Source organism: Scyliorhinus canicula, chromosome 14, assembly GCF_902713615.1.
Source record: "Scyliorhinus canicula chromosome 14, sScyCan1.1, whole genome shotgun sequence".
In the NCBI taxonomy this organism is placed as follows: domain Eukaryota; kingdom Metazoa; phylum Chordata; class Chondrichthyes; order Carcharhiniformes; family Scyliorhinidae; genus Scyliorhinus; species Scyliorhinus canicula.
Window position 1 is genome coordinate 72,595,476 of NC_052159.1, and position 144,179 is coordinate 72,739,654.

Here is a 144,179-nt window from a genome sequence, read left to right on the forward strand (position 1 = left end):
TATAGGACATTCGATTTTACTGCAGTCCAGTAGTTTCATGGTTCCAGATATTAGTTCTTCATGCCAGATTTTTATTTAATTAACTGAATTTCAATTCCCCCGCTCTGATGGTGAGATGTGAACTGAAGTCTCCAAATCATTAGTCCATACCTCTGGAGTATTATATCAATAAGATGACTACCACATTATCATAACCATAACATAATCACAGCTGGCATCTTAGTATTTTATACAATAAAAACAGGACTGAGTTTGCGATTTCCACACGCATTCAGTAATATACTCTACAGATTACAGTTAAATGGAAAAATAGCAGATGTACATTAGTTACGCTACCGAAAGGTGATAGTTTGTCCCTTAGGTTGCAGCGTTTATTTAGTTATTTTTAAAAGTAAACTTAGAGTGCCCAATTATATTTTTTTGCCAATTAAGGGGCAATTCAGTGTGCCAATCCACCTACCCTTCACACCTTTGGGTTGTGGGGGTGCGACCCACTCAAACATGGGGAGAATGAACAAACTCCACATGGATTGGATAGGCACATGGAGCACACCAGAATGACAGGGAGTGCGATAGCTTGATCTTGGTTTCAGACAATGCTCGGCACAACATCGAGGGCCGAAGGGCCTGTTCTGTGCTGTACTGTTCTATGTTCTATGACAGTGACCCGGGCTGGGATCAAACCCAGGTCCTCAGTGCTGTGAGGCAGCAGTGCTCACCACTGCGCCACCGTGCCGCCCCTGTGACTGCAGCTTTTAACTGAAGTTCTGACTTCTCACACACTCGTTCTTCTTCACTGGCATATGGTATCTGAGCATCTTCCAGAATTTTGAGGATAGGGGCGAAGATTTGTTTCCTTTCCACATTATCTCTGGTAGCACCGCGATTGCCTTTCTTACATTTTGTGGAAGGTCCATCATGTCAGGCAGAGATCTGAATTTGATCAAAATCACCTTGGTTTTATAATTGCCAAGCATGCTGCTGACTCCTGTCTGCAGTTCGAAAATCTTTGATCCATTCCGTGCAATGTAGTTTGGGCTGAGGACAATTATTACTCTCCGACTTCTTTTGATACTTGAAATAACATCTTCTGTGTAAACTGCACAAAGAGAAGGAAAAATCATATAAATATGTATATGTCGAAATGTAGATGAATTATCACAATTTCTGGCACTGAATAAATAAACCCACATTCTTATTTTATTAAGCCTTTAACTTCAGGAGCCAAAATTAAATTCTTGTGAAGCCAACTAAAATGGGAAGTTGTTTAGTCTCCACAATGTTCCCACTTTCTGTACTATGTTTATGCATATCAAATAATAGTAATTGTACAGTTAAGTTCTATCACTGAACATTTTGGTTGAAGAATCAAGGAGGTGCTCCCATTTGGAATTTTCTTCCATCTTATTTCATTCATGTTCACAGTGAATGCCAGTTCTATAGTGACTTCAAGACGGTATAAATGATATAGATAACACAATATCATTTGTGAGTTGATAAAACTCACACTCAAATGATAGTTTAAAATTGGGGACTGGAAAGTTGCTCTCACCATATATTTTGCAATTCCACCTTTGCTGAGGGAACAGGTGCTGAGCATAGTGCTCCTGTAGCCATGTTCACTTTCCCAGGGCTTATCTTCTGTTTCCCAATCGTCCTATTTGCATCTCCTTTTGCATTGCGCTATCATTCCTTGTACGATTCAATCTTTCCTGTCCTCTACCTTTTTTATATGGGTCACTGTCCCTGTGGATTTTGCATATTCTCCCTGTGTCTGCTTGGGTCTCACCCCCACAAACCAAAATGTAGGTGAATTGTCCACACTAAATTGCCCCTTAATTGAAAAAAAAGAATTGGGTACTCTAAATTTATTTTTTTTAAATAAAGAGGCATTCCTGTGACAATCGTAACAACATACACAGTATCTAATAAATACAGTATGAATTAAAACAAACCGAACAAATGCAAATAATACTCACCCCCTCCAGGCAGTACATCCCTCTCAAAAAGGCACAGTTTATATCCATACTGCTTTTCTAACACGAATGGAAGGAGCTCCAGAGCAAACATCTCCTCTGTAATAATATGATTATTGCTTTCATCATCCTCCCCCAAGGAAGAAGTATTTGCATACGAAACAAAGGCATCAAATTCTTTACCATCTGGTCACGAGCAATTTGCGGGGAGGTGGTGGTGCGAGAGATAGCAACAAAAATAGAGTTTACTGCCTTTCAGCCATTTTGGAAACATTCTAAAGTTCTTTGTTACAAACAAAAGAAGAGTACATTTGGATAACATCACTTTTAAAATCACATTTGTAATTTCAGAACTATCAGAGATTAAATTGGACATGAGCAGAGGGTGAACAACAGGCCTCATGGCATTTTACTGCCTGTTAAACAATCTGCTCAGCTTAAGTTCCATTGGGTGGAAATTTCCATTCCAGGACAAATTCCTCTGGCCAGGACGGGAACGGGAATTGTCTCCCGCCACAGATGCCAGTGGGAATTTGCGCTGTATCGCGTGATCCTGGTGCAATTAATTATGCAGTCGGGGGTTTCTCAATGCTTTGTGCGGCGGATGGGGCTGGATGGCTCATTCCTTGCCATCATATCCAGGCAGCACATTTAAAACGTACCTGGACATCAACTTCACCACCGCTAGGCAGCACGGTGACGCGGTGGTTAGTGCTGCTGCCTCACGGCGCCGAGGTCCCAGGTTCGATCTGGGTCACTGTCTGTGTGGAGTTTGCACATTCTCTGTGTTTGCATGGGTTTCGCCCCCACAACCCAAAGATGTGCAGGGTAGGTGAATTGGCCAAGTTAAACTGACCCTCAATTGGAAAAAAAATGAATTGGGTACTCTAAATTAAAAAAAAACGTAACCACCGCTGAAGGAGAATATTAAAGAAGATAGAAGATCCACTCCTGGAAACTCCAGAAGATCCATGTGGCAGATGCTCCACCCACCCACTGCTTGCATGTGTTGTTTGAGGCTCCACTGTCAATGGAGGCCTCTGTTCTCCCTTCCAATCTGCCCCAGGCCGTCTTGCAGGTAAGTCCGATGTGCGTGCCACATTGGTCCGAACCTGTTCCACATCATCCCACTGATAAGACAGGAAATAGGATGGTGGGGGTAACAATTCTGGCCAGGCTTTCATCCGCATCTCATGAACAGATAACAAAATGGTTTCACGCCAGCCTCAGGTGCTACCCATCATAACAAGCAGGAGTCGCAAGTTCCCGCCATCATTTTACACCAGCAAGTAAACAATTTTTCAGCTCCTGTTACATTGGCCCCATGCCAGTCACATGGGGACTGGAAAATGCAACCCTTACACTTTAGTATTAGGTATGTTAATGCTTGGCAAATACGATTCCACCTGTTTTGCAGCCAGAGCCATGTCCAATTTCATCCTATTGGTATGCAAACACAAACCAAGATTTTTTTTGTTCCTATCCCAGTGGTTACATTCTAAACATTAGGTGTAAGGCATCCCAATTTATCCATGTGTGAGTTAATGGGGAAATTTAAATATTGTTTTAGTTACTTAAAAATTTTTTTTTAGAGTACCCAATTATTTTTTTCCAATTACCAGGCAATTTAGCATGGCCAATCCACCTAGCACGCACATCTTTGGGTTGTGGGGGCGAGACCCACACAAACACGGAGAGAATGTGCAAACTCCACACGGACAGTGACCCAGAGCCAGGATCGAACCTGGGACCTCAGCGCCGTGAGGCATCAGGGCTAACCCACTGCACCACCATGCTGCCCGTGTTTTAACTACTGACACTGCACAATCATCACTCACTCAGTTGAAGAATTTCTTAACGGTAACAATCTTCTGTGAATTATAAAGGCATCCCTTAATTTTTTTCAAATTTTCCTGATTGTTTTGTCAATACTCAATCCCTGCCTGGGTTACCAGGGTTACTTTGGCAAGGTTTAAAGTCATTTTCCTATTTGTTGTTCAGTAAATATTTAAAACGGAAACAATAAACCTAGATGTTCTAAAATGACAAGGATGTTCTTCAAATGATTTGTAATTACCTTTCAGAAATTACAAAGTAGCACATCACTAGCACACTGAAGTACAAAAGATAGCAAATTAATTATTCAAAAATATCCCTTTTTTCCAAATATTCTCAAATTCTTTTGAAAAAATGTAGAAATCTAGAGGGATATTTCATGCTTGTGACTGACTTTTGTACTGGGGTTAAGGGGGGTGTGGGTGGTGGGGGAGGTGAAATTAATACACCCCCACCAGTAAAAAATCAGTCCTCATTTTGTCAATTAATTGTCGGGAATAAATTAAAACAAGGGGCGGGATTCTCCGGGCCCCTGGTCACATGTTTCTTGGCAGCGTGTCATTCGCTGGTGGCAGAATTCTGTCTTCCTACCATTTCTCAATGGGATTTCCGATTGTAGCCAACCGCGTCACCGGGAAACGCATGGGTGGGATGTACTGCCGGCGGGAAAAGTGAATCGCAACTGTCGGAGAATTCCAGCCAGAGCTGCAATATAATGGTCCTAAATGACCATAAAACTGTCTATCTGTGGAGTAATTACGAACAGGATGATTTACAATTTAAAAAGTGGGCATTCCATCAATATTTTGTAACCTAGAATTTATCTTACCTCCAACGGTTTCATCCTTAGAGAAGTAGTGTCGGTAAATAAGAACAATTTCAATCCAAAATTTATAGACTCCAACACATCCACAAACAATAGTCACAAATATTAGTGATGTAGATATGGTTATCACTTTTATTTGAAAGATGTTGGATTCTGAAAGGTTAATATGAGAAAGGAAGAATATTATTATGTTTTGGCATATAGGAGTTCAATTTCATTTTGCAAACCTTTTTTTCATTATTTACATCTGAATGCAAGTTGCTATGATACCTCAGTGTTTTTGAACAGATTAATGAAATTTATATTCAGGACCAAAGACAGAGTTTGTCTTCATACAAAGTGATTAATCACCAACAATTACTTAGATTTCTATAGTGCCTTTAACATAATAAAATGTTTCAAAATGCCTCACAGGAGCAAAATAAAGCAAAGTTTGACAGTAATCCACATAAGGAAATATAAGGTTAAATGACCCAAAGTTTGGTCAAAGTTGTATGTTTTAAGGAACATATTGAAGGGGGAAAATGAGGTAGAGGGTTGTAGAGATGAAAATTCCAGAACTTCGGACCGGATAGCTAAGGCACAGCCACCAATGGTGGAGCAATTAAAATCCAGGATGTTCATGAGGCCAGAATGGAAGCGCAGACATATGGAAGGTTGTTTTTCAAAGGAGTTTAAAGAAATAGTATTGGGCGAAGTCACGGAGCAATTTGAATACAAAACAGAGACGATAAGGGAACAGTCTTTCTGCGAGTTAAGACACAGACAGCAAAGATTTGGATAACCTTAATTTTACAGAGGCTGGAATGTGGTAGGCTGTCCAGAAGTGTGTTTAAATGTCAATTAACAGAGGCATAAAGGCAAAGGGGGCGATGTAACCGGAATAAAAATCTATGTCCGGTTTTGGGCGCATTCTGTTTTTATAAATTTAGAGTACCCAATTCTTTTTTTCCAATTAAGAGGCAATTTAGTGTCTCCAATCCACCTACCCTGCACATCTTTGGGTTGTGTGGGTGAGACCCACACAGACATGGAGAGAATGTGCAAACTCCACACGGACAGTGACCCGGGCCGGGATCGAACCGGGTCCTCGGCACCGTGAGGCAGCAGTGATAGCCACTGCATCGCCATGCTGCCCAGCTTTGGGAGCATTTAGTGGGGTGTTATCGATGGCTGCAGCGCCGAGAAACATCGCGCTATTAAACGGCACTTTGATGTTTTCATTGGCCCCAGGGAGTTTCTCTCCACCGAGGCCACACTTTAACACATGTAACCCAATTTTGGGCACATATAGTGGGGTGTTTCTCGGCGCCTGCAGCACGAGAACGACTGCTACCGAAAATGACCCCGCTAACTAACGGGACTCTGCCGCTTCTTTGGCCTCAGTAAGGAACACCCAGCTGAGTCTGCACTTACCTCATTTCCTGCACAGGTGAGCTCAGCTCGTCAGTATAGGAGGATGACTCATGGATCGGGGCGCCATTTTTAACCTGGCACCCGGGCACCATGACACTGCCACCCCGCTTGAGACTTGGCATCTCAACTAACCTCTCTTGCCATAGAGATGAGTATTTCAGTTTGGCGCCTTGGTTGGAATTCTGGGAAGTTGTCCATGGGTTTTTCCAGATGTTCTTTGGGGGTCAGAGCTAAAAGCACTCGAGTTGGTTGGTGAAACCCCTGCGTTCAGCAGGCAGAGAAAGAAAGTCTGTTGAGAGCTGAAAAGTACATGGACCAGATGCAAAAGGGCTATCAGGAATAAGGAGTACTCCAAAGAAAAGCGGCGGCACTTTGGTTTGGACCAAAGAAGTAAAGGAACCTTCAAGCGTGCGATAAGACATTCTGAGAGAAAAGGGGAGGTCCAGTTGAGAATTTTAGTCCAACATATATGTTATTGTGTTTTATTCTGCTTTTCAATGTAAAGTGTAAGTGTTCACCTAAAATAGTGTTTATTTAGTGGTGTTTGCTTTACTTGTTTCTCCTATCGTAAATTCATTTGTTTTAAACTGTGTGATCTTGTGTCATAACCTCTTTCAGTTGATCACTGGGTGTTCCAATTTTTCTTCAAATGAAAACAATCTGCCGGTATTGTAACAATTAGAAGACCAGCAAGATACAGGCAGATCAAAGAACATCTTTCACCAGGTTAATGACCTTCCAGCAGGAATTGATGTGTATCTCCCCAGATTTTCTTTCCAAGTGCATATTCCAGAAGGAAAAGGGTGACAACATAAGAATCTTGGGAAATCCCGAGTATAATGAAAACTTGAAAAAAAATTTTTAGAGTACCCAATTAATTTTTTCCAATAAAGGGCCAATTTAGTGTGTCCAATCCACCTAGCCTGCACATCTTTTTGGGTTGTGGGGATGAAGCCCATGAAAACACGGGGAGAATGTTCAAACTCCACACGGACAGTGACCCAGAGCTGGGAATGAACCTGGGACTTCGCGCCATGAGGCAGCAGCACTAACCACTGCGCCACCGTGCTGCCCTTGAGTATAATGAAAACTAAGGAAATACTGTGACTGGCTGTTATTTTCTCTAATTTCATTGATATGCTTAAACTTACACAAAACTATTTTATTCCTGATAGTTATATGCCGTGGGTAAAAGCGTTTGAAAGGTGACGTATTCTGAAGTTGTAGTCTGGAGCGGGATTCTGCAGGAATCGGCGGGGCGAGCAACTCCGCCACGAAAAGAGCTAATGTTTTGAGTCTAGATGACCTTTTGTCAAAGCTAAAAGACATAAAAAGTGGGAAATATTTATACTGTGGGGTGAGAATGAAAGATGAGTCATAGCCACAGAAACCAAGGAAAAGAGTGCTAATGGCAGTTCCCAGAGAGAACAAAAGGTGTGAAAGGCCAAACAGCAGAGAAACTAACATTAGAGGGTAAATTATGGGTAATTATATATGTTGTGCTTCGTTTAAGTGTGTGTGTGTAATTGTGTGTATCTGTTGTATGTGTATGTAATTGTGTTTGCGTGAGTGTATTGTGTGTATGAGTGTGTATGTGTTGTTTGTGTATGTGTTCATGTATATGTGTATGTTATTGTGTGTATATGGGCTGCATGTGTGTGTAATTGTGTGTGAATATGTTGTGTGTGTAACTGTGTATGTGTTGTGTATGTGTAACATGTATATGTGTTGCGTGTGTTGTGTGTAAGTGTGTGTGTGTGTTTAAGCACATGTGTGTGTGATTGTATTTGTGTGGGTGTTTGTGTATGTGTTCTGTGTGTTTCAGTGTATGTGTAATTGTGTATGTGTGTTAGTGTGTGTACTTTTTCATGCATGTGTGGATTGGCGGGCTGCACGGTGGCGCAGTGGTTAGTGCTTCTGACTCATGGCGCCGAGGTCCCAGGTTCGATCCCGGCTCTGGTTCACTGTCCATGTGGAGTTTGCACATTCTCCCCGTGTTTGCGTGGGTTTCGCCCCCACAGCCCAAAGATGTGCCATGCTAAAATTGCCCCTTAATTGGAAAAAATGAATTGGGTACTCTAAATTTATGAAAAAAATAAGTAAAATATGTTCTTAATCTCTGCCTTGTCTTGTCTTATTTCAGTAATTGAGGGATTTCTCTGAAACTATAACAAATTCTAATATTGTAGTATTCTGAAACACTTGAGACTGCAAGTGTTCACTGTCAGTTTCTTACCTTTCTCTTTGAGTCTGAGCTCACCAGATGAATTGCCCTGGGAATTCTGGGAGAAACATGTGAAGTTGGTACTAAAGTCTTCCTCAGTAACTTTACTCAGATGCGCATCCTGAATTAATGTAAATCCTTCGATTGTTTTTGTCTCCCTGAAGAGGTTAAATGAGAATGAGTTTAAGTTGCTTCAAGGAAAACAGATACATGCTGGGGGCGAAATTGTGCCTGCATCAAACGTCAATGAGAATGCTGACCTGGGCGGAAAATTTGGTGAGAATCGGAAAATTCTTTTTTAAAAATTGAGAGTACTCAATTATTTTTTTCCAATGAAGGGGCAATTTAACGTGGCCAATCCACCTAACCTGCACATCTTTGGATTGTGGGGGTGAAACCCAGGTAGACACGGGGAATTTCCCTTCCAGAGTGGCAGCTGGATAGTGAGTGGAAGCAGGTGAATCCATAGGGTCAAACCTGGGGGCGACTGGGAGGCTCTTGCGTGGCGTCCCAGAACAGCGAAGCTGCCTGGGCAGAGTGGGGAACTCTGAGAAAGTGCGTTTCCCAGCCACATGACACCTGAAGACCCTCACACGGTGAGGAGGATGACTGCAGTGAGAATGGCTCTCTGCAGTCAGGCAGTACTGTGAAGTGAGATGTCCTTTATGGAAGGAAACCTGCCATTCTTACCTGATCTGGCTTAGATGTGACTCCAGACCCACAGCAATGTTGTTAATTCTGAAAATGCCACTCAGTTTTCAAGGGAAATTAGGGAATGGACAACAAATGCTGGCCTCGCCTGTGATGCCTACATCCCATTAAGGAATGAAGAACATAAATAAATAAATTGCCCCTGAATAGGGACAACAAAAAAATGGGTACTCTAAATTAAGAAAAGGAAAGGTGCCCAAACGAGCAGCAAGGACCACCGGAAAGTGACACAGCGATGTGGAGCATGGTGTGAGAGAGAGAACAATTGTCCCCTCCCAAGAGGGGTCACAGTTCAACCCCAAACAGTTCCTTTAAACAAACCACCAGCAGTAAAGCCAGCATATAGTTATCTGCCCCCCTCCTTCCCCCCTCCTGCCCCTCCCCCTCCCTCCCTCCTGCCCTCCCTCTCTCCCCTCCCCCTCCCCCCCTCTCCCCTCTCCCTTCCCCCTCTCCCCTTCCCCGCCCCTCTCCCCTACATTTACCCTGTACATCGTTGGGTTGTTGGGGTGAGATCCACGCAGACATGGGGAGAATGTGCAAACTCTACACAGACAGTGACCCGGGGCTGAGATCGACCTGGGGCTGAGACCGACCTGGGTCCTCGGCGCCGTGAGGCAGCAGTGCTAAGCACTGCGCCACCATGCCACCTATGGCCATTTTAAGCTGCTCTTTAATTGGAAAAAAATAATTGGGTACTCTAAATTTATTTTTAAAAAGCTTGTCACAATTGACTATCTATTCAAAACAGATGGGTGGACCGTAGTCGAATATTATCAGGAGAGATACGCTCATCTGTTGACATTTTTAAGAATTGGTGTTATATTTTTGTGACAAGCTTGTCTTATCAGTGGGTCAGGTGACAAATGTATTCATTTTCGGTAACGTAAAAGATGAGGATAGCAACATTTGGCACCATAGCGCCCATGGTTTCAGCACTGCGGTACTTTTTTTGGTTAAATGCTTTGCATGCAGATTTGCATTGCAGCCCACTAAGGACATAATTTCGGGGAGGTCGGCAGCATGGGCATTACCAGTGTGCATTGGAGGTATGCAGATTAGGTAGATCAGCACGTACCGCTAGTGTGATGCCAGAGCTGCCATGTTCAACCTTTTAGTCCAGCTACATTATCTGTCCAACACACATAGATGAACATGGGTTCAGCAACAGGAAACACCCCCTGCCCCCACTAACACCACCACAAACAGCGATACTAAACACCAATCAATCTTGGGGTGGTTGCTGATTTAATTTCTACGATTCTGTCTTAGATTTTACAAATTCTTCGTGGTTTGCAGATTTGCTCAAAATTGATCAAGTTGACAGTGGATAATGCTACATTTGGAGAAGTTTGTGGTTTAGATTTCAGGTTAACTACCTAATTGTAGTTATGGATGATGTAGTTTCTATCCTGCGTTCATGGCATAGCCAAACAGGTTGATTATCAGCCTGCAAATCTTTCCACGGCAGGCAGAGAGAGTGAGAGTCTCCTGGTTAGCTAGAACCTACAGTCGGCAATAGCAAACCTCTGCAGTCCCTTGCCCAGGATAACTACAGGCCAACACATGTATGTTCATGGTCACCAAAGTCCCCTGAGTGATGGTACTGGAAGATAAATCCACCTTGCCCTGCAGAATGAGAGACAAATAGAGCAGAAGCATTACAGAGCAGGATGAGCTGCCCACAGAGGGAGGTGCAGAGACAGGAGAGACCACAACAGGAGGCCCATCTACCCAGGGTCATCTAAGAGTATTTCTCTTACCATGTGCGACCAAGCTCAGCACATCAAGCTACCCTATAGCAAATATAAAATATTTACTTTGGGTCAGCCTGTTGGTCCCTCAGTCTTCCACCCACCATATCAAACAAGAGGGTGGCTCCAAGGTAGCATGGGCTTCTCATTGACTACCTGGATCGTGACTCTGCTGCATGACCCAACCACATGTGGCCACCATAAGTGCAATGCAGCCACACTGCCTCATAATACATCACTGTGCAGACCATTGAGGTGCTGAAGCAAAAGCTCCATTGCCTGGGCCAGTCTGGAGGAGCCCTGCAGCATTCACCAGAGTGAGTGTCCCAAATTATAATGAACTGCTGTTTTTTTATCAGAATTTGAGCATCATGAGAGGACAGCTGTCGTCACCAGGTAAACAATGAGAGCTTAGGAGCTGGAGGAAGGCGGGTTAAACTGTGATTGCCTCAGTCAACTAAGGTTTCACTGAGCACCACTCAAAATCCCCAAACAGCCCCACACTGTGCATCATGATGGGGTCCACATGTGCTCTCATGGAGTTGGTTACCACTTACACATTGGAAAAAATGGGGTCCAAGCTCTTTGCAAATCCTTGAACCAAATTGGTCCCAGAGTCTTTCATGCTTCTTCATAGTGATTGGGGGCTTTCTGGCTGGCTTCTCAATGTGCAAAACATTTCATTGTGTACGCCCATCAGCCGCCTTCTCTACACTGCCTAATCAAAGTCTCAACCCTAATCCTCTGCAGAAGAACTCTTGTGTGATCGCACCCTATGAGTAGCTGCATACACTCTATCCTTCCCTGCTGTCTTGGCTGCCAGCCACTCATGCCCAGTGACATACTGGGCGAGATTTAATGGCTGCGTTGCGCTTGGGCGAGAGCACGAATCGGCCGTTAGAACACTGGAGAGGACAAAATCAAGGGCCCCACCGGGTGTTGAGCAGTTTTTGATCTAACCGGCCCGCTCCCCTTTGCGAAATCAGGATCCTGCCATGGCATAGCAAGAAACAAATAATCACCACTTAGGGCAGCACGGTGGCACAATGGTTAGCAATGCAGTCTCACAGCACCGAGATCCCAGATTTGATCCTGACCCTTGATCACTGTCCGTGTGGAGTTTGCACATGTTCCCTGTGTTTACATGTGTTTTGCCCCCACAACACAAAGATGTGCAGGGTAGGTGGATTGTCCACGCTAAATTGCCCCTTAATTGGAAAAAATGAATTGGGTTGCTCTATATTTATATTAAAGAAAATAATCACCACTTTAGGCCAATCTCCATACAATTATAAGAAAGACCCCCTATCTAATGGCCTCCTGCGATCTAATGGCCTCCCCAGCAAGTTGTTACGTGGGTGATGATTATATAGCCTTTTTAAAAACGTGAAGCTGGTGGAATGGCTGCTGCAGTGATCCAAGAGGGTTAACAGCCATCTTCGCTCCCAGGTAATGAGACCGGGAGAACTGGGGTTGCTGCCCTGGTATTTGGGAGATTGGGGGAGCTCCCGGGGGGGGGGAGGGGGGGGCAACCTCAGTTGGGCTGTGTCGCCATCGTGACCGTGGCTGGCAGGGTGGGGGGAGGGTCCCTGAATTGGGGGGGTTGGGGGCGTCTCAGCAGTGCTGGTCCGCTGTGCCACCGCCTAGATCATGTGAACCCGTTACAGCAGCCTCTGCCTTTATGTCCCGACCACCCATAACTCCCATTGACCTCTGACCGCACGGCTGAAAGCTGTTGCTAATAGGGAGTGGGCAGTTGTTGCTAAATGAGCACTTCACACCTCCCAAGGAGATTCCCGGGGGTAGGCATGCCATGTAACATGTGGGAGTCATTGCCCAGCATCCCAATCAGACCCTGATGCCTGGACACTGTGCCTGAATACTGCAGGAAGCAATATCATGGATGCAGCCGCCAATGTCCGAACACCCAGAGCTGGGCCCCAGCACCGGGACAATACAACTCCGCAACCAGAAGGTGGGTGTGAGCACCGGTGATGAGACCAGCACCCGATCCAAGTGACGTTAAGCGCGGGTGTCTGGGATACAGGGTCCGATGACCAGGGGTTCTCGCTGCGGCCGGCTGTGCATGGGCAGGGTAAGTTAGTTGGCAGGGGATGTGGGGGGGGGGGGGGGGATGGGAGAAATGGGGGAATGGACGGTCCCGGGGTGGAAGACACCGCTGGTCGCCAGTCTCTCACCCTCTCCAATTCCTGACAAATATTACACGAGATGGATGATAAGGGGTACCCGCTCAGGATGTGGCTAATGATGCCCTTACGGAGTCCGGTGACCGATGGTGAGACCCGATACAATAAAGGTCAATGCAGCCACATGATCTGTCATTGAGCGGTTCCGATGCCCTCCACAACCAGGCATAGCAGCGAGCCGACATGCTGGAGGTGGCGGGGAAGACATATGGCCAGTTCTGAGGAGGTGCCAGACTAGGAGGGGCCGGAGGATGAGCCCAGGGAGGACCTGCAAGACCAGCTGGAGGAAATGAAATGAAACGAAAATCACTTATTGTCACAAGTCGGCTTCAAATGAAGTTACTGTGAAAAGCCCCTAGTCGCCACATTCCGGTGCCTGTTCGGGGAGGCTGGTACGGTAATTGAACCACGCTGCTGGCCTACCTTGGTCTGCTTTCAAAGCCAGCGATTTAGCCCAGTGTGCTAAACCAGCCCCGAGGGCTGAGCCCAGCTGGAGGACAGGCAGTAGCCCGGAGGGCCAGGGAGGACCTCATCCTTACCCGCTTCACATAGGACATGACCTCGTACATCATCTCACCACCTCCACCCTCCCTCTCCACCTCCCTCCCTTTCCCCCCCAGTGCCCTCTCAGTGATCCTCGACTTGCTTTGCTTTCCATGCCCCATCGTTGCATCTAGTTGTGTCCCCAGGATGCACTTCAGAGGCAGAGGCAGCCTGCTGCCTACCACATCGCGTGGCTTTCGATGTCCCTGGTTGGTCTTGCCTGGGGGCCCTGGGGCCGGAGGGCCACATCTTACTTGCCAACGGCATATGCCCTGCTGTGCCATCCTGTCTCCGGGACTGACTCTGAGACGCAGTGTCAGAGGTGTGGAACACGGGAGCTGGTGGCTACTGTCACCACTCGGTAGGGTGGCTCTGGTTGGCATTCAGCGCCCATCCTCCTGGTCGGTGGCCATAGGGCTCTTGGGCTCACCTTCGGATGGAGGGCAGCTGGATCAAGCCATGACTGGCTCTCCATCATCTGGCTTTGCCAGCGCTGGCAGCTGCCCAATGTCTGCAGCATGGTATTGCCTTCAGCAATGTTCCCAGTGACTGGGGCCTGCTCTGCAGTGCCTCAAGAAGATCCATGTGGGATTGGGACATATCCCCCAGTGACTGTGACATACATTCAAGGCGCTCAGTCATGGCCATCACTGACTGAGTCATGCCTTGGACACCTCCACTCATGCTTCTGACATCCTGCACCATGCTCTCCACTGCGGGTCATCTCCACTGCGGGACCATCATCCGCAGGCTGAAGCCCATGGAGTCTCGTTAAGGGAACCAATTAGTGTTTGTAACTGGTGACGGCCTCGTCCGGTTGAGCGTCTGGAAGCTTGTGGCAATTCCTTTTCGTTAGCACACTTTGAAACTTTTCCATTACATTGCACCCACCATGTGCAGATTCTGCCTCTATGCTACCCTGTAAAGTTTGTGAAATGATGATATCTGAGCTGGTGGTTGCAAGTGTGGGATCAAATGACAATGTTTCTTCATCATTAGTCTCTTGCTCCTCATGCATCACTTCACGAGTTCACCAGCAATGCTTGGGCATCTAAAGGGAAAAGGCACAATAATTGGGTTGGGATGAGGGAAGGGTGTATGGTTACACCATCTGCAGTTTTCATATCACACATCACTGTGCAAAGTGGGGGGGCGGGGGGGGGGGGGGGGGAGTCGATTGTGACAAGGTGATTAGCTATAAACTCAATTTTGCTGCTCGAATGATGGTGATCACTATCTCCACGACAAATAAGAACAAGCAGACACGTTTGTCCTCCATTGGTTAAGTGTTGTTGCCTCTGATTTTGTAAAACCTTGTGTTGCAAGAGAGTGGGAGTTTTGTCAGCGAGTGTGCTGCAAGGTGTTAAGGTGATATACATTTCATGATTGAATATCTGGCAGTATGTAAACTGTGAGATTTAGGTATGAAACTTGCAACATAGTGTGCTGAGACAATGAATGTGCGGTGTGAGTCATTAAATTATACAGATTGTTGTGTGAATGAAGGGTGAACTGGTGAACGTAGCAGTCTATGAGGTTAACACTTCATTAATAAGGACATGGCAATTGAAGGAACATCTTCCAACCACATGTGCTCAGCGATTGACTGCTGTTTTTGGCAGCAATGGTTATCTGCTCCTGCTGTCTTTTCAGAGTTTGAATGGAGAGCCATCAAGTGGGCAAAAGAGCTCTATCTTCCTGTTTGCCTTCTGCATCAAGACTTCCAGTATTGCATCAGTGAGCTGTGGTGTGTGTGCTCTGCCCTGGTTACACCATTTGGGCTGTTGTTGCATTACTCATAAACTCTTCCCCAGCCACTTGCAACACCCGCTTAACCTTAAATGCACATCTGAGGTCCAGACTAGCTTTCAGTAGTGCTGCTAGTTTTAAGTGCTGCTAACTTCGCACGAATTTGGGCCCATTGGTCTTGTATGCAGGCACTGAAAAACATATTTCATGCTGGGCTACTGTCTTACAATGAGAAGGCAGCACGAGGTTTGCAAGCTGCCTGCATCACAAGGAATGGGCATGGGTTAACTGCATGGTTCAATTTCCTCACACTTCATCGGGCTTTCTCAAATGTTTCTTCAAACGTTTCTGGATTTTACAGAGCTAAATTGAATGGAAGGAGCGAAGATTAATTCTCTTAGCAGTTTTTGACCGATTAGCTTATGATACAAATGATCAAAAGATACACCATGAGACTCAGTGGCCAATACTTACTGAACTTCATCGTGCTGGAGTCTCATATCTTCTTTGCCATTTATTAACCATTTGATTACAGGGTCAAATTTTCTTTCGTAACCAAAATAAACTTTGCACGTTAACTGTACAGGTTGTCCTAAAGGGAAATGCATAAATTGTTAGAAATGATGCACGTGGCGAAAAATACAAAATTGACTCCAGCCACCTTGATTTCTTCAATCAGTGTTGAACTGCCTCACGGACTTGCCCCTACATGCAATGCAGCGGGGAAGACTGCCTCCTTTACTCAATGAGGAACCTTGCTCTCAACTATATACACAGTGAAAACTTGCCAAACGAGGTTGGCCTGTAGCATACTTGGCTGCGGGAAACAACATTTTGTTTTTTGTTCTTTTTAAAATGTAACTTACCAAATTCTTTTTTTCCCCAATTGAAGGGCAATTTAGCGTGGCCAATCCACCAACCTACACATCTTTGGGTTGTGGGGGTGGAACCCATGCAGTCATGGGGAGAATGTGCAAACTCCACATGGATAAACCTTTAAATTCTTGATTTCTCGAGGAATTAAGGGCTATGGGGAGAGAGCGGGTAAATGGAGTTGAAATTAGCCATGATTGAATGGTGGAGTGGACTCGATGGGCCGAATGGCCTTACTTCCACTCCTATGTCTTATGGTCTTATGGTCTTATGGATAGTGACCTGGGGCAGGGATCAAACCCGGATCCTTGGTGCCGTGAAGCAGCAGTGCTAGCCACTGCGCCACCGTGCCGTCCGTTGCAACATTTGACAAGGAGACAGCTCTCAAAGGGCTACCTCCAGCCACAACAAGAAAAACTGGTGAGGGCACCATGTTACTCCCTTTATGAAAGCAAATTACTGCGGATGCGGGAATCTGAAACCAGAGAGGAAATGCTGGAAAATCTCAGCAGGTCTGGCAGCATCTGTAGGGAGAGAAAAGAGCGAACGTTTTGAGTCCAGATGACCCTTTGTCAAAGCTAAAATTGAGAAAGTAGGAAATATTTATATTGTGGACTGAGAATGAAAGATGAGTCATAGCCACAGAAACCCAGGGAAACGGGGTGCTAACAGCCATAGAAACAAACAAAGAATAAATAAAAGTACAGCACAGGAACAGGCCCTTCGGTCCTCCAAGCCTGTGCCAACCATGCTGCCCATCTGAACTAAAATCTTCTACACTTCCAGGGTCCGTATCCCTCTACACCCGTTCTATTCATGTATTTGCCAAAATGGCCCTTAAATGTCACTATCATCCCCGCTTCCACCACCTCCTCCGGTAGCGAGTTCCAGGCACTCACTACCTTCTGTGTAAAAACTTGCCTCGTACATCTCCTCTGCACCTTGCCCCTCGCACCTCAAACGTATGCCCCCTAGTAATTGACCCATCTACCCTGGGAAAAAGCCTCTGACTATCCACTCTGTCTATGCCCCTCATAATTTTGTAGACCTCTATCAGGCAGCCCCTCAACCTCCGTCGTTCAAGTAAGAACAAACCGAGTTTATTCAACCACTCCTCATAGCTAATGCCCTCCCTAACAGGCATCATTCTGGTAAATCTCTTGTGCACCCTCTCTAAAGCCTCCACATCCTTCTGGTAGTGTGGCAACCAGAATTGAACACTATACTCTAAGTGTGGCCTAACTAAGGTTCTATACAGCTGCAACATGACTTGCCAATTCTTATACTCAATGCCCCGGCCAATGAAGGCAAGCATGCCGTATGCCTTCTTGACTATCTTCTCCACCTGTGTTGCCCCTTCAGTGACCTGTGGACCTGCACACCTAGTATTGACTGTCAATACTCTTGAGGATTTTACCATTCACTGTATATTCCCCACCTGCATTAGACCTTGCAAATTGCATTACCTCACATTTGTCCAGATTAAACTCCATCTGCCATCTCTCCGCCCAAGTCTCCAAACGATCTAAATCCTGCTGTATCCTCTGACAGTCCTCATTGCTATCCGCAATTCCACCAACCTTTGTGTCGTCTGCAAACTTACTAATCAGACCAGTTACATTTTCCTCCAAATCATTTGTATGTGCTGCGAACAGCAAAGGTCCCAGCACTGATCACTGCAGAACACCACTAGTCACAGCCCTCCAATCAGAAAAGCACCCTTCCATTGCTACTCTCTGCCATCTATGACCTAGCCAGTTCTGTATCCAGCTTGCCAGCTCACCCCTGATCCCATGTGACTTCACCTTTTGTACCAGTCTGCCACGAGGGACCTCGTCAAAGGCCTTACTGAAGTCCATATAGACAACATCCACTGCCCTACCTGCATCAATCATCTTTGTGACCGCCTCGAAAAACTATCAAGTTAGTGAGACATGACGTCCCCTTCACAAAACCGTGCGGTCTCTCGCTAATACAACCCTTTTCTTCCAAATGGGAGTAGATCCTGTCTCGAAGAATTCTCTCCAGTAATTTCCCTACCACTGACGTAAGGCTCACCGGCCTGTAGTTCCCTCTATTGTTCTTGCTATCCTTCTTAAACAAAAGAACAACATTGGCTAGTATCCAGTCCTCCGGGACATCACCTGAAGACAATGAGGATCCAAAGATTTCTGTCAAGGCCTCAGCAATTTCCTCTCTTGCCTCCTTCCGTATTCTGAGGTAGATCCCATCAGGCCCTGGGGACTTATCCACCTTAATATTTTTTAAGACACCCAACACCTCGTCTTTTTGGATCTCAATGTGACCCAGGCTATCTACACACCCTTCTCCAGACTCAACATCCACCAATTCCTTCTCTTTGGTAAATACTATTGCAAAGTATTCATTTTGTACCTCGCCCATTTCCTCTGGCTCCACACACAGGTTCTCTTGCCTGTCCTTCAGTGGGCCAACACTTTCCCTGGCTACCCTCTTGCATTCTATGTACATGTAAAAAGCCTTGGGACTTTCCTTAACCCAATTTGCCAATGACTTTTCGTGACCCTTTTAGCCCTCCTGACTCCTTGCTTAAGTTCCTTCCTACTTTTCTTATATTCCACACAGGCTTCATCTGTTCCCAGCCTTCTAGTCCTGACAAATGCCTCCTTTTTCTTTCTATTTTTTTTCTAAATTTAGAGTACCCAATTCATTTTTTCCAATTAAGGGGCAATTTAGTGTGGCCAATCCACCTAATCTGCACATCTTTTTGTGTTGTGGGGGAGAAACCCACGCAAACACGGGGAGAATGTGAAAAATCCACATGGACAGTGACCCAGAGCCAGATTCGAACCTGGGACCTCGGCGCCGTGAGGCTGCAGTGCTCCCACTGCACCACCGTGCTGCCCCTCCTTTTTCTTTTTGACGAGGCCTACAATATCTTTCGTTATCCAAGGTTCCTGAAATGTGCCGTATTTATCCTTCTTCCGCACAGGAACATGCCGGTCCTGAATTCCTTTCAACTGACATTTGAAAGCCTCCCACATGTCAGATGTTGATTTACCCTCAAACATCCGCTCCCAATCTAGGTTCTTCATGCCCGCCCAATATTGTTATAATTAGCCATCCCTCAATTTAGCACATTCACCCTAGGACCTCCCTTATCCTTGTCCACCAGCACTTTAAAACTTTAAAACCAAGGGGAAAGAGTGCTAATGGCAGTCCCCAGAGAGAACAAAAGGTGTGAAAGGACAAACAGCAGAGAAACTCACATCAGAGTGTAAATTGTGACAGATGTAGATGTGGGGGAGGGGAAGGGGGAAGTCAAGGGAGAAAGGGCAAGGAAAGATGGATAAGATGGGGGGGGGTAAATATATATAAAGAAATTCAAGAAAGAAATGCTAAAAGACAGTTAAAATGGAATGGGATGAAAACAAATGGGTCGAGGTAGGGTAGAGCTAATCATCTGAAGTTGTTGAATTCGATGTTTCAGAAGGCTGCAGTGTGCCTAACCAGAAGATGCGATGTTGTTCCTCCAGTTTGCGTTGAGTTTCACTGGAGTATTGCAGCAGGCCAAGGACAGACATGTGGTCATGGGAGCAGGGTCTTATATTAAAATGGCTCTTTGGTTACTCCCTTTAATGCTGAATTGTTAAACATCCTGTTGCAGGGTGTGTGTCACAATCTGAGACTTTATGGGTGGGATTCTCTCACCCTGGAGGCTGGCCGGAGAATCGCCGGGACTGGCATGAATCGTGCCATGCCACCCCGATGCCGGTCCACCGATTCTCCGGAGAGTGGAGAATTGGCGCCGACACAGTCGGTGCAGCACCGTTTGGGGGACGCTCTACGATGATTCTCCCGATGACCCCCCCGACCCCCGATGCCCCCCCCCCGATGATTCTCCGCCCGGGATGGGCCGAGCGGCCACGCTAAAAGAGCCGAGTCCCGGTTGCGCCGTCCACACCTGTTCTTTCCCGTGGGACCTCGGTGTAGATACATCTGGGGCGGCCTGGTGGAATGGCATCCGACCCGGGGGGGGCCTCAGCTGTGTCCTGGCCCATAATCGGCGGGCCGGTCTCTCGGGCTGGGGGCCTCTTTCGTTCCGCGCCGGCCCCTGTAGCCCTACGCAATGTCGATTCGGGGCCGGCGTGGAGAAGGGAGCCACTGCGCATGCACAAATTGGCGCTGGTCGCACGGCGCATGCACACATTGACGCTCGCCCCACTGCGCATGCACAAACCTGCGGCGCCCATCTTACACCGGGATCAGCAGCTGGAGCAGCGTGGGTCGCTCCGGTGCTATGCTGGCCCCCTGTGGGGCTCATAATTGCTGTTCTTGAGGCCATGTCGACGTTGTCGAGAAATGCAACGGCGTTTACGACAGTGTCAACATTTAGCCTCAGAATCAGAGTAAAAGTATAAATGCAGGCTGCATTGAGGAATAATGTTGATTGAGCCTAGGAAATCATCCAGGTCTCTTGCACCCTGCTGCAGATGACGAAGAGGTTTAATGATATTTGGAGGAAAAGAAAAGGGAACTAGTGCACACATTTCTTGTGAAATATAGCAGATACTAAATTGGGAATTAGCACATCCTCCGCAGAGTACTCTTCCAAGCTTTCTAAATTAGTTTTGTCCTCAAAGCTTTCTGGCTCTAATTGCACAGGGGATTGGTGAGACCACACCTAAAGTACCATGGACAGTTTGGGTCTCTTGGCTCAATGTGGAATATACTAGCTTTGGAAGCAGTTCAGAAAAGATTCACTTGGCTAATTTCTGGGATGATGGGGTTGTTTTATGAGGAAAGGTTGGGCAGGTTGGACCTATTATCCTCGGAGTTTAGAAAAATGAGAGGTGACCTTCTTGAAACATATATGATTCTGAGGATCTTGACAGGGCCAACGATGAGATGTTCTCCTTTGTGGGGAAAGTCTAGAACTGGAGGGCACACTTTTAAAAGATGGGGGCTCAATTTAAGACTGAGATGAGGAGGAATTTCTTCTCTCAGATGGTTGTTAGTGTGTTGAATTTTCTTCCCCAGAGAGCAGTGGAGGCTGGGTTCATGGCTGAGTTAGACAAGTTTTTGATCGACAAGGGACTCCAGGGGTATTTTCTTTGATGAGTCATTTTCAACTCAAAACATCAATCCTGTTTCTCTCTCCGTAGATGCAGCCAGACCTGCTGAATATTTCTAGCACTCTCTTTTTAATACCCTGTCAAATTGGTGATGTCTGTTCAAGGGATACTGTTGCTGCTTGCAAAAACCTATCATTTGCTTAATACAAGTGTAGCATTTGTTAACTCCTCAAAATCTCTTCCTTATTTAAAGTATCGCACACTTTCAGAACCTATCGAATCATAGAATCCCTACAGTGCAGAAGGAGGCCATTCAGCCCATCGAGTCTGCACTGCACTTGCTCCAATGGAGCCCCTTACCTAGGCCCAATCTCCCACCCCTATCCCCGTAACCCCACTTAACCTTTTGGGAAATATTAGCATGGCCAATTCACCTAGCCTGCACATCTTTGGACTCAGAATACCAATGCACAACACCTTTTCAGTGCCTTTTGAATGGTCACAGCAACTAAAAATGTTAAAGGACAGCAAAGGCCAACAAAAACAAAACAAAGCCGGAAACATCAGAGTCCAGAGCAAAGGGATCTTCCGACACCCCGCGGGGTGTTTTCTGGTGGCGAAGGCAGCCGCCATTAGCTGCCGCCGGGGTCTTCCAATCCTGCCAATATGCACGGATCTTTGCCTGATCTGTATTCTCCACTGTCGGGAAACCCACTGTGGGGAAGTCGCTGTTGGCAGGACCAGAAGATCCCGCCAGTGGGAAAGACCAGGGAAGTTTGCTAAAATATTGCATTGGGCCAAAGACAGCGACACTGTCAAGTTAATATTAGCTCTCCATCAGCTATAATATGTATCAACAGAAAACAGGGTCCCAGGTTCGGTTCCCGGCTGGGTCACTGTCTGTGCGGAGTCTGCACGTCCTCCCCGTGTGTGCGTGGGTTTCCTCCGGGTGCTCCGGTTTCCTCCCACAATCCAAAGATGTGCGGGTTAGGTGGATTGGCCATGCTAAATTGCCCGTAGTGTCCTAAAAAGTAAGGTTAAGGGGGGGGGGGGGGGGGGGGGGTTGGGTTACGGGTATAGGGTGGATACGTGGGTTTGAGTAGGGTGATCATTGCTCGGCACAACATCGAGGGCCGAAGGGTCTGTTCTGTGCTGTACTGTTCTATGTTCTATAAAAGCTTTCAGCATCCTGAAAGGCCCCAAATGAAATGGCTGAGCAACAACTTGGAAGGTCGCTCATCTGCAGGGGAATTCCAGAGAGGGACAACATTTGAATAATCATTCATTTAAAGGAAGCTTGCACATATCAGTGATAAAGCCTCATTCTTGCATTGGCTAAAAATTGCTAGTTTGAAAATAAGAGTCATGAATTTGATGCTTACAGCCATTGACCGAGATCAGACCATTGAACTGTACCAATCAGACTCTACATTATTTGCACCACTGTGGAAACTTGGGACCACAATGTTCAGCAATCAGCCCACAATAGGGGCAGCAGGGTAGCATGGTGGTTAGCATAAATGCTTCACAGCTCCAGGGTCCCAGGTTCGATTCCCGGCTGGGTCACTGTCTGTGTGGAGTCTGCACGTCCTCCCCCTGTGTGCGTGGGTTTTCTCCGGGTGCTCCGGTTTCCTCCCACAGTCCAAAGATGTGCAGGTTAGGTGGATTGGCCATGCTAAATTGCCCGTAGTGTCCTAATAAAAGTAAGGTTAAGGGGGGGGTTGTTGGGTTACGGGTATAGGGTGGATACGTGGGTTTGAGTAGGGTGATCATGGCTCGGCACAACATTGAGGGCCGAAGGGCCTGTTCTGTGCTGTACTGTTCTATAATCTCTTGGTATTGAAATATATCAGGGGAAATCTGTGATCTGTCATTGGCAGTGTGTCATTGGGAGGCCAGTTCAGGAAATCCTGGGCACTCACTGGTTCTACGAGATGTGCTCTATGTGAGAAGCACTCCACATTGGCAATGTCAGATTGCAGAATTTAATTACATTTATTTCCATACAGATGCAAATTTGTTCCGACTTACCAAGCTCTGCTTCAATTGTTTTCACTCCATAAGGGACAATAACAGTTGGAGATTTCTTTGTGTCCTCAACTGAAAAAAAAACAGGTTTGCATTGGAAAATGGTCACATGTCATGGTTCAACATGTTGTTTAGTGTTCATACGTTTTACACCTTTCGTTACAATTGGAGATGCTGAAGGTTATTTTATCAGAACAGTGCTAAATGAAATGCCAAATACCAGAAATCAAAACGGATGGAAATAGTCAGTGTTGAGATTCTTTCCAATATGTCACTTTTAGTCCTGCTAAGCTGGAACATTTGTTTCTGATTTTCTAAGATTTACCTTTCAAGCTATTGAAAGCTCTCCAGAGCCCATGATTGCAATTTCTCTAGGCTTTCGCACAAATTAATATAAGTAAAAGATAAAGGTCCCTGTCCTAAAGTTCAGCACGCATGCTGCAAAGTCACATTTTAAAAATACAAGTAAACAATCTATTTGATAAGGATTTGAACTGCGTGAGCAGAAGAATGGGCAACTCTCAAATGCGGTGGAAAGCTTTAAGGGGAACCATGTTTTGAAAGATATTTTTCGGCTGCTTGCAGAAAATAATGCATTTTTAGATTTACCTCTTTTCAGTACCCTTCTTCCTTTGTGATAAACTGATCCCTGATATATATATAAATAATCTAGCTACAGGTGTGCAGGGGACAATGTTACAGCTTGTGGATGACACAAAACTACAAAGTATTGTAAACTGTGAGGAGGACAGTGTTTCTCAGCGTCTGCAGTGCCGAGAAAGACCCTGCTATTCAAAACAATTTGCTGTTTTTTGGCCTCAGCGAAGAACTCCGCGTCAAAGCCACTCTTTAAGTCATTGCTCGCGGATCGGAGCACTGTTTTTAAAGGCAACCCCAAAGTTATGACCTCCCTCAATGGCCATCGTGGCCTCTGGACTCCTCCAACTCCACCCAACTTACCTCTTCTGTGGTCCTCAAGCCCCTCCCCTTCCCCTACCTCTTATGGGCAAGGCCCCCACAAGCCTGACCCATGGTTTGGGCAACCTGGCACTTGGGCACCTTGGCACTGACCCTGTCATCATGACCATGCCACCCAGACACCCGACAGTGGCAGGATCAGCAGTCCATGGTCGAGCCTCTGCATATCCTATCTCCTCTCTCCCCCTCATCGGCCACCTATTATCCGATTTTTGAAACCACATATAAAACACGCCATCGGTAATTCCTCCTGGTGGAGGTGGAGCATCGTGGAGACCCCGGAGAATACAGGGTCAGACCTGCTAATGATGTGCGGACGGTGTTTACTGTATGTGCAGAGTAGAACACAGTGACCCCACTGTCGAGGTACCGGAGCATGGCATTCTGGCAGGATCCCAGCGCCGGCTACAATTTTGGTCTCACGACCGATCCCCCGCCCAATCACCTTTCCCGATTTTGGCGCAGTCGATAGAGAATCCCGTCCAGTGTGTTTAGAAACAGTGGAAGGGCAGAAAGGCTCAGACAACGTGGTTTAGTTTCAAGCCATGATGCCTCAGTCATTGCAAATGCAGGAACTGCACATTTAAGGACCATTTCTCCCAGATTTCCAGTACAACAGTTGGAAAGGCCCTCGCCATTTTGGTAGATTACTACCCGAAGTGGGGAGAGTTGTGAGCTGTACCACCATCTGATGATTCATGCCTTGAAACTTAGCTATTGACATCCCAGTATCCAATCTACCTCAAAAGAATAAACATACACTTATACGAGACATGAGGATGCTAAAGTACTGGTTCTCATTTATGAGTGTGAGATATTGGTCATGCAATCCAATATTTGCAGTTCACCAGGTTCCTCCTGAAAGAACTCTCTGCAAGGTCTACCCCCGTTTGGGAGCAGGTTTGAGGGCTACATGAGTGCATTCCTCCTGAGATAAGAATTCATTTTGCTTTCATTGTGCCATGGATACAGACTTTGTGTGGGCTTGGGAAAAAATTAATTTTTAATTACAGATGCTGAAGTCGAGGGAGAATAGAGTGCTGTGTATGTACTAATGTGCACATTTGGCACAAAGGGTCCGTATATCTGCACAGTTTGATGCATGCAAAGTGTAACAGAACCAGCAGGGCCGAAGTTAATTAGTTCAATTTAATTCAGTCATCACAAACAAGGTATGTTGGCGTAATTATAATGTTTGTTAGAAATAAGGAGCATACAACCTTCTAGCAGCAAAAGAATAAAAATCAAATGATCGGGCAGCCCGGTGACACAGTGGGTTAGCCCTGCTGCTTCACGGTGCCAAGGTCCCAGGTTTGATCCCGGCTCTGGGTCACTGTCCATGTGGAGTTAGCACATTCTCCCTATCTTTGCGTGGGTTTCGCCCCCACATCGCAAAGATGTGCAGGCTAGGTGGATTGGCCACGCTAAATTGCCCCTTAATTGGAAAAAATTAATTGGGTACTCTAAATTTATGGAAAAAAATCAAATGATCAAGGATGATATCTACTGGCAGCTTATTCTGCCTGGAATCTGTTAGCTGCTCGATTGCCACAGGCTCGTTTGATGCCCACCAAGCTTCTCACTTAAGGCAGACCTGAACACTCATCGGCCGGGATTCTCTGAGTCCGTGCCGGGTCGGAGAATCGCCCGGAGGGCACGAGAATCCCACCAAGGCGCTCCGACGACATGCCGCCAAATCTACAATGACCGGAGAATCGGCGGCAATCGCGCCCGCGCAGCCGCCGCGCCCAACGGGCCGAGTTCCGCCTAGTCCCGCCGGCGTGGTTTACATATGGTCCCACCCAGCGCGACCTCGGCGGTCTGGCTGCTGTGGGCTGTCCTGGTGGGGGGGGGGCCGTCCTGGTTGGGGGGGGGGGGCGGGGGATCCGACTCCGGGGGAAGCCTCCACGGTGGCCAGGCCCGTGATTGGGGGCTACCGATTGGCAGGCGCGCTCATTCCGGGGGGGGGCCTATGTTTCTCCGCTCTGGGCCCTGTAGGACTCCGGCATGTTGCGCGGGGGCCGGCGCGGAGACAGCAACCACTCGCATGCGCCGGCGCAGATACGGACCCGCGCCAGCCGTGCAGGGCCGGCTTTCGGCGCCGGAACAGAGCACAGCACTCTGGCGCCGTTCTAGTCCCGGAAAAACTGGAGATTTACTGGGCCCTGAGGCCCGTTGATGGCAGCGCGCTTGTGCTGGTTTTGATGCTGGCGTTAACACTTGGCCGCGATATCGGAGAATCCCGGCTATTTCAATAATTTTGGAATGTAGAAGTGATGTAAATGCACAACCTTCTTTGACTATGCTCATTAAAATTGAAATGCCACTTTACTCTTTTATTAAATAATAAATTGGGGGATTGCAGCCAGTTAATTCAAAAGGCTATTTTTTGATCTGATGCACGGTGCTGGATTCTCCGTTTCACGAACCCTTACGGTTGTTTGAGGCGCAACCTCAAACAAACCATCGTTTGCAGCAAATTACCCAGCCTTCAGAACAGCGACCACGACACCACACAACCCTGCCAGGGCAATCTCTGTAAGACATGCCAGATCATCGACTTGGATACCACCATTACACGTGGTAACACCACCCACCAGGTACGCGGCACATACTCGTGCGACTCGACCAATGTAGTCTACCTCTTACGCTGCAGGAAAGGATGTCCCGAAGCGTGGTACATTGGCGAGACCATGCAGACACTGCGACAACAAATGAACGGGCATCGTGCGACAATAACCAGGCAGGAATGTTCCCTTCCAGTCGGGGAACACTTCAGCAGTCAAGGGCATTCAGCCTCTGATCTCCGGGTAAGCGTTCTCCAAGGCGCCAAAACTTCTAGCTAAGTTCCGCACGCATGAGTGCGGCCTCAACAGGGATCTTGGATTCATGTCGCATTACATCCACCCCCGACCATCTGGCCTGGACTTGCAAAATCCTACCAACTGTTCTGGCTTGAGACAATTCACACCTCTTTAACCTGTGATTATCCCTCTCCCTGGATCTGTAATGATTTGATTACCTGCAAATGCTCGCATTCCAAGCATTGTCCAGCATCTCTGACTTTGTCTATATAAATTTTTCTGGAACATACCTCTCCATTCACCTGAGGAAGGAGCTGCGCTCCGAAAGCTCGTGTTTGAAACAAACCTGTTGGACTTTAACCTGGTGTTGTAAAACTTCTTACTGTGCACACATGTGATACTGGGAACAAGCTGACAGGACACAGAGGCCACGAACAGAAACTGTCACACGAGGCCCTGGCTGGAATCGATATTGGCCATCAGCAAGTGCACTCAAGTCAACGCATAAACTTGTTATTGCTTTGTGACTCTGTGATTACCCACTCACGTTTACACAAAAGAACAAGACCATTAATATGTAACTAACTTCCAGACGCAGGTGATCAACTTTGCAGCAGGCCGAGGGACAGACAAAAGAAGCCATTAGACTCCTTAATGAGCTGATAGCTGGTCAGATGAGGGTGTTTCAGAGGACAATGGGTCTTGATTGAATCCCCCGGGATAAACAGGAGTATCCTGTCTTTCCCATGAATGAGTTGGGGTGTGGATGGAATAATGGAACCCTAGCCAGTTGTGGGCATAAACCAATGGCTCTGTGCTAGCAGACAAGTATAAAGGAAGGAACATCAGAACAGATCCTCAGCGATAGTCTGGGAGACCCCCAAGCACAACCATCGCGAGAAGACGGGACCCTAGATTCCGAAGCCCAGAGAAGATATCCACACCAAGTGATCGTAGTCTGGCCAGCCTCCTTCACTAAGTGCGGGTAAAGCCTAAAGCTCAGCTGTGAGTCTGAGTCATACTTTGTTGAGTGAGAGAATTGTGAATAAAATTGCGTTAAACCGTGAACCTGTTTTGTTCTTTGATCAGCTCGCAAATAGGGGACCTGTGTAAAATGTTTGATTAATACACCGGGCGAAGTAGCTGAGGTTTTACAGGCACAACATTGAGGCATTGGCAGATGGGACTTCGATAAGAAGTAACTTTGTCGGTAAGTTCATTTGTATTGACGTAAATCTGGCATGCTTTCCATATCTGTGCTGATAAGTAGTGAGTGAAAGAATTAGCAGAGAAACAGTGAATAGAAGTGAACAAAAATCAAAGGGCGCGATTCTCCGCAAATGCGGAGAGTCGTAAAGGCTGCCGTGAAACTGGCCGTGTTTCACGGCAGCCTCCGCGCCCCCTCCCGGGACCCGATTCTCCCCGCAGGGCGGGGCTAGCAGCGCGGCCCCGTGAAGCACGGCATCGCAGGCTTAGCGACCGTCGCTAAGCCCGCGCGCCAAGCATCACAGCGGCTGACGCGCACGATAATGTCAGCCGCGCATGCGCGGGTTGGACGGCTCCAACCCGTGCATGCGTGGATGACGTCATCACGCATATGCGTCAAACCCGCGCATGCGCGAGCCGTCATGCCCCTCAACCGCCCCGCGGACTGATCCTGCGGGGCGGCGGAGGAACAAAGAGTGCGCGGGTATCGGACCCGCTGCCCGCGATCGGTGCCCACGCGATCACGGGCCCATGCCACCCTTGGCATGGCCATGGTGCGGCCGTGCCAATCGGTGCCATGGTTGTCCGGGACGGCACTTTGCGGCCGTTTTCACAAACGGTGAGAGCAGGTATGTTTGCGTTCGTGAAAATGGCCGTAAAGGCCTGGGAACTCGGCCCATCGGCCAGGGGAGAATCGCTGTTCGCCGTAAAAAACGGCGAGCAGCGACTCGTGTCGTGGGGCGGCCGTGGGGGGGGGGGGGGGGGAGAATAGCGGGAGGTCGGGAAAAATGTCGGGAAGGCCCTCCCGCTATTCTCCGACCCGTCGTGGGCAGCGGAGAATCGCGTCCCAAGGGTCTCGGACCCAAAGTCTAGGAATAGGGAAAGGATATTCAAACCACCTTGTGGAAGGTGGGCAGTAACAAAAGGCTCCTCGAGGAATCCTTTGGTCAAAGGGGGTGGGGGGTGGGTGGGGGGGGGAGGGGGGGGGGATATGAGTTTTTAGAAGAAGTCAGAGTGGAAATATGAGTTTTAAAAGTCAGTGTCGAAATGTGTGCTCAAGTCAGTGTGGAAATGTGAGTTTTAGAAGAAGTCAGTGCGGAAATATGAGTTTCAGAAGAAATCAATGTGGAAATATCCATTTTAGAAGTCAAAGTGGAAATATGAGATTTAGAATAAGTTAGTGTGGAAATTTGTGCTCCGGATAGTTAGGGATTATCCTGAGGAAAGAAAGAGACTTGTGAGTCTTGGTCTATGAAGTTTTAGAAGTCAGTGTGAAAATCGCTGTTCTGGGAACACCTTGATGTTAGATGTTAGGAAAAAGATGTTTGGGTTTTCCGTCTGGAGAGTCTCCAAACTCCATCCAAAGGGGCATGTTGTGCGCTTTTGGGATCAAGCGATAGATAACGGCAACGGAGTATAGATTGGGGAGATGTGTCTTTTACGTTAAAAGAAAAGCTAAATTAACAATTTGGAAAGGGTTTGAATTATATACTGATGGCATATTTGAAAAAAATATGGGAAGTGATTGGTTTTATTCAATATATGTTTAAAAATTAGTCTGCAGACTTTAATCAACTCTTTCAGAGCTGGTGGCAGCTGAAAAAAAGATACCTTGGGCGGGAATCTCCGTCGGCTGACAGCGGAATGGCAAAATGCGATTGGGCGGAGAATCGGTTCCGACTCCGCAATTGCGGCGGGGGCCGATTTCATAGCAAATTACAATTCTCTGGCTTCAATGCGTACCGGAACACATGTACAGTAAACACCGTTTGCATAGCATTAGCAGGCCTGACCCGGTATGCTGCGGGGCCTCCGCAATTCTCCGTCTCCAATGGATCAAATCCTAACGGCGCGGTTTACTTGTGTTTAAAAAGTGGTGAAACCGGCTTTGTGGCTGCTGAGGGAGAGAGAGGATGTGGGACACAGAGAGACACAACACTGGGCTGGGCTGGCTAGGGAGAGGGGGGACCTGCCAGGGCCGGATGGTGGTTAGGGATGGGGGAATGGACTGAGTGGCCGGGGTGACCCCCCAAGAGACTGGAGCGGTGCCCAACCACAGACTGCCTTTACCACGGCCTGCTGGGCAGCCATCTTGCTGAGCACCCCACTGACCACCCACCTTGGCACTGGTTCTGCAGAGTGATACCGGCCGTATGGGTGCCCCACACCCCAACACCACATCCCAGCTCCCACTACCACAGCCTACCTCCCCCGCCACACTCCCCACCACCCAAACAGCCATCACGTGGCCCACTCAAGGGAAATGCCCACTGTAGCCCCTATGGGGGGGGGGGGGGGAGGGAAGGCATCGTGGAGCATACTGCTGTCAAGGGTAGCGGATGGTACCCCTGGCATCAGGGATGGGCACCAGGGCCAGGGTCCCCTTGGTGCCGGGCACTGATGGAGCCAGAAGTGCGGGTGGGGGACATGAGGGGCAGGGAAGGGAAGGCATCGTGGAGCATACTGCTGTCAAGGGTAGCGGATGGTACCCCTGGCATCAGGGATGGGCACCAGGGCCAGGGTCCCCTTGGTGCCGGGCACTGATGGGGCCAGAAGTGCGGGTGGGGGACATGAGGGGCAGGGTCTGCAGTGCCAACCTGGGGCACCGTGTAGCCCATTGGACCTGGTTGGGCACAGGGGTACTATCCATGCTCACATGTTAGCTTTTCACCCCCTGCAGACAATGGATGTTGGAATTCAACCAGCAATGGTTGGCTTCTTGCTACTTGCCGCAGTCCTGGGGATGCCCTGAAGCTGCACCAACTGTTACTGCTCGAGGAGGAGGAAGCTACAGCTGCGGAGCATGCAGCAGCACAGTATGTATCAGCACAGCGTGCAGCTGCGGAGCATGCAGCAGCACAGCATGCAGTAGCACAGCATGTAGCTGCGGAGCATGCAGCAGCACAGCATGCAGCAGCACAGCATGCAGCAGCACAGCATGTATCAGCACAGCATGCAGCTGCGGAGCATGCAGCAGCACAGCATGCAGCTGCAGAGCATGCAGCAGCACAGCATGCAGCTGCAGAGCATGCAGCAGCACAGCATGCAGCAGCACAGCATGCAGCAGCACAGCATGTATCAGCACAGCATGCAGCTGCGGAGCATGCAGCAGCACAGCATGCAGCTGCGGAGCATGCAGCAGCACAACATGCAGCAGCACAGCATGTATCAGCAGAATGCACCACAGAGGAACAGGAGGCAGCCGGCTAGGATGGAGAACAGGCTGAGGAGGAGGAGGTGCCAGGAGGCACGACATAAGTATTCATGTGTAACAGCAGTGCCTGTTATTCGAGGACCAGCCAGACCATGCATGCCGTCGAAGACTCCGGCAGAGCAGGGAGACATTCCAGCATATCTGTCATATGATGGTGCACTGGGCACAGCCGGGGAATGGGGAAGGACACCCGCTCCCGGTGGCCATCAAGGTGACAGTCAGCGTGAACTTCTACACCATGGGTGTTATATTTTAAGTAATGTCTTATCTAAAATATATATATTACGCTTGAATCCACCAGGATGATAAAATGACCAATAGTCTTCTTGTTGACAGATGAACTCTTTAATGAGTAATAAAATAATAAACTGTGAGTCCTTTTACTCAACACTAAACTAACTATAAAGAAATAAAGTACAATACAGATAACTATATAACTATACACTATTATCACAAGCTAGTTCTAACTTCTCTCACTCTAGCTATTCTATATCTTGCTTGTTCACTGTTCTGGATCACACTCTCAAAATAACTAAAAAGAGTGGGAATCCGGTTCTTATAGTATCTGACTGTGAGACATCTAGTGTTGAAATGACTGTACTACATTTACATACATTGATCATGTACATTGATATCTGAATATTACTACAACAGGGTCCTTCTGAGCGCCAAGTGGGAACCTGTCCGGGATCTCACAGAACTCGGTGAACAGGTACATTCACGCCGTCACTGAGTCTCTATATAACCAGTCAGTACAATATATCCATTTCAATGTGGACCGAGACCTCCAGGCTGCCCGAGCAGTGGGATTCGCCACTATCGCTGAAATGCCCTGGATCCACGGGGAGATCAACGGGATGCATGTCCCCTACGAGTGCCTGCAGATGACAGGCTGCTCTACACAAACCAAAAGGGGTTCGACTCGATGAATGCGCAGCCGGTATGTGATCATCAGGTGCGCATCATGCACATCTACACCTGATACCCGGGCAGTGTGCACAATGTCTTTGTCCTGGTAAACTCGATGATTTCTGACATTTTCGTAGTTGAGGCTGATGATGCCTATCCAGAGATCACACACCAATGCAGGGATGAAATCGGGCGGTGCTTCGGCATCCTGAAGATGCAGTTCAGGTGTCTGGACTGCTCTGGAGGGGACCTCCAGTATAGCGGTGAGAGGGACGCCCGCATCGTGGCGGCCTGCTGCATCCTCCACAACTTTGCACAGTAAAGGGCAGCACGGTGGCCTAGTGGTTAGCACAACCGCCTCACGGCGCTGAGGTCCCAGGTTTGATCCCGGCTCTGGGTCACTGTCCGTGTGGAGTTTGCACGTTCTCCCCGTGTCTGCGTGGGTTTCGCCCCCACAACCCAAAAATGTGCAGAGTAGGTGGATTGGCCACGCTAAATTGCCCCTTAATTGGAAAAAATAATTGGCTAATCTAAATTTATTTTAAAATTAAAAAAAAAAATTAATACTTCATAAAAATTACATAACAAATCAAGATTATTGGTACAGTTTCACTTACCTACAACTCTCACTGTAAATGTTCTTTTCACAATCCACGTGATGTGATTTTGAATGAAGTTAAAGATGCATGTGTAATTGCCAGAATCCAGATCATATATTGTGTTTAAATGGATTTGACCACCTTTGATCTTGAGAGAAGGTCGTTCGGTATATTCTTCAACTATTTTCTTATTCTGAAGAGAATGAAAGCCGATGGTAAATTCCAGGAGGCTACATCGATAGATTTTAAGATATTATTTTGCGATTATCATCATTATTCTAATTGGGCTTGTGCACTGCCTTCTAACTGTGAGATCTACACTCAAACCTCAGCAAAAAAGAAGAAAATACTTGCATTAATAAATAGCATCTTTTAACCTCACAGGATATTCCAAAGCGCTTTTCGACCAAGAAAATACTTGTAAAGTAGAGGCATTTTTTAATATAGAGAGATGGGACATTGCTAAAATTATTTTGGATTCAGTTGGCTTTCTAGAAATCAAAATTTACCACAAAATTCCATTTGCAACGGGAAGGTTGCAATGTCTCCCCAATGTCATGCAACCGACAGAGACAGCAGCAACTCAGTAAGATACAAAATTAGCTGAATATTAGGAAGCTAAGAGTCATAGTCAATTGATATATTTCAGGCTGGAGGAATGGTTGCCGTGGTGTTCCTGGGGGGTCAGTATTGGGACCCTTGCTTTTTCTCATATATATTAATGATCTAAATGTTGGTGTGCAGGGGACAATTTCAAAGTTTACGGATGCCACAAAACAGGAAGTATTGTAAACTGTGAAGACGGCAACGTAGAACTTCAAAAGGGCATAGACATGTTGGTGGAGTGGGCAAATAGGTGGCACATGAAGTTCAATGCAGGGAAGTGTGAGGTGATGCATTTGATAAATTTTGGCCAAATTCCTAAAGCAGAGGGTCCTGATTTACGTGCGTAAATCATTGAAGGTGATTGGACAGGTAGGGAGAGCATTTAATAAAGCTTTTAGTGTTGTGGACTTTATTAATTGAGACATGGAGTACAAGAGCAAGGAGGTTATGCCAAACTTCTACAAGACACTAGTTAGACCTCAGCTGGAGTGTTGTGTACAGTTCTGGGCGTCAAACTATCGGAAGGTTGTGAATTTATTGGAGAGAATGCAGAAGAAGTTTGAAAGAATGGTTCCAGGGAAGAGAAACTTCATCTACAAGAATAGATTGGGGATGTTGGGACTGTTCACCTTGGAGAGAAGATGAAGAGGAGATTGGATAGAGATGCAGAATAGATAGGAAGAAACTGTTCCCGCTCGTAGAAGGATCAAGGTCGAGAGGACACAGATTTGAAGTGATTTGCAAAAAGAAGCAAATCTGATGTGAGAAAAAACTTTTCACGTAACGAGTGGTTCGGGTCTGGAATGCACTGCCTGGAAGTGAGGTTGAGGCAGGTTGAGTTGAGACATTCAAGAGGTCATTACATGATTACTTGAATAAAAACACTCTGCAAATGTATGGGGGAAATGGCGCTTGATGGTTGCAAGGTGGCACAGTGGTTAGCACTGCTGCCTCAAGGCACCGAGGACCTGGGTTCGATCCCAGCCCCAGTCTCACCACCACAACCCAAAGATGTGCAGCGTGGGTGGATTGGCCAATCTAATTGCCCTGAATTGGAAAAAAAATAATAGGGTACTCTAAATCAAGGGCTGGTTTAGCACAGTGAGCTAAACAGCTGGTTTGTAATGCAGAAGAATGCCAGCAGCACGGGTTCAATTCTCGTACTGGCCTTCCCGAACAGGCGCCAGAATGTGGCGACTTGGGGCTTTTCACAGTAACATCATTGAAGCTTACCGTGACAATAAGTGATTATTAGTACATTTATTTTTTAAAAAGACATTATGATGCTTGTTCAGAAAACCGGTGCAAGCACAGTGTGCCAAAAGGCCATTTCTGAGCTGTAGCAATTCTATGATTCTGTGACTCGTACTGGGTCCCACGGTTGATGTGGCAATGTCCGACTGGCTTCCAGGCAGCAGGTACTGATGAGCACCAGGAATAGGAATTCATCAGCCCTTTGGTGAAGAGAGCAGCATCTTCTGGAGGCAAAGCCAGGAGCCCTGAGTGTGGGTTGAGGAGGGAGCCAGAAGCCAGGAGAAGTGAGGCAAAGAGTGGCAGCAGGGCCAACAAGGAGTTGGCTGTTGCATGGCCAGAGGCTGCAGAGCCACTGTGGCTGCAGGAAAGAAGTTTGCTGCCGTGGGCAGGACCAAGTTGATTTTGTGATTTGGTCCTATTGGTGTGGTTGAATGAGATTTTTAGCAGATCTGCCAAAGACTTGAAGATAAAACGCATTACCCCTTGCCACCTGCAACTTGGAAGAGTTGAATTCTTTAATCATTGATGGCGATGATGACATTCCTTACATTCACAAATCCCTAACTGGCAAATGGCAATGGCAGGCCAGCGTGGAACCCTTTGGGTCAGCGGGGTTTGGAGGGGTGGGGAGCTTGCAGCGGCTTTCCTATGGTTTAGAGTGATGAGTGAACATAATCCATAGTAAAAACATTCATTTCTTTAAGGCATTTACATGAATATATTTATAGATTTGTTGTCGAGAGAATTAACAATTATTATGCTGGAACTTTCATGCATTCTTTGGGCTTAAATTCTCTGTTAAACCTTAAAGTTTCATACAGAAATATTCTGTGAAAAGTGGAAAAGCTCATGATCAAGGGATATTATTTTGGCCCATGCTGTCCAAAATTATACAGCAGAATTGCTCACTGTGTGCATCCTATGGCCTATATAGACAACAAACAGAGATACTGCTGCTAACAGTTGGTAGTCCCTCAACCAACATTTTTTAGGATACATTTAGAGCCCATGATTCTTTTTTTTAGCCAATCCACCTACCCTGCACATCTTTTTGCATTGTGGGGTAAGACTCACGCAGACACGGGCAGAATGTGCAAACTCCACACAGACAGTGACCCAAGGCTGGGATTGAACCCGGGTTCTCGGCACCATGAAGCAGCAGTGCTAACCACTGCGCCACCATGCTGCCCCCACCAACATTTACTTTTGATCTTTTATTCTTGCAGTGATTGAACTGGTCACTGAAACAATGGCCCGATACTAACGGGAAGGCAGGAAGGACGTGGAGGAAGGCAGAATTTAAGCAGAAAATCTGACAAGATTGGGAATGCCGAGTTCAATGAAATGCTGCAGTCTCCCAGTTGACAGCCAACCAGATGCACAGCTTGGTCAGTGCAGAGCACAAGCAAGGAGCGGGGCTGGTTCCCGTCAGTTTGGAGCAGCAACTGGGAGTAGCAGACAGCTGAGTACGGAGTCACGATCAGGGCTGGGGGTGTGTTACTCAGCAATCAGGGATGGGGCAAGTATTGGAGCCCAATTGTCTTGCTACTCAGACTGCTGCGTGGCCTGAAACGCTCCACTTGGCTAAACACCGCAAATTCTGGCTGTCCATGGTGTTAATTCCCAAACAATCATTTTGATTCCTGCATTCATTCTGCTATCTTTAATCAAATATTGTCCAATGTGTGCAGGAGGGTTTCCTGACGCAGTATGTAAATAGGCCAACGAGAGGCGAGGCCATATTGGATTTGGTACTGGGTAATGAACCAGGACAGGTGTTAGATTTGGAGGTAGGTGAGCACTTTGGTGATAGTGACCACAATTCGATTACGTTTACTTTAGTGATGGAAAGGGATAGGTATATACCGCAGGGCAAGAGTTATATCTGGGGGGAAAGGCAATTATGATGTGATGAGACAAGACTTAGGATGCATCAGATGGGGAGGGAAACTGCGGGGATGGGCACAATTGAAATGAAATGAAAAAAATGAAAATCGCTTATTGTCACGAGTAGGCTTCAAATGAAGTTACTGTGAAAAGCCCCTAGTCGCCACATTCCGACGCCTGTTTGGGGAGGCTGGTACGGGAAATGTGAAGCTTGTTCAAGGAACAGCTAATGGTAAGATTCTTGGTAGTGTGGCTGAGCAGAGAGATCTCGGTGTCCATGTACATAGATCCCTGAAAGTTGCCACCCAGGTTGAGAGGATTGTTAAGAAGGCGTATGGTGTGTTAGCTTTTATTGGTAATGGGATTGAGTTTTGGAGCCATGAGGTCATGTCGCAGCTGTACAAAACTCTGGTGCGGCCGCATTTGGAGTATTGCGTGCAGTTCTGGTCGCTGCATTACAGGAAGGATGTGGAAGTATTGGAAAGGGTACAGAGGAGATTTACCAGGATGTTGCCTGGTATGGAGGGAAGATCTTATGAGGGAAGGCTGAGGGACTTGAGGCTGTTTTCATTAGAGAGAAGAAGGTTAAGAGGTGACTTAATTGAGGCATACAAGATGATCAGAGGATTAGATAGGGTGGACAGTGAAAGCCTTTTTCCTCGGATGGTGATGTCTAGCATGAGGGGACATAGCTTTAAATTGAGGGGAGATAGATATAGGACAGATGTCAGAGGTAGGTTCTTTACTCAGAGAGTAGTAAGGGCATGGAATGCCCTGCCTGCAACAGTAGTGGACTCGCCAACACTAAGGGCATTCAGATGGTCATTGGATAAGCATATGGATGATAAGGGAATAGTGTAGATGGGCTTTAGAGTGGTTTCACAGGTCGGCGCAACATCGAGGGCCGAAGGGCCTGTACTGCACTGTAATGTTCTATGTTCTATGTTCCTTGATTTGTACTCAAGTTCTATCTCATATCATCAGCCTTGTGGGACTGGATTCTCCATTACTGAGACAAGTGTTGATGCTGGTGGAGAATTCGTGGACTTCCATGACAACAAAACTAGCGCCGCACCTAGACCGATTCAGCGACTGTTAAGCAGCGAGCACCGGCGCCACGTGGAACACAATCCATTCCCATGAGAAATGCTGTGGGATTCGCTGGATTCGCAATTGACACTAAGTACGATGACAAGCTGCAGCCGCATATATACACATGGCTCCCTCCACACACCATCCCCGCCAACAGTATGGCAGCAAGTAGAGTGGCCCCAAGATTCACTAACACCGAGCTGGAGACCCTCCTGCAAGTGGCGAAGGAGAGGCAGACGACCATGTACCCCAGCCTGGGAAGGAGGCTGCCACCCACTGCCATTCGCCGTGCCTGGGAACAGGTGGCAGAGGCGGTGAGCGCCGTGAGCAACACCGTCTGGACTGCACAGCAGTGCTGGAAAAACTGCACAACCTCCTCAGGGCGCTCAGGACGGCCAGTATAAGTAAGCAGCACTGTACCCCTGACACAAACCCTCCCACACACCCGTATCCTGACCACAACCCCCGCACCCAGGAGGTGGCTGGACCCCCACCCTGCCCCACATGTTGGCACCCATACTGGCCGCCATGGTCAGGTGCCCTTCACTGGAGCGATCAGCTATCCACCCTCTGCCCTATAACACTGTCATTTTCTGCTTCCCCCCACTCCTCCATTCAGGAGAATGCCGCCCATAACCTCCAGGAGAGGGAGAAAACTGGAGGGGGACCGCCGGACCTGCGACTCCTCATCGTGGCAGAACAAAGGGCCCTAGACGTGGTCAGTAGCTTGGAGGAAAGGGAGGTCACTGGGGTGGAGATCGGCCTTGGGCAAGGACGTGAGACCCTGCTTATTTGCGGATCCTAACCCCCCATCCCCCCCACACTACACCCTCACCACCCTCCCAATCACTCCCACCCTTACCCCCACTCCACCCTCACCCTCAACATCACCTTTACCCCCATATCACGCTCACCCCCCGGCCTGCGTACTAATCATGCATCATACCGTATGTCTTGCAGGATCTGCTGATGATGAGGCAGGTCCATCAGGTGTTCTCCGCCCCCAACCAGTGCCACAGCTGGGGCCCCCCCCCGCGAGCCGACCAGTGACGAGGAAAGCAATCCAGCTGGCAGCCCTTGACCCATGACCCAGGACACCCTGGAGCTCAAGTTCGAGGATGACACCGATTTCCCGTCACAGCTATCTCCGATACCCTCACCATCCCAGAGACACTCACCTCGGTTGGGCACTTGAGTGAAGACACTCTTGGGATATTATCTGATGGTTGCACCACCCAGCTGGTACAACTGGTGGAGGTAGGAACACCCCCAGGGAGTGGATGGTCGGATGGCAGGCCGACTCCAGGAACTAGCTGCCGTCCAGACATGTTTCAGCCTTCTGGAACGAACAGTTCCATCAATGGTGGAGATGCAGTCACAGAGTCAGGGTCTATATGAGGTGTTGTCGGCGAGCATCTAACACCTGCTGGATGAAAAGTCAAACGCGTGCAGGAGGAGGAGGTGGTGCCGACCATGCGTGCCACACAGGCCAACGCTGCATGGGTGGTATCCGCAGTGGAGACATTGGGGATGAGGGTTACGGTTGTGGATCAGCATGTCCAAGGACTGGGGCATTCTGTGCAGGTGCGGGCCAAGGCCCAGGACAGCGTTGCCATCTCACAGGCAGCCATGTGTGAGAGCCATCTGGAAATTGCAGCAGTGCTTCTGCGTGTGGTCCAGTTACAGCAGTCCATGGCTGAGAATTCGGTGGCATTGCCCAAGCGATGGCCAAATGGCACAGACACAGAAGAAGGTGGCCCAGTCCCAGAGGGAGATTGCGCAGTCACTGGCTTATGTGACACAGACCCGGAAGGTGGGAGCACAGTCAATAGGTGATGTGGTGCAGTCCGAAACAGCAGTGGTCCACTCACTGTGCTCCATGGTCGCCAGCATGCAGACTCTGGTCGAGACCACAGTGGGTGTCCAGGATTGGCACAGCTACGTGGTGGGGCAGCCTCATCGGACAGCTCCGCTCACACCCCCATTCCATGGAGTAGCCCGGATGTCACTGGGTACCCTGAGGGTGGAGGAGATAATGGGGCCCGTGCCGGTGACTCCTGCAGGGGATGTGCTGGAACACCGCAGCACCTCGAACTCTGCCCCTCCTCTCCCTGGTGCATCTCGTGGGCAGCGGGCAGAACAGGATTGCACCATTCCACCTGGGACACCCGAGCAGTAGCCGGGCCCATCCATGCCCTGGGATCCAGGTCGCAGGGCGGGTATCACAGCAGGCTGCCTCCACTCCTGATGTACTGTCTGGGGATCCACCTAGACCTAGCATTAGGGCCCGTGAGGCCAGAAAGGTAGATACTGTACCAGTTAAGTTGGCATGGGTGATCGATCCCGTCCCAGGTAACTGTCAGTGTGGAGTTTGCATATTCTCCCTGTGCATGGGTCTCACCCCCACCAAATCAAAAGATGTGCAGGCTAGGTGGTTTAGCTATGTTAAATTGCCCCTGACTTGGAAAAGAAAATAATTGGGCACTCTAAATTTATGAAACAGAAAAAACAAAAAAAGTAGGCACGAATGCAGGGCACAGTTTAGTTATAGGAACTAAGGCATGTATCTGCAAATATTTATGCACATTAAACACCTGTACAGATTGTTACAACCTGACTCGGTGCTCTGTCAGGTGGGTATGAGGGCTGCACTGGCTTTGGTTGGCCAGAGGGGGCGCGGGATGGAGGGGAATGGTGGACCTTGTGGGTGCTGCCTGGGCTCCCCAACCTCCCCCCCTCACCCCCAGGCAGCACCACCCCTCCCACCCCCACTACTGTCACCCCAGGGATCCAATGGGACCATGTGATGGAATGACCAACTCGCATGCAGGGATCACCCTGGTGGATGATGGAGTTTGACAGCCATGTGGAGCACCAGAGCTCATCGCATAGCAGGTCGTCATCATCCTCTATCCCATGGACCAGAACTGGTGTTACTGCCAACCCAGGGGCTGCACCCTATACTGCATCAGCTATGGGTTGCAGGTGAGGGGGTGGCTGGGGGGAGGGCGGGTTGAGGGTGTGTGGTAGTGGGATGCAGTGTTCATGCCCCTGGCCGGTTTCCCCCCACCCCCCCCAAGTCAGTGAACCTGGAGGTGATCAGAGCATCCCATGCACGTTGGCCTGGCGCACACCTTGTGCAGCCTCCCATGCCTGCCTGGACCCCATGTCCTGTCCACCCACCCTCATTTCCCCACGGTGCCAGGTGTGCCATCATCTGGCAGATATGTCACACCGTCTCCCTGCTGAGCTGGAATCTTTGACGGCATCCCCTGTCTGGCAGGTCTTCGAATGACAGGTGCTGCTGGTGCACATGAGGCCTCATGGGGTGCCTCCTTGGCACCTCCTCCTCTTCGGCCTGTTGGGCAGCCGGCTCTCCATCCTGGGCGGTTGCCTCCTGTTCCTCTGGGGCAGTCTCCACTGCTGCATGCTCCGCTGCTGCAACTTCCACCTCCTTGAGCAGCTGCAGCTCGTACAGCCGCAGGGCATCCCAAAGTGGGTGGTCAGTCGGGTGCACCACAAGATATGGGTGCCTTGCTGGCCACAGCAATGGTAGTCCATGCCTGGGCTCTGCCCCAGTCCTGTGGGGGGTGACCCCGGCCGTTCGGCCCTTTTCCCCTATCACCACACCCCCCCCCTACTCCCGCCAACCCGGCCCAGCAGCCCACAGTTGTACCTCTCTGTGTCCTACCTCCTCTCTCTCTCCCTCATCAGCCACGATGCCGGTTTCACAATTTTTAAAAGCCCAAGTGAATTGCACCGTCGGGAACTCGGCCCATCGGAGGCGGAGAATTGCGGAGGCCCTGGAGAATACTGGGTCAGGCCCGCTAATGATATGCAAATGGTATTTACTCTATGGAGAATAGAGATTTGGCATCAAATCGGCGCCCGCCGTGATTTTGGCATCACAACCGATTCTCCGCCATTTCCCGATTCTGGCATCAGCCGTCGGAGAATCCCGCCCGCGATGTTTAATTAAGACTAGCACTGTTTTAATTTATGTCCAAGGTGAAATTCACAGACATGCGTGTTGCCTGGCCACAGCAGAAGTAATTAAAGTCACCGGATTCAAAATAACAAAGGTTAAAGCGGAGAGTTGTGACGGCATTGAAAACAACAATTTCAGAAATACAATGGACCTATCGTTGGACTATCCAGGTGTTTTCGTATTTCCGTTGTGTATTGTCTGAGTAATAATTATAATTAACGTTTACCCAAATTTCTGCTGCCTGCATCCTAATTCAAAGAATGTCCTTTTCACCTCTCACCTCTGTGCTCGCTGACTTACATTGGTTGCACAACAAATTGATTTAAAAATTATTTTCATTGTTTTAAATCCCTTCATGGCCTGACCCTATCCTATCTCTGTCACTTCCCTCAAGCATACTGCCTCGGAGATATCTACAGTCCTTCAATTCTCGTCTTCCGCACCTCCACCATTAGAAATGAAAAAAAAATGAAATGAAAATTGCTTATTGTCACGAGTAGGCTTCAATGAAGTTACTGTGAAAAGCCCCTAGTCGCCACATTCCGGCACCTGTCCGGGGAGGCTGGTACAGGAATCGACCCGTGCTGCTTGGTCTGCTTTAAAAGCCAGCGATTTAGCCCAGTAAGCTAAACCAGCCCCTTGCAGCCTCTTTCTTCCTTGAAGACATTTCTGATTAAGGCATTAAATTATGTTTTACTGCTGTAAAGATGCTATGTAAATTAAATTAATTGTTGTTATGTAGATGTATTGATAAACATTTGCCCTGTACCAAGTAGATTTGGCGCAGTGTGCATGTATATATGAGTAAGTAGGTCACATCATAGAGACGTAAATCCCATGTAAGCTATTATATTCCTAATTGTTTCCAGCAAATGTTAGTAAGAGATTATGAGACATTTGTAAAATCAATTCCTTTCTCGGCAAAGTGGTCAGATGTAGTTTGTTGAGTGAAGTGTAGCATGCATAGCAAAAGCTGAATTCAGTTGTTCTGACTTTGTACCTAGAAGCACAGAAGCATGGAAGTAGCTACAAAGGCAGAATTTGAAGTATTCTGGAAGGTTTTGGGCATGCAACAGTATTTCTGTGTCATGTGACTGATGTCTTATCATGTTTCAAAATTGATTTTGGCACTAATCTATAATGAAGGTATTAAAATAACTATTATGAGAAAACAACTTCTTCTTACGTTTCTGCCTGAGACAGGTCTGACCCACAGTGCCACGACCTCCACGATGAGTAGAGCAACGCGGCAGGTCCTGAATCCACCCCGGTGAACAGAAATCGAACCCTGTTCTGTTGGCACCAATTTAATCCACACTGGCCATCCACCCACCTGGCCTCCCAAGGGGTCCAAGTAGCTGTGGCAACATACATTTTTAGATGATGTAACCTGGAGCTATGGATAATGATGGGAGAGATCCAAGGTTCTTTCCATCACTTGGCTGACCAGGAATCTCTCCCACCCTTACCACATGCCTGGCATATGTTGGAATGATTTATAAGTTGATACTCAACCTGTTTGGCCATGTTTGCAAGCACATCAAGTCAGGGGCACCACCCTCTGTACCACAACACCTAGCAAATGATTAAAATAAATAAAAAATGGATACATTTTAATATAGCAACGATTTATGCATGATATAGAAATGGTTTAAATTTTGTTTCAAATTCTAATTGGCCGTTATATTGATCTGAATTGGATCCAAGTGGAAATTTCAGCAAATTTACGCCAATACGGAAAACCATCCGTTTTGTATTAGTTGCAACATCCAATATATGCGAAGGACAATATTTGCCAATACTATGAATACGTCAGTAAGAAATTGAGAAATCATTTCATACATATAGTGGTTTTGAATAGGGAAGAATAATGCATGAGCGGAAGAGTGGTTAGCACTGTTGCCTCACAGCGACAGAGACCCGGGTTCAATTCAGGCCTTGGGTGACTGTGTGAGGTTTGTATATTCTCCAAGTATCTGTGTGTGTCTCCTCTGGGTGATCTGGTTTCCTCCTGCATTCCAAAGATGTACAGGTTAGGTGGATTGGCCATGATAAATAGCCCCTTCGTGTCCAGGGATGTTAGGCTAAGTTAAGGGATTATAGGAATAGGGCAGGGATGTGGGCTTGAGTGGAGAGCTCTTTCAAAGGGATTGGTGCAGACCCAATGGGCCAAATGGCCTCCTTCTGCATTGTAAGGATTTCATGATTCCAAATGGTCACCATTAAAGCCTGCTCAGAAATGAAGCTAGGTGGACTTGGACAAGTCAAATGGAGGGTTTTCTTTTATTTTGAACTGCCAACTTCTGTACTTTCCGACATAAACTGAAGTGGAATTTATATCTGCTTGTGGCAAGATAGTGTTCAATCTGTTTATGTGTTGTTGAGTCCTCCGTTTTAAATGTATGGGGCAGAATTTTCATGGGGGCTTGTATGGAGACAGGAAGGTGCTAAAATCTCACCACTGCTTGATATGCCAGTATTCCAGCACCATCTTACGCCTGTGCCATTCATCTGGATCAGCTGCAGAAGGACTATGCACACACAAGTGGTGTGTGACTAATTAATGTGGGTAAACAGCCTATTGAGACCAATTGTCAGAGGTCAACTAGTATTTTCTTTCCAATTAGTTGTGAGGATTTTCCATTCCCCCTCCTGTATTGCGCTGACAGAGACAGTCCCCATTGGCCGGCGGCGGGATTTTCTGGTGCCACCGCTGTCAACGAGGGTTCCCATTGTCCATACCCTTCACCACCGGGGAACCTGCAGTGGGGGGTCGCCGTTGGCAGGACCAAAGGATCCCGCTGACTGGAATGGTATGAATGCCCCGCCGACACACTTGAGGCTTCAGTGACTAAGCCAACTGCCTGGAGACAGCCTCCCAGTAGCTGACTGGAATTGGTGGGGTGGGGGGTGGGCAGCTGGGGGCAGCTCTCAAGGCAATGTTTGAGACCCTGCCCAACTGCAAGGTTACAGTTGCAGTTGTGCACTGTCCTGTGATGGGGTACTCCTTTCATAATGGTTGCTTAGCAGCTCCGGCCATTTTTGATAAAAGTTTTAATAGTTGCTGTGAGGGCACCTCACGATCTCTGTCCTTTACCAGCAATGGCAGGAAGAAGTTTCTCCCTTCAAGAATCCAGGCACGATCCTTAATTGGATGGCCAACGAGCCCTCTGGCCATTAGTTGGTCAGCGTAGTAAAAATCGCTGTCAGGTGACCGTTCCCGACATTGTACAGGGTTGTGATCTCCATTTGATCCTGACATCAAGGTACTGTCCCAAACCCCAAAATCCAGGCCATTCTTTCTGTCTTACCTTTCTCCCTTCATTCTGGGAGAACAATCGAATATAATTCCACCGGCATCAAAAACCATTCCATGCACTCCAAATGAATTGTGAGACCCTGGCAGTGAATGGTGCCAGGTTTTCAAACCATCACAGCAAACACTGATCTTGTGTAGTAATTTCCAGCAGAAGCCACTGGCTAGTGTTCAGCTTAAACCATTTTCCCTTTGTTCATCCAGAAGGGTCGATTGTACTGCAGCATTTTTAGTCTAACTGAGATTACTTATTACCGTAGATCTCTTTTTCCAAAACTAATCAGTAACAAACTTCCTGTTTTAAATTTCATACATTATTTTCAGCAACTGGAGCCAAACAAATATACTTTTAATTTTTGTTTTATTTTCTAGTCAATGTTCCAAACATTTTAGTTTTGTTTAATCGGGCTTGTGTTTTAATTTCACTGAAATCCTGCTTACTAATTTAAATTCATCCTCCAATCATCCCACATTTCTAATTGGAATTCATTACATGCAGTTTTTACATATTCCAGATGCAAATACTTACCTTGTACCATTTTACAGGAAAGCTCGCTGAAACATTGAAATGTTGAATTCCTGGACATGATATTATATCTGCGGTGCTCCGAATTAGGAAAAGTTCACAATTTCCTGCATTTTGACAGTTTGTTTGGCTCTCCGTCTGTGCAACTAGTATATAAACCTTAAGGCAAAGGCCAGTAGTTCTGTTGATTGAACACAAATACATTTCAGCAAAGCGACAAAGCATTGTGCTGTCTATTGTTATTTTTTTTTTATTTCTTAATTAGTAGGAATATTTTTTTAGTTTTTCATCAGTCATTCACTCATTTGAGACATGCGGAACCCATGTCTGTTAATGAAAGTTCTCGAATCAAACCTGAGGAATCAAATTGTCCAGGAATATAGACTGTTCAACTGCTTGATTTGGAGACTAGGCCCCTTGTAGGAAAATAACCTACTTCTCTAAATCCTGAGAAACTGGTTGCAGGTTATGAAGTAAGGCCTCGTGACCCGCAAGTGTTTACAGGGTTACTATTGAATTTTAACCAGAATAGAGTGAACAGCTTACCTGCAGCAATAAGGTAAGGTAAAGTCGCCATAGTCACAGATGACAAGATGCTGCTTACCCCTTTGAGGGGGAGAGCTGACTTTAACCTGAGGATTACAACACCATAGGTGAGGGACAAGGCTGGGAAGGCAGAGCCTTTATATCCTCAACTGGTACAGGAATTGAACCCATGCAGCTGGCCTTGCTCATGAACCAGTTATCTAGCCAAGTGAACTAAACCAGGCTCCCTGCAACAGTGAGCTTCCTGTGGCTTCTCCAGCCAGGGGCAACCTGCCACCTAGGACCCTGGTTTGTGCAATTATAGTGAGCAAAGTGTGAAGGATCCCAACTCTCACTGACAGGTTTGGTCCTCTGGGTATCATAAATGGATCAGATTATCTGACTCATTATTAACCGTGCTGTGGGTATTGCATTCCTGTGTAACCCAGTTAGTGAGTAGTTCAGTTCACGAGGGCAGGTAGGATGACCTGTCAAATCTGTCAAAGGAAAGATTTCTAATTAAAGGGATCCCAGTGCAGGTCAGAAAGGCGCAGCTCATCATGGATTCCTGAGATGGCAGCAATGGAGAGGAAACTGGGAAGGCTGTCTCTCGAGTCTCTCACTCTTACCTGAAAGTGCTGCTGCAGGAGCTCCTGTAAGGACAGGAGGAAGAGGACAGCCTTTCCAACCAGAAAACGGTGCGTGGAAACAACCAAGTAAATTAGCATCTGGAATCGGGTCCCTTCAACATGGAGACAGTGAATCAAGAAGAGCCAGGATCTCGGCAGAATGTGAAAAGGGAGTGGCTTTCAGAGTCTCACTTTCCGAGCATCCTCCTGATCAGAACTCCTCAGGTTAATGCACCTTGCAGCTCCATTCATTCTTCCTTCTCAAGAGGCCTCCTCACTTCACCATCTGATCAGCCAATCCTCACACTCACCTTTGTGCCAGGTCACACACATCTCTCACAGTCACGGCTACAAATGTTGTTCTTCCCCCCTCATAACAAAAACTATTTCAAACACTTGCTGCTTTCTCTTCCTGCAGGGAGGAGAGAGGGCACAACTTTGGGGCGGGTGAGAGACCTGGCTGGGTGGTGTCCTCTACAGGAGCTGCCCTAATGCCATGGTGAAGGCTTGGGACAATGGGGAAGTGCCACTAAGGAGAATGAAGTACAAAACAGATGGGGGTGAACAGATTTGAGTTGTGGGGGTGAAACCCAGCAAACACGAGGAGAATGTGCAAACTCCAAACGGACAGTGACCCAGAATCGAACCTGGGACCTCGGCGCCGTGAGACAGCAGTGCTACTCACTGCGCCACCGTGCTGCCTTTATTGGATTCTTAATTTCAGATTTTTATTGAATCCAGCCCTGGTGGGGTTTGAACCCATGTTCCCAGAGCAAGTATTGATGGGTTGATGAGCATTGACGGGTTGATGAACATTGATCTGAACTTTAAGATTAATTCCCGTACCTGAGAAAACAAAGATAAGTGCCAGTATCAGCACTGCTGATTGATGTAAATGAGAAGTTTCTTCCTCTCTGGCTAACAACTTCATTCCAGCCATTTACTTTTTCAGAATTTCCTTCCTTGTTTTGTCTGTACCATAATAATTCATTGTGCGTGGAATTGTCATTGGTGAGGTCAGCTGGCTCACAGGCCAATTCAAAAGGATCTCTGACAAATGCATAGTAATATCTCTGTGCTGCTTTCGCGAAACAACCTGTGTAAAAAGTAACATTAAGGGTTTACTCTTCAGGGAAGTCATACATTTCTAACAACCATTGCATTTAATTGTGTCGAACAATAGACATTTAATAAGCATGCTCAATAATGCATGGAGGTGTTTCTATCTTTTGACACGTTCAGCACAGTCCCTTGAATGAATTGAAACAATAAAGAGTTCACAAATTCAGCTGTGGATTTTACGATAATTTGTGTGCCAAATTCATTAATTCTGTTTCATTGGGGCAGCACGGTGGCCTAGTGGTTAGCACAACCGCCTCACGGCGCTGAGGTCCCAGGTTCGATCCCGGCTCTGGGTCACTGTCCGTGTGGAGTTTGCACATTCTCCCCGTGTTTGCGTGGGTTTCACCCCCACAACCCAAAAATGGGCAGAGTAGGTGGATTGGCCACGCTAAATTGCCCCTTAATTGGAAAAAATAATTGGGTAATCTAAAAAAAAAAATAAAAAAAAATAAAATAAAATTCTGTTTCATTGACTGGACTCTGCAAGTCCTTCTCAGCGACATTATGGAGAGCAAAAATGCCCTCTTTGGTCCAGATATTCTCTAGAAACAATAAGCAAAGCAATAAGACCATAAGACTTAGGAACCATTCAGCCCATTGATTCTGCTCCACCATTCAGTTAGATCATGACGGATCTGGGCCGGAATTCTCCCCTGCCCGGCGGGGCGGGGGATCCCGACATTGTGGAGTGGCGAGAACCACTCTGGCGTCGGGCTTCTCCAAAGGTGCGGAATTCTCCGCACCTTTCGGGGCTAGGCCCGCGCCGGAGTGGTTTCCGCTCCGCCGGCCGGCGCAAACTGCCTTTGGCGCCCCGCCAGCCAGGGCCGAAAGGCCTTCACCGGCCGGCGGAAGTTCAGCATGCACCAGAGCGTCAGCGGCTGCTGACATCACCCCGGTGCATGCGCGGGGGAGGGGGTCTCTACCGCCTCCGCCATGGTGGAGACCGTGGCGGAGGCGGAAGAAAAAGAGTGCCCCCACGGCACAGGCCCGCCCGCTGATCGATGGGCCCCGATCGCGGGCCAGGCCACCGTGGGGGCACCCCCCGGGACCTCGGCGCCCGCCCGCACCGCCAATCCCGCCGGCACCAGACGTGCTTTGATTCCCGCCAGTGGGAAAGGCTTGTCAGCGGCGGTACTTCGGCCAATCGCGGGCCAGAAAATCCCCGCGGGGGGGCCCGCCGACCGGCGCGGCGCAATTCCTGCGCCCGCTGATTCCCGGGTGGCGGAGAATTCGGGCCACGGCGGGGGCGGGATTGACGCCGGCCCTGAGCACCCGGAGGAAACCCACGCACACACGGGGAGGATGTGCAGACTCTGCACAGACAGTGACCCAAGCCGGAATCGAACCTGGGACCCTGGAGCTATGAAGCAATTGTGCTATCCACAATGCTACCGTGCTGCAGTGAAGTTACTGCGAAAAGCCCCAAGTCGCCAAATTACAGCGCCTGTTCGGGTACACAGGGGAAGAATTCAAAATGTCCAGATTACCTAACAGCATGAGCTGGATTCTCCAATTTTAAGGCAATGTACCCATGCCAGCGTGGGAACGATGGTGTTTTATGAAAGATAAAATGGCGTGAAATGGCAACCAACCCTCCGTTTGGTGGGGGCTAGCAGCAAGGCAGCGTAGAGCAGCCAGATCTAGCTGCCGATATAGCCCGGAGAATTGCTGGGTCAATGGCCGCTCGTGGACCAAGCCAGCAAAATAGTGCGCCCCTTTTGGATGGCTCACGCGCCCCGGACCACCCCCACACAATGGATGAGACCATGAGAGTCCCACGCTGTCAGGGACTCGGCCAGTCAGGGCGGAGCATTGGGAGTGGTCCTCAGGCAATGCCCTGAGGCCACTGATACGTCGCACGGCTTTGGAGGTGGCGGCACATCCCCGCCCCTGATTTGGTCGGAAACATTGATTCTCCGGCCAATCGCCAAATGCGATTTTGACGTCAGCAAATGGAGAACCACGGGCGCGATTCTCCCAGCCCCACGCGGGCCGGAGAATCACCGCAACCGCACCATGCCGCCCCGATGCAGGCGTGCGATTCTCCGTGGTGTGGAGATATGTTGCCATTGGCGCTGGCGCGTTCGGTGGGGCGCCAGTCGCGGGCCACCGATTCTCCTGCCCGGATGGGCCAAGCGGCCGCGCAGAAATGGCAGAGTTCCGCCGGCGCCGTTCACACCTGGTTGCTGCCAGCGGACCTCTGCTCGAAGGGTTGGGGGCCAGAATGATTGGCCAGAATCGGTAGTCCGCGCACTCGTTTCGCGCCGTCTCCATTTTGGAGAATCGTGCCCCATGTCTGTCGGGACATGTGGAAGGAAACCGCAGCACCCAGAGGAAACCCAAGCAGACACAGGGAGAATTTGCAGACTCATAACTGACAGTGACCCAAGCCAGGAATCGAACATGGGACCCTGGCGCTGTGAAATGCTCACCACTGTGCTGCAGTGCTGTTTTGCTCTTGCAGTAAATTGGTGTGGACTTGACCGCCTAGATAACATTGTTGTTTTAAAAATTAGAGTATCCAATTCTTTTTTTCCAATTCAGGGGCAATTTAGCGTGGCCAATCCACCTACCCTGCACATCTTCTTGGGCTATGGGGGTGAGACCCACGAAGATATGGGGACCTGTGCAAACTCCACAAGGACAGTGACCCGGGGCCGGGATGGAACCCTAATCCTCAGCACCGTGAGGCAGCAGTACTAACCACTGCCCCATCATGCCACCCAACAGCCTGGATAACTAACCGCCTACTGTGCTAGGATAATCCTATATGTTTATCATTCAATGAATTAACACCAGTCTGCTATTATAAGTATGAGCAAATGGAGGGCAAGGAATCTAGTAATTTTATAACAACAACTTGCATTTATTGCACACCTTTAATACCTAAGGCTGCAAGGAGAAGGCTGAAAGGCTGGAAAGTGTTTTTTAATGTGTCAGGGCCTAGCAGGCAGGCCCCAGCAATGGAGGGGTGAGCCGGCCAGCACTACTGATGGAATCGCAGGGGTGCCCACTGCCACTGGGGGCTTCTATGTGGGCCATCAAAGCATCCAGAAAGAAAGGCCCCACAACCAACTCCCTCTGGGAAGTCAGCTTATGGAATCTGGCTCACCCCTCACAAATGGAAGGCAGGGGTCCGTTCCAACACTGGTAAATTGGTTGGGATCATAAAATGGCTGTTAATTGGTCATTCTGTTCATACTTCAGAAAACATCTTGTGACAGGAAGAAGATGTCAGCCTTACCTCCAGTCACCTTCCGAAATGATTTTACCACCTCCCCTACCTTTACACACCTCCCCTCTTGCTGCCCCTGCCCCCCCACCCATCTGCACCTCCGCACCACCCCCACCCCCAATTGACTGACACTGGATTTTGGTTCCATAAGAATCAGCCACCCTCCAGCACCTCATCCAACCCGATATTCCTCACACTAGAGTCTAGACTCTAAAAATACTGTCACAAGATGTGGATATTGCAGGTTAGGCAAGCAATTCCATTGCCCATCCTTAATTGCCCTTGTAAGGTGAGAAGCCAGTAAGTATAAAGCAGTTATTTGAATGTCAAGGCCATCACAACTCCAATCATGTCCGCAACCTGAGTTCCAAATGTGAGCATCGTAGAGCAATCTGGAGAAGACACTGTGGCTGAAATTTTCACAGGGATTGAATATTGAATATTGTGCTTAAATAGTCTCTTGATGGTCAAGACTCCATTTGTAAATTCTATCATTTCAGGGTTTTATGAGAGGTTATTAAATAATCATGGTATCTAACCTGGATAATTTGAAGAATCCGAAGGATATGTAACAGGTTTTCCACTCATCAATTCTGGTGTGTTGTAGATAAAAATGAGTGCCCAAATGTTCCGAATCATCCTGTATTTCAGACAAAAGCAGAACAGTAGCTCAAGTACTGACTGTAAAAGGTAGAACCAGTGCACGTATCATATTAGACAGAATAGTTATTGTACATTTGACATGCTAAAAAAATCTGATGTGTCCAAAGATGTGTCGGTTAGGTGGGGTTACAGGGATAGGACGGGGGAGTCCCAGGTGGAGTGCTCTTTCGGAGGGTTGGTGCAGATATGATGTGCCGAATTGCCTCCTTCTGCACTGCAGGGATTCTATGGAATCTACAGTCATTATTTTTCTCCATTGTAAAGACAGCTTCGAGGAAGAGTCCTATCGGGGGTCCAGCCTGAGGGCCATAGTGATGACGGCGCTGCCACTGACACCAAGGTGATATACAGAGAGCCTGGCAGTACTGTCCACAATAAAGGTGTGGAACCGGCTGAGGAGACATTTTAGGATGGCGGGGATGCCGGTGTTATCGCCTTTGTGTGATGATGTACCATCAATTCACTACAGACGATGAGAATGAGTGAACATAGGCTTTATTATCCAAGAACTTGACTGCCTATGACTGCTGTAACAATGAGCGCTGTCCACAGGCGGCAGGTCTCCATATCGCCCCGGGGGGCGGGGGGGGGAGGCAGAGGCGGAGCCCACCCGGGTTCCAGTACAATACATGGAAGGAGATCATGGGCGGGATTCTCCGATAATCGGCGCGATGGCCACGACCAGGCACCAAAAACGGTGCGGATCACTCCGGCGTCGGGCCCCCCAAACGGCGCAAATTCTCCGGCCCGGAATGGGCTAGTAGCGGCTTGACGCCATTCGTGACGGCGCAATCCAACGCGGACGCGTGGCGTCATTGACACCAGGCAGCATCACAGCACAAAAGATGCCGCCCCCCCTCCCCCCCCCCCCCCCCGCCCCGATGATCCGACAAGATGGCCGCGCAGCCCCGAGGTTCCAGGAGCGCGACATCAATGCGCTCCTGGACGCAGTAGAGCAGAGGAGGGAGGCCCCGTAACCCAGACACGGCTGCAGCGTTGTCCCACGTCTCAGCCGGCGCTTGTGGAGGGAGGTGGCAGAGGCCGTTAACGCTGTGCCTGTAACACCAAGGACAGGCGCACAATGCCACAAGAAGGTGAATGACCTCGTCAGGGCAGCCAGAGTGAGTACCCCCGCCCGATATGCGCCACACCCCCAGATGCAACTAACCCCAACCCTAACCCTAATGTGCTGCGTACCTATGCCAATATACGCACAACCGCTGGCCTGCATGTATATCCCTGCCTGACACTGTTGCCCTTTATCCCTGCCACCCACCCACCCGCCCCCCACAGGTGAAGCGTGCACACAACAACAGGGAGCGTCAGTGGACTGGAGGGGGCCCAGCTGATGAGAGACCACTCACCGTCCATGAGGAAAGGGCCCCGGAACTGGCAGGCGGACCCGAGGACCGGGAGGTTGCCGATGCAGAGGTCGGTGGCGCACCACCAAGTGAGACCCCCCACGGCCCATCCCCATTCCCCAATATCCCCCCTCCCCATATCCCCCATATCCCCCCCTCGCCATATCCCCCATATCCCCCTCGCCATATCCCCATATCCCCCTCCCCATCCCCATATCCCCCCTCCCCCTATCCCCCATATCCCCATTCCCATATCCCCCATATCCCCCTCCCCATATCCCCCCTTCCCCATATCCCCCTCCCATTCCCCCAATATCTCCCATATCCCCCATATCCCCCTCCCCATATTCCCCATATCCCCCTCCCCCATTCCCCCAATATCCCCCTCCCCCATTCCCCCAATATCCCCCATATCCCCTCCCCCATTCCCCCAATACCCCCCTCCCCCATTCCCCCAATATCCCCCATATCCCCCTCCCCCATTCCCCCAATATCCCCCCTCCCCATATTCCTCATATCCCCCCTCCACATGCCCCCAATATCCCGCCTCCCCCATATCCCCCTCCCACATTCCCCCAATGTTCCCCATATCCCCTCCCCATAACCCTATATCCCCCTCCCCATAACTCCATATCCCACCTCCCCCATATCCCCCAATATCCCCTCCCATATCCTGCAATATCCTCCCTCCCCCATATCCCCCATATCCTCCCTCCCCCATATCCCCCGTCGCAGCCAAGCCAGGACACCACAACCCAGGACAGCCCTACCCAGGACAGCCCTACCCAGGACACCACTACCCAGGACAGCCCTACCCAGGACAGCCCTACCCAGGACACCTCAAACCAGGTCAGCCCTACCCAGTACAGCCCTACTCAGGACACCACAAACCAGGTCAGCCCTACCCAGGACACCACTACCCAGGACAGCCTTACCCAGGACAGCCCTACCCAGGACACCACTACCCAGGACAGCTCTACCCAGGACAGCCCTACCCAGGACACCACTACCCAGGACAGCCCTACCCAGGACACCACAAACCAGGTCAGCCCTACCCAGGACACCTCAAACCAGGTCAGCCCTACCCAGTACAGCCCTACCCAGGACACCACAAACCAGGTCAGCCCTACCCAGGACACCACTACCCAGGACAGCCTTACCCAGGACACCACTACCCAGGACAGTCTTACCCAGGACAGCCCTACCCAGGACACCACAAACCAGGTCAGCCCTACCCAGGACACTCCTACCCGGGACACCCCTGCCCAGGACAGCCCTACCCAGTACAGCCCTAACCAGGACAGCCCTACCCAGGACACCACTACCCAGGACACCACAACCCAGGACACTACTACCCAGGACAGCCCTACCCAGGACAGCCCTACCCAGTACAGCCCTACCCAGGACAGCCCTAACCAGGACACCACTACCCAGTACAGCCCTACCCAGGACAGCCCTACCCAGGACACCACTACCCAGGACAGCCCTACCCAGGACACCACTACCCAGGACACCACTACCCAGGACAGCCCTACCCAGGACACCACAACCCAGGACAGCCCTACCCAGTACAGCCCTACCCAGGACAGCCCTACCCAGGACAGCCCTACCCAGGACAGCCCTACCCAGGACACCACTACCCAGGACACCACAACCCAGGACACTACTACCCAGGACAGCCCTACCCAGGACACCACAACCCAGGACAGCCCTACCCAGTACAGCCCTACCCAGGACAGCCCTACCCAGGACACCACTACCCAGGACACCACTACCCAGGACACCACTACCCAGGACACCACTACCCAGGACAGCCCTACCCAGGACACGACAAACCAGGACAGCCCTACCCAGGACAGCCCTACCCAGGACACCACTACCCAGGACACCACTACCCAGGACAGCCCTACCCAGGACACAACAAACCAGGACAGCCCTACCCAGTACAGCCCTACCCAGGACACCACTACCCAGTACAGCCCTACCCAGTACAGCCCTACCCAGGACACCACTACCCAGTACAGCCCTACCCAGTACAGCCCTACCCAGGACACCACTACCCAGGACACCACTACCCAGGACACCACTACCCAGGACAGCCCTACCCAGGACACCACTACCCAGGACAGCCCTACCCAGGACAGCCCTACCCAGGACAGCCCTACCCAGGACACCACAACCCAGGACAGCCCTACCCAGTACAGCCCTACCCAGGACAGCCCTACCCAGTACAGCCCTACCCAGGACACCACAACCCAGGACAGCCCTACCCAGTACAGCCCTACCCGGGACACCCCTACCCAGTACAGCCCTACCCAGGACAGCCCTACCCAGTACAGCCCTACCCAGGACACCACAACCCAGGACAGCCCTACCCAGTACAGCCCTACCCAGGACACTACTACCCAGGACAGCCCTACCCAGGACACCACTACCCAGGACAGCCCTACCCAGGACACTACTACCCAGGACAGCCCTACCCAGGACACCACTACCCAGGACAGCCTTACCCAGGACAGCCCTACCCAGGACACTACTACCCAGGACAGCCCTACCCAGGACACCACTACCCAGGACAGCCCTACCCAGGACACTACTACCCAGGACAGCCCTACCCAGGACACCACTACCCAGGACAGCCCTACCCAGGACACCCCTGCCCTGGACAGCCCTACCTCGCACACCATCACAGATGACACTGAAAGACAGGACAGTGACACACAGCGGACCGGTGGACACGAACTGCCACCCCAGGGGACTATGGATTCTAGATCGCATGATGCTCACGACACCATGTCACTGCTTTCTCCAACACCCTCCTCCATCGCAGAGACACTGACCTCGGTTGGGCACTTTAGTGATGAGGCTTCTGGTACACTCACTGGTGCGCACAACACAGCCGTACCGGTACAGCAGGTGGATGTTGGAGCAGCAGAGGGGCCGGGAGGTCAGAGGGCATCCTGGCGCAAGCAAACATCTGCCACCCAGAACCCAGATGGGTCCCGGGTTCCTGGAGTTACCACACCCACACATAGACCCGATGCAGTCACCGAACCTGGAACGATCGTTGTGGTGACGGCCAGCTTGTGGCGGCTGCAGGCACATGTGGAGGAGTGCACCCGCGTCCTGGAGCTGGGAGTGGTGCTGGTCATGTGTGTCACCCAGGCCGAAACCGCACGGATGGCGTCCGCGGTGGAGGCAATGTGTGTGACGGTGTCAGACATGGGGAGCAGAGTGCAAGGCCTGGGACTTTCCGTGCAGGCGGCGTCCGTGGCCCAGGACATTGCTGCCCTCTCACAGGAAGCCATGAGCCAGAGCCAGCGGCAGATGGCAGAGGCGCTCAATGCCCTGGCCCTGTCTCGGCAGGCCATAGCCCAGTCTCTGCAGGCAGTGGCCCAACTCAGCAGGCCATCGCTCAGGGAATCGGCGCCATTGCCCATGTCCTGTCGGTATCGCCCAGACACAGACAGGCATAGCCAACTCCCTGAGCTCCATGGCTGCAAACTTGCAGACCCTTGTTGATACCAGGGCGGGCCTCTAGGACTGGCAACACCAGGTTTCGGGGGGGGCGTTGGATGGCCAGTCCGATTGCACCCCCGACCCATGTAGAGGCCTGGGGGCCATCGGGCACCCCAAATGAAGAGGAGGTGCTGGGGCCCGTCCGGGATTCCCCCGTAGCGGAGGTCCCAGAACACCTCAGAACACCTCAGACTCCCCCCCTTCCGTCCCAGGTGCATCTGGTGGGCAATGGGCAGGACAGGCTGGCAGCTCACCATCCCAGTCGCCCAAGCCGCAGCCTGGCCCACCTAGGCCGGGCCGCCCCAGGAAACGGCCGTCAAAGGGATCCCAAGTCGCAGGGCAGGAATCACAGGAGCCACCTCCAGTCCTGCTGTACCGTCTGGGGATCCACATAGACGTAGTCAAAGGGCCCGTAAGGCCAAACAATTAGACACTGAGTAAGTTGGCACGGGTGCAGGGCGAGTTATAGGGGCTAGGGCACGTGTATGGTCATTAAAATCACTTTCACACATAGGAGCTCATCGCAGAGCGGGTTGTCATCATCCTCCATGGCCTGCAATAGACACGCTTCCCCCGGCGACCGTGTGAGCCCGGCCCGTTGTGCCGCAGGTGGATGTGCAATGGAGGGGTGGTGTGCATGCGGGTTGGAATGGGGGTGTTCGGTGGTGGGTGGGTGGCGGGGGGGTGAGGGTGTTCGTGGTGGGTGAGTAGAGGGGTGAGGGTGGTCGGCTGGTGCCGTGGTGTGCGGTCTGTGCCCTTACTCGGCGATTCTCACGCCCCCCTAGTCAGTGAACCGGACGGCTATCAGCCTATCCTGTGCCCGCTGGCCCAACCGGTAACGGTGAGCAGCCACCCGCCCATGTCCAGCCAGTCTGCCCTGACCATTGTCCCCATCCTCCTCAACTGGGGAGGACTGCGCCTCTTCCTGCTGCTCCTCCATTCCCCCCTCCTCTGTCTGCGGCACATCGCCCCTCTGCTGGGCTATGTTGTGCAGGACGCAGCAGACCACAACGATGCGGCCGACCCTATCTGGCGGGTACTGGAGGGCCCCTCCAAAGCAGTCCAGGCACCTGAAACACATCTTCAGCAGCCCAAAGCAACTCTCTATCAGACCCCTGATCGCTGCATGGGCATCATTGTAGCTGTTGTCCACGTCACTCTGTGCCCTCCGTATAGGCGTCATCAGCCACGACCGCAACGGGTAACCTGTCGCCCAGCAACCAGTCACTCAGCCGGGGTTGGCGGCCCTTAAACATGCCGGGGATGTAAGACTGCGCCAATACGTATGAGTCATGAACACTTCCCGGGTACCGGGCGTACTCGTGCAGGATCATCATGCGGTTGTCACAGACCACCTGGATGTTCATGGAATAGGTCCCCTTCCTATTGGTGAACACGGCCCTGTTATCTGCAGGGGGCTGCACGGCGATGTGCATCCCAGCGATCGCCCCCTGGACCATGGGAAACCCGGCCACGGCAGAGAAGCCCACGGACCGGGCATCCTGGCTGGCCCGATCCATAGGGATCCGGATGTAGCAGTCCGCAATGGCATAAAGGGCGTCTGTCATTGGCCGGATGTACCGATGCCTGCGAGATGCCGGACAGGTCACCACACGGCGCCTGGAATGACCCCGTGGCATAACCGTTCAGGGCCACCGTAACCTTGACGGACACAGGGAGAGGGTGTCCTCCCCCAGTGCCACGTGGTGCCAGGTGTGCCATCAGGTGGCAGATGTGTGCAATGGTTTCCCGGCTCATCCGGAGTCTCCTCCTACATGCCAGGTCCGTGAGATTCTGGTACGACAAGCGGGGCCGGTACACACAGGGCCTCCTCGGGCGTCTCCCTTGCCGTGGCGCAACACCTCCTCCTCCTACTTCTCCTCCAGCCTGGGCGGCTGCCACCTGCCCCTCTGCAGCCTGCTCCTCCAAGGCAGCCTGCGCCGCCTCCCTGGCACGCTCCTCTCCCAGGGCAACATGTAGAAATGCGGCTGCTGCCACGGCGGCCAACATCGCTGGCTGCTCAGCAAACATAATGGCCTGCAAGGGGGGGGGGGGGGGAGAAATGACGACATGCCCGACGAGGGGTTGGAGAATCCAGCCCCATATTACCATTCCCTGGCCATGGGCCATAGTACTATACAGACAACTTATATAATGGTGAATACAATCACCACATTCACCCCCTGTTAAAAATGAAGTCCAGTGGGGGTTAAGTGTGGTCATCATTTGTTCAGTCTGTCAGGAGGCCGGATTGTTCTTTTGGACCTCCTCAGCTCTGGCAGCGGGTACGGGCGTTGTAGTTGTTGACTCCGAGAGTATGTTGTCTGGAGCTTCGGTCCGGTGTGTCGGGGGTAGGCGGGGGGTGGTGGATGGTGGCAGTGTAGGAGCAGGACAGTACCGGAGCCCCAGGGGGGGCGTAAGGGATTCGGGGGCTGGCGGTAGGCGGTGGGGAGGGGCGCGCGTTGACATGGGAAACAGCGGGCGCCAGGTCCCGGAGGGAGACCATATCTTGCCCTCCGTCTTGATGCGCGACCTAGGCATATTGGGGGTTGGACCCTCTCGACCAGGGGGTCGGTCTTATGGCTCCTCATATGTTTCCGGAGAAGGACAGGTCCCGGAGTTGTCAGCCAGGATGGAAGCGAGACCCTGGAGATGGACTTTCTAGGGAAGACAAACAAACGGTCGCGAGGGGTCTTGTTCGTGGCCGTGCAGAGGAGCGATCTGATGGAGTGGAGCGCGTCAGGGAGGACCTCCTGCCAGCGGGGAATCTGGAGACTTCTAGATCGAAGAGCAAGAAGAACGGCCTTCGATACCGTCATGTTCTCCCTCTCCACCTGCCCGTTTCCCTGCAGGTAGTAGCCTGCTCGAAGCGATGCTCTGACTGAGCAAGTACTGATGCAGCTCATCATTCATGAAAGAGGTGCCCTGGTCACTGTGGACGTACGCAGGGAAACTGAACAGGGTGAAGATGCTGTGCAGTGCCTTTATAACAGTGGCCGAGGTCATGTCGGAACATGTGATAGCGAAGGGGAAGTGGGAGTACTCATCAATGACGGTCAGGAAGTATATATTGCTGTTGGTGGAAGGCAGGGGCCCTTTGAAGTCAATACTGAGGCGCTCAAAGGCCGGGAGGTCTTTACCAGGTGGGCCTTGTCTGGCCGGTAGAAGTGCAGTTTGCACTCTGCGCAGACTTGGCAATCCCTGGTCATGGCCCTGACTGCCTCGGTGGAGTAGGGCAGATTGCGGGCCTTAATAAAGTGGCCGAGTGACCCCCGGGTGACAGAGGTCATTGTGGATAGCCCGAAGTCGGTCATCTTGCGCGCTGGCGCATGTGCCGCGGGACAGGGCATCTGAGGGCTCGTTGAGCTTCCCAGGGCAATACTTGATATCATAAGTATAGGTGGAGAGTTCGATCCTCCACCTCAAGATTTTGTCATTTTTAATTTTGCCCCGTTGTGCATTGTCGAACATAAAGGCTACCAACCGTTGGACAGCACACCACTTGTCGTCAGGATCCACGCTTAGAATTGGGAGGTATTTCACCATCTTTGAGAAAGAGGCTGCATGCTTAGTAATGATGCCCACCCGGAATGAGGATTTGAGGCCCTCGGCGTCAGGATCTCGAGGGCTGTCGGGGTCGGAGTCTGTCACGGCCTCCTGTACTGAACGGACGCTTCTGCGCTGTGGCTGGGATCGCTGGATGCTGGGCAGTGGAGCAGATCTGCAAAGGGCTGCGTAGTGGCCAAGCTTCGTGATTTTGTAAGCATGTAAGATGTTAAATAAAATCGTGTTGCATCTCATCAAGTGTTGGAAGCCTGTCTCTCTCTACACTGCATCAAACGCAGTCCACATGGTACCATGATGTGTTGGGTAAGCTGGGTCTAAGTATGGATGTTGATAATTGACGGACTCACCTTGAGGTAATCTGTCTTGACTAATTTTTGATCTTGCTCCGCTGTGTATTATTGAACATGAAGGCAACCGACCATTGGTCAGTGAGGAGAGTGAATCTCCTGCCGGTCAGGCAATGCCTCCAATGCCGCACAGCTTCAATGATAGCTTGGGCCTCTTTTTCGACGGAGGAATGCCGAATTTCAGAGGCATGCAAGGTGCGGGAAAAGAATGCCACGGGCCTGCCTGCCTGGTTGAGGGTGGCGGCCAGTGCGACGTCTGATGCATCGCTCTCGACTTGGAATGGTAACGTCTCGTCGACCGAGTGCATTGGTGATGTCGGCCTTGATACGGTCGAAGGCCTGGTGAGCCTCGGCTGTCAGGGGAAAAGCAGTGGATTGAATGAGTGGGCGGGCCTTGTCTGTGTAGTTTGGGACACTAGGCGTAATAAAAAAAGAACCCCATGCATCATTTGAGGGCCTTGGAGCAGTAGGGAAGAGGTAGTTCCATGAGGGGGTCCATGCGGTCGGGATCGTGCCCCAGAACTCCGTTCTGGAACACGTAGCCGAGGATGGCTAAGTGGTTCGTGCTGAACACGCATTTCTTCTTGTTGTAGGTCAGGTTGAGGAGAGTGGCGGTGTGGAGAAATTGGGCAAGGTTGGTGTCATGGTCCTGCTGATCGTGGCCGCAGATGGTGACATTGTCCAGGTACGATGAAGTGGCCCGCAGTCCGTACCGGTCAACCATTCGGTCCATCTCCCGTTGGAAGACCGAGACCCCGTTGGTGATGCCAAAGGGAACCCTAAGAAAGTGGTAAAGGCAGCCATCTGCCTCGAAAGCAGTGTATGGGCGGTCCGCCTTGCGGATAGGGAGCTGGTGGTAGGCAGATTTCAGTTCCACAGTTCAGAAGACCCGGTACTGTGCAATCTGATTGACCATATCAGATATGCATGGGAGGGGGGGGGGGGGGGGGGTGGCAGCACGGTGGCGCAGTGGGTTAGCACTGTGGCCTCACGGCGCCAAGGTCCCAGGTTCGATCCTGGGTCACTGTCCGTGTGGAGTTTGCACATTCTCCCCGTGTTTGCGTGGGTTTCGCTCCCACAACCTAAAGATGTGCAGAGTAGGTGGATTGGCCACGCTAAATCGCCCCTTAATTGGAAAAATGAATTGGGTACTCTAAATTTATTAAAAAAAAAAAAAAATGCATGGGAGGGGGTATGCGTCGAGCTGCATTTACCGACTGATGGTCTAACTGTAGTCAACGGCCATCCTGTGTTTCTCCCCAGTTTTCACAACTACCACTTGGGCTCTCCAGGGTCTGTTGCTGGCTTCAATGATGCCTTCCCGAAGCAGTTGGTGGACTTCGGACCTGATGAAGGTCCTATCCTGGGCGCTGTACCGTCTGCTCCTGGTGGCGATGGATTTGTAATCCGGGGTTAGGTTTGCAAATAGGGAAGGTGGGTAGACCTTTAGGGTCGCGAGGCTGCACACAGTAAGGGGTGGTCGGAGCTCGCCGAATTTCAACGTTAGGCTCTGGAGGTTGCACTGGAAGCCCAGGCCGAGTAGCAGAGCAGCGCAGAGGTTGGGAAGGACATAGAGGTGGAAGCCGCTGAACTCCATACCTTGGACAGTGAGAGTGGCAATGCAATACCCCCTGATCACCATGGAGTGGGAGCCGGAGGACAGGGAGATTCTCTGGTTAACGGGGTGTACCGCGAGGGAGCAGTCCCTTACCGTATCGGGGTGAATGAAGCTCTCGGTGCTGCCGGAGTCCAGCAGGCAGGAGATCTCGTGCCCATCGACCTTCACTTTGGTTGAAGCAGTGGACGAGACTGGTCAATCGTGACCGAGGTGAGATCCGGCTGGTCATTGGTGGTTGCAGGCAACGGGCGGCCGGGTGAGGTGCCCGGGGGCATGGGTCCTGGGTTGGGTAAGATGGCGGCGCCCACTAGCCGCACGTGTTGTGGGGAAAACAAGATGGCGGCGCCCAGAGGCCACACGTGGTCCGAGGAGGGGAAGGTGGTGGTGCCCACTGGCCGCACGTGGGAGGTGCCGGAACAATATCGGCGGCTGAGCGGGCCTGGCACACCGCAGCGAAGTGTCCCTTCTTGCAGAGGGCGCTCCAGGCCAGGCAGCGTTGTCGGGATTGTTTGGACTGCCCACAGAAGTAACATTTGGGTCCCCCGTGGTTGGCTGTCGTGCGGCACAGGCGTGGGGTTAGCTGAGGGCGATCGCTGATGGGGCGGCCGTGTGCGGAGTCCATGATGCACGGGGGGGGGGGGGGGGGGGGGGGGGGGCTGGGCCGCGCAGTCAGGGGAGTAGGCCTGGATGTTGTGTGATGCGACCGTAAGTGAGAGCGCGAGCTTTTTGGTCGCTGCGAGGTCGAGTGTGGCCCCTTCTAAGAGGCGCTGGCGGATGTAATCGGACCCTATGCCTTTAACAAATGTGTCTCTCATGAGCAGATTCAAGTGTTCCATGGCCGAAACGGCCTGACCGTCACAGTCTCTAACTAGGGGAACCAGGGCACGCCAGAAATCTTCCATTGACTCACCAGGAAGTTGACGACACGTGGAGAGGAGGCGCCTGGCGTACAGTGTGTTCGGCCGCTAAGCGTAGTTTTCCTTCAGTAGCACCATGGCTTCTGCATAGGTCGGCGCGTCCTGGACGAGTGGAAAGACTTGGAGCTCAGCCGCATGTAAACGATCTGGATCTTCTGTGCTTCTGTGATTGGGTCTGGTGCAGACCCGATGTACGCTTCGAAACAGGCTAGCCAATGTTCAAAGTCCTTTTTGGCGTTGTCTGCTTGCGGATGCAGCTGCAGGTGATCCGGCTTGATGCGGAGGTCCATCTTCTGAACACTCAGTGTACTAAATTGATGCACGATCAATTACACAAAGACGAGAGTTGGATGCAATCGCGACTTTATTATACTAAGATGTGTGGCCTCCTACAGCAGCTGGCGAAATGGCTGCTGTACAGGGAGCATACATATTTATACTTCGCCTACTGGGCGGAGCCAGCAGGCAGGGAACTACCCCCGTACCTGTAGTACAGAGCATTACCACAAATCACCTAATATATACATCAGTGGTGACTACCACAATACATTCACCACATGTGAGAACCATGGGTTTAAGCTGGGGGTGACGGTTGGTATGTACAGAAAGTGGAGAGAGGTGGGGCTGGTGGGGGTGAGGAATTTGTATCTGGAAGAGAGGTTCGCAAGCATAGAGGAGCTGAAGGAGATGGTAGAGCTCCCGAAGAGAAGTGCATTTAGGTATTTACAAGAAAGGGATTTTCCATGGCAGATGTGGAAAGGGTTTCCCAGGCTGCCGAAATATGCCCTTTTGGAATGGTTACTGCTTCGGGACATGGAAGGGGAGGGTAGGATTGGGGACATATATGGGTGTCTGGGAGACCAAGTGGGTATGCAGGTGATGAGGATCAAGGAGAAATGGGAGGAGAAGTTGGATGGGGGAGATAGGTTGGGGAGTGTGGAGTGAGGCGATGCACAGGGTGAATGTGACCTCCTGGTGTGTGAGAATGAGGTTGATACAGTTTAAGGTAGTGCACAGGGAGCACATGGCTTGGGCGAGAAGGAGTGGGTTCTTCCAGGGAATGGCAGACGAGTGCGGGAAGTGTGGGCGAGAACCAGCAAACCGCATGCATATGTCCTTGGGCGGTGAGAAGCAAGAGGGACACGAGGTGGGAGTATCCGGGTTGCTACCAAAGGTTGTTGGGTTGGAGGGCGGGCTGGACACTATGGTGGCGATTTTTGGGATATCAGAAAAGCCGGAGTTGATGGAGGGGAGGAAGGCCGATGCTGTGGCCTTCACCTCTCTGATTGCCCGATGAAGAATTTTACTAGATTGCCAGCTGGCAGGGCCGCCGGGGATGGCGGCCTGACTAGGAGACCTGCAGGACTTCCTCCGGTGGGGGAAAATTAAGTTTGAACTGAGGAGTTCAGCAGAGGCTTTGAGGCAAGGTGGGAACTGTTCGTGGCCATGCTTGAAGAGTTCTTCGTCGCAGAGGGAGGGAGGAGATGAAACGGGGAAAATTTGTACAAACTGTAAAACTGTGAGTTGTGGAGTGTGTTCCCAGGATTATTTATGTTTTGTACTTTTTGAATAAGTTTGGAATAAAATACATTTAAAACAAAAAGAAGACAGCCTCTTATGAATACAGCATGAATAATCCAGAATAAATGCATGGGAGGTGCCATTGGTTTACAGCAAAGAAATATATCCTTCAGCCCAATTCATGTATTCTCCCTAAATGCCTCCTCAGGCGTATCCTCAGCTAATCATATTAACAAATCCTTCCATTTCTTCCTCACTGGCTAATCCAGCTTCTCTAAAATGCACCTACGCTATTTACCTCAACCGCTCCTTGTGGCATTATGTTCCACATTCTAACCACCCTCTGAAGGAATAAATTTCTCTTGCATTCTCTATTGGATTTATTTGTGACAGTTTTTTATTTATGACCTTTAGTTTCAGACTCACCCACTTGCGGGAAACAAGTGACAAGAATGCTGTAGGTCTGAATACAGGTTTTTATTGGATGTGCTACTTCCATGAAAAGTCAGTTGCAAATAAATAGTGAGGCAAATTTCACCAAGGTTACAAAACACTTGGAGCCAACACAAAGGAAGTTAAAATGTAAACTATAATAATGTACATTTTGCAGTAAACGATTCAAACTTCCAGGGGAATTGTTAATTGCAGTAACAGAAAAGAACTGGAATTTTTTTTTTTAAACCGCTAAATTTCAAAGGGCTCATCAATTGTGTCATGGAAAGAAAGTTTCACACAAATGCCATTTTAATGGATACTGACACTTGCTCATGAGGTTGTTTTCAGTTATAACAGGCGCGATTCAGCGGATGCAAGTTAAAGCCCACTGAAAGACACATTTAGCAGGCTGTTTATTGCTAGCTGTAGCGCTGAAAATGCTCCGCTAGCCAATGGCACTTTGCTGGTTTTTTTTGACCTTGCGGAGATTCTCTCCACCAGGCCACACTTAGAGGGATTTCCTGCTGGCGAGCTTAAGCCAGAGTGTCAAGTTACCAGGGTGGCACTGCCAAGATGTCCAAGTGCCAGGAGGAGTGCCAGGGCGCCACCCTGCCCTGCCCCCGAGCACCCGGGGTTCTCCAATGGCCTGGGAGACGCCCAGGTGCCATGACTGGTCCACGTTCATGTGGACTAGTACTAAATGGTGCCCTTGCGAGGTCTCCCAGGCGCTGCTCTTGAGTCCTGGCACCGGGTGAATCCGGTGTCCGGGTATTTAAATGGTCCCGCGAAGGTGAGATCCAGATTGTGTTGAGCGGAGCGAGTCAGGTGACTTGCGATTAGCCCGGTGCCCAATGGTGAGCCTGATTTGGGACTCGCACGCAAATTATCCATTACAACAGGGTCACTGAATTATGCCCAACATTCCTAACCTACAGATGCTGCCAGACTTGCTGAGATTTTCCAGCATTTTCCCTTTCATTCCTAACCTTTGTTTCTTTGCGAAAGTTAACTAAGACAGCAATTTGATTTACTTTTTTCTGAGTAGAAAAGAAAGTCAGGTGGGTTTCAAAACCAGCGGTCAATTTCATTCCTGAAATATCAAAATAACACTTTTACCTGGATGATACATTGATGTGATGGTTTAAAATTGAGTCTGCTTCATCTGACTGATGAGTAATTCATCAAAGGGGTTTCCACCTTCCGAAATAAAACTTGGTACCTGACATACCAACCTTAAGTTCCAAGGTGCTCCCAGGCATAGTAACCTGCTTGGCACCATTAACTCACATTATCTGGCAAGGTCATCACTCTGGAGTGCAGGCTTGGCAAGTTCTCAGTTTGCAGTGGTCCCAGAGCTAAATCTATCAACTTCATGGCAACTTTTAATTTAAAGGGACATTATCATCAAGATAAAAAAATATCTGGTAACCTCTTTCGTGGAGAGGGAGGATAGCTGGAACACCATGTACCATTTTTGAACAATGCCTTCACAGATCAATCACACCACACTGCTGCATTCAAATGCTATTTCAAGTAGCTGTTATAACCAAGAATGGTTTTGCCAAGTAATTTTGCACTTGAACGACAGCACCCCTTTAAATCTTTAACCTGGTCTTACCAAAATGAGACTTTTATTGAAATGGTTATGCAATCAAGAAAAGTAAGTTACTAAGTTACTAATTGAATTGACAACAGTGAATAGAGTCATTCCAAATTCAGCAGCAACAAAAGATAATTTATTGATACAGCTAATAACTGAACTTAATCTGTGAAAAATATCTGTGGGCCTTGGGTTTTTCTAGATTCAGTTGATCATCTTGCTTCCAAAGAACAATTAACAAATAACTACAGATTTTAAGCATGTTCAAATTATGGAGGATACTTACTTTAGCTGTTGTTTTTCCATCTGAGGCACTGACAGTTTCAAACTTTCATCTAAGTCTGTTTCCTTTACGTGGGCTCTAACCTTGAACTACAGAGCCAGCCCCCAAACCACAAAGGTTTAAAATAGTTTGTGTGCTTTCCAGTTCATTAGTACAATCAGGTCTGGGAGTTAACCAAAGTTTCTACAAAACATTGTTGGATATGTGACTTCTTTTCTAAGTAGTGGCAATAACTAAAGCCAGTGAAATGTACATTTTTCAACATATTTTTGCATTTAATTTTCATGCCTTATCAGTCACTGCATTAAGATAAGATATATTTGTGATTTTCCTCTGTAAAATAGCACCCAAAGAGGAAAGAAAAAGCTAAATTTACTGTTTCCTGTGGTAACTTTACACGTTTTATATTAGAAAGCCCCAAAAATGTTTTACAGCTTTAATTCTAAAGTTGATGCAGCAATAAAAGAAAATGAAGCAGACAGACACCATCTTCAAATGTATTTTTCATTTATTTGTTAGCCTATAGCATATAGGCTCTGGAAGAAAATCATTGTTTCATTTTGTGAGGAATTTGGGATGCCGTACCTTCTGTCATTCTTTCACATTTTTGAAGTTGTTGCTATTCTATTTGGAGTGTTTGAATCTGACAAATGGAAATTAGAGTGTGCGGGATACTGAGGAGAAAAATTAGGCTTTGATATTAAGGATTATTTACCACATTTAGAGTGTGAGAAGGCCTCCTTTGCCAAATAATTAGCAGCAGTTTTCAAACATGCAGCATTTTAGGTATCTGTCTTTCAGCATCAATGATTTTGGGGCAGAATTTATTTTACATTTCCCCAGAATGGGTTGTGAGGTGGATAAGTGGAGGGGTGGGGCATAAAATGGGCAGAATTATATCGTTGTCTTTGCCGGTGCCTGCCTAGCTGACTTATCCCAGCCCCACCACAATTTTATCTGCAGCAGGGGTGTTGGCAGGTGTGTTGGGGCACCACCCCATCCACCCTTGAGCTCATTCCCCACCTACCCTTGGACAATTCAATAGCCAATTAGTGCCCACTTCCCTTTCTTGATCTTTCTACCTCCATTTCCGGCATTAGACTATCTACTAATATCCACTACAAGCCCACTGACTCCCACAGCTATCTGGACTACAGCTCTTTGCACCCTACACCCTGTAAGGACTCCATCCTTTTCTCTCAGCTCCTTCACCTCCATCGCATTAGTTCCCATGATGCCACTTTCCAAAATGGTGCTTCAAAAATGTGTTCCTTCTTCCTCGACCGTGATTTCCCACCTACAGTTGTTAACAGGGTTCTCAATAGTCTGCAGTCCCTCTCCCACGCCACTACCCTCACCCCCTCCACTCCCTCCCAGAACAAGGATAGAGACCCCTCGTTCTCACATTTCATCCCACCAGCCTCCGTATGCAAAGCAGAATCCTCCGCCATTTTCACCAACTCCAGCATGATGTCACTACCAAACACATCTTCCCTTCACTCCCTCTGTCAGCATTCCGCAGAGACCATTCCCTCCGAGATAATCTAGTCCACTCCTCCACCACACCCAAAACCTCTCCCATCACCCAGGAGAGCTTCCCATGCAATCGCAGAAGGTGTAACAACTGCCCCTTTACCTCTTCCATGCTTAACATCCCAGGCCCAAAACACTCATTCAAGGTTAAGCAGCATTTCACTTGCCCCTCTTCCAATCTGGCCTATTGCATTCGCTGTTCCCAATGTGGTCTCCTCTATATTGGAGAGACCAAACGCAGACTGGGTGATCGCTTTGCTGAACACCTTCGGTCTGTACGCATTCAGGACCTTGACCTTCCCGTTGCTTGCTATTTTAACACAAGACCCTGCTCCCATGCCCACATGTCTGTCCTTGGCCTGCTGCAATGTTCCAGTGAAGCTCAACGCAAACTGGAGGAACAACATCTCATCTTCCGGTTAGGCACGTTACAGCCTTCCAGTCTCAACATCGAATTCAATAATTCAGATTCAATCATTCAGATGATTAGCACTACCCCACCTCGACCCAGTTGGTTTAATCCCATTTCATTTTAACTGTCTTTTACCATTTTTTTCTCTTTTGTCTTTCTTTATATATATTTACCCTCCCCCCTCATCTTATCCACCTTTCAGTCCCCCCACATCTGCATCTGTCACAGTTTACCCTCTGATGTTAGTTTCTCTACAGTTTGGCCTTACACAACTTTTGTTCTCTCTGAGGACTGCCATTAGAACACTTTCCCCTTCGTTTCTGTGGCTATTAGCACCCTGTTTCCCAGGGTTTCTGTGGCTATGACTCACTTTTCATTCTCACTCCACAGTATAAATATTTCCCACTTTCACTGGGCGAGATTCTCCGCAGAATCGTAAAGGCTGCCGTGGGACAGGCCGTGACCGCCGTAATCATAACTAAGATTGCGTTATGAAGGGTTAGCTGCCAAATTATTGCTTCTACTGATTTATATGTCTGCTGACATTTCTATTGTTAATCGGTCAACGTTATAGTAGGGGTGGTATAATGGTATTGACGCTGCACTACTAATCCAGACCCAGGGTAATGCTCTAGGGATCTGGGTTCGAATCCTGCCACAGTAGATGGTGAATTTTGAAATCAATAAAACATCTCGAATTTAAAGTCTAATGATGACTCTGAAACCATTTTAGGAAAAACCCATCTGGTTTTCTGATGTCCTTTATTAAGGAAATCTGCCTTCCCTACCTGGTCTGGCGTACGTGTGACTCCAGATCCACAGCAATGTGGTTGACTCTTTAAAATGCCACTCAGTTCAAGGGCAATTACGCACTGCAATGCCCAATCCTATGAAAGAAGTTGATTTGGAGAATCTCTGAGCAAATTTCCAGCAAATGAATGTGAGTCTATTATTATTTACATTCCACATCCACAAAACAGTTATTTATCCTAATGGAGGGGTGGCACAGTGATGAGGACCCGGGTTTGATCCCGGCCCCGGGTCACTGTCCGTGTAGAGTTTGCACATTCTCTCCGTGTCTGCGTGGGTCTCACCCCCACAACCCAAAAATGTGCAGGATAGGTGGATTGGCCGTGCTAAATTGTCTCTTAATTGGAAAAAAATAATTGGGTACTCTGAATTTATAAGAAAACAGTAATTTATCCGAATGGAAGACAAACTATCAGTTAGGGGTCAGGTCTCACAGCGCAGGGAGCCATGGGTTAGAAAAGAATGAAACAAAAAACATTAAGTGCAGAAGTAGTAATTTAGTGACACCGAGCATGAATTCTAAAAGCCTGAAGATAGCAGAATGAGAAAAAACTGAAGGGGGTAAGAATTAAGTTCCAAGGTTTTCAGGTGAATGGGTAAGTTAGAGACCATTCTCCGAGCATCCACACCGCAATCGTGCTTGGCGGAGGGGAGGAAAATGGGGCATCAGACCTGCGATCGGGTCCGACGCCTTCCCGCGGACAGGAGAATCGCCACCATCGCGCGCACGTGGTCGATGTGGTGCCAGTCGGGGGCCATTGAAAGAGGTCCCTGCGGCGATTCTTCACCGGCAGCTGGCCGGGTTCCCGCTGGCGTGGTTCTCGCATCATTCCACCCGGCGGGCACTCGAAGTGGCGGCTGCAGACCCAGTCAGCAGCCGTTCTAGAGGGGAGCGGTGGGAACCGTCACGGGGGTGGGGGGGGGGGGGGGGGGGGCTCCATTACGGCCTGGGTTCCAATTGGGGGCTACCAACTGCCAGTCGCGCGCGATTCCAGGGGGGGAGGGGCCTATATTGTTGGGGCCGGATTGCTGTGTGGGTTCGCCATGTTGCGCGGGGCCGCCACCATAGGCGGCTGCTGCGCGCATGCACGGACCTGCGGCCGGAAGTGCAGGGCACCGTATCGGCAGCCGGAGCTGCGTCGAGCATCTCCACATCACATAGAATGAGAGAAACAGAAGAGAAAACAAAACAGATAACAATTCACCCCAATAACATGTGCAGATTCCCTTTTTCTGTCTTCCTATTCACCCCTCCGTCATCCCATGTCTGTACTTGCCTTCATATTACAAATTCAGCTGAAAACTGATATGTTTAGAATGAATGTAGTAAGATTCTATCATGAACTTATTAATTATTTGATTTATTTTCCACAGCAACATTAGTCCACTACTCTGAAAATAGCTTCTTAATTTTTAAAGGTTTTCATGAATTTTAAGCCTGTTTTAATTAACACATGCCATGAGTATGTTTCCTCACAGGAAGTCTGGTATCATGCTGTCGTTATTTCTTTAAAATGTAGAACCATATTACTCAAACCCTACAAGCCTGTGAAATTCCCTTACCCACTTATAATTTGCCCAGTGAAACCAGTCTTAAAAGTTCCTTAATGTTAATGCCAGTGACATCTCATTTATTTCTCCAGTTTCCCACTCCTCTAATAACGAGGTCTGTATTCCTCTTAGCTGTTTTCCCATTCCCACCTTGATTAATGTCATTGAGAATGTAAACATGTTGATCCTCTTGTTTAAGAGCTTCAACAAAATATTTGCAATTGGAACAGGGATTTTCCATTCTCAAACGTCAGTGACAGTGTAGGTGTGTTTCCTGCTGCAGTTCAACTTGTAAAGGTGAGAGAGGGCTGATAAAACTTGCAGAAAACCAATCAACAGACCAAAAATGCCAGGACTTTTTCCTTTGGCACTTCCTACCCTATATTCCATTCAGAAAATGATGAGCAAAGTTGATAGCAAAACGCCCTTTAAAAAAACCCTGTTGTCTGTGAAACGTCTGAACCCTTGGCAATCAGTTCTAAGAGAAAGACTGGCAGATATTTGCTAGGAGAGTATTTAAATGCACCAGCAGGGTTCCGCCCAACTGTGCTGCACAATTGAGCAATTAAGTAGTTAAATTATTTGGCAGAGCAAGGAGGTTTTCTGTGCCCATATACAGAAGACCTTTTGAGGACAGCAATTTTTGGAAAATCAGGTGGCTCACAGTGTTCATCTGCAAAATATATCGCCCAGTTTGCTCTCCAGTTAAATCGATGAAAAGAAATTTGAACAGATCTCTTTGCCGGCCAGAGGCATAATCCACAGAGGTGTGGCAAATTGATGCTGTTCCATTTTTTGAACCGCAAAGTATTGGGTTGTGTTACAGTTATAGCGCTGGGTATGAGTATGGGTGCCAGACCACTATTTGTCATCGAACCTCAAAAAGCAAGGAAGAATCAACCACAACTTTGTTAGAAAAGAGTCACATATTGTTGAGACCTTGACTATGTTTATCAGACTATAGTTCAGTTGTGTTTCGAGTGAACTAGAAGCTGAAGGGCTTCTTGCTTAATGAAACAAGAAAAATAGTTCATCATTTACTAACTCCTCTGTTCTTGTTATTGTAAATATACTTAGAGTACCCAATTAATTTTCCCCAATTAAGGGATAATTTAGCATGCCCAATCTACTTTTCCTGCACATCTTTGGGTTGTGGGGGTGAGACCCACACAGACACGGGGAGAATGTCCATACTGACAGTGGCCCGGCCTCTGTTCTTGTTAAATCTGTTTGACTCTAAATGACAATCCATTTAGATCTTCAGGACTACCGTGGGCAGCACGGTAGCATAGAGGTTAACAAAGTTGCTTCACAGCTGCAGGGTCCCAGGTTCGATTCCCAGCTGGGTCACTGTCTGTGCGGAGTCTGCACGTTCTCCCAGTGTCTGCGTGGGTTTCCTCCGAGTGTTCCAGTTTTCACCCACAGTCCAAAGATGTGCAGGATAGGTGGATTGGTCATGATAAGTTGCCCTTAGTGTCCAAAACATGTTAAGTGGGGGTTACTGGGTTACGGGGATAGGGTAGATATGTGGGCTTCAGTAGGGTGCTCTTTGTAAGGGTCAGTGCAGACTTGATGGGCCGAATGGCCTCCTTCTGTACTGTTGATTCTATGACTGCTCAGTGAAGCCCTGTGAAAGCAGCACCAGCCTGGAAGGATAATGGTTTGATTACTCTCTCAATTTTCTTGGAAATCTAGTGAAATGGGAGGAGCTAACTGAAGAACTTGGGGCACGATTTACTGGCCGCGTCCCGCCAATAACGGAGCGTCAGTAGATCCAGCGAGAGGTCTCTGGGATTTCTGACGACCTCGAGAGAGAGAGAGAGACATCGCAATCTAGATCAATCCCGCAATGTACGGGATCCAGGCTTGCATAGTTAAGTGAGCTTGACTGCTCACTTTTTTTTAAAATTTAGATTACCCAATTATTTTTTCCAATTAAGGGGCAATTTAGCGTGGCCAATCCACCTACTCTGCACATTTTTGGGTTGTGGGGGCGAAATCCACGCAGACACAGGGAGAATGTGCAAACTCCACACGGACAGTGACCCAGAGACGGTATCGAACATGAGACCTCAGTGCCGTGAGGCGGTTGTGCTAACCACTTGGCCACCGTGCTGCCCTTGACTGCTCACTTAACTATGCCTATGCCACATCTATCCGGCCCCAGGATCGCAGCCTCGCCAAGGCGTCATTTAGCACTGGGCCCCATAAATGGGGTCAGGTCGAACAGCATTTGGGAGGGGGATTTTCCTGTCAATCGGAGTTACCAGGGTGGGTTGGTACCTGGCACCGCCAGGGTGTCCAGGTGGCAGTGCCAGGCCGGCAGGTGCACTGCCAGGCAGGCAGTGTCAAGATGCCCATGTGGCTTTTGCCCGCACCGGTGATCGGGTCCGGGGGTGCCCTACCTGTATGAGGTGGAGTGCGAGGGGGCTCAAGGACCCCCAACAGTGGGGGTTTGGGCATTGGGGGGAGTCCGGGGGTCATGCCAGGGCAAACGGTGCTCCTCAGTGCAGGAAATGCGACTGACCCCGGCATTGGCGAAATCTTCCCTGCTGTGGTCCGAAAAAATAACAAAGTGCTGTCTGATAGCAGGGTTGTTTCTGCCGGTACAAGTGTTGGAAAAGACTCCGTTATTCCTGCCCAGAACGCGACTTTTATTTTTTTCATTAGGTTATCATAGAATATACAGTGCAGAAGGAGGCCATTCAGCCCATCGAGTCTGCACCGGCTCTTGGAAAGAGCACCCTACCCAAGGTCAACTCGTCCACCCTATACCCATAACCCAGTAACCCCACCCAACACTAAGGGCAATTTTGGACACTAAGGGCAATTTATCATGGCCAATCCACCTAACCTGCACATCTTTGGACTGTGAGAGGAAACCGGAGCACCCGGAGGAAACCCACGCACACACGGGGAGGATGTGCAGACTCCACACAGACAGTGACCCAAGCCGGAATCGAACCTGGGACCCTGGAGCTGTGAAGCAATTATGCAATTATGCTATCCACAATGCTACCGCGCTGCCGTTGCTGGCTGTTAGACGTTTTTGCAAACCAGTTGAGGTGTGTGGCTGCTAATAATTGTTGAAATGTGCAATTTTGGTAAACTGGTGAAGAACAGCAACATCCAAATGTGTTCAGCCTTTATGTTAATAGATCGGAAGGGCAGCACGGTGGCCTAGTGGTTAGCACAACTGCCTCACGGCGCTGAGGTCCCAGGTTCGATCCTGGCTCTGGGTCACTGTCTGTGTGGAGTTTGCACATTCTCCCCGTGTCTGCGTGGGTTTCGCCCCCACAACCCAAAAATGTGCAGAGTAGGTGGATTGGCCACGCTAAATTGCCCCTTAATTGGAAAAAATAATTGGCTAATCTAAATTTATTTTAAAAATAAATAAATAAATAAATAAAAAATGTTAATAGATCGTTTGAAGCAAGCTTCACCATGGCTCGTGGTTCATGGTCCTTCAGAGGAGTCGTGATCCACAATCTGGATACAGGAACTTTTCGAAAGGTAAAGTTGAAAGGTATTACTCATATCCCCCAGTCTCTCTCCATGGCTCTTCATACTCTCCATGTCAACTCAATATCAACTCATGTGCCTTCCAAGCTCATTCACCTACTATGCCCCACATGCATAACCAATAAGCCTCATAAAAGCAATGGTAAGGTGAAACTGCTGAGAAAAGAAAAACAAATCCAGAAATGTTCTTTCAAAAAAAACCTGTTGTTCCTGCAACCCTACAAAAATGTCAATCAGACAGACCATTGAAATATCAGTAACAAGGGAGGCAGGATGGCACAGTGATCAGCACTGCTGCCTCACGGCGCTGAGGCCCCGGGTCACTGCCCATGTGGAGTTTGCACATTCTCCCTGTATCTGCAGGGGTCTCACCCCACAACCCAAAGATGTGCAGTGTAGGTGGATTGACCAGGCTAAATTGCCCCTTAATTGAAAAAAAAAAGAATTGGGTACTTTAAATTTCTATTTAAAAAAAACTTAAGATGGAGGCTTCAAATAGTTCACGCCACTGAACCTTGTTCCAATAACTATTGAGTCATGAACAAAATAGATCATAGAAAGAGCAACATATTATAACTACTTAAAGATGTCAATCAAACAAAGTCAACAATTCACTTCACTTGTCAAAGCACGTTCCCTGTTGAATTAATGCTTTTATTGGTCTGGGCTCCAGCCAAACATGTATAATCAGGCCAATTTGAAATCGTAATTTATTGTCATGAGGTACGTGAAAAATATTGTCCTGAGTACAGTCCGGATAGATCACTCCATACATGAAAAATATAGGACACGCCTAAATATACAATGTAAATACATAGGCACAGACATTGGGTAAGCATACGGACTGTAGTACTACTCAGTAAAGAAGATGTGTGCAGAGATCAGTTCAGTCCATAAGAGGGTCATTCAGGAGCCTTTTAACAGTGGGGAAGAAGCTGTTTTTGAACCTGTTAGTGTGTGTTCGCATACATTTGTATCTCCTGCCCAATGGAAGAAGTTGGGAAAGAGAATAACCTGGCAGCCAGCCGGTGGCGGAATGGCTAGCACTGCTGCCTCACGCACTGAGGACCCAGGATCAATCCTGGCCCTGGGTCACTGCCCATGTGGAGTTTGCACAATCTCCCCATGTTTGGGTGGAACAGATGTGTAGGGTATGTGAATTGGACTTGTTAAAATTCCCCTTGATTGGGAAAAAAAGAATTGGTACACTAAATTTATATTAAAAAAAGAGACTAATCCGGGTGGGAGGAGTCTTTGATTATGCTGTCCACTTTCCCAAGGCAGCGGGAGGTATAGTTGGAGTCAATCGCTGGGAGGCGGTTTCCGGTGTGTGTTCACGACTCTCCGTAGTTTCCTACGGTCTTTGGCCAAGCAGTTCTCATATCAGACTGCCATGCAGCCAGATAGAGGGCTAGATTCTCTGATCGGTGATGCCGAAATCGCGTTTGGCGACGGGCCGGAGAATCCAAATTCCAGACAGAATCGGAGGCTTTGACGCTTCCGAGATGCTCTGTCCCCTCCAAAGCGGCTCATTCGCAGAGTACATCGCGCCACGTATCCACAGCCTCAGGCCTGAGGCCCACCCCCCAATACTCCGCCCCCGACCGGCCAAGTTCCCGACAGCGTGGGTCTCTCATGATCTCACCTGTCGGAAACTCAGCGTGACGGCTGCGGACTGAGTCCAGAGCCACCACATGAGGGGGAGGGCCGATCCGCGGGTAGGAGGGTCATTTTCCGGGGCTGGGGGCACTGTGGTGGGGCGATCCAGGGCGCGCGAGCAGCAGAAGGGGCGGATGATTTTGTGGGCCGGATCCGCGAGCGGCATCCACCATGAAGCATGGCATGGCCGCTGCAGGCTGCCACCGTGCGCATGCGCGGGCACGGACCCGGCAATTCTCCGGGGCGTATCGGCAGCTAGAGCCGGGTGCTCTATGCTGCCTCCCTGCTAGCCCCCAGCAACACGGGGAATGGTGGCCAATTTGTGCCAGTTTTCCTGGCATAAAACACTACCGTTCCCACGTTGCCGTGGGGACATATCCACTGAATTGGAGAATCCAGCCCAGGATATCTGACTTGGGGACATGATTGTGCATTGAATTGGCATGAGGGGCCATGGGAAGTGGGCAGGAGGTTTGAGGTGGTATGAGGGGTTAGGGGTAGAGGACCTAACTGCTTTAAATACAACTAGGGCAAAGTCCCATGGCAATCCTTCAAGCCAGTCCAACTCAGCACGAGGCCACCTCCACAGGTGCGTGGAATCTGCATCTGGGATCAACAGGCCCACTCTGTCCTGCAACCAGCCCCTGGAGCTAGAATTACAGGATTCGGGTCCCTTTAAATTGAGAAGGGCCTGCCCTTCCTGGCTTGAGCTATCCATGTTGGGAACAAATATCTGACTCAAAATGTCTCCTTTGGCTTGACATCAGTTTATTTCTGACGGTGAATTACTGTGGTTGTTTACATACGTGACAGATGTTTTGTTATTGAATAAGCTACAATTGGCACAGAACATTTAAAAAGAACGGCCGGTTTCACATTTGTGTTTCACTTTTGATTTGTTGCATCCAGCACTCTTCTATACCTCATTCTAGTTTTGTCACATCAGTTATCAACACAGCTAAGATTATCTTCAACATGTATCTCTCTACCTTCCAAATTTAGTCACCACAATGTTAAATGTTTCAATCTATTGCTGTTCTATTAATACAAGAACAACCATAGACCAATCACAAAGTCGGGGAAGCATGGTGGGACAGTGGTCAGTACTGCTGCCTCACTGTGCCAGAGACCCGGTTTCACTTCTGACATTGAGTGACTGTGTGGTGTGTCCTCTGGGTGCTCCGGTTTCCTCCCACTGTCCACCAATGTGCGGGTTAGGTGGATAGGCCATGCTGAATTGCACCCAAGTGTGCGAAGATGTCCAGGTTAGGTGGGGTTATGGGAATTGGGCCTTAGAAGGGTGCTCTTTTGAAAGGTCGGTGCAGACTTGAGAATGGCCTCCTTCTGATCTGTAGGAATTCTATGGTTCTATAATCACAAAGCAAAGCCAAATAGACCCAATCCAGAAAATGATGTTACATAGCATTCAAGGTGATAGAGTTTCAACACAATTTTCTCCCCAACTATTTATTTTGAAAGTGATGGCTCTCTTTTACAAGTTTTCCTTTACAACTATAGTACAAGAATATGAATTCTAATTTGCCGAGATATTATCATTTCACAGAATAACATCCCCATTGTCTGTTTCTGAATGTTATCAGTAGCTTATGCTTTGAGGCCAGTCATCCAGAGTGACTATTTTACTCTCTTATTAAACTATTTTACCATAAATCATTTGCTATCTTTACAAAACACCTTCTATTCTACTTTCACATTTTAACAAACAACATTGTTAAACAAAGTTCAAAAACTCTCCTAACACAACTTTATAATGTGGTCTGGCTGTTTATTTAAACATCTATCCAGTTACGTTTCTATTGTTGCAAACAGTGCTCTATCTCCTGAATTATTGGTTCTCCGACATCTGGGCAATTGTCATAAATCAAAATACGCATTCCAATTGTTTCTATTGAGCAACTTCCAGTAAAATAAAACCTGGACAATCAAACTAATCCTCTATCTGATTCCAAGCGGCCTGGGAGAATCGCGGGTGGGCCTCCCGCCATTTTTCACGCCGCCCGGCGCCACCCACGATTCTCTCCCCCCCCCCCCCCACTCGCCGAATCGCCGCTCGCCGTTTTTCACGGCGAACGGCGATTCTCCGAGCCCGATGGGCCGAGTGGCCGGCCGTTTCACGACGGCAGCAACCACACCTGGTCGCTGCCATCATGAAACGGGTGCCAGAAGCACCACGACTGTGCTCGGGAAGGGGACAGGCCCGCGATCGGTGCCCACCGATCGTCGGGCCAGCGTCCAAAATGGACGCACTGTTTCCCCTCCGCCGCCCCGCGAGATCAAGCCGCCACATCTTGCGGGGCGGCTGAGGGGAAAGACGGCACCGCGCAGGCGCGGGTTGGAGCCGTCCAACCTGCGCATGCGCGGCTGACGTCATATAGGCGCCAGCCGCACGTCATTCTTGCCGCGCGGCTTTGACGACAACGTCAAAGGCCTCGCCGCCGAGATCGCCGGGGCCCCGCTCCTAGCCCCGCTTGGGGGGGGGGGGGGGGGGAGATCGGGTCCCGGGAGCGGGCGCCGAGGCCGCTGTGAAAGACGCCCATCTTTATACAGACTATACACATTCCTGATTTCTAAAACCATGGCTGGGACCACCATCAAAGCCAGTTAGTTGTTTTAGGACTGTACATTTAGAATAGTTTCTGAAATCCAATAATACAGATGGGCCTCAGCTTCTGTGCCAAAAAAAATAACAATTTGCAGAAGTGTTAAATATTAACAACTTTATTAGCGTACGTTTTATAAATATTGACTCATGAATGGTCTAATTTTCTGTTTCATTTCTGGTTGCATTAATTTAATCAATGTTTCCGTCTTATAACTGGTAGAATACATGCATTTCAAGAGCACTTTAACAAACTCAGCAAACAGAATACATAACATGCAATACTTAAACAATTACTTCAACTTTATATTGGAGGAAATTGTGAAATATACCCTTATTTTAATTTCTGAAAATGACTGCATGAATTTAGAAGTAATAATTTCCAGATACAGTGGGATGGTGGTGCAGTGGTTAACACTGCTGCCTCACGGCACTGAGGACCCGGGTTCAATCCTGGCCCTGGGTCATTGTCCTTGTTTGCACATTCTCCCCGTGTGCAGGGGTAGGTGGATTGGCCATACCAAATTGACCGTTAATTGGAAAAAATAGAATTGGATACTCTAATAATTTCCAGTAAAAGTGAAGATCTCTCAATGTCTCATTGAGGTAAGGCATTCCTCTTCTCATTACTTCTCACTTGTCTGACTTCAATGGAAGGGAAATTCAGGTTGGATAAATAACTAGTGGCTGATCTGATGTCACCAGTTTGTACCCCCATTGAAGTTGAGTGTTGCCTCTATTATCGAACTAACGTGAATCAATGGAAAGATCCTGCTCTCAGCAAATCTGTTTTTTCCAATGAAATTTTACACCTCTTAACCCACAAGAACCCACTGCATGTTCCTTGTACTCAAAGATCAACAGACACCTTTCCATTCTTTCCCAGCATTTAACGGCCTAGAAATTCAATTGTGCCAGACCTGCTGTTTGAGTGAGCGCACAAGGTCCTGAAAATGATGGGCAGAAAGTGCCATTTATTTTGCGCCATCAGTTTGGATTGGACTTCCCCATAGTTCTGCAGAGCATATGTCAGAACTATGGCATCCTATTAACATATGATGGTGAATACTGAATAACATTCAAATCAGGGCCCGTTGCTGCATAAACGAAGCTGATTTAAAAACAAACACTAAAGACAGGACAAAGTACAAATTTATCAAACAATTTGATTTCACCTCTATTTAACATTAAAAAAATTATTTCATGACATTTACACTGTTGGCATGGCCAGCATTTGTTGCGATTGATCATAGAATTTACAGTGCAGAAGGAGGCCATTCAGCCCATCGAGTCTGCACAGGCCCATGGAAAGATCACCCTATCTAAGCCCACACCTCCACCCTATCCCCGTAACCCAGTAACCCCATCTAACCTTTTTGGACACAAAGGGCAATTCAGCACGGCCAATCCTGCACATCTTTAGATAGCCTTTGGGAAAATGGTGGTGAACCAACTTCTTGAAATGCTGCAGTCTATATAGCGTAGGTACAGCCACAGTGCTGTTAGGAGGGAAGCTCCAAGATTTAGATCAACCGACAGTGAAGGAATGGTGATAGATTTACAAGTCAGGATGTTGGCTTGGGATGGAACTTACAGGTGGCGGTGTTCCCATAGACCTGTTGCCCTTGTCCTATATGGCAGAGGTTGTGAGTTTGTAAGAGGTTACCAAAGGTGACTTGATGAGTTGCTTCCAGATGTTAGACACTGCTACCACTGTGTTGGTGGTGGAGGGAATGGATGTTGAGGTTGATGGATTGGATGCCAATTAAGCGGGCTAATTTGTCCTGTCTGGTGCTAAGTTCTTGAGTGTTGTTGGAGCTGGACTCATCCAGACCAGTGGAGAGTATTCCATAAAATTCCTGACTTGTGCTTTGTAGATAGTGGACAAGGTTTGGGGTGTCAGGAGATGAGTTACTCACCACAGAATTCCTAGCCTCTAACGTGCTCTTATAATCAGTATTTATACGGCTGGTCCAGTTCAGTTTCTGATCAATGGTAATCCTACGATGCTGATAATGGGGGATTCAGCGATGGTAGTGCCATTGAACGTCATGGGGATAAGGTTAGATTCTCTCTTTTTGGAGATGGTCATTGTCTGGCATTTGTGTGGCATGAATGCTACTTATCAGCCTGATGCACAGTTGCTGGCCTCTGCTCTCAAGGGGCAGGATTTCTACCTGGGTCCTTGAGCTCCAATCACATAATATGCTGCGCCTTCCAGAAAGTAGACAAAGCAGGACACTCGCAGACTCTCCAACTCATGGAGAAGACTCATCGCTTGTAATAAATTCCACCCATGATCTCAGCTCTAACCTGCTTTAAGAGCTAGTTATGTTCTCTTTCAAACATGCTCTCTGCTATTGGCATTATGAACATTAATATCTCCACCATTTTGAAATGCCCTCTCCCTCACCTACCCATTCTGCAGTCGTGTCTGATTGGAAGAACTCTGATTGGTCTTTTTGCTTCCAGTGCCCACACACCATCTTTAATTGGATTCCAAGCCCAGACATTGAACTGGCCACTGTGGGGAATATCATACACCGTGACTATTTAACAGAATGAGGCTTATGACGCCTATTTTTAAAATGGAGGTGCCTACCCAGGTTGTGAAATGCTAAATTAATAAAGGCCTTTGAAACTGATAATCAGAGTGTGGGTGGAGTGTGTTTGGGCGGAGGGAAGCTGGAGTTTGGGTGAGGAGTGGGTTTACTGAAATCCTCCACAGGGTGGCCTGTGGTTGCTGCTACACCCAGTCAAGCAGGAAGAGTCTCCAAACTGACAGTTAAAATGGCCCCACCACCTCCAAGAAATTTCTTAAATTGATCTTCAGAGGTTGTTAACTTGCTGAATAGGCGACCAGCAATGTGGGCCAGAGCTCTGCCACCAGTGCCCCTCACCATTCCCCTCATACAGCCTCCAGGAAAAGGTTACAGGGATTGGACAAACCTGGGGAACTGGCACACCGGCTCTGGGTGCTTCCAGCCCTCGTGAGGTCTCAAAATCCAGCCGAACTGTCGCATTCGGAAGTCCATGGGGAATATCCAGCCAGTTAACTCAGTTTTTCTCCGCAGATGCTGCCTGACCTGCTGAATTTTTTTAGATTTTTGTTTTTATTTCAGATTTCCAGCAGCCACTGTACTTTGCTTTCATTGTATTTTTGTTGCTTTGTTTTAAGTAAACTTTACTGTTTTCTTGTATCAGTCATTCAGGATTGGTCGCTTCTTAAAGTTTTACTATATTCTCATTATTTGGAGACTATCCTTGTTTTTGAATTGTATGTTCCCTACCAGCTGCTTGTCTGCTTTGAGCCAATCAAGTGTTATGGACCAAGTGTGACAACCAAAGTGTGATAAACAGCAAGTGATTGCTACATCTTTGCATAGATCATGGGGGGTGCGGGGGAGGTTGGCTAGACAGTCGTCCCATGATGCAGAGTGAAGCCAGAAGCATGGGTTCAATTCCCGTACCAGCTAAGGTTATTCATGAAGGTCCCACCTTCTCAACCTTGCCCCTCACCTGACGTATGCTGATGCTCAGGCTAAATCACCACCAGTCAGCTCTCCCCTTTGAAGGGGAAAGTAGCCGATGGTCATCTGGGACGATGGCGACTTTACCTTTACCTTACCTATGTTATATATGTATGGCATGGTGGCACAGTGGTTAGCACTGCTGCTTCACAGCGCCAGGGACCCAAGTTCAATTCAAGCCATGGGTGACTGTGAACATAGAACATTACAGCGCAGTACAGGCCCTTCGGCCCTTGATGTTGCGCCGACCGTGACACCCCTCTAAAGCCCATCTACACTATTCCCTTATCATCCATATGTCTATCCAATGACCATTTGAATGCTTTTAGTGTTGGCGAGTCCACTACTGTTGCAGGCAGGGCATTCCACGCCCTTAATACTCTCTGAATAAAGAACCTACTTCTGACATCTGTCCTATATCTATCTCCCCTCAATTTTAAGCTATGTCCCTTCGTGCTAGACATCACCATCCGAGGAAAAAGGCTCTCATTGTCCACCCTATCTAATCCTCTGGAGTTTGTACGTTCTCACCGTGTCTGGGTGGGTTTCCTCTAGATGCTCCGGTTTCCTCCCACAGTCCAAAGTGCAGGTTAGGTGGATTGGCCATGATTAATAGCCCCTTATGGCCCAAAGATATATGAGTTAGGTAGGGTTGTGGGGATAGGGCAGGGGAGTGGGCCTGGGCAGGGTGCTTTTTCAGAGGATCAGTGCAGACTCAATGGACCAAATGGCTTCCTTCTGCATTGTAGGAATTCTATGATTCTAACATCCCTCCTTCAACTGCCACAAGAAACAAATTAACTAGTTGTTTGTCTCATTGCTGCTGGTGGGAAGTTGTGGTGGGCAAAATGGTGCTTTGTTTACACAAAAATCAACAGTAACTGCCCAATGTTATCGATTCTGTGTGAAATGCCTTGGGATACTTTTGTGAACATATCAAGCGTTCAGAAAATGGACGTTTGATATTCTTTTTTTGGACGTGTTTTTTCTTCATGCTGGTTAATCTGAAGAGATCAAATTAAGTGCGTAGAGATCATGATAGTGGAAATTGTACAGAAATCTGTGGGAAGGACAGCATGCGCCAAATTACAAATTCTTGTTCCATCTTTAAATTCTCATTTTTTTTACATTCATACGTAGGTTGATTCTCACATTAGTCAGTCGCCTCCATGGTTTCCTTTCAGGGTATTTTCCCGAATCTTCAAGTTTGTTACTGACATTGATGATATACCTTCAATGGTCACAGACACAATGAGGCACACATGAGCTCCCATCTATAATTATGGGTCATTAGATTCTGCTGTCAAGGAATTGTTCTTCAATTTTGGCAATATTCAGATGCCTTAATGTGCTTTGCCGGCATAAGGTATCTCATCTTTTTCCAAAAGTATGAATTTTGTGATAGAGATGCACTTCTCCACTTCACTCTCCTGTTTGATCTCAAAATAAGCTGAAGTGACTGTGGCAAAATTGTAATGTCTCTGACTGGATTATATTCAATAAGTATTGGCTTTATTAACCTCTCAACCAAAGCTTGATGGAGACCTGTCATCAGTTCGTACATGGAACTATCATCTGCCATGCTTTCAGCACATAGTACTATAATTAATCTTCTGCATTTGTTAATGTAGGACAATATGTCATTTGCAGAAGCTGAAAAACAAAATGAACAAATGATGTAAAAAAAAAGCAACAAAAACATTTGTTTAATGGAGCCTTTAATGTAATAAAATGTTCCAAACAGCTTACCAGGAGGTGTATGAAGCACAATGTGCCACTGAGCTACATAATGCAATATTTGGGCAGATAGGCAAAAGCTTGAGGAGCGATTTAAAAGAGGAAAAAAGACGAGAGGTTTATGGAGGGAATTCTAGCATTTTGGGGCCCCGGCATCTGAAGACACACTCACAGACTTAAACATATGATTTCATCCCTTCACCAGAATTCCTTTTATTAACAAAACCAACAGCAGTACAAGCAAGTGCATTCAGCTTGCTGGCTACAGTGGAAGTGCAGAGGATCTGGCATTCCCTGTGATATACATGATGCACTATCAATTACGCAAGACGAGAGTAGGATGTAATCGAGGCTTTATTACACTGAGATGTGCGGCCTCCTACAGCAGCTGATGAAATGGCTGCTGGACGGGGAGCACACATATTTATACACCACCTACTGGGCGGAGCCAGCAGGCAGGGATCTACCCCCGTATCTGTAGTACAGGGGCCTTACCGTAAAGCACCGATATCAACATCCTCTATATACAATATATACATCAGTGGTGACTACCACAATACAAAGAAATTCTGTGGTTGGCCCACTAATCAGGGAACTTGTATTCCAATTGGCCAATCTCAAAGGCCTGGTCAAAGTCATTACACTGGCAAAGCCGATATTTTAATTGTCCACTCTTAATTGCCCTTGAAGAGGTGGTGCTGAACTGCCTTTTTGAACCACTACAATCCCTCTGGTGTCAGTACCACCACAGTTCTTTTAGGGTTACAGTTCCAGGATTGTGACTCAGCAAAAGTGAAGGACAGGCGACATAGTTCAACATCAAAGAACAAAGAACAAAGAAAATTACAGCGCAGGAACAGGCCCTTCGGCCCTCCCAGCCTGCGCCGATCCAGATCCTTTATCTAAACCTGTCGCCTATTTTCCAAGGATCTACTTCCCTCTGTTCCCTGCCCGTTCACATATCTGTCGTGATGCATCTTAAATGATGCTATCATGCCCGCCTCTACCACCTCCGCTGGCAAAGCGTTCCAGGCACCCACCACCCTCTGCATGAAAAACTTCCCACGCATATCTCCCTTAAACATTCCCCCTCTCACCTTGAAATCGTGACCCCTTGTAACACCCCCAGTCTTGGGAAAAGCTTGTTGCTAACCTGTCATAAATAACTCTCATAATTTTGTAGACCTCAATCAGGTCCCCCCTCAACCTCCGTCTTTCCAACGAAAACAATCCTAATCTACTCAACCTTTCTTCATAGCTAGCACCCTCCATACCAGGCAACATCCTGGTGAACCTCCTCTGCACCCTCTCTAAAGCATCCACATCCTTCTGGTAAGGTGGTGACCAGAACTGCATGCAGTATTCCAAATGTGGCCTAACCAAAGTCATATACAACTGTAACATGACCTGCTGACTCTTGAACACAATACCCCGTCCAATGAAGGCAAGCATGCTGTATGCCTTCTTTTTTTTTATAAATGTTTTATTCAGTTTTCGTATTTTATATTGAACAAATTACAAATTGTTAGGAGAGAGAAAAAAAAACAAACAAAAACAAACACGCAAAAATTAACACACATATTTACAGGTAAGGCATCTTCGTAGTAGTAACTGCGTCCCCCCCCCCCTCCCCCCCTCAAAATGTTTATTTAGCTTGGTTTTGGGCCTTAGCTAGCCATCGAACCCCCGTAACGAACCCTGTAGCCCCCCCCCCCCTCCCGCTACCTTCCCCGACTATTCTTCCTCTTGTACATTGGCCACAAATAGGTCCCGGAAAGTTGCTATGAATGGCTCCCACGTCTGTGGAAAGCCGTCGTCCGAACCCTCGGCTGGCAATTTGCTTTTCTCCATTGGAGAGATTCCGAGAGGTCGGACAGCCAGTCCGCAGCTCTGGGCGGTGCTGCGACCGCCAGCCAAACAGGATTCTACGGCGGGCGATCAGGGAGGCAAAGGCAAGGGCATCCGCCCTCCTCCCAGGAATAGATCTGGCTGTTCTGAAAACCCCGAAGACCGCCAACTATCGGCATGGCTCCACCCTCACTCCCACCACTTTGGAATTACCTCGAAGAAGGCTGTCCAGTACTCACGAGCTGGGGCAGGACCAGAACCATGTGGGCGTGGTTGGCCCGGGCCTCTTTGGCACGTTCACATCTGTCTTCCACCTCCGGAAGAACCTACTCATACGGGTTCTTGTTAAGTGGGCTCTATGTACCACCTTTTAGTTGCGTCAGGCTGAGCCTTGCGCACGTGGAGGTGGAGTTGACCCTATGCAGTGCTTCGCTCAGAGTCCCCACCGATCTCCATCCCCAGGTCGTCCTCCCATTTCCTCCTTGTTGCGTCAGTACGGTGTCGTCCCTATTACCAGTCGGTCATACATGTCACTACAGTTCCCTTTCTCTAGGATACTTGCGTCCAGTAGGTCTTCCAGTAGTGTCTGTCGTGGCGGTTGTGGGTACGTCCTTGTCTCCTTTCGTAGGAAGTTTTGAGCTGCAGGTACCGTAGCTCGTCCCCCCAGCTAGCTGAAATTTCTCTGTCAGTTCGTCCAGTGTTGCGATCCTGTCGTCCGTGTATAGGTCCCTGACTGTCAGTGTCCCCCCGTCCTGCCTCCACCTTTTGAAGGTGGCGTCGGTCAGTGCTGGTTTGAACCTATGGTTGTTGCAGATGGGAGCCCTGTTCGACATTTTGGTCAGGCCAAGTTGCTGCCCGCAGTTGGTTCCAGGATTGGAGGGTGGCTGTCACCAACTGGGCTGCTGGAGTGTTTTTTGGGTGGGGATGGGAGTGCTGCCGTGGCGAGGGGCCCGGAGGGAGGTTCCCATGCAGAGGCCTCCTCCGCACGCACCCACTCAGCTTCTGGCTCCTGGATCCATCCCCTTACTCGCTCGGCTGTTGCTGCCCAGTGGTAGAATTGTAGATTCGGGAGGGCTAACCCTCCCCTGGTTTTTGTTTTTTTTGTAAGACCTTCTTTGGGATCCTAGCATTTTTACCCCCCCATACGAACGCCATGTGAGTTTGTCCAGCGCTTTGAAAAAGCCTTGGGATGTAGATCGGATGGATCTAAACAGGAAGAGGAACCTGGGCAGTACGTTCATTTGATCGTCTGAACTCTCCCCGCGAGGGAGAGCGGGAGTGTGTTCCATCTTTGCAGGTCCTTTTAACTTCCTCCGTCAGGCTGGTGAGGTTCCATTTGTGGATCCCTTTCCAGTCATGGGCTATTTGGATCCCCAGGGTAGCGGAATTTATGTCGGGCTTGTTTGAACGGCAGCCCCTTTAGTGCTGCCCCCCCCCCCCCTTGCGGGTGTAATGGGAAGATCTCACTTTGCTCATGTTGAGTTTGTAGCCCGAGAAGGCTCCAAACCTTTCAGGAGCGCGATGATTCCGTCCATGCTTGCTTTGTGGGTCCGAGATATAGAGGAGCAGATCATCCGCATAGAGTGAGACTCTGTGCTCTCTACCTCCCCTTCGGATCCCCCTCCAATTTTTTGCTGCCCTGAGCGCGATTGCTAGCGGTTCGATTGCTAGTGCGAACAGCAGCGGGGACAGTGGGCATCCTTGTCTGGTGCCCCTGTGCAGCTGGAAAGTATTGGAGTTGGTATTGTTGGTCTGTACACTCGCCATGGGAGCGTTGTACAGGAGCTTACCCAAGCGGTGAACCCTGTTCCAAGCCCGAACCGCTCCAGTACCTCTATGAGGTATTTCCATTCGACTCTGTCGAAGGCCTTTTCTGCGTCCAGGGAGACGATCACCTCTTGTGTTCTCTCCCCGGAGGGGGTCATTATCACGTTCAGCAGGGCGCCTGATGTTCGCGGTCAGCTGTCTACCTTTGACAAAGCCCGTCTGTCCTCTGTGACCACCTCAGGTACACAGTCTTCTAGCCTTTTGGCTAGGATTTGGCCAGTATTTTGGCGTCTGCATTCAGCAGAGATATGGGTCTGTATGACCCACATTCCGTTGGGTCTTTGTCTTTCTTAGGTATCAGCGAGATTGAGGCCTGTGCTAACGTGGGTGGCAACGTGCCCCTAGCTAGCGAGTCTGTGAACATCTCCCGCATGTGCGGGGCCAGCGCTGTCGCAAATTTTTTGTAGAAGTCCGCCGGGAATACCGTCCGGTCCCGGCGCCTTCCCCGCCTGCATGGAGCTAATGCTTCCATGATCTCTCCCAGTGCTAGTGGTGCTTCCAGATCCCGTTTCTGCCCTCTCCCACAACTGGTATGTTCAGTCCGTCAAGAAACCGGTTCATCCCAGCCTTCCCCGTTGGGGGCTCTGAGGTGTACAGCTCTTGGTAGAAGGCCTTGAAGGTTTTGTTAATCTTCTCTGGTTCTGTTTCCAACGTGCCTCTGGTATCTCTGATTTGCGCGATTTCTCTGCTGGCTGCCTGCTTTCCTCAGCTGGTGGGCCAACAGGCGGCTGGCTTTGTCTCCGTGTTCGTATAGGGCCCCGCGTGCCTGGCGGAGTTGGTGTACTGCTTTCCTGGTGGAGAGCAGGTCAAAGTTCCTTTGTAATTCTTTTTCTCTCCGCCAGGAGTTCTACAGTCGGGGCCTCGGAGTATTTATGGTCTACCTCCAGTATGGAGTCGACCAGCTTCTGCCTAAGCCACCCTTTCCTCCCTATCTCTTTGCGCTTTGTAGGCTATGATTTCCCTCTTAGTACGGCCTTAAGCGCTTCCCAGAACGTGGAGGGTGAGACCTCCCCGTTTTGGTTGATCTCAGTGTACTCCGCTATGGCCTGCGCTATCCTTTCGCTGAAGGCCTTGTCAGCTAGTAAGGCACCGTCCAACCTCCATTTGGGGCGCTGGGCCCTTCCCGTCTCTAGCCGCACATCCATGTAGTGTGGAGCGTGGTCTGATATCACAATTGCGGAGTATTCCACCTTGTCTATCTCTGGAAGCACCGTTTTCCCCACCACAAGAAGTCAATTCTGGTGTACACGTTGTGTACTGGGGAGAAGAAAGAGAATTCTTTCTCCCCCGGGTGGGCGAATCTCCAGGGGTCTACTGCTCCCATCTGCTCCATATAGTGGCTGAGTTCCCTTGCCATGTTTGAGGTTTTCCCGTTCTGGGGTTTGATCTGTCCGTCGTTGGGTCCTGTACACAGTTGAAGTCCCCCCCATGATTAGTCGGTGCGTCGCTATGTCCGGGATTTCTGCCATGGTCTTTTGGATGAAGCTCGTGTCGTCCCAGTTGGGCGCGTACACGTTAACTAGAACTACCGGCGCCCCATCCAGGGCCCCGCTGACCATGACATACCGTCCCCCTGGGTCCGTAACCGTCTTTGTCGCCCTAAACATTGTCCTCTTGCCAATCAGGATCGCCACCCCCTGGCCCTTGCCCCATAACAGGAATGATAGGTTTGTCCCACCCAGCCCTTTCTTACCCGCAGTTGGTCCCGCTCCCTCAAGTGCGTCTCTTGGAGGAAGACTATGTCGGCCCTCATGTTTCTAAGGTGGGTGAGGACTCTAGATCTCTTCACTGGGCCGTTAAGGTCCCCTTACGTCCAGGTGACTATTCTGGTGGGGGGCTTCTGCCCCCTTGCTCCTGTGGGGTTAACCATATTTGTCCGGTGGACGCGCCCCTGCCCTCTGGGGTTTCCTATTGTTAGGGGGCCCCGTCCAGGATGTCCACTATCACTGCTCTCCCCATGCGGTCGGGTCCCTGCGCTCCGGGGTTCCCCCTTGTCCCGGGGACACCCGCCATGGCCGTCCACTTTGTGTCCGCCACGCGGGTAGTCCCCTGCACTCCGGGGGGCCCCTTCACCCACAGACCGTACTGGGTGGGTGCTTGCAGCAGTTCCCTGTTTCGAGCCCTTGTCTGTGGCACTTTGTGGCCCTATTCCCTTACTGGCCTCTTTTGTCCCTTCGTCCCTGCGTTTCCCCTCCCTGGTCTCTCGCCCCCCGGGTGCCCCCCCCCCCCCGCTCTATCCCTTTCGGGGATACCCCTGTGTACCCCTCCATTGCCCCTCTCTCCCCCATTCCTGTCCCCATTTGCTCTCCCACCTTTGATGGGTGATCCCCCCCCTCCCCTGCTGTATGCCTTCTTGACCACTCTATCGACCTGCGTTGCCACCTTCAGGGTACAATGGACCTGAAACTCCCAGATCTCTCTGTACATCAATTTTCCCAGGACTCTTCCATTGACTGTACAGTCTGCTCTTGAATTGGATCTTCCAAAATGCATCACCTCGCATTTGCCTGGATTGAACTCCATCTGCCATTTCTCTGCCCAACTGGCAAATAGTATCCACTGATACTATTAAAATAGGGGATTCTCGATCTTGAATATGATTAACACAGATATCTCAAAGGATCTTCCCACAGCCTGCCCACCTGAGAGTGACCTGTTTATTCCTCCTTCTGTTTTCTGCCAGTTACCCAATTATCAATCCATGCCAGTATGTTGTCCCAATTGCATGTGATCTAATATTGTTTACTAACCTCTTGTGTGGTATCTTATCGAAAGTCTTCTGAAAATCCAAAACATTGACTGGCTCCCCCTTATCTACTCTGCTAGGTACATCCTCAATAGCTCTAACAGGTTTGTCAGCTTTGGGATATATTGCTACCCTGGCTATGGAGAGATAAGAGGCCATGGAGGCCATATCAACTGAACCATCTAAATATGAATGCTAAAATTGTGAACAGTTTATTTTTGTTTAAGAAAATAGCCAAGGTGGGGGATTGAACTAGTCCTTGAAGATAGGGCCTGAATATTTTGTCCTCAGGTCCATGCACTCGGTGGACCCAGAAACTGACACAAAAGGCATTTTCTGGCCATGGTCGGCCCCAGAATGCAATTTCACGTTGGATGTAAGAAGCAACACATAGGCGTCATATGAAAGGAAAATGAAAATGAAAATCGCTTACGTCACAAGTAGGTTTCAAATGAAGTTACTGTGAAAAGCCCCTAGTCGCCACATTCCGGCGCTTGTGTGGGAAGGCTGGTACGGGAATTGAACCGCAGCCAGCATGAAACACACCCTGGAAAAGGCTCAGCACTGCTGGGCAGGGAAGAAGGCGGGTGCACAGAAAAGGGAGGGTGCGGGCTGGCACTTCTAATGTGCTCCTTCAGGGGGACAGCCGATGCAGAGCTGTCTTAGGGAGCTGCAGACTTGTAGAAAATAAATTATGATGGAAAGATGGTGGAAAGACTGTCTGGGCAGTACTTTCAAGCACAAACCTCAGTTCCACAGGCATATTTTAAAATGTTATTTTATGATATTTCATCCCACCCTGCCATCAAGATTGCAGCTAACCATAAAGGCCACATAGCCATTGGCCCATCTACCAACCATAAAAGCAGACGGGTCGCGTAAAATTGCTTTCAATCATCCCCTGAATGGGTTGAATCATCTTCTTAATTGTCGGCGGATATGATTCTGACTGTCCTGTGTGCCCAATGACCAAAATATTGCGCAAGGCCATGATGATGTCGGGATGCGTGCCTGACATCTCCTGCGTTTTCATGTGCTTCCGGGTCAGGCACCCGCCCACTCAGCTATGTGAAATTGATTGGGGAGGTGTAGGTGATTTGCAATACAGGAAATTCTAATAAATATATTTCATTACATGAACATATTCATTAATTACCATGAATAAATAGAAGAGAATAAAACCATCCTACCTCCTCCTGGAAGAACATCACGTTCAAAAATGCACAGTCGGTAACCAAATTTTTGTTCCAGAATTTCAGGCAATAGTTCCAACGCAAATGTTTCTTCCTTAGCACTGAGAAGAGTTTCATTACTTTTAAGAAGCAACACATAGGCGTCATATTCCTTATTGTCTGAAAGATTAAGTCCGAAGCATCAGCATTAATCAGTATAGTCAGGCGGGGGGGGGGGGGGGGGAGGGGGGGGGGACACACACAAGATAAAACTTAATTGTTTCTTCTTTATAATAGATGTGTAGCACTGGATAGAAGATTTTAGTTGCGAGAGTGTGAATGCATGATGCTTAGTGTTGCTGAGCCAGTATTTTAGGCCTGCTGCCCAATGTAAATAGGCCGTAGCAGTAGCAACTCCAAAACAATGGACAAAGCTATACCTATTTTTACCCATTGCCTGTTGCCATGGTACTGATCCCTCAGGCCTACTGCTTGGCAATACTGAGTAATGTGGCCAAGTCATTTAAAATACTATGACATACAAACTGCCGCCATTCTTGCTTTGAAATGGGTTGGATGTGCTTGTTGCCAAGATGCTGGCGATGCCATGGATAATTTTATCTTCATCTTTGTATGACCAGAAGGAGTAGGAGTGCTTCTCCAGGCTCCACAAGACCAAACTGAACATGTCCCCCTCTGAGGCCTGGCCCCAAAATGGATTGGAGATCAAACCAGGACTACCGGCTTTCCATTCCTTAGCCAACATGGGAGAATCTACGGCAGAAGGTTTAAACTTTGAGTACTCCACATAAATATTCGTGTGTCTGTTGGACTACTGTACAGATGCAAACTAAGATTAAAATAAATGCTGTGAAGCAAGTTATAGTTTACTGTACTATTGTTGATTATGTATATTATAGTTCACCTGGGGGTTATTATCAGTGTGAAATAATGGCACAATATACTGGAAATGTACCCTAGATCACATTCAAAACTTTGTTTTTTTTAAAATTCAGAGTACACAATCTTTTTTGTTCCAATTAAGGGCAATTTGGCTTGGCCAATTCACCGACTCAGCACATTTGTTAGGGTTGTGGGGGTGAGACCCCACAGACACGGGGAGAATGTGCAAACGCAACACGGGGTTAATTCCAGAATATGGGATGGGATTCTCTGTCAGCCTACGTCGAAATTTGGAAAGGCAATTGGGCGGAGAATCAGTTTTGCCGCCAGGAACACATCAAATGTGAAGTCACACGGGATCAGGGGTGAGCTGGCAAGGTGGATACAGAACTGGCAAGGTCATAGAAGGCAGAAAGTAGCAATGAAAGGGTGCTTTTCTAATTGGAGGGCTGTGACTAGTGGTGTTCTGCATGGGATCAGTGCTGGGACCTTTGCTGTTCGTAGTATATATAAATGATTTGGAGGAAATGTAACTGGTCTGATTAGTAAGTTTGCAGACGACACAAAGGTTGGTGGCATTGCAGATAGCGATGAGGACTGTCAGAGGATACAGCAGGATTTAGATCGTTTGGAGACTTGGGCGGAGAGATTCTAGTACTGTCTGAAACAGGTGATCCTGGCACTGTCTGATACAAGTGATCCTAGCACTGTCTGATACAAGTGATCCTAGCACTGTCTGATACAGGTGATCCTGGCACTGTCTGATACAAGTGATCCTAGCACTGTCTGATACAGGTGATCCTGGCACTGTCTGATACAAGTGATCCTAGCACTGTCTGATACAGGTAATCCTAGCACTGTCTGATACAGGTGATCCTGGCACTGTCTGATACAAGTGATCCTAGCACTGTCTGATACAGGTGATCCTGGCACTGTCTGATACAAGTGATCCTAGCACTGTCTGATACAGGTGATCCTGGCACTGTCTGATACAAGTGATCCTAGCACTGTCTGATACAGGTGATCCTGGCACTGTCTGATACAGATGATCCTGGCACTGTCTGATACAGATGATCCTAGCACTGTCTGATACAAGTGATCCTAGCACTGTCTGATACAGATGATCCTGGCACTGTCTGATACAGTGATCCTGGCACTGTCTGATTACAAGTGATCCTGCACTGGTCTGATCAGGATGATCCTGGCACTGTCCGGATACAGAGATCCTGGCACTGTCTGATACAGGTGATCCTAGCACTGTCTGATACAGGTGATCCGGGCACTGTCCTGATACAGGGATCCTGGCACTGTCTGATACGGTGATCCTAGCACTGTCTGATACAGGTGATCCTGGCACTGTCTGATACAGGTGATCCGGGCACTGTCTGATACAGGTGATCCTAGCACTGTCTGATACAGTGATCCTGGCACTTGTCTGATACAGGTGATCCTGCACTGTCTGATACAGGTGATCCTGGCACGTCTGATACAGGTGATTCCGGGCACTGTCTGATACAGGTTATCCTAGCAAGTCTATACAGGTGATCCTGGCACTTTCGATACAGGTGATCCTGGACACTGTCCGATACAGGTGATCCTGGCACTGTCTGATACAGGTGATCCGGGCACTGTCTGATCCAGGTAATCCTAGCACTCTCTGATACAGGTGATCCTAGCACTGTCTGATACAGGTGATCCTAGCACTGTCTGTACAGGTAATCCTGGCACTGTCCTGATACAGATGATCCTGGCACTGTCTGATACAGGTGATCCTAGCGCTGTCTGATACAGGTGATCCTGGCACTGTGTGAAACAGGTAATCCTAGCGCTGTCTGATACAGGTGATCCTGGCACTGTCTGATACAGGTGATCCTAGCGCTGTCTGATACAGGTGATCCTGGCACTGTCTGAAACAGGTAATCCTAGCGCTGTCTGATCCAGGTGATCCTGGCACTGTCTGATACAGGTGATCCTGGCACTGTCTGATACAGGTGATCCTGGCACTGTCTGATACAGGTGATCCGAGCACTGTCTGATACAGGTGATCCTGGCACTGTCTGATACAGGTGATCCTGGCACTGCCTGATACAGGTGATCCGAGCACTGTCTGATACAGGTGATCCTAGCACTGTCTGATACAGGTGATCCTGGCACTGTCTGTTACAGGTGATCCTGGCACTGTCTGATACAGGTGATCCTGGCACTGTCTGATACAGGTGATCCTGGCACTGTCTGATACAGGTGATCCTAGTCCTGTCTGATACAGGTGATCCTGGCACTGTCTGATACTGGTGATCCTGGCACTGTCTGATACAGGTGATCCGGGCACTGTCTGATACAGGTGATCCTGGCACTGTCTGATACAGGTGATCCTAGTCCTGTCTGATACAGGTGATCCTGGCACTGTCTGATACAGGTGATCCTGGCACTGTCTGATACAGGTGATCCTGGCACTGTCTGATCCAGGTGATCCTGGCACTGTCTGATACAGGTGATCCGGGCACTGTCTGATACAGGTGATCCGAGCACTGTCTGACACAGGTGATCCTGGCACTGTCTGATACAGGTGATCCGGGCACTGTCTGATACAGGTGATCCGGGCACTGTCTGACACAGGTGATCCTGGCACTGTCTGATACAGGTGATCCGGGCACTGTCTGACACAGGTGATCCTGGCACTGTCTGATACAGGTAATCCTAGCACTGTCTGATAAGGTGATCTAGCACTGGCTGATACAGGTTATCCTAGCACTGTCTGATACAGGTGATCCTGGCACTGTCTGATACAGGTGATCCGAGCACTGTCTATACAGGTGATCCTGGCACTGGTCTGATACAGGTGATCCGAGCACTGTCTGATACAGGTTATCCTGGCACTGTCTGATACAGGTAATCCTAGCACTGTCTGATACAGGGATCCTAGCACTATCTGATACAGGTGATCCTAGCACTGTCTGATACAGGTAATCCTAGCACTGTCCTGATACAGGTGATCCGGGCACTGTCTGACACAGGTGATCCTGGCACTGTCTGATACAGGTAATCCTAGCACTGTCTGATACAGGTGATCCGAGCACTGTCTGATACAGGTGATCCTGGCACTGTCTGATACAGGTGATCCTGGCACTGTCTGATACAGGTGATCCGAGCACTGTCTGATACAGGTTATCCTAGCACTGTCTGATACAGGTGATCCTGGCACTGTCTGATACAGGTGATCCTAGCACTGTCTGATACAGGTGATCCTGGCACTGTCTGATACAGGTGATCCTAGCACTGTCTGATACAGGTAATCCTAGCACTGTCTGATACAGGTGATCCTGGCACTGTCTGACACAGGTGATCCTGGCACTGTCTGACACAGGTGATCCTGGCACTGTCTGACACAGGTGATCCTGGCACTGTCTGATACAGGTGATCCTGGCACTGTCTGATACAGGTGATCCGAGCACTGTCTGATACAGGTGATCCTGGCACTGTCTGATACAGGTAATCCTAGCACTGTCTGATACAGGTGATCCGGGCACTGTCTGATACAGGTGATCCTGGCACTGTCTGATACAGGTGATCCTAGCACTGTCTGATACAGGTGATCCTGGCACTGTCGATACAGGTGATCCGAGCACTGTCTGATACAGGTGATCCTGGCACTGTCTGATACAGGTGATCTGGGTACTGTCTGATACAGGTGATCTGAGCACTGTCTGATACAGGTGATCCTGGCACTGTCTGATACAGGTGATCCTAGCACTGTCTGATACAGATGATCCGAGCACTGTCTGAAACAGGTAATCCTTGCACTGTTTGATACAGGTGATCCTAGCACTGTCTGATACAGGTGATCCTAGCACTGTCTGATACAGGTGATCCTAGCACTGTCTGATACAGGTGATCCGAGCACTGTCTGATACAGGTAATCCTAGCACTGTCTGATACAGGTGATCAGCACTGTCTGATACAGGTAATCCTAGCATGTCTGAAACAGGTAATCCTAGCACTGTCTGACACAGGTGATCCTAGCATGTCTGAAATAGGTAATCCTAGCACTATCTGATACTCCTATCCATCCTAGTCCTGTCTGTTAGATAGATAGATAGAACAGTACAGCACAGAACAGGCCCTTCGGCCCTCAGTGTTGTGCCGAGCAATGATCACCCTACTTAAACCCACATAACCCGTATACCTGTAACCCAACAATCCCCCCATTAACCTTACACTACGGGCAATTAGCATGGCCAATCCACCTAACCCGCACATCTTTGGACTGTGGGAGGAAACCGGAGCACCCGGAGGAAACCCACGCACACACGGGGAGGACGTGCAGACTCCTGTTATTTGTGGACTGTTTGTTATTAAATCAATATACAATCTCCCTATGCATTTATTTTTAGAACCTTACCTTCTAGAGTTTCATCCCTGGAAGTGAAGTCCCTGAAGCAAAGGGCAAAGTAAATCTTGAACTTAACATATGTAACTGATACAATGATGATAATTGCTACTGCTATGATTAGTAGCAGGATTGTTGGGCCGGTTTCACTCGTGCCTGTGAAAAGGAAATTAATTGTTACCACTAATCCAGAATATCAATCTGACATTGCAGCCTTTATTACCCAAGGACACCATGGATTCTGCTGCTACTGGGTAAACATCACTTGTGTGATCAGGTTTCAACAGTATTGGTTGTGGGGACATTGTATAATTTACATATTTTGTTTATACAAATGAAGTGAGCAGAAATCTGCAACAAGAATAGAAAATTCAGGAAATATTCAACAGATGAGGCAGCATTTGTGGAAAAAGAACAGACAAGTGAATGTTTCCAATGTGAACCTTTCCTTAGAACTGGAAGATGACACTGATAAACTGCATTGAAAAAGGAGCAGTGGAAGAGGAAAGGGAAAACACACAAACACAGAAATGCGAAGGAAATATTTTTTTTAAATTTAGTGCACCCAATTTTTTTTTAAGGGCAATTTAGAGTAGCCAATCAACCTAGCCTGCACATCTTTTGGGATGTGGGAGTGAGACCCCTGCAAACACGTGGGGGAATGTACAAACTTCAGTGACCCAGAGCCGGGATCGAACCTGGGACCTCAGGGACTTGACTCACTGCCCCATGGTTCCGCCCATGAAAAGTATAATGAACTTTAAAATTCTTAGGTGGAAAACAGGTGATGGCTAAATGGTAAAAATGTCTTGTCAATGCCTTTTATTTCTTAAATTTTTCTTTCTATTTTCCCAAACCTCTACAACACCTACGAACGTAAGACATAGGAGCTGGAATAGGCCATTTCAGCCTCTCTGAGTCTGATCCGTCAATAAGATCATCGATGATCTGTTGGAGCCTTAACTCTACTTACCTGACTGTCTCCACCCTGATTCCCTTGTAGATTAAAATCTGCCTACTTCAACCGTGAATAAGTTCAGTGACCCGAACTCCACTGCTCTATGGGGAAGAGAATCACAAAAATGTATTGACCATTTGGAGGAGGAAATTCCTCTTAAACTGCATCTTAAATGGGAGATCCCTGATTTTGGAATTGTGCCCTTCTAGTTCTAAATTCCCCCATGAGGTGAAACATCTTCTCAGCTTCCACAGACTCTTATATATAAGTTCTGCTCTCATTCTAAGTTCCAATGAGTTTTAGATCTCTGCCATTTAAGTATCTCAATTAATTCCGTTAATGCACTTTACATGTCATTCAAATTATTTTCCTGTGTGGGTTTATGTATTATCCACTTCCCCTTTCCTCTGTTTCTGTTCCTTTTAAATGTTGTGCATCTGCAATACCCTCCAGTCCTAACAAACGGTCAATTCCTGAAATGTTAAGTTGGTCAAATTCGTCTTGTCCATTGATATATATATATTACATTAATGAAGCTCATGCAGAAAATGGACACATGCACTTTAACTCACTTAAATAGAAAAATGCCGTCCATAAAAGAATGGAGACCGGCCTTTCTTTTCCAATATCATGCTTGCTTGAATTAGTTCAGATGAACAGGAACGGGGAATTGATCCTCATATAAGCGTAAACAGCGAGCAAAGGGCAGGCTAATCAAAAGTGGAGTCCATCGCAGACAAGTTAACTCTATCCTCACTAGCATCCATAGACACAGAGCAGCGATTGAATAGAAGAGAAAATTTTGTTTGAATTTTCCCTTCACCAGTGAACAGTACTCGCCATGGGCGGGATTCTCCGACCCCACGCAGGGTCGGAGAATCGGCGGGCAGCGGCGTTATTTCCGCTCCCGCAGGGTTTTTAAATCTCCCACCAGCCAAAAACCAGCGTTGTGCAAATCCCGCCGGCAGCCTCTGAAAACAGCTGGCGCCGGCGGGATTTCATTTTTTTTTAGTGTCCACAAATCTCCGGCCCGGATGGGCCGAAGTCCAGCCGACGTGGCCACGGGTCACGTCGGCGAAAATCACAGTTGCTTTAAAACGTCGTCAACCATTGATGATGGTTGACGCCGTTCAGTGTCGGGGGGGGGGTGGGTTTGCGGCATCGGGGGGGGGTGGGTTGCGGCATCGGGGGGGTGGGTTGCGGCATCGGGGGGGTTGCGGCATGGGGGGGGTTGCGGCACGGGGGGGGTAGGTTGCGGCATCGGGGGGGGGTTTGCGGCATCGGGGGGGGTTGCGGCATCGGGGGGGTGGGTTTCTGGCATCGGGGGGGGTTTGCGGCAAATGGGGGGGGTTGCCGCACGGGGGGTGGGTTTGCGGCATCGGGGGGGGTTTGCGGCATCGGGGGGGGTTGCGGCATGGGGGGGTGGGTTGCGGCATCGTGGGGGGGGTTTGGGGGCAGCGGCGTGCAGAGAGGGGGGGGCGACGGATGCCCGGGGCCAACGCACCGTCGCCCCCCCTCTGTACGCCGCTGCCCCCTACCCCAACCACCCCCCCCCTCACCACCCCTACCTCCCTCCAACGCCCCTACCCCCCTCACCACCACCCTACCCCCCTCCCCACCACCCCTACCCCCTCCCCACCACCCCTAACCCCCTCCAACGCCGCCCCCCCATCCCCCCTCCAACGCCGCCCCCCCATCTATCGCAACGCCGCAACCCCCCACCCTCAACGCCGCAACCCCCCCTCATCGCCGGGTCCCCCCCTCAACGCCGGTACCCACACACCCCCCTCTCTCCTCCTCCCCCCCTTCCTTCCTCCTCCCCCCCCTTCCTTCCTCCGTTAGTGGGGGGGGGTGCGGCGTTGGAGTGGGGTAGGGGTGGTGAAGGGGGTAGGGGTGGTGAGGGGAGGATGTTGGGGTAGGGGCAGCGGCGTGCAGAGGGGGGGCGACGGTGCGTTGGCCCCGGGCATCCGTCGCCCCCCCTCTCTGCCCCTGCCGCTGCCCCTACCCCAACCCCCCCTTCACCACCCCTACCCCCCTCCAACGCCGCACCCCCCCACCCCCAACTAATGAGGAAGGAAGGGGGGAAGAGGAAGGAAGGGGGGAGGCGGAAGGAGGGGGGAGGTGTGGGTACCGGCCTTCAGAGGGAGGGGGGGTGTGGATACCGGCCTTCAGAGGGAGGGGGACGGGGTGTGGGTACCGGCGTTGAGGGGGGGGGGGGACCCGGCGTTGAGAGGGGGGGGTTGCGGCGTTGCGAGAGAGGGGGGGGGGCGGCGTTGGAGGGGGGTGGGGGGGCGGCGTTGGAGGGGGGTAGGGGGGGCGGCGTTGGAGGGGGGTAGGGGGGCGGCGTTGGAGGGGGGTAGGGGTGGTGGGGAGGGGGGGTGGTTGGGGTAGGGGGTAGCGGCGTACAGAGGGGGGGGGACGGTGCGTTGGCCCCGGGCATCCGTCGCCCCCCCTCTCTGCACGCCGCTGCCCCCAACCCCCCCCCCCATGCCGGGTCGCTCTTCTCCCCCCTCCACCCCCACCCCCCCCCCCCCCATGCCGGGTCGCTCTTCTCCCCCCCCCCCCCCATGCCGGGTCGCTCTTCTCCCCCCCCCTCCCCCCCCATGCCGGGTCGCTCTTCTCCCCCCCCCATGCCGGCTCTCCCCCCCCCCCCCATGCCGGGTCGCTCTTCTCCCCACCCCCCCCCCCCCCCCCCCCCATGCCGGGTCGCTCTTCTCCCCTCCCCCCCCCCCCCATGCCGGGTCGCTCTTCTCCCCTCCCCCCCCCCATGCCGGGTCGCTCTTCTCCCCTCCCCCCCCCCCCCATGCCGGGTCGCTCTTCTCCCACCCCCACCCCCACCCACCCCCATGCCGGGTCGCTCTTCTCCCCCCACCCCACTGGGTCTCTCTCTCTCCCAACCACACAAACGCCGGGACTCGCCACTTCCGCAGCTGGAGAAACTGACGCCTATCGCATCAGTCCGCTGCTGGCCCTTCCGGGAACGGAGATTGCCAGCTTAAAATAAGGCCTGGACGCCGGAGTCATGCACACCGCTTTTTCCCGCCGGAAATGGGCGTCACGTCGGTCCGCGGAGATTTTCGCCCCATATTTGTATCACCATAGCTATTGGTCAGCTGACCTCAGCTAACTTAACATGGACTTAAGATGTGAACTTGAAACTTTCTGACCTGCACAGTTAGTACCATTTGGCCTTTTGGACCATCTGACAAAAGCATGAATGAAACAACATGAAAAGATGGTGTTAGAATTGCTCAATCATGGGGCAGCACGGTGGCGCAGTGGGTAGCACTGCAGCCTCACAGCGCTGAGGTCCCAGGTTCGATCCCGGCTCTGGGTCACTGTCCGTGTGGAGTTTACACATTCTCCCCGTGTCTGCGTGGGTTTCGCCCCCACAACCCAAAGATGTGCAGGGTAGGTGGATTGGCCACGCTAAATTGCCCCTTAATTGGAAAAATGAATTGGGTATTCTAAAAATTTAAAAAAAAAAAAAAAAAGAATTGCTCAATCATGATTTTACTATCTTATTACTATAGAATGGAATACCTCTTTCTAGAAGAATGATGTTACCAATTTGATTAGTCTCTGGACAATCTAAAACACACTTAAAAGGTTGATTCAAATGTTCTGCTTGAATTCTGGTGAACACAAGTGGCCTGACCAGGGAAGTTCTATTATCTTCAATAACAATCCTAAAAGACATAGACGTGTGTACATTTTATAATGGAAAATACCAAACGACTTTAATAAAACAGCAAACAGTACAGCGGGGCATGGATAAAGAATTATTATTGACAATAGTATTTAAACATCTGAGGTTTACATCTCCCTGCCCAATTCTTCTCAAGGAATCTGCACAATAGGGCAGCACAGTGGTGCAGTGGTTAGCACTACTGCCTCACAGCACCAAAGACCTGGGTTTGATCCTGGCGCCGGGTCACTGTCCATGTGCAGTTTGCATATTCTGCCCGTGTCTGCATGGGTCTCACCCCCACAACCGAAAAAGATGTGCAGGGTAAGTAAATTTGCCACGTTAAATTGCCCCTTAATTGGGTAAAAAGAATTGGGTACTCTAAATTTTTTTTTAAATTTATAAAAGAATCTGCAAGGGCAGCACGGTGGCGCAGTGCCCTGCAGCCTCACGGCGCCGAGGTCCCAGGTTTGATCCCGGCTCTGGGTCACTGTCTGTGTGGAGTTTGCACATTCTCCCCGTGTTTGCGTGGGTTTCGCCCCGACAACCAAAAGATGTGCATGCCAGGTAGATTGGCCACACTAAATTGCCCCCTAATTGGAAAAAATGAATTGGATACTCTAAATTTATTTTAAATTTAAAAAAAAAGAATCTGCTCAATAACTAATATGTCATATTGGCCATGAATATGAGACTTGAATAGAACAGACTATCGGATTTTCTCATTACACAAGAAATTTGCATAAAAACATCACCAAAATCCACTGAAACTAAAACAACTGTCACCATCACTTTTAATTCAACAGTGGTATTAATCTGAAACGTTCCCTGTTTCCCGTCGGTGGACAGAAATTCCTGCCCACGGTAGCAATAAATATGTGTAACTGGGAAGGTCTTATTTTCAGTTATTTACAATAGGTAAAGCTGTGGGAGCAAAGACCATGGCAGAATAATTACATGTTTACTCGAAATGGAAAAGGCTTGATGGGCTTTTGTATGAACAAGAACAAGAATTAAACCCACTTTTCTCTGTGTGATTTCTTCAATAAACCATATCCCGGAGAATAAAGGGAGTCACTTATTGAACTCTGTGGATTAATGATATCACTTTCAATAATTCTTTTCATGCAAACAATTAAGCATAAGATGCCAATGCCCCAAGTATAATATACATATTAGCGCACTTCTTACCTTTCAGGACTTTCATGCACTGTAGCATTTCCACTGTTAGTAAAATCCCAATATAGTAAGCAGTAGTCATTCATTTTGTAGCCAACAATAGCTTTGCATTCAAATTCTCTTTCTTCACCTAATACAAGAAAAATAAACTCAATAATGCAAATGACTTTTGGTGTGGCCAGTAAAATAATCATTCATGTGTAACTTTTTAAAAACTATTCTAATAATCTGAATGTTTAAAAAAATATTTTTTGTTTCCCTATCACTTCAAACTAAAAATATATATTGGGACCAAAATCCTATGAGCCTTCCAGGGAGGTTACGAATTAGGTCAAGGCCTTGTGTATTAATATATAAATGGTCATGGACTTGCCTTTTGGACATCAGCAACATGTCTGGACAGTAGCAGGGAATTAAAATTGATAGCTACAGAATGAGAACTGATGCCAACAGCACTTTCAGAATGGCAGGCGACTCTTTCCCCACTCCCCCAACCTAATACTCACACGACCCCGCTGCAACAATTTGGGATTTAGTCAAGATGAGAACCAACGAAGAACTGCTACACTTCCATAAGCTCAGAAGCAGAACCACAATTTATGGGCTGTCATTTCTGTCCAGCTAGTACTATTTTTAATTAAAAGTGATTTAAATAATTTGAGATAAATACTTTTGATTGGCTGATTTTAGGTTATGATCATGGGTGTCATAGTAGCAGGGGGGGGTTTCACTGTTTTATTTTGTTGTGTTGTATATTTAATACGTTAAAATATTCATTGACTAAAAATACATTTTAAAAAAAGTATCTCCAATTCCACTTTGAGGTTGCTACTGAATTTGGTTCCTCTACCCTTTTATCCAAACCTCCAAAGTTTCAGTCTGAGTTTAAGATACTAGTTGACATGCCCATCACTCTGCCAGCTCATACTTTGATTTGATTAAGAAGTTGTGGCGCTAACAATTGCACTCAAAGATGAGAGACATGTACAATCGAAGCTTTATTGCTGTGTGATGCTATTCCTCTGGCTGCAACTGTAGAATAGGATCTCAGTGACTCACACGCATATTTATACACAAGCTCCCTGTGGGCGGAGCTAGCCGGCAGGGGCTTACCGGAGGAACCTGTTTTACAGGTACAGCCATACATCCCCCTACTGCAAGTATGCATATCTACAGTGGTTATCACCACATTCACCTCCTGTAAAAAATGAGTCCGGCGGGGGTGATGTGTAACTATAATACAAAGGATGATATATTTACAAAAGGGTTCAAACAAAGAAAACCAAGAGTCCATCCGGTTAGCAGGTTACAGGTTGAGCCGAATCGGCGGTCGAACGTTCCGCTGTGATCGGCGTAGCTGTGGTGGCGACGTCCAGGCGGTGATGGCAACGATGTTGCAGGTGCTGGGGGTGTTGGTGTTGGCTGCTGGCGGGATGACTCTGAGAGCGAGCCAAAATCTTCCGTGTCCTCCAGTGTGGGCAGGGGGATGAGGGATGGACCTGGTGGGGACGAATACGGGGGCGCTGGAGAAAAGGAGGGTGGCGCGGGGGGGAAAATGGGATCGGCACCTGAGGGAGCCAGGTCCCGGAGCGAGACTGTGTCCTGGCGGCCGTCGGGGAACTCCACGTAGGCATACTGAGGGTTGGCGTGGAGAAGGCGTACTTTGTCCACCAGGGGTTCCGCCTTGTGGTGCCGGACATGCCTACGGAGAAGGACTGGGCCCGGAGTCGTGAGCCAAGTTGTGAGCGACACCCCAGATGTAGACTTCCTAGGGAAGGCAAAAACACGTTCATGGGATGTACTGTTAGTTGCGGTGCACAGTAGTGACCGAATGGAATGGAGCGCGTCAGAGAGGACCTGCTGCCAACGAGCGGCTGGGAGACTCCTGGACCGTAGCTGGACGGCCCTCCATTCTGTCCCGTTCTCCCTCTCTACCTGCCCGTTTACCCCGGGGTTGTAGCTGGTCGTCCTGCTGGAGGCAATACTCCTGCTGAGCAGGAAATGACGCAGCTCATCGCTCATGAATGAGGATCCCCTGTCACTGTGGATGTAGTCGGGGAAAACGAACAGAGCAAAATGGAATCCAGGACCTTGATGACGGTGGCAGACGTCATATCCGGTCATGGGATGGCGAAGGGGAACCTAGAAAATTCATCGACCACACTAAGGATGTAGGTGTTGCGGTCGGTGGAGGGGTGGGGCCCTTTGAAATCCACGCTGAGGCGTTCAAAGGGGCGGGACTCTTTCACCAGGTGCGCGCGATCTGGCCGGTAGAAGTGCGGTTTGCACTCGGCACAGACCTGGCAGTCATGGGTGACTGTCCGTACTTCCTCGACAGAGTAGGGCAGATTGCGGGCTTTGATTATATGGTACAAGCAAGTGACTCCCGGATGGCAAAGGCTATCGTGCAAGGCACGGAGCTGGTTGACTTGTGCGCTGGCACATGTACCTCGGGAGAGGGCATCTGGGGGCTCGTTGAACCTGCCGGGGCGATACAAGATCTCGTAGTTAAAGGTGGAGAGCTCGATTCTCCACAGCAAGATTTTGTCATTCTTGATCTTGCCCCGCTGCGTGTTGTTGAACGTGAAGGCTACCGACCGTTGGTCAGTGAGGAGAATGAATCTCCTGCCGGCCAGGTAATGCCTCTAGTGCCGCTCCGCTTCAACGATTGCCTGGGCCTCCTTTTCAACAGAGGAATGTCGTATTTCGGAGGCGTGGAGGGTGCGTGAAAAGAATGCCACGGGTCTGCCTGCCTGGTTCAGCATGGCGGCAAGGGCGACATCTGAAGCGTCGCTCTCTACTTGGAAAGGCAGTGTCTCGTCTACTGTGTGCATTCCGGCCTTGGCTATGTCAGATCGAATGCGGGCGAAGGCCTGTTGCACCTCGGCCGTGAGGGGAAAATGTGTGGACTGGATAAGTGGGCGGGCCTTGTCCGCGTATTGTGGGACCCACTGGGTGTAATAAGAAAAGAACCCCAGGCAGCGTATGAGGGCCTTGGGGCGGTGGGGAAGTGGAAGCTCCATGAGGGGGCACATGCGGTCGGGATCGGGCCCCAGTAGTCCGTTTTGGACTATGTAGCCGAGGATGGCTAAGCGGTCTGTGCGGAACATGCACTTCTCCTTCTTGTACGTGAGATTAAGGAGAGATGCGGTGTGGAGGAATTTAGAAAGGTTGGCATCATGGTCCTGCTGGTCATGGCCGCAGATGGTGACATTGTCGAGGTACGGGAAAGTGGCCTGCAGTCTGTACCGGTCAACCATTCGGTCCATTTCTCGTTGAAATACCGAGACTCGATTCGTGACGCCGAAGGGAACCCTAAGGAATTGGTACAGATGACCATCTGCCTCGAAGGCAGTGTAGGGATGGCCCTATTTACGGATGGGGAGCTGGTGGTAGGCGGATTTCAGGTCAATAGTAGAGAAGACCCGGTACTGTGCAATCTGATTGACCATATCAGAAATGCGGGGGAGGGGGTACGCGTCGAGCTGCGTATACCGGTTGATGGTCTGGCTGTAGTCCACGACCATCCTGTGCTTCTCCCCAGTCTTAACCACTACCAGCTGGGCTCTCCAAGGGCTGTTGCTGGCCTCGATGATACCCTCCCGAAGCAGCCGCTGGACTTCGGACATGATGACGGCCTCGTCCTAGGTGCTGTACCGTCTGCTCCTGGTGGCGACAGGCTTGCAAACTGCGGTCAGATTGGCAAAGAGGGAGGGAGGCTCGACCTTGAGGGTCGCGAGGCCGCAAACGGTGAGGGGAGGTAGGGGTCTGCCAAATTTGAGGGTGAGGCTCTGGAGATTGCACTGGACATCCAGGCCTCGTAAAAGTGACGCGCAGAGGTTGTGAGAATGTACAGACGGAATGGATTCCATGCCCTGTACAGCAAGTTTAACCAGGCAGAAATCCCGGATCGGGACAGAGTGGGAACCGGAGGCGAGAGAGATCTGCCGGTTGGCGGGATGGACCGCAAACACCTTACCGTGTCCGGGTGGACGAAGCTCTCAGTGCTCCCGGAGTCGATGAGGCAGGAGGTCACGTGGCCGTTAACCAGCACCGATGTGGAAGGGGGTGCCAGTTTGCGAGGATGCGACTGGTCGAGCGTAACGGAGGCGAGTAGCGGGCGATCTGCAGTCGAGTCGGATGAGTCCGACGAGGAGCAGTAGTGACCCGTGTCCCGTGGCCCCATCCCCGGGGAGGCCAAAATGGCAGCGTCTGGAGTACCGTGTGGGAGAAGATGGCGGCGGACAAAATGGCGGCGCCCATGGAGCGCACGTTGTGGGGTCGGGACAAGATGGCGGCGCCCATGGAACGCACATGGCAGTGGGGGATGAAGATGGCGGCGCCCATGGAGTGCACGTGGCGGGGGCGGCAAAAGATGGCGGCGCCCACTGATCGCACGTAGGGTTGGGGGAAGCGGACGGCAGGGCCCATTGTGCGATTGGCTGAGGCAAGGGGGGGGGGAACGGGGGCGCGATAGCAGCAACCATCCGGGACTGACACACCGCTGCAAAGTGGCCTTTCTTGCCACAAGCTTTGCAGGTCGCGGTGCGGGCCGGGCAGCGTTGGCGGGGGTGCTTCTGCTGACTGCAGAAGTAACAGCGGGGACCCCTAGGGAGCGCGGTGCGGCGAGCAGCGCAGGCATAGTGCGCGGGGGCGGCTACTGGGGGGGCCGGTTGCAGGGTCCACGAGGGGTAGGGCGGGTGGGCCGAGTGGCTAGCGGAGTAAGATCGTGCACTACGGGAGGCGGCTGTCATGGAAAGCGCCAGAGTCTTTGTGGCTGCGAGGTCGAAGGCGGCCCCTTCCAGCAGTCGTTGCCGGATGGGGTCCGATGCAATATCCGTAACAAAGGCATCGCGCATGAGTAAATCAGAGTGTTCTGTGGCTGTGAGGGCCCGGCAGTCGCAGTCTCGTACCAGGGGTATAAGGGCCCTCCAGAAGTCCTCAATCGACTCACCCGGCTGCTGGACGCGAGTAGAGAGTAGATGTCTCGCAAACAGGGTGTTCGCCGACTGTGCATAGTTCTCCTTGAGCAGTTCCATAGCTCTGGTGTAGTCAGGCGCATCTCGAATTAGCGGAAAGACACTGGAGCTACGTCTTGAGCATAGTTGTTGGTTTTTTTTGAGCCTCCGTCAGGGGAGGGTCCGCTGAAGAGATGTAGGCCTCGAAGACTGCAAGCCAGTGAACGAAGTCTTTCCTAGCATGAGGCGACTGCGGATCCAGTTGCAGACGGTCAGGCTTGATCCTGATGTCCATGGTGTACGGAAAATCACACAGCAATACATTGTGGCGCTACCAATTGCACTCAAAGACGAGAGACATGTACAATCGAGGCTTTATTGCTGTGTGATGCTATTCCTCCGGCTGCAACTGTAGAATAGGATCTCAGTGACTCACACGCATATTTATACACAAGCTCCCTGTGGGCGGAGCTAGCCGGCAGGGGCTTACCGGAGGAACCTGTATTACAGGTGCAGCCAAACATCCCCCTACTGCAAGTACGCATATCTACAGTGGTTATCACCATAGAAGTCATTTCCAGGATGTGTGGCCTGATTTGATGTATATCAACAAGTTTCAGACATCGGGCGGGATTCTCCCCTACCCGGCGTGATGGGGGGTCTCGACGTAGGGGAGTGGCGCCAACCACTCCGGGGTCGGGCCTCCCCAAAGGTGGGGAATTCTCCGCACCTTTGGGGGCTAGCCCCGCGCCGGAGCAGTTGGCACCAGAAGACTGGCGCAGAAAACCGGCGCCCCCGGCAGCGGGGCTGGCCGAAAGGCTTTCGCCGGTCGGCGCATGCGCTGGCGGTGGCGTCAGCGGCCAGCTGCTGCTGACGTCACCACCGGCGCATGCGTGATGTGGGTTTCTCTTCCGCTTCTGCCATGGCGGAGGCCGTGGCGGCCGCGGAGGAGAAAGAGTGCACCCAGGGCACTGGCCCGGAGTTTGAGCGGGGGGCCCCGATCGCGGGCCAGGCCACCGTGGGGGCACCCCCCGGGGTCCGATCGCCCCCCCGCCCCCCCCCCCCCAGGACCCCGGGGGCCCGCTCGCGCCACCAGAGGTGGTTCAAACCTCGGCGGCGGGAGAGGCCTCCCAGCGGCGGGACTTCGGGCCATCCGGGCCGGAGAATCACCGCAGGGGCCTCGCCGATCGGAGTGGCGAGATTCCCGCCACCGCCACTTCCCGGGTGGCGGAGAATCTCTGCCACGGCGGGGGCGGGATTTTCGGTGGCCCCAGGCGATTCTCCGACCCTGCTGGGGGTCGGAGAATTTCGCCCATCATCAGCAGAAGTGAATGTTTTAAAGCCGCTTACAGCTTTGAAACATTTGAACATTTCTCAGGTTTATTTATATCTTTGTACACAATTTTGCTTTGATGTGGGGGGACTACTAAACTGCCTGAGGGAAGACTCTCTGGTCTTCAGCCCATTTTTGATGCCCATCACTAAGAAGCGATGTGACCGAGTAACATAATTTCTTATGGGAATTTCCCTGTTTACTCTTTTAATGGTGTGTGTGTGTGTGTGTGGGTTAGGGGTAGGGGTGGGAATGGGGTAGGGGGCAGGTGTGGAAGGGGCAGTGGGTTTCAGGAGGTAAGCAAAGGAACATTTTACTCAGGGCTTCTGCATAAGACAAGTCAGTAATATCACCTTTGGGAGAATCAGGGAATTAATTTATTAATGAAATGAAAATTGCTTATTGTCACAAGTAGGCTTCAAATGAAGTTACTGTGAAATGAAATGATGTGGATGATTCTGCAGTTAGTGCAATTTTTCCAAAGCTCAGAGACAATAGATGGAACCAACATCACCTTTAGATTTCTTCTGCGGAGCCATTCAATTTTCTTAATTTAAAGAGATTACCTTCCCTTAATATTCAAATAATCCATGACCAGTTACAACAAATCCTCCATGTCAACATTAAATTTGCAGGCTGTTGTCATGTCTGTAGTCACCACAGTCCCCAGATTCTCCCCTACCCGGCGGGCCGGGGGGTCCGGGCGTGATGGAGTGGCGTGAACCACTCTGGCGTCGGGCCGCCCCAAAGGTGCGGAATTCTCCGCACCTTTAGTGGCCAAGCCCTCACATTGAGGGGCTAGGCCCGCTCTGGAGTGGTTCCCACTCCGCCGGCTGGAGTGAATGGCCTTTGGCCCGAAAGGACTTCGCCGGCCGGCGTAAGTCCTCGCATGCGCCGGAGCGTCAGCAGCTGCTGACGTCATACCGCCGCATGCGCAGGGGAGGAGGTCTCTTACTTTCAGAATTTTGTGCGACCTATTAGATCTGCCAACTGTTACTGAATGGACACCAAGGACATGTATTCAGTACTGTGTAGCTGAATTTACCTAAAAATTTACCTAAATGCCGCCCCATCTGCTTTCCCCTTTGAGGGGGAGAGATGACAGGTGCTGATTTAACTGAGGATCACCACCCTCAGGTGAGGGGCAATGTTGAGAAGGCGGGGCCTTTATGAATAACCTCAGACGGTACGGAAATTGAACCCGCACTGCTGTCCTCGCTCTATACCACGAACCAGTTGTCTAGCCATGTGAGATAAACTGGCCATTTATATATAGTATAAAGAACGCCAGCCTTCGTGTCCTGTTTAGAGTAGACAATGGAGTGTCAAGATGGTTTCCAGAAGATAAGGCATATCATTTCTTCCAATCCTAATGATCCAATTTTGATGCCCATACTCACCAATCATCATTAAAATATGCTGCTATCCTGAGAAACAGAAGCCTCATTTTTAGGTAAATTCAGCTACACAGTACTGAATACATGTTCTTGGTGTCCATTCAGTAACAGTTGGCAGATCGAATAGGTCGCACAAAATTCTGAAAATGACTCCGTTAGCACTATCCTAATGACTGACGGTCAGAAAACAGGATTCTCGAAGGCAGTACAGCGGCGCAGTGGTTAACACTGCTGCTCACGGCGCCAAGGACCCGGGTTCGATCTCGGCCCCGGGTCACTGTCCATGTGGAGTTTGCACATTCTCCCTGTGTTATAGAATTTACAGCGCAGAAGGAGGCCATTCGACCCATCGAGTCTGCACCAGCCCTTATGAAAGAGCACCCCACTTAAGCCCACGCCTCCACCCTATCCCCGTAACCCAACCTACCCTTTTGGACACTGTGGGACAATGTAGCCAATCCACCTAACCTGCGCATCTTTGGACTGTGGGAGGAAACCGGAGCACCCGGAGGAAACCCACGCACACACGGTGAGAACGTGCAGACTCCGCACAGACAGTGACCCAAGCCGGGAATCGAACCTGGGACCCTGGAGCTGTGAAGCAACTGTTCTAACCACTGTGCTACTGTGCTGTCGTGTTTGCGTGGGTCTCACTTCCACAACCCAAAAATGTGCAGGGCAGTAAGATACGAGCTTAGAGATCTAATGAAATTGCTCCTTCTTACAGCATAAAACACTCCCTGATCACCAAATGGTGAAAGACTATTTCGAACATAATTTAGATGATATGAGGCATGATTCGGTGGACTCAAGTTAAAGTCCCCTGAATGGTTCATTTCACGGGGTGTTTTTCGGCCCTGCAGCTATTCAACAGCAGATTTCCTGTTGGCCAGCTGTAACCCGCAGATCGGGGCGCCATTTTGACCGACTGTCCCGATTCTTCCCCCTGGCCCCCACTTTTAGGCCCCCTCACTCGTTTTTGAGACCTCCTCCGCACACCACCAACATTAGGGAGGCCCCCAGGAACCCTTCCACACACCCCGCTACCTGGCAAGGACTCCCTGGGCCCGATCGCTGGCAGTGCCAATCTGGCACCAGGGCACCATGGTATTATTGCCCAGGAATCCTGTCCTGTCTCTGACCATCTGAGGGGTCTCTAATAGCCTGCACAATCCCCCCACTGCCGTTACACCTATTCATCATTTGTTTTTTTAAATTTAGAGTACCCAATAATTTTTTTCCAATGAAGGGGCAATTTAGCGTGGCCAATCCACATAAGGTGCACATCTTTTGGGTTGTGGGGGTGAAACCCATGCCGACACGGGGAGAATGTGCAACTGTTCCACATTTGTGTGGACCAGTACTAAACGGCACCCTGGCATGGTCTCCCAGGCAATGCTGTATGGCTAATTTAATATGCAAATCTTGATCCCGCCCAGCAAAGGTGAGACCCAGATCACGGCGGGTGGAGCAAACCGGGAGATTTGCGATCGGCCCGGCACCCGACGTGGAGCCGGATTCTGGGTCTGCGTGCGATTCGCCCCCTTGTGCCCGGAATTGCGCCCGGCACAGGGGTTCATTGAATCGCACCCATGATTTTAATACAGCTGCTAACCCATGTAAACTAAATAGATTCCGAATACTTTTTAAAATTTAAAGTGCCCAATTCTTTTTTTCCCCCCTAATTAAGAGGCAATTTAGCATGGCCAATCCACCCAGCCTGCACATCTCTGGGTTGTGGGGGTGAGACCCACGCAGACATGTGGAGAATGTGCAAACTCCACATGGACAGTGACCCAGAGCTGGGATCGAACCCGAGTCCTCAGCGCCTTGAGGCAACTACGCTAACCACTGTGCCATGGTGTTGCCCTTAGGTTCCTAAAATTAACGGATTAGCACCATTGTTAACTAAAGCAATCAGGAAATCTAGGATATTATTCTGCTAAACCATAAAAGGATGGACATTCCCAAGTTTGATTCTCAGTCAGTGTATTAGTTGATCACAGCTGGAGCAATATTTAGGATACTGAAATTGGTCTTCTTGCCCTGGAATTTAAAGATATAAATCTGGGATCTTAACGTGACTGCTCTCCAGCCATTCCTGGTGGTAACTACACAGAAGTACACACTGTCAAACAGGCTTGACTCCTGCTCCCTTGATTTACACATGAAAAATGGTTACTTTAGGAAGCTTATGGAACTTAATGAATCGTACCCCAGCATGAATAGCTGAGGACTTCGGCATGAAAACAATTGTCTGCATTGTTGTGTTATAAAGCTGTTCCAAATTATACATACCAAGTTTAAGCTCAATTTGTTCTTCGACAGGATAAACTAATTTTGGTTTAAATGGTTCGACAGATTCTGTGAATGAAGAGAAACATTTATTAAAAGATCATGATTTTGAATTCTGAGGCTACAATTATAGATTTACGAAGGAAACATTGGGTAAAAAACAAAAGGCCTCAAGTTCTGAGACATTTACTCTTCCTCTGTAATTATGGTGGTGGAGAGGGGGGGGGGGAGATACCATTCACCAAGGGTGACAGAGGTCTTGTCTGATGATTGGAAAACCAGCAAGAGCCCATTTTGCCGCAGTTGGGGAAGGCTCATCAGAATTAGTTGGGCCTTGCCTAAAGTTTAGGACCTGAGAACAGAAATCCCACATCCATCCATCCCAAGAGCTGGCCAATCAGAGTCCAGCAGCTCTCCAATACCCATGAGCACCACTGCGGGCGATGGCAGTTGCCAGCAATGCACCCACCAAAGGCCCAGGATTGAAGAGGGATCCAGACCAAATGTGTGTAAGGATGGGTTGGAGGTCACGGGGAGGGGGTCCCTGGATAGTTGGGCAAGGAGTCAGAAGAAAGGGCATAGAGTTGGCTCTCAGTGGGGCCCCCTTATCCGATACCAAGTCCTTCAATCAGGCACTGAGTGCCTCAGTATGAGGACCTCTCTCCCCTCCCCCGTAAACCTGGAAGCAAAACCAGTTAAATACCGTGTGAAAGACTGGAGAATGGTGTGACCGTGGATATCTTACTTCTTAACCTAGCCCCTTCCCTCCAAACAAGCTTCCACTTCTTTTTTCAAGCTTTCAGACACCAAAGAATTACCACCTGCCCAGCCACAACAGCACCACTAGGGCCTGATGTAGAGGCCCCACCAGTTGAGTTGACACTGGATGCCACCAGCTCAAATACTGGTATTTTGGAGACTAATGTTGAGTTGGGATAAGCACATGGTGAGCATAGGTGGGCATAGGTGGACTGCAAGCAGCCAGGACAATGGAGAGAAAGGTTGCAGAAAAGTACTGCTGCTAGAGGACTCAAATGAGGCCCTCACTGGGGTGGCACACAGGAGTGCATTGATGGGGATAGACAAAGTGGTTACGTGAGCACATGATGACATGGCTACATAACTTGGTCACTTGGTGGGAGCGCTGGAATTAACCCCCGTGATCTCAGGCAGAGCACAAGTACTGTGTGTAGCTGTTTTTTTTAAATAATTGTTTTTCCAAATAAGGGGTAATTTAGTGTGGCCAATCCATTAGCCTGCACATCTTTTGTGTTGTGGGGGTGAGGTCCACGCAAACATGGGGAGAATGTGCAAACTCCACACGGACAGTGACCCGGGGCCAGGATCGAACCAGGGTCCTCAGCGCCGTGAGGCAGCAGTGCTAATCACTGCACCACCGTGTCGCCTTACAGTGTGCAGCTGTTGAGCTCAGGAATAAGCTACCTTTGTTGGAAGTCTTTGATATTGGTCATTTGAGGAACCCACAATATTATACATGGTGTCAGGAATTGGCAGGACAGTATAAGGACTTTGTTGCATCAAGCCACTTGTCTGATGAAAATATTACAGATAGTTTTGAAAAAATTTGAGACATTTGTTCTTCAGACAAAGGAGAAAAAAGAAGACCCCAAGATAATCCAGAAACAATTCAAGAATATCTGTCTTCGGTAAAAACAAAATTCAAGAGAGACATGCGTTCAATTCAATGAACTTGAACAATGAAAATGCAAATGAGTAAATGCCGTTGAGAAAAAGACTTAACTTTACAATATTTGCATGTGAAACAAAGAATCTAAGAAACAAAGCAGAAATTTAGGTGAGAAATGAAAATGAAAATCGCTTATTGTCACGGGTAGGCTTCAATGAAGTTACCTAGTCGCCACATTCCGGCGCCTGTTCGGGGAGGCTGGTATGGGAATTGAACTGTGCTGCTGGCCTGCCTTGGTCTGCTTGCAAAGCCAGCGATTTAGCCCAGTGTGCTAAACCAGCCCCATTACTGAGGTATTTACAGTACAAGGGCGCCTTGCTCCAACTGCAGCAGCCAGCACCCACCAAAGAGAGATGTTTGTTTTTCATATAGGAGGAGGTGCAACAAATGTGGGAAATTGAACCACTTTGCTAAGTGTTGCAGTTCCAAAGCACAGCAACCCTCCTCTGCCATCAGCAATTTGGCAGCAGCTCCATCCTCCAGCAGTAGGAGTGCCAGATGTTCTCAAATTGTTTTAGGATTATCTTGAAGTCTTCCTTTTCCTCCTATGTCTGGAAAATGAATAAATCGGAGCTCAACCAAAACAGTGAAACTACAGAGCCTCCAACAACACTCTCCTGCAATAGTGTTGACAGCGTCACAGGAAAGGGTGAGATCTTCACCACTCTCAACATAATTAACAGTAATTCCAGACTTAAAATCAATTGATACTGGAGCGAATAATCTAGCCAAAGGTCATGGGAAATATGCAGCACCAGATCCCAGCACCCCAGATGCACCTTGTGGCTGATGACAGACAGAGAATCCACTCTGAAGGTGTAGCAACCCTCCACTGCACACAGGGAAATTTCAAGTTACATATAATTGAATGGAACCTAAAGCCTTTACTAGGGCTTTGGGACAGCACTGCATTGTGGCCCATTCAGCATGGTCCAGAAGTGCATGCCCTACAGCTCCTAGCCCCAAAGATGGCAATGTAAAGAGATTTTTGCAACTGCAACATCATTGGTAAGCTACTAGATATATACCACATGAGGTTAGATGATTCAGTGTCACCTAGAGTTTGTGCTCTGAGAGGATTCCAGTGTTCATGAAGCAGAAAGTAATTGATGAGCTCCATTGGAAGACACCTCTAGGTGTCTTAACTCCTGTAGACAAGGCCACAGAATGGGTTTCAGCAATGGTGACCACAGTAAACAAAGACTGGCATTGTCAGCATATACATTGGCCCAGTGTATTTGAACAAAGCACTGCTCGGACTACATCCTATGGAGATGGTGGAACAGGTGTTTGCAGATATGCCAAATGGCAAACTGTTCAGCATTCTCGATACAAAATGCAAGTTCTGACAGTTCCCTCTGGATGAGAAAACCTAAAAAAAAAATTCATATCTCCAATAGGCATATATAATTTTCTTCATATGCCCTGCAAGATTCTCCATGGACAGTGAGGTCTTCCAGCCGTGCATTGAACAACTCTTCGCAGGCCAACCTTGTTGATGACTGGGATCATACTATGCAAGAACGTGATGCATGTCTTCGTCTCGTCCTTGACAGAATCAGGACCATCCAATTAAAGCTAACTGCAAAATGCAGTTTCGTGGTCAATGTTCCTTACATGGGCCATTTACTCAAAGCCAATGATGTAAAGCCCGATCCAGACAAGACAAAGGCTATATGACAGATGGCCATGCCCATGGACAAGGACACTTGACAGAGCTTTCTTAATATGACTAACTATCTTTCTAAGTTCATCCCACGTTATAGTGAGATCCCTGGACCTCCTCATCAACTTTCCCACCAGGATGTTGAATGGTGGTGGCAAGAGCACCACACACTGGTCTTCAACAGACTCTAACAAGCGCTCGCAGCCCCACGGGTTTTACAATACGTCAATAATCGAGTATCCGTACTCATACCAGCAGACACCTCCCAGCACAGTCTTGGCACTGTCTGCATACAGAATAGCAGACCAATAGCCTTTGCTTCAAGGGCCTTCACTGGCACTGAGGCTCATTGTGCTTATAATCGAAAAGAAACTTCTTGCGCTAGTCTTCACCTGTCATGAATTTCATGACTTCGTATATTGGCATCCTGAAACCGTTGAAACAGATCATCACACTTAAAATTATCTTAAAGAAAATTCTCCACACTCCGTTCTCACGGCTGCAATACATGATGCTAAACCACCAACACTACAACCTCAGTGCCATCTACAAATTCAGGAACTCAAACAGGCTTTACAGACAGACATCACATGCAGACAACTGCACAACCTCATCATGAGGGGCTGGCCAGAATCCTCAAGAGTGCTTCTCCATGAGCTACGCTCATGAAGAGATGAACTGACCATATAGGATGGACTAATACTGTGAGACCTGCGATTTGCCATCCTACTGCTCTCCAGAGGTATTACACAATAACTGCACTAAGGACACCTCGGGTTGGAAGCCAGCAGATAAAGGGCCAAGAAATTACTGTACGAGCCCTTCATGTACGCACATAGAAAGGGAAATCACCAGGTGCACACTGTGCAATGCACTCAAGTTGCATCAAGGAAAGGGACCGCTGCATCTTCACGAAGTCCCGGACTTTCCATGGTCATTCGCAGCTGCTGAAACCATCAAATGGAATGATAAACTACATTTAGTCTTTCTGGGTGGTTTGAACTCAACTACCTGCCAAACAGGACTAGTAAGATTGTAATCAAGATTGAGAGACACTTGGCCACACATGGCATCCCACAAAAACTCATGACAGACAATCCTCGCCAATTCATCTCTTCTGAATTTTGCAACCTGGGACTTTGAGCATTTCACAAACAGTCCCTCTACCCATATTGAAACAGTTTGGCAGAACTTCCTGTTTGTTCTGCCAAGCATCTTCGAGAAATGTGCATGGGTCGCCCAACTACTATGCTGCACTCCTCAGCCTGTGGAGTCTTCCATGACCGGGCCTGTCCTCATCAGCACAACAGGGGAGGCAGTCGTAGTGGTATTGTCACTGGACTAGTACTCCAGAGTCCCAGGGTAATGTTCTGGGAACCTGGGTTTGAATCCCACTGGGGCAATTGGTGGAATTTGAATTCAATAAAAAATCTGGAATTAAAAGTCTAATGACGACCATGAAACCATTGTCAATTATTGTTAAAAACCCATCTGGTTCACTAATGTCCTTCAGGGAAGGAAATCTGCCATCCTTACCTGGTCTGGTCTACACTTGAGTCCAGACCCAGAGCAATATGGTTGATTCTCAAATGCCCTCAGGGATGAGTAATAAATGCTGGCCCAACCAGCGACGCCTACATCCCATGAACGAATAAACAAAAGAAGCCTTTATTCAGGTACACCAGGATTACCATTCGTATTGCCAAGGCTCTGCTTCAGCCTCAACTTGAAAGCAACGTGAATGATGCCCCCCTGCAATGCAAATTGAGAAGTAAAATGATCTATGACCTCTAACACCAGATCAAACAGTCAGGATTCAGAATGCATGTGGACATGGCCAGTTGGCGATGGTAAACAGTAATGCCGTAAAATTTGTAAGTAGCAGAACCAGCACCAACATATATCATGCCACTTCAGTCATCCGGCCTACGGCAACAGTCCCCTGCACCAGCAGAAAGGCAAACTCCTATAAAGGCCAATGCACCTGACAAACATACAGATGAAACGCCCCATATTGCTGACAGTAAGGACACTGGTCACAGAAAGTCAACATCACCTTCTGGTGTAACAACACGCTCAAGGTGCCTGAGCAGGATAAACATATGCAGCAGAATTCTCCGTCGGCGGGATCCTACAGTCCGCTGGCAGCTCACCCATGCCCGCGGGTTTCCTGACTGCATGGGGTGGCCACAATGGGAAACCCCATTGGCCGGCTGCGGGAAAGGAGAACACGCTGCCGGCGGGGGCCAGAAAATGCAGCTGGCAGACGGGAGAAGAATAATAATAATCTTTATTGTCACAAGTAGGCTTAGATTAACACTGCAATTAAGTTACAGTGAAAAATGGTGCACCAGCTGCGGAGGCAGGCTGTGTCCAGGGAAATATTGAAGATATGGACTGGGGCTGGGGATGTGGAGTCAGAGTCAGGGAAGATAAATGAGGCATTTAGGGAGTACTATCAGGGATTTTACGAGGTGGACCCGGGAGGAGAGGAAGGGAACATGGGCGGTTTCTGGACAAGCTGGAATTTCCCCAGGTAGAGGAAGCAAAGAGGCAGGCATTGGAGGAGCCGCTGGGCTGAGGGAGGTGCTGGATAGTATCAGGGGTATGAAGTCAGGGAAGGCCCCTGGGCCGATGGGTATCCGGCGGAATTTTATAAGGAATTTGCGGCGGACCTGGCACCACATCTGTTGGGGGCGTTTCATGAAGCACTGGAGAAGAGGGAGTTGTCGGAGACGATAACACAGGCAGTAATCATACTAATTCCAAAAAGGGGAAGGTCCCGGTGGAATGTGGATCATATTGGCCCATATCACTATTGAACACGAATGTGAAAGTATTGGCTAAGTTGTTGGCGGGGAAGATGGCGAAGTGTGTCCCGGGGTGGTGGCAGAAGATTAAACAGGCTTTGTGAAGGGCAGGCAGTTGGTGAGTAATATAAGATGGCTGTTGAATGTGGTGATGAATCCATCGGGGCTCTGGTACTGGAGGTGGTGGTGTCCATGGATGCGGAGAAGGCATTTGATTGGGTGGAGTGACGGTATTGTTCGAGATTTTGGGAAGGTTTGGGTTTGGGCTGAGATTTGTGACATGGGTACGGTTGCCGTATGTGGCACCAAGGGCGAGGGTGAGGACGAATGATATGAGCTCACAAAGCTTTGACTTACACAGGGATACAAGGTAGGGGTGCCCGCTGTCACTACTGCTGTTTGTGCTGGCCATAGAGCCATTGGCGATGGCTCTCCGGGGGTCGAAAGAGTAGCAAGGGATTGTGAGAGGACTGAGGGAGCACTCTATGCCAATGACCTCTTCCTGTATGTTTCGGATCTTCTGGAGAGTATGGGAAGGACTATGAGTCTGTTGGGAAGGTTTGGAGGGTTTTCAGGGTACAAGCTGAACGTAGGGAAAAGTGAGGTATTCCCGGTGAATGAGCTGGCACAGCGGGCTAATTTAGGGGGGAATGTCATTTACAGTAGCGAGGGATAGGTTTAGGTATTTGGGGATTCAGGTACCAAGGGAATGGACAGGGCTCCATAAGTGGAACTTAATGAAGCTGGTGGAGGAGGCCAGGGAGAATCTTAAGAGGTGGGATACACTGCACTTAACGCTGGCGGGGAGGGTCCAAGTGGTGAAAATGAAATTCTGCTGAGGTCATTGTATATCTTTCAAGCTCGACCGATCTTTATACCAAAGTCCTTTTTTCGGAACGTGGACACGATCATTTATGACTTTGTATGGGCAGAGAAGGTGCCGAGGGTTGGGAGGACTCTGCTACAGAGGCAGAGGCAGCAGGCGGGGTTGGCATTGCCGAACATGCTTCATTACTATTGGGCGGCAAATGTGGACAAGGTGTAGCGGTGGTGGGAAGGAGAAGGGGTAGAATGGGTTAGGATGGAGGAGGAATCTTGTACGGGGTCTAGTTTGAGGGCTATGGTGACGGCAGCATTGCCATTGGCTCCAAGTAGGTATTCAGGGAGCCCAGTGGTGCAGTCCACAGTGAAGATATGGAATTAGTTGAGGAGGCATTTTAGGGTGGAGGGGATGTTGAGCCAAGGGGGGATGGATAGTGTATTCAGGAGGTGGAGGGAAGTGGGGCTGGTCAAGGTGAGGGATCTGTATTTGGAGAAAGGGTTCACCGTTCAGGAGGAGCTAAGGGAGAGGGTGGAGCTGCCGAGGGGGAGTGAGTTCAGGTATCTGCAGGTTAGGAACTTTGTGCGAAAGATCTGTAGGGGGTTCCCTAGGTTACTGGGATACACCCTGCTGGAGTGACTGCTGCTCCCAAATGTGGAAGGGAGGGAAGAATTGGGGATTATATACAAGTGGCTGGGGGAGCAAGGAGGTGAGCGGGTGGAAAGAACAAGGAGAAATGGGAAGCGGAGTTGGGAGGGGAGATCAATTGGGGAGTAAATGGGACCTCCTCATGTGCAAATTTGAGCCGGATCCAGTTTAAGATGGTGCACAGCCGCGCCGGCCGAGGGTCATTGAACGTGCCCCCCACCCTGCCGAGTTTCGCAGAGTCTCGCCAGTGTGAGTTACGTATGGTCCCACCCAGTGGGACCTTGGAGTTCTGGCTGTGGGGGCTATTCTGATGGGGGGATGGGGGGATGTGGAGGGGATCCGACTCTGGCGGGGGCCTCCACTGCGACCAGACCTGCAATCGGGGCCGACCGATCGGTGGGTGGACTAATTCTGAGGGGGGGTCCTAAATTCCTCCGCTCCGGGCCCATGTAGGGCTCCGCCATATTGCCCGGGGGCCGGCGCAGAGACGGCAACCCACACGCATGTGCGGACCCGCGCCAGCTTTCGAGCGCATAGCACTCCGGCACTGTACTAGCCCCTGAAGGGGTGAATGCCTGGAGCTGGAGGCCTGTTGCCGCCGCGCCAGTTTTGACGCCGGCGTCAACACTTGGCCAGGATTTCGGAGAATCCCGGCCGTGGAGTTGCAAGGTAAGTATTACAGCTTCCCACTGCCCTTGTCTGAACTGCTCTCTAGCTTCGAGACAGGAGCCCCTTTTCTGAGGGGGGGAGGAAAGTCTTTGTGTGTGTGTGGGAAGGGTCTGCTCTGTGTGTGGGGCAGGATCTTTGGAGGGGATTCCTAAAGCAGTGGCTCCTTGTGGGGGGTCTCCCAATTACAGGGGTCCCTGTGGGGGTCCCCCTATTACAGGGGTCCCTGTGGGGGTCCCCCTATTACAGGATCCCTGTGAGGAACCCCATTACAGGGGTCCCTGTAGGGGTCCCCCTATTACAGGATCCCTGTGAGGAACCCCATTAAAGGGGTCTCTGTGGGATCCCCCTATTGCAGGATCCCTGTGAGGAACCCCATTACAGGGGTCCCTGTAGGGGTCCCCCTATTACAGGATCCCTGTGAGGAACCCCATTAAAGGGGTCTCTGTGGGGTCCCCCTATTGCAGGATCCCTGTGAGGAACCCCATTACAGGGGTCCCTGTAGGGGTCCTCCCATTACAGGAGTCCCTGTTGCGGTTCCCTATTACAGGATCCCTGTGAGGAACCCCATTACAGGGGTCCCTGTGGGGGTCCCCCTATTACAGGGGTCCCTGTGGGGGTCTCTCTATTACAGGTGTCTCTGTGGGAGTCTCCCTATTGTAGAGACCCCTGGGGGTGTTCCCCTATTACATGGGTCCCTGTGTGGGTCCCCCTATTACAGGGGTCCCTGTGGGGGTCTCCCTATTACAGGTGTCTCTGTGGGAGTCTCCCTATTGTAGAGACCCCTGGGGGTGTTCCCCTATTACATGGGTCCCTGTGTGGGTCCCCCTATTACAGGGGTCCCTGTGGGGGTCTCCCTATTACAGGTGTCTCTGTGGGAGTCTCCCTATTGTAGAGACCCCTGGGGGTGTTCCCCTATTACATGGGTCCCTGTGGGGAGTCTCCCTATTACAGGGGTCCCTGTGGGGAGTCTCCCTATTACAGGGGTCCCACTGCCCGCGGGGTTCAGAGGATGGTGTTCGGGGCACCAATCCCGATTTTACTCCGGCATCCGATTCTCCATCCCATCAGGTTTTGCATTCCGGGTGTCCCAGGGTGGAGAATCCACCCCCACCAAAGGGATCGAACCCTTAGCCACCCCCCACCCGTGGTTGGGGATTGGGTTTAATTGCTCTTGCTGCCTGCTCCAGAGTCCTCCCTTCCAGACTGGAAGCCCGGCCTGTCAATCAGGCTGACCTCCGGGTGGGACACCTATCAAGGAGAAAACATGTATGCCCCACAACATGCAGGGAAACATGAACTCCTCACCTGAAACTCTGTCTCCTCATCTGCACAACATGCCCCCTGACCAAATCCAAGCCATTATTTCATAGACTCACTGATCTCATCTCTTCTGGAGATATTCTCCTACTTTGTCATCAATCTCCTAGTTTCACATCCCCACACAGCTCATTTCTACCTGATTCCAAAGATATGCAAACAGGAATGTCCTCTCTGGGGCCATCTGGACTGGACCGCAATAGCTCTCAGTGTGTCTGTCCCAGTGCAAGCTAATCTGCCCTTCCCAGGAAGAACACAGTTCTTCTGAGGCCCAAATGGACCATGGACCAAAAGAAATTTCCTTATAAAGTTTCCAACTCCCATTGGAACTTCTCCAGCTCATGTTAGAATTTATTTTGCAGAATTGAAATTGTCACTTTGGTACTTTTTTAATAACACCGACAAAAATCACTGTTGAACAATACCTTTGGTTGTCAGTTTCAATAGTCTTGTAACATTGTAGCGAACTCCACCATTTTCGAGAGACAGTAGACACAAGTATTTTCCAGCATTCCTTTCTTCCACTTTCCGAATAACATACTTAGTCCCTGTGTGGACATTACCCTTGCAATCCTGAAAGATACAAGAACATAACTGATCATATTTTTCACCTGATGGAGCTGATAATCTGCCCTTTCTTGAGATCGCCTGCTTTACATCCTATTGAAGTTAATGAGCAAATTCCCCAACAAGTGTGTGCCCTGCTCAACCAAATAATCACACAAGTGGTGAAGGTAAAACTTTATTTGTTTATTTATTTTTATGAATTTGGAGAACCCAATTATTTTTTCCAATTAAGGGGCAATTAAGTGTGGCCAATCCACCCACCCTGCACATCTTTGGGAAGATAAAAATACATGCCCACTTTATTTTCGTCATATTCTCATGGATAGCACATCCAAGATATGCATCAAATATCTGAATAATCAGGGGTATGGCCCTTCCACTTCAACAATAGGTTACAAAATATGCCAAGAGCCTAAATCATATACTTTCGTTTTTGGTCAGACTGAATTACAATAATAATAATTCTATCAGCATCAATGAACTGCTAAAAGATGGAAAGAAAGAAGGAAAGAAAGAATAAACTTGCACGTATATTGCACTTCATCTCATCCTTAGGGTGTTTCAAATTGCTTTAGTCAATGAACTATTTTTGAAGTACAGTCAGTATAGTTCAGTATTAATGACCTCCCTTAATAGAAGTATTCTATCCCTGAAAGTAATGTCATCTCTTTTATGGAAAAAGTTTTTATTTTTAAATTTGGAGATATATATATTTGTGACATTTAACACTTTTTCTTTGCAAAGCTTCAATATGTATACATTAATTGAAACAATTTTACAACAACATAAAAATTTAAATTGTATCCAAAAGGTATGTAATTATACAAAGGCATGAACATTGTTATACCTTCAGCCATTTAATATTGTTTTCCTTATTGCTGTAATCTTCTAGTTTTGGACAGGGTAATGTAATGGATTTTCCAATATATTGACTAAAAGGATAAATGTTCCCACGACAAAATCCTTTATTCTTCTGCACATTCAAGGTTGTACCTGCACTCATGATATTATAAGTTCTATTCCTGCAAGCAGAAAATAAACACCATAAATTTAATCATAATCCCTCTGTCACTGGCGGGTCGGGTGCAGGCGGTTAAAATGAATGTGTTGCCGCGATTTCTGTTTATTTTTCAATGCCTACTGATTTTCCTGCCAAATACTTTTTTCAGGGAGATTGAGGGAAGGCTAACCTCGTTCATATGGGGAGGAAAGGTGGCCAGAGTGAGAAAGGTGCTGCTACAGTGGGGAAGGCAGGCAGGGGGTTTGGGTCTCCCGAACCTGATGTACTACTACTGGGTGGCGAATGTGGAGAAGGTGCGGAGCTGGGTCAGAGGGGTTGATTCCCAGTGGGTCAGAATGGAGGGGAGTTTGTGCAGAGTGTCGGGACTGTAAGCACTAGCAACAGCACCGCTCCCGATAGCTCTGGGGAAATACTCAGGGAGTCCGGTAATAATAGCTTCATTGAAAATCTGGAGGCAGTTTCGCCAACACTTCGGGTTGGGGACAGAGTCAAGGAAAATGCCGATTCGCGGGAATCACAGATTTGAGTCAGGGAAGTGGGATGGAAGTTTTTGGAAATGGGAAGAGAAGGGGATTAAGACGCCAAAAGATTTTTTTCTTAGGGGTCGGTTTGCAGGATTGAAGGAGCTGGAAGCGAAGAATGGGCTGGAGCAGGGAGAAATGTTTAGATACATGCAGGTTCGAGATTTTGCCAGGAGGGAGATACAGAGCTTCCCGGAGGAACCGGCCTCCACATTGCTGGAGGAGGTGCTTACGACAGGGGGACTGGAGAAGTGGGTAGAATGGGCGGTTTACGGGGCTATTTTGGAAGAGGCTAAGGCACCACTGGAAGGGATCAAAGCAAAGTGGGAGTAAGAGTTGGAAGAGGTTATAGAGGAGGGGGTCTGTTGTGAGGTGCTCCGGAGAGTAAATGCCTCCAACCTCATGTGCGAGTTTGGGGCTGATACAGCTGAAGGTGGTATACAGAGAATACCTCACGAGGGTGAGGATGAGCCAATTCTTTGAAGGAGTAGAAGATGTGTGTGAGCATTGCGGGGAGGGCGCTAATCACGTTCATATATTTTGGTCCTGTCCAAAGCTAGAGGAGTACTGGAAGGAGGTTTTTAGGGTAATTTCCAAGGTGGTGCACGTGAAACTGGACCTGGGTTCCCAGGAGGCCATATTCGGGGTATCGGACCAGCCAGGGTTGGAAACGGATGCGGAGGCAGATATCGTAGCCTTCGCCTCGTTGATCGCCCGAAGGCGGATCCTGCTGGGATGGAGAGCAGCCTCACCACCCTGTGCCCTGGCGTGACGGGGGGACCTGTTGAAATACTTGACCCTTGAGAAGGTTAAGTTTGAACTGAGGGGGAGGGCGGAGGGGTTCTACAAGTCATGGGCATTATTCATTATGCACTTTCAAGAACTGGATAACATCGAACATTAGTTTGGGGGGGGGGGGGCTGTGTGTATTAAGGGTGACTATGGGTAATCCCTGATTCCTTTTTGTCATTTGTTTATGTAAACATGCGGGCTGATGTTTGGGGGTTGGTGGGAGGATGCGATCGTTGTTATTGTTATGGGGATTGACATATCTGTTGCTGATTATTGTTTATTGTTGGTGGGTGTAAGTTCGGGAGAAAATGTGAAAAAGGAGAATAAAAATATTTTTAAAAAACATTTAGTCATAATATCCTTATTATTAACAAGCAATCACACAATAATTAACATTTAACCTGTAGTTAAAACAAATTACTGCAGATGCCGGAATCTGAAACGAAAACAGAAAATGCTGGGCAATCTCAGCATGTTTGACAGCATCTGCAGAGTGGCTGACTCTGTCAAAGCTAAAGAGAATTGGAAATAGGATGATATTTAGCTTAGTTCTCTCTCCACAATGCTGTCAGACCTGCTGAGATTGTCCAACATTTTCTGTTTTTGTATGAGATTTATACTGACCTGGATTCTCCACCCACGATGCAGACGATGCTGATTGTAATTGGGCGGAGAATCGAGCGTCCAGCCAACACGAGGTTCATGTTGGGCGCTGAACCAACCGCTATGCTATGGCCCCTGCTAGCGTTGGGATCAGGATTCGCACCCGCGTGCCAGCGGGAAGATGATAAGCGGGCCCGGCACCAGAGTCTCCAGGACCTCGCGATTCTCCGGTCTTCCGGGCCAGGAATCAAGTGGTCGGGATCCATTACAGATGAAGTGATGGACCACACCATGGGCCAAGGGGGTAACTCCTCAAGGGAGTTGGCCGCAAAGTCCATCCGAGGACCACCCTCCCCCTAACAAAGCACTACTCACCACCCTTCACCTACCGACCACCCTACCACCCCTCCCCCCGCCCCGGAGACCCCCTAAAAGGAGAGACCCCCTCAGGGACCGCCTAACTAAAAGAACCCTCACAGGGACCTCTTTTCTCTTTTCTAAGGGGTGTTGTGTTGGTAGTGGCAGGTTAAGAGATCAGAACATGTTAAAGGCAGAATAGATGTTAGCTGTGTGACAAAGGACAACTTGGAACAGGAAACAGATGTCCCTCGTTGAGTGGAGTGTGGGGAGAAGAGACAGTGGTGAGGCAAAAACGAATCAATGGAAGAAATTAAAATAAATTGATAGAAATAAAAATGGGGTGAAGGTGGAAAGAGATTTCAAAGTCTGAATTGTTGACCTCAATGTTAAGTCCAGAAGGTTGTAACGTGCTTAATTGGAAGCTGTTCCTCCTGTTTGCACTGGGCTTCACTGGAACATGGCAGCAGGTGAAGGATGGACATGTGGCCATTTAAAAAAAATAAATTGAAAGTACCTCATTTTTTTTTTCCAATTCAGGGGCAATTTAGCATGGCCAATCCACCTAACCTGAAACCCACACAAACATGCAAGTGCCTGTGACTTGTGTCATAATATACACCAGTATATCATGGTGCAGACACACACACTGATTGACACACAGCAAGACCAATCAACACACACAGCACCGCAGCCAATCACCAGTTAGAGCACACTCACTATAAAAACAGAGGGCATCAGTTTTCCTACTCATTCGGGATGCAGCCTCTCAGAAGGACAGAGCTCACAGCTTGCAGCACAGATCTTCACCGTGTGCTGAGTGCATAGACTGGTTAGGATAGGCATTGGTCTTTAGTTTAATCTCACATAGTGTCGGCCCACAGTGAAAGTATGTTCAACAGTTTCTAGCTTAACAAAATAGTATTATACTATGTCAAGTGTTGGTAGCCTGTATGTGTTACTGCTGAGGTAAACGCAGTCTCCACGGATCCAGAGTACCCAACACTTCAACTTGGGCCGGAATCAGTGCCATGAAGCAGCAGTGCTAACCACTGCACCACCGTGCACCACCTGGACATGAGAGCAGGATGGTGAGTTGAAATAGCAAGTGACAAGAAGGTCTAGGTTCCGCTTGCAGATGGACTGAAGGTCTTCTGCAAAGTGGTCACTCAGTCTGCGTTTAGTCGCTCCAATGTAGAGTCGACCGCATTGGGAGCAGCAAGTGCAATAGACCAGATTGAAGGAGGAGCACGTGAAGTGCTGCCTCACCTTAAATGAATATTTAGGCCATGGGATGGTGAGCAGAGAGGAGGCAAAGGGGTAGGTGTTGCACCTTCTGTGATTGCATGGGAAGGTGCCGTGAGGAAAAGGTGAGGTATTGGGTGTGATGGAGGGTTGGTCCAGGATATCCTGGGGAGAAGGGTCCCTGTGGAATGTTGACAGTGGGAGTGAGGGGAAGATTTGGTTGATAGTGGCATCATGCTGGAGTTTGCAGAATTGGAGGAGGATGATCTTCTGAATGTGGAGGCTGGTGGGGTGAAAAGTGAGGACAAAAGGACCCTATCTTGGTTCTGGAAGGGAGGGGAAGCGGTGAGAGAAGAGGTGCGGGAGATGGATTGGACATGGTTGAGAGCTCTGTCAACCACAGTTGGTGGTTTCCAGTGGACATTTTGCCTTCGTTGCTTGAAAATATTTTTGGTATTTCCTTCTGCCCTTCTTTCTTTTCATATAATACTGTAAAACAGCTTTAACCCAGGAATGGTGGCTTCGATAGGTACTCAGGGTCTAAAACAAAAGGGCAAGGTGGTGGGGCTAGGGGTGGGGGTGAGCAGAGAGGGCGGGTGTAAGACTTTGGCATAGGTAACCCAGACGTCTAGGTTTGCTGGGGTTCCTGCAGAAATTAACAATAGACCATCTTTCCATTTACAAAAAACGGTTTCCAACCCGACAGCCATAGATTGACATCAAGGTGGAGGGCGGGAGGAGACCCCAGGTCGGACATCGGGGTAAGTTAGACTGGCAGAGGGGATGAGCAGTGGGGATCCAGTCATATGGTGGTAAGCTTGTTGGAACTGGAGGAATCACACTCCTGCTCCTCCTGGTGCAATAATGACACTCTCCTATGGATCTTGCCATTCTTGCTTCTTTTTAACTGTTGTGATTCCTGAGATCCAGGAATCCTGATCTTCATGTATTACAAATAAAAATGCTGTTAAAATGGAGGCACACTCCTTAAAAGTTTCCAATGTCCAACTTGCCTGCTGAGTAAGGAAGTGAGCAGGTTGAACAGGTGATAAAGCTTTAAATGTTTCCCATTCCCAAATGTGCCCAATCCACCTATTTTTGGAGGAGAGCCTCTCAGATTACTAAAAGGTAAAAGATGGTCTGCAGTTGAATAGTGATGCCACTGTTTGGAAAAACTGATCTGTTTGATCCGGAGGTCAAACGTTGCGGCCAATATATCAAAAGACTTCGATACCTTTTCACTGCCAATGAAATCACGGCAGAAGAGAAACAAAAAGTAATATTACTTATTGTTTGCGGCCCACAAACATAACCTCGTGCCAATTGACAGTCGCCATTTTACCATCATCTCGGACCATAAACCATTACTTAGGATTTTTTGTGAAGTTAAGCCTGTCCCACCAATAGCTTCAGCCCAGTTTCAAAGATGGGCACTGTTCTTGGCTGCATATTTGTATTCCTTTCAGCATAGATTGGGAACCAACATATTAAATGTGGCTGCTTTGAGCAGGCTTCAATTACCACAAACAAATTTTGAACCTCCCACACTGCAGGAGATTGTCCTGGCTCTATGTTTTCTTGATACCTTATCTACTTCACCTGCCCACATTAAAGCATGGGCCAACAGAGACCCTGGTATTGTCAAGAGACTGGTTCTTAAAGGCTGGTATGTTGAGAAATTGGATCAGATTAGGTCCTATATGCAATATAGGGATGAAATCGCTTGCGAGGACAGGTCCCCCTGTGGGATTTCTGAGCAATAGTGCCACCCCCCACTGGCAGCCTCTTCTCCAAGAATTACACAGTGGTCACCCGGGGCAATCTGATATTGCAACATCCTGCTTATTAACAATAATCCTTTTACTCTATATGATCTTGCAAAAGGTGGGCTGACAATCTCAAAGATCAATGCAGGTGATCATTCTTTCATCAAAGCCAGCATATAGCCTTTAGCATCAATCAGGCGGGCCCCGGGCAGATGGGTGCAGACTTTTACACTGCCAACCAATGTGCCATAAAGTTAAAAGCAAATTACTGTGGATACTGGAATCTGAAACAAAAACAGAAAATATTGGACAATCTCAGCAGGTCTGAAAACATCTGTGGAGAGGGAAGGGAGCTAATGTTTCGAGTCTGGATGACTCTTTGCCGAAGCTTTGATAAAGAGTCATTTCAAACTTGAAACACTAATCCCATCTCTCTCCACAGATGCTGTCAGACCTTCTGAGATTGTCCAGTCAATGGGCCAGTTCCCCAGTTCCATCTTGCTTACAGGCCTTTTCGCAAAGACGGCATGGGGAGAGGGTGGGGGCAGCAGCAATTTAAAATGCCTATTAAGGCCTGTTGTCAGAGGCCGACTCGAATTTTCCAATAGGCCTCCAAATTCCCTGCATGGGGAGGGAGATGGGACAGTGCAAGACAGAGAAGCAGCCTTCTGGCAATGGATCGGGGAGCCAGCACTGCAGGCAGGCTTAAAAGGCCCTTTCTGCCTGCCGAGGTTCAAATGCAGCCAGAGGTCACACTGCGAAGCATCTGCCTGTTTGAGAATCTGATTCCAAAGTACCTGGTGCCCACTCAAAAACACTGCGCCGCATTGCAAAATAGTCGAACCTCCAGTGGACATAACACCTGCCAAATTCTGCTCGTGTTACCTGACATAAGCTGATCCAACAGGTCCCTGGGTGAAAATTTTAGTGCTGGTGTGGGTAATTATTCTCTTTGCTACTTACGAGACAGAACAAGAATATCTTCCAGTGTCATTCACAAATGCAGGCCAAAATCCTAATGAGGTTCCTTCAAATGTTATTCGGCCTGTTTTTCCTAAAAGCTCCACACGATCACCGTTGGAAATGTCTTTGAACCAGTTGATGCTAAATCCATTTGTTTGAAGGTCACTCAGGACAAGTGGAGTGGAAGCATTGCACAGTTTACAGCGTATACGCACATGTTCCCCTTCAAGAGCTATTGTTTTCGACCCATAAGAGGGACATTTAATCAGATCTCCTAAAATCAAAAGTAGAAAGTTTCAGTGGGAAATGACAGTAAAGTGGTCTGAGTAAAGTGCTATGAGCAGCATATAGATCCTTGTTTATACAGATTCACTCTTTATACTTCTTACTGTGTGATTATGCCAGTCAAAGATATTCCATTCAATGGTTATTTTGGCTATGATGAAGGCAAAATAAATCATAACACAGATGTATTTTCTCTGTATGTAAATTTCCTCCAAAAGGTAATTGTTCTTTACTATTGTTGAGTTCCACAGACACCAATTTACTTTACTGTGTGTCAAAATACTATTTGACCATAGGGGCATTGCAGCCAAGTTCGACAAATACCTCATTTGATATCTATGTGGGCCCTTCTCGCAGGAGTGACTGGATGTGATTAGCAACAGGAAGGTATACTTCCCTCTTTAAGATCAATTATAGTTTCCCTGCTGCTGCTCCAAATTAGTTCAGTTGAATGTTCCTGGACCATCCTGATCAGTATAGCTATATTGACCTTCTCTCCAGCATAAAGTCAAGCTTGGAGATGTTCACTGATGAATATACAACGTTCAACACCATTTGCCACTCCTCAGATACTGAAGAAGTCTGTATTCATCTGCAGCAAGACCTGGACAACATTCAGGCTTGGCGTGATAAATGGCAGGTAACATTCAGGTCACATAAGTGCCAGACAATGACCATATCCAACAAGAGAGAATCTCATCATCTCCCCATGATGTTCAATAGCATTACCATCACTGAATCTGCCACTATCATAGAACATAGAACATAGAACATAGAACAGTACAGCACAGAACAGGCCCTTCGGCCCTCGATGTTGTGCCGAGCAATGATCACCCTACTTAAACCCACGTAACCTGTATACCCGTAACCCAACAATCCCCCCATTAACCTTACACTACGGGCAATTTAGCATGGCCAATCCACCTAACCCGCACATCTTTGGACTGTGGGAGGAAACCGGAGCACCCGGAGGAAACCCACGCACACACAGGGAGGACGTGCAGACTCCACACAGACAGTGACCCAGCCGGGAATCGAACCTGGGACCCTGGCGCTGTGAAGCATTGATGCTAACCACCATGCTACCGTGAGGCCCCTAATATACTGGAGGTTATCATTGATAAAAACTGAACAGGAATAGCCATATAAAGACTGTGGCTACAAGGGAAGGTCAGAGACTGGGTATTCTATGCAAACTCACCTCCTGATTCCCAAAGTCTGTCCACCATCTACAAATCCCATATCAAGAGTTTGATGACATACTCTCCACTTGCCTGGATGAGTGCAGCACCAACAACACTCAAGAAGCTCGACACCACCTAGATAAAGCAGCCCGCTTGATTGGCACTAACCTTAAACAATCACTTCCTTCACCACCGACGCACAGTAGCAGCAATGTGTAACATCTACAAAATTCACTGCAGCAGCTCATCAAGGCTCCTTCAACAGTACCTTCCACACCTGCAAACTATAACATTTAGAACGACAAGGGCAGCAGACACTTGGGAACCCCACCACAGTCAAGTTCCCCTCCAAGCCACACGACATCCTCACTTGGAAATATATCACTGTTCCTTCACTTGCTGGGTCAAAATCCTGGAAATACCTCCCTAACAGCACTGGACTGCAGTGGTCCAAAAGGCCATCACTTTTTCAAGGGCAATTAGGGATGGGCAGTAAATGCTGGCCGAGCCAACAATGCCCATATCCCGTAAAATTTTAAAAATGCCACTAGATAAGTGCGGTGAGCATCAGGAAATGTGGATTATATTGTAAATGAATTCTGAAGGCACTATTATTGCACTGTAAGGCCTAGAAATTCACTGGCACCTAAGCATCCATCATGATGCATAATGGAAGTCCCCATTTCAGATTTAATTTCTACTATAGGCATCTTAAGTACACATCTGAATGATTTAGGAAGTTCATTATTGTAAGTAATAAGGAATCTACACTTGTTTGAGGATCCGTTTTTGGAATTGGGTTACTTCAGCTCTTTACCCAACACGTTATAAACTCACTCAACAACTCATGATGCTAACAGACGAACATGTGCTACTTAAAAGGCTCATAGATACATAGATACATAGAAGATAGGAGCAGGAGGAGGCCTTTTGGCCCTCCGAGCCTGCTCCGTCATTCATCATGATCATGGCTGATCATCCTAATCCTGCTTTCTTCCCATAGCCTTTGATCCCATTCTCCCCAAGTGCTATATCCAGCCGCCTCTTGAATACATTCAAAGTTTTAGCATCGACTACTTCCTGTGGTGGTGAATTCCACAGGCTCACCACTTTTTTTTAATAAATGTCTCCTTATCTCTATCCAAAATGGTTTACCCTGAATCCTCAGGCTGTGACCCCTGGTTCTGGACACACCCATCATTGGTAACACCTTCCCTGCATCTACCCTGTCTAGACCTGTTAGAATTTTATAAGTCTCAATGAGATCTCCCCTCATTCTTCTGAACTCCAGTGAGAACAATCCCAACCTCGCCAATCTCTCCTCTTATGACAGTCCCGCCATCCCTAGAATCAATCTGGTAAACCTTCGCTGCACTCCCTCGAGAGCAAGAACATCCTTCCTCAGAGAAGAAGACCAAAACTGCACACAATACTCCAAGTGTGGCCTCACCAAGGCTCTGTACAATTGCGGCAACACATCCCTGCTTCTATACTCGATATCTCTTGCAATGAAGGCCAACATACCATTGGCCTTCTTTAGCGCCTGCTGCACCTGCATGCTTACCTTCAGCGACTGGTGCACATGGACACAGCGCCGGCCCTAGGGTTGCTGGCGCCCCGGGCAAGCTGAACTTCGGCGCCCTTGGGGGGGGGGCGGGGCCGAGAGGGGGGCGGGGCCGGGGGGGGGGGGCGGGGCCGAGAGGGGGGGGCCGAGAGGAGGGGGGGCCGAGAGGGGGGGCGGACCCGGGGGGAGCGGACCCGAGGGGGGGGCGGGGGCGGGCGGACCCGAGAGTGGGGGGGGCGGGGCGGGCGGACCCGAAAAGGGGGGGGGCGGGGGGACGGACCCAAGGCGGGGGGGGGGGGGAACGGACCGAGCGGGCGAGCGGACTGAGCGGGGGGCGGACCGAGGGGACGGACCGGGGGGGGGGGGGGGGGGGGGGCCCTGGGGGAGTGCGGCCACACTGGGGGAGTGCGGCCACCGCGCATGCGCTGGTTGGCGCCGGCCCAACTGCGCATGCGCGGGACCCGAGTCTGGCGCCCCCTAGCACATGGCGCCCCGGGCAACAGCCCGAGTTGCCGGTGCCTTGAGCCGGCCCTGCATGGACACCCAGGTCCCGCTGCACACTCCCATCTCCCAATTTACAACCATTCAGGTAGTAATCTGCCTTCCTGTTTTTGCTTCCAAAGTGGATAACCTCATACTTATCCAAATTATACTGCATCTGCCATTGGTTTGCCCACTCGCCCAACCTGCCCAGATCTTGCTGTAGGATCCCTGCATCCTCGTCACAGTTCACCCTTCCACACAACTTGGTATCATCTGCAAACTTTGAGATGTTACATTTTGTTCCCTGATCCAAATCATTAATATATATTGTGAATAACGGGTCCCAGCACCGATCCCTGTGGCACCCCAGTAGTTACTGCTCAACGACTAAATACTGTTTTGTAGCTTATTGGTACTTTCCAGTTTTTGCCTAAACGCTAGGTATATTTTGGTCTATTTTTTAATTTCTATAACTGATTATTGATCTCTTAAAAGTTAATGCATCTATACCTCGTACCCAATAGTTTTGAAACACTTGTCATCTCCAAGCAATTTCTCCACTGGTCTCCTTATTAGTCCCCTCAATTCCATCTCCAAAGCTCTGCTGTCTACAAGTTATCATATACTAGCTCCTGCTCAGTTATTTCCACACTTACAAAAGATCTCTTCAAACCCCATATAGGCTGAGAGGCGATGGATTTAGAACTGGGAAAAGGAGGAACTACTTCTAGCAGAGTGTGGTGAATTTGTGGAACTCGCTGCCCCATAGTACGATGGACTCTGAGTCGTTAAATGGTTTCAAGAAGGAGATAGATATATTTTTGATTTTAAACAATGGGTTAAAGGGGTGTGGGCCATAGGTGGGGAGGTGGATTTGAGACCAGGAACAGATTAGCCACGATCTGATTGAATGCAGGAGCAGGCTCGAAGGGCTGAATTGCCTACTTCTGCTCCTAATTCCTATATTCCTATGTTCCTATCTCTGACTAAGTCTTAGGTCACTTAGAACATAGAACAGTACAGCACAGAACAGGCCCTTCGGCCCTCGATGTTGTGCCGAGCAATGATCACCCTACTTAACCCACGTAACCGGTATACCCGTAACCCAACAATCCCCCCATTAACCTTACACTACGGGCAATTTAGCATGGCCAATCCGCCTAACCCGCACATCTTTGGACTGTGGGAGGAAACCGGAGCACCCGGAGGAAACCCACGCGCACACGGGGAGGACGTGCAGACTCCACACAGACAGTGACCCAGCCGGGAATCGAACCTGGGACCCTGGAGCTGTGAAGCATTGATGCTAACCACCATGCTACCGTGAGGCCCCTAACCGCTCCAAACCGCTCTTGAAACATCTGCTCATCCATTTCTTCACCTGCATTTTGTAAGGTATTTAAAAATTATTCATTGCATCAGATATTTACTACAGATTACAGATGACTATTTTCTAATTTCATGCATTATAATGGGAAAACTAAGGATTTTACTAAACACCAGGTGAAATCATGAATTTAGTTCAGCTAGAACTCATTGGGAATTGTATATGTCAGCACTGAGAAAGTATTTTGAACCATTGCAACAGAAATAATTAGGCTGGATTCTCCGCTGGCAGGATGCTCCATTTTGCCGGCAGCTCGGGGGTTTCCTGAGGGCGTGGGGCTGCCCCACAATGGGAAAACCCATTGACCAGCCAGTGTAACGGAGCATCCCGCAGGCGGGATGAAATAGAAATGTTGCGCGGCTGTTTCGGAAGCCCATTGTTTTACTTACCTTGAATTGTTCCCAGAAAACAAATGAATGTTATCAGTTTCAAATACTCCATGTCCATTATCACCTTCTGGTTCGGTTTCACCACTGAAATTGCATTTTTTATAATGTTAGGAAAAACTGTAGAAAGATAGTAACATTTAGAACAGTTATTTATATACATAAACCAACATAGACTTTACGTTCAGCCATTTAGTCCGATTTGTAAAGACCCTTCTCCTGAATTTGTGATTTATCAGTGACTATTATTTATGACCTAAGTTTTGGACTCCTTCTCCCTTCTGCCCAACCCCCCCCCCCCCCCCCCCCCCCCCCCCCCGGCAAATATGGAAATGTTTTCTCTATGTTTATCTTATCAAACCCTTTCTTAATTTTAAAGACCTCTGATGTCATCTTTGCAAACCCACTGGAAGTCGAATCCAACCTGTGATTACCTCTTTCGACTCAGATTAAACTGCAGGAGATGAGAGAATGAGACTTAAAGTCTTTTGGATTTAATCTGCTTTGCAGAATTAGCTATGGTTGTTGGACTTCCTGGGGCTTGGGGACGGCAGTCGTAGCAAAGACAGCCTTGACTCCTGAGAACACCTTACTCCAGACCCTAGGTCCTGTCCTCATCATCAGACCATACTCCAGATGCCTCCCTCCCCAGACCCCTGCTCCCCACTACAAACCCCACAGCCTCTCCACAAACCTGGAACTGACCTCCCCACCATGTAATCAGACTCTCCACTTGGGATCATGGATCGGACCACTTCATAGAATTTACAGTGCAGAAGGAGGCCATTCAGCCCAGTGAGTCTGCACCGGCCCTTGGAAAGAGCACCCCATTTAAGCCCGCTCCTCCCCCTATCCCCGTAAACCCATAACCCGACCTAACGTTTTGGCCACTAAGGGGCAATTTAGCATGGCTAATTCACCTAACCTGCACACCTTTGGACTATTGGAGGAAATCCAAGCAGTCACAGGGAGGAAGTGTAAACTCCCCACAGACAGTCACTCGAGATGGAAATTGAACCCTGCTTCTGGAGCTGTACAGCAACAGTGCTAACTACGGCAAATAATTCTGTATGTACCTTTAAATGGGGTTAAAATTGTTAGTCTTCACAAAAGTGCACATGTCGACTTTTACTAATTGTTAATGAAATAACTAGCTGAAGAATAATATCATTTTCCAGCAATAGCTGTCCAACTGTTTCATTGTTATTAAATCGTAATGAGCATGTGCTTCAATGGTGATAACTTGATTTGTTTGAAAAATGCTTATTCGGTCCTTCACCTCTTTTTTTTTGACTGAAGCTCTTGAATGATATTATACAGCTGTAACCTGTATTGTACATGCAGATCACGATGTATTAATTTTTCAACCATCAATCTTTTGTAAACCATTAAGAAAATAGTAAAATTGCCCCGCACCTGCGGGAGATGTTCACAGACTCGCTAGCTAGGGGCACGTTGCCACCCACGTTAGCACAGGCCTCAATCTCGCTGATACCTAAGAAAGACAAAGACCCAACGGAATGTGGGTCATACAGACCCATATCTCTGCTGAACGCAGACGCCAAAATACTGGCCAAAATCCTAGCCAAAAGGCTAGAAGACTGTGTACCTGAGGTGGTCACAGAGGACCAGACGGGCTTTGTCAAAGGTAGACAGCTTACCGCGAACATCAGGCGCCTGCTGAACGTGATAATGACCCCCTCCGGGGAGAGAACACAAGAGGTGATCGCCTCCCTGGACGCAGAAAAGGCCTTCGACAGAGTCGAGTGGAAATACCTCATAGAGGTACTGGAGCGGTTCGGGCTTGGAACAGGGTTCACCGCTTGGGTAAAGCTCCTGTACAACGCTCCCATGGCGAGTGTACAGACCAACAATACCAACTCCCAATACTTCCAGCTGCACAGGGGCACCAGACAAGGATGCCCACTGTCCCCGCTGCTGTTCACACTAGCAATTGAACCGCTAGCAATCGCGCTCAGGGCAGCAAAAAATTGGAGGGGGATCCGAAGGGGAGGTAGAGAGCACAGAGTCTCACTCTATGCGGATGATCTGCTCCTCTATATCTCGGACCCACAAAGCAGCATGGACGGAATCATCGCGCTCCTGAAAGAGTTTGGAGCCTTCTCGGGCTACAAACTCAACATAAGCAAAAGTGAGATCTTCCCAGTACACCCGCAAGGGGGGGTGGGGGGGGGGGGGGGGGGCAGCACTAAAGGGGCTGCCGTTCAAACAAGCCCGACATAAATTCCGCTACCTGGGGATCCAAATAGCCCATGACTGGAAAGGGATCCACAAATGGAACCTCACCAGCCTGACGGAGGAAGTTAAAAAGGACCTGCAAAGATGGAACACACTCCCGCTCTCCCTCGCGGGGAGAGTTCAGACGATCAAAATGAACGTACTGCCCAGGTTCCTCTTCCTGTTTAGATCCATTCCGATCTACATCCCCAAGGCCTTTTTCAAAGCGCTGGACAAACTCATCAGGGCGTTCGTATGGGGGGGTAAAAATGCTAGGATCCCAAAGAAGGTCTTACAAAAAACAAAAACCAGGGGAGGGTTAGCCCTCCCGAATCTACAATTCTACCACTGGGCAGCAACAGCCGAGCGAGTAAGGGGATGGATCCAGGAGCCAGAAGCTGAGTGGGTGCGTGCGGAGGAGGCCTCCTGCATGGGAACCTCCCTCCGGGCCCTCGCCACGGCAGCACTCCCATCCCCACCCAAAAAACACTCCAGCAGCCCAGTGGTGACAGCCACCCTCCAATCCTGGAACCAACTGCGGCAGCAACTTGGCCTGACCAAAATGTCGAACAGGGCTCCCATCTGCAACAACCATAGGTTCACACCAGCACTGACTGACGCCACCTTCAAAAGGTGGAGGCAGGACGGGGGGGACACTGACAGTCAGGGACCTATACACGGACGACAGGATCGCAACACTGGACGAACTGACAGAGAAATTTCAGCTAGCTGGGGGGAACGAGCTACGGTACCTGCAGCTCAAAAACTTCCTACGAAAGGAGACAAGGACGTACCCACAACCGCCACGACAGACACTACTGGAAGACCTACTGGACGCAAGTATCCTAGAGAAAGGGAACTGTACTGACATGTATGACCGACTGGTAGATAGGGACGACACCGTACTGGACGCAACAAGGAGGAAATGGGAGGACGACCTGGGGATGGAGATAGGGTGGGGACTCTGGAGCGAAGCACTGCATAGGGTCAACTCCACCTCCACGTGCGCAAGGCTCAGCCTGACGCAACTAAAAGTGGTACATAGAGCCCACTTAACAAGAACCCGTATGAGTAGGTTCTTCCCGGAGGTGGAAGACAGATGTGAACGGTGCCAAAGAGGCCCGGCCAACCACGCCCACATGTTCTGGTCTTGCCCCAGACTCGTGGAGTACTGGACAGCCTTCTTCGAGGTTATGTCCAAAGTGGTGGGAGTGAGGGTGGAGCCATGCCCGATAGTGGCGGTCTTCGGGGTTTCAGAACAGCCAGATCTATTCCTGGGGAGGAGGGCGGACGCCCTTGCCTTTGCCTCCCTGATCGCCCGCCGTAGAATGCTGTTTGGCTGGCGGTCAGCAGCACCGCCCAGAGCTGCGGACTGGCTGTCCGACCTCTCAGAATCTCTCCAAATGGAGGAAATCAAATTTGCCATCCGAGGGTCGGACGACGGCTTCCACAGAACGTGGGAGCCATTCATGCAACTGTTCCGGGACCTATTTGTGGCCAATGTACAAGAGGAAGAATAGTCGGGGGAAGGTAGCGGGAGGGGGGGGGGGCTACAGGTTCGTTACGGGGGTTCGATGGCTAGCTAAGGCCCAAAGCCAAACTAAATAAACATGTTGAGGGGGGGGGGGGGGGGGGGGGCAGTTACTACTACGAAGATGCTTACCTGTAAATATGTATGTTAATTTTTGCGTGTTTGTTTTTTTTTTCTCTCCTAACAATTTGTAATTTGTTCAATATAAAATATGAAAACTGAATAAAAACATTTATAAAAAAAAAGAAAATAGTAAAATTTACAGTGCAGCCCTTTATAACTGGAGGATAGCCATTGTGGTACCAAGAAGCGAGGAAGCGATGATCCAGGAAACTACAGGCCAGTCAGTCTAATCTCGGTGGTAGGGAAACTATTGGAAGCAATTCTGAGGGACACAATTAATCTGCATTTGGAGAGGCAGGGATTAATCAAGAACAGTCAGCATGGTAGATGAGGGCAATGTATTTGATGTAGACAACTTGGACTTTTTCAAGGCTTTTGATAAGGTCTCACATGGAGCCTGATAGTGAAGGTAAGAACTGATGGGATCCAAAGAAATTTGGCATATTTAATCCCGAATTGGCTGAGTGGCAGGAAGCAGAGGTTGATGAGCAAGGTGTGTTTTTCTGACTGGAAGCATCTGTCCAGTGAGGTCCAACAGGTGAAAAATTTATAGGAATGATGAGACTTGCATGTAGGAGGATTGATCAGTACGTTTGCGGATGATACGGAAATTGGTGAGATGGTAAATAGTGAGGAAGATAGTCTTCGATTATAGGAAGACATAGATGGGCTGGTCAGATGGGCTGATCAGTGCCACATGGAATTCAATCCAGAAAGGTGTGAGGTGATGCATTTGAGCAGGCCAAACAGGATAAGGGAATACGTGGTGAAATGAAATGAAAAATGAAATGAAACAGTAGAACCCTGGGAAGCACCAAGGATCAGTACATGTACACTGGTCCCTGAAGGTAGCAGCAGGTGGAAACAGTGGTCAGGAAGCCATATCAGCCGTAACATAGAGTTTAAGAGCAGGGAGGTTATTCTGGAACTGTATAAAATGTTGGTTAGGCCACAGCTAGACAATTCAGGAATCCAGATTATAGGAGGGATGTGATAGCACTGGGAAGGTTGCAGAGAAGATTTACCAGGATGATGTTTGGGCTGGAGGGTTTTAGCTATGAAGAAAGGTTAGATAGATTGGGGCTGTTTTCCTTGGAGCAGAGGAGACTGAAGGGGAATGATCGAGATGGAGAAAATTATGGGGGCCATACATGGAGTAGACAGGAAGAAACATTTCCTCTTGGTGGAGGGATAAATGATCAGGGGGCATAGATTTAAGGTAAGAGGAAGGAGACTTAGAGGGAATGTGAGGAAAACCATTTTGCCCAGAGAGTGGTGGGAGTCTGGAAATCACTGCCTGAAAGGGGGGTGGAGGCAGAGGGCGCAATTCTCCGCTCCCCACGCTGGGTGGGAGAATCGCAGGAGGGCCGGGCGAATCACGCTACGCCGCCCTGGCACCCCCCCAAAATGGCATGTCGCGTTTTGCGACACGAAGCTCGGAGAATCGCCGCTCGCCGTTTTTCCCGGCGACCGGCGATTCTCCGGCCCGGATGGGCTGAGCGGCCTGACGACCCCGACGGGTTCACGCCGGCGGCAACCACACCTGGTCGCTGCCGGCATGAACATCGCGCGACAGGTAAGTGTGGGGTCTGTGGGGGGCAGAGAGAGGATCGAGCACCACGGGCGTGCTCGTGAGGTGACTGGCCCGCGACTGGTGCCCACCGATCGTTGGGCCGTCATCTCTAAGAGACGCACTCTTTCCCCTCCGCCACCCCGCAAGATCAAGCCATCACGTCTTGCAGGGCAGCGGAGAGGAAGACGGCAACCGCGCATACGCGGGTTGGAGCCGGCCCCCCGGGGTGGGGGGGGGGAGAATACGGGCCGAGGAGCGGCCTCCGACGCCGGAGTGAAACACTCCGGGTTTCACTCCAGCGTCGGCACTCAGTCTCCCTTTGGGAGAATCGCGTCCAGACACTCTCATAACATTTAAGATGTATTTAGATGTACACTTGCGATGCTAAGGCTTACGACGCTATGGGACAAGTTCTGGAAAATGGGACTAGAATAGGTGGTTGTTTTTGACTGACGTAGGTGTGATGGGCCGAAGGGCCTTTTCTGTGCTGTAGACCTCTATGACTCTTTCTTCCTTGTCTCGTGACTGATGCTAATGGTCAGAGAGAACTAAAGATGTCAATAAGAAAAACATTGGAACTTTTCTGATAACTCCTGGAATGGATGTCTTTGACTTTGCTAGTTGAAAAACTTTCCTTACCCATGGTATTCAACATTTTCAGTTAGAAAAAAATGTGAATACCATTTTAGCAACACAACTTTAGAAATCTGTTTCAGAGATAACAGGAAAAGTAGAAGACTATCATTGAATGCAACTTTAATATGATAGCATAGTCATTGCTTTTCAAAAGCAAATCAAACTAAATATGTCAAGGTGAGCAAAAATCCACTTCTGTCAACTATGTAAAGCTGCAGAAAATGAAGTGTGAAAAAGACCAGAAAAAAATTGTATGTTGTCAATTCAGAAACTTCAGTAATCAAACTCTTGATGGGTTTGATTAACGCTGGAGTTAATGATATGCTGGTAAAATGACAAAAATCAATAAAACTAGTCTATTAATGTTAGAAAATGATATTACAATCTTTATTTTGTTCGAAGGCTTGCTATTCAAACTCATTCTTTAAGCCGACCAAACTGCAGCAATTTGAAGCAAAGCATTGTCTAACTGAGCCACAACTTTTTCAAATTTGGTTCTGTCTCTAATTATAAACTGTTGTCTTTCAAATTGAGCCCTCAGTAATTTAAATAACAATCGAATGGTATTTGCACAATGCTTCTGCAGTTGTGGTTTCACATATATAAACACACAAAGCAAGTTTCGAACAGCTATGACATTTCTCCATCCAGTGGTTTTACTGTATCTCAACTGTCAAGCAATGGAACAAATGTCAGGTGGCCTCGCTATCTCTTTCATTCTCACAATACCTTATGTAATCTGTCCAACACTCATCTTCTCAATGGAGGTGGAATGTCGCCCCAAAGAACACATCCTGACTGTACAGATAACGGCAATTTTTAAAAATTCATTCAAGGGTTGTGGTTGTTGCTGGCTGGGCCAGCATTTATGGCTCACTTAAGAGACAACCACATTGCTGTGGATCTGGAGTCACATGTCTGCTAGACTGGGTAAGGATGGCAGATTTTCTACCCTAGATGTTTTTTTACAACAATCGACAATGGTTTCATATTCACCTTTAGACTTCTGATTCCAGTTTTTATTGAATTCAAATTTCACCATCTGCCATGGCGGGATTCAAATCTAGGTCCCTGGAGTATGACTCTAATCTCTGGATTACTAGTCCAGCAACTATGCCACTGCCTCTTCTAGTGGAGTATAGCTTTAGGTCAGGTGTTGATTCTGAGGTCATGCCTCTTAGCACCATCTCCATCATTTTGGAGAGCAACCCATTCAAAGGTCTACCTGTTCAAAGGAGAAGATACTTCTGTCGAACCATTTTTTGATGAACTATTTGGCAGCACTAAATGAGAAAGCCCATCTGCATTACAATAAAAACTTGATTGTCATCACTTGATTGTACAAGTGTGAGCAGACAAAAATAGTGCCCATCTCTGCATTCTGCTTGCTGCCAATGACAGCACTCCTGTATGTGGTCCAAAAATTGTCGTTAATGGATGGTGATCGATCAATAATGTGAACTTCCTTCCATACTAGAATTGGTGGAGTCTGTTTACTCAAAATATAGCTCCTGAGGCTTCTCCTTCGATTTGTGCATATTTACTTTCAGCTTTGTTCAATATTCTGGACACAAAAGCAATGGGTTCCCTTCACTCGGCAGCACCACCGCTCCAACGCCCTAGGGAGATGCATCACACGCTAACTGTAGAAGTAAATGTGTCAGGACTTCAAATTCGGGCAACACCTCCTTGGCACGCACAAATGTGTTGTTGCACTGGTTCGACCATTTCCACTTCTTTTGGCACAGCAGGTTATGCAAATGTTTTAAAATGGTCGCCAAATTTTGAACAAATCTTCTGTAGTAATTCAAAAATCCTAAAATGGATTGCAAAGAGTTAACAGCCTGAGGTGCGGCGCATCTGTAATAACCTTGATCTTCGAAGGAGGTTTGCAAAGGCTTGCGGCATCTGTCACATATCTCAAATACTCAATTGAAAACTGGAAGAAATTGCACTTGCCCCTGCAGACCCTCAATCTGTAGTTCTCCAAACTTTGCAGAGTGGCATCTCGATTGCAAAGGTGCTCGTTTTGGTCTTTACCAGTAACCAGAATGTCTCTCAGGTTACACTGGACTTAGCCCATTCAATATTTGGTCCATTTTTCTTTGGACAGTGTCTATTCATCTGCCTTGCTGTCCCCGACCACCACTACATTCCTATTAACTGTCCCTGCTTGAATGGCCTCCTGTATCACGGTGCCATTACTCATCCACCCTGCCAGCCTGGTTTTCATCCATTCAGGCTGCAAGCACCTCAAACATGAAAATATTATATTTTTTATTTATATGTCTCAAAATGTCATGACATGAGATAAAAAACCAAATCCAACAAATGTT

The 144,179-nt window shown here is 49.1% G+C and overlaps 2 protein-coding genes across 3 annotated transcripts in view; both read right to left on the reverse strand.

Annotated features, from left to right (window-relative positions):
* Nucleotides 1-720: 720 nt before the first annotated feature.
* Nucleotides 721-66,937, reverse strand: LOC119977569 (interleukin-18 receptor accessory protein-like). The gene is made up of 11 exons (XM_038818659.1): nucleotides 66,919-66,937; nucleotides 51,624-51,724; nucleotides 47,574-47,823; nucleotides 45,577-45,754; nucleotides 32,923-33,097; nucleotides 23,198-23,266; nucleotides 15,714-15,831; nucleotides 8,291-8,436; nucleotides 4,642-4,791; nucleotides 1,980-2,162; nucleotides 721-1,099 (listed from the first exon to the last, which is right to left on the reverse strand). Exons 2-11 carry the CDS (start codon nucleotides 51,721-51,723, stop codon nucleotides 756-758), a joined length of 1,713 nt encoding a protein of 570 aa, XP_038674587.1. The 5' UTR covers nucleotide 51,724; nucleotides 66,919-66,937; the 3' UTR covers nucleotides 721-755.
* Nucleotides 66,938-83,520: 16,583 nt separating this feature from the next.
* LOC119977575 (interleukin-18 receptor 1-like) overlaps nucleotides 83,521-144,179 on the reverse strand; it is a 62,733-nt gene continuing 2,074 nt past the window's right edge. The window contains exons 3-12 of one of the 2 annotated variants that reach the window (XM_038818677.1): nucleotides 135,746-135,829; nucleotides 130,454-130,727; nucleotides 124,033-124,207; nucleotides 123,044-123,191; nucleotides 112,984-113,049; nucleotides 103,010-103,127; nucleotides 101,674-101,819; nucleotides 97,185-97,328; nucleotides 91,901-92,062; nucleotides 83,521-84,205 (exon numbers count right to left, since the gene is read on the reverse strand). In XM_038818677.1, coding sequence (XP_038674605.1) covers nucleotides 83,871-84,205; nucleotides 91,901-92,062; nucleotides 97,185-97,328; nucleotides 101,674-101,819; nucleotides 103,010-103,127; nucleotides 112,984-113,049; nucleotides 123,044-123,191; nucleotides 124,033-124,207; nucleotides 130,454-130,727; nucleotides 135,746-135,829 — 1,652 coding nt within the window. In that variant the 3' untranslated portion in view covers nucleotides 83,521-83,870. Of the gene's footprint in view, nucleotides 84,206-91,900; nucleotides 92,063-97,184; nucleotides 97,329-101,673; nucleotides 101,820-103,009; nucleotides 103,128-112,983; nucleotides 113,050-123,043; nucleotides 123,192-124,032; nucleotides 124,208-130,453; nucleotides 130,728-135,745; nucleotides 135,863-144,179 lie in introns of both variants that reach the window. The other variant, XM_038818676.1, reaches the window with a different exon arrangement.

Bases quoted from the DNA above. Each gene is read 5' to 3' on its own strand.
- LOC119977569 (XM_038818659.1), bottom strand. From the start codon at position 51,723: ATGATTCGGAACATTTGGGCACTCATTTTTATCTACAACACACCAGAA. The intron at 15,832-23,197 runs GTAAGTCGGAAC...ATTTCCCTTTAG, and splicing joins AACAATTGAAGCAGAGCTTG to GACAACCTGTACAGTTAACG. The intron at 1,100-1,979 runs GTGAGTATTATT...CTCTTTGTGCAG, and splicing joins GGATGTACTGCCTGGAGGGG to TTTACACAGAAGATGTTATT.